The sequence below is a fragment of the Hippopotamus amphibius genome, chromosome 1 (assembly GCF_030028045.1).
Source record: "Hippopotamus amphibius kiboko isolate mHipAmp2 chromosome 1, mHipAmp2.hap2, whole genome shotgun sequence".
Lineage (NCBI taxonomy): Eukaryota > Metazoa > Chordata > Mammalia > Artiodactyla > Hippopotamidae > Hippopotamus > Hippopotamus amphibius.
In genome coordinates, this window is record NC_080186.1 from 179345406 (window position 1) to 179475006 (window position 129601).

At 37.2% G+C, this 129601-nt stretch overlaps 1 protein-coding gene across 2 annotated transcripts; it reads right to left on the reverse strand.

Annotated features, from left to right (window-relative positions):
* Positions 1-5766: 5766 nt before the first annotated feature.
* Positions 5767-85456, reverse strand: HSD17B4 (hydroxysteroid 17-beta dehydrogenase 4). 2 transcript variants are annotated; one of them, XM_057736859.1, is made up of 24 exons: positions 85300-85456; positions 81177-81230; positions 71293-71400; positions 68859-68918; positions 66890-66911; positions 66734-66780; positions 65088-65172; positions 63412-63599; positions 57754-57845; positions 55140-55164; positions 53395-53523; positions 50046-50149; positions 48402-48638; positions 45827-45878; positions 44242-44313; positions 41411-41514; positions 37729-37794; positions 28962-29031; positions 28242-28348; positions 27050-27136; positions 24076-24162; positions 22949-23087; positions 16456-16583; positions 5767-6108 (listed from the first exon to the last, which is right to left on the reverse strand). In XM_057736859.1, the coding sequence occupies exons 1-24, from the start codon at positions 85355-85357 to the stop codon at positions 6019-6021; spliced, it is 2211 nt and encodes a 736-aa protein (XP_057592842.1). In that variant the 5' UTR covers positions 85358-85456; the 3' UTR covers positions 5767-6018. The 2 variants fall into 2 exon arrangements, 1 of the variants encoding a protein (XP_057592842.1); XR_009053980.1 differs by lacking the exon at positions 22949-23087.
* Between the last annotated feature and the right edge of the window lie 44145 nt (positions 85457-129601).

Genomic DNA, 129601 nt, shown 5'->3' on the forward strand with positions numbered 1-129601 from the left:
GTTTTTGAGAATATTGCCAACATTCCCTCACTGAGAAGAGTGGCTCCCTGTGCATAAACTGCACAAACAATGTGGTTGATGCTACATACCTGCTTTCCTTTCCAAAGTCTGGAATTTTGATGTGCAAGCTGGCAGAAGACACCGATGTGACCAGCCCCCCGATGAAAACCTCGGACACTGCGTCTTGGTAGACATTTCACATGTTGTCATGATTTGATGCTGGGAAAATTAAGCATGTCCTGGATGACTCCACAGGGAAAGAACTCTTAGCAGCTTTTACTTGATTTCCTCTGGACTTACTCATGCAGCCTTTGCCCTTTTCTGATTTTGCTTTGTATACTTCGATGTAATAAATCAGTCACAGGTATGACTACATGCTGAGTTCTGTGGTCCTCCTGACAAATCACCAAATCTGGGGGAATTCTTGGGGCTCCCCAACACACTATCCTTTGCTACATGTACAGACCCTGAGAGATGCAGGCCAATCAGCCTACCCTCCATATCTAGCTACAGTGCTAAGTTCAGGGATTGGCTTATAACCAATCACAGCTACCAAGACCAGATAAGACCTTCACTGGGGCTTTTGGGAGAACCCAGTGGTCTCTTCTGCTGGTTGATTTGAGATGGGACTATGAGGCTGCACCTCTTGGCTGCCATCTTGTGACCACAATGAGAATAACTTGTCATGGTAGATAACCACATGGAGCTTGTGGATAAAGCAGGCAGAGACAGCAAGGATTTGGGCCTGGATAACACTGACTCATTCAGTGATTCCCCTTCAAAGCCAGTCCTACCCATCTAGATTTTTTTCAGTTATATGAAAAAGTTTTATGCCAATTTGAATTAGTTTTATTACTTGCCACTGAAAGAATCCCAATTGATGCAAACTTGAACCATGATAAAGTGTCTGACAGTAAGATGACCAAGTAGGAATCGTCACAGGTTTCTAAGTTGGCAAATCACATGTTCAGATGTGTTAACCTCTGGAGGCTGCAGGGAAATGGGTGGTAAGGTGGTGGTAATGAAAGAATGGAAACCAGTCAGAAAGCCATTATAATGAGCTATTAAGTATGAGGTACTAGGGTACCAGTACTTGGGTAGCGGTGGCATAAAGTAAAATCCTTAAATATTCAGGAAATAAAAGTGATAAGAGTTGGTGAAGGAATGGATATGTAGTGTGAGGAAGAGAAAAATCAAGGATAACTCTAGTTTCTTAGTTTAACTCAGCAAAAGGTGATGTTCTTGACTAAGACAAAATAAGAAAAGACCTAGATTTAGGAGTAGAAAGGAAGATTACATGTTTATTTTGACCATGTGTCTGCAGTAACTACACTTGACCCTTGAACAATGGCGATAAGGCGGTTAAGAGCACCAACCCTCCATGCAATTGAAAATTTGTATATAACTTTTATAGTCAGCTCTTGTCCCTCCGTACCTGTGATTTCACATATGTGGACTCAACCAACCTCAGATGGTACAGTACTGTAGTATGCATTTATTGAAAAAAAAAAAAGAAAACCCAAGTATAGGTAGAGCCACGCAGTTCAAACCCACATTGTTCAAGAACAGGGTCAACTATATATGACAACAGTCTAGTAAGCATTTGGCACTGTGGGTGGAACTATAGAATTGTGGCAAGATCAGAGTTAAAGATAACAGACTCAGAGTTATAAATACTTAGGTGATGGTTGAAGATACAACAGTAAATGAAACCATCCAGGAACAAAATGACTACCAAAAAGTGGAGAGGGCTGAAACCTCAATTAAAAATTCTGAAAAGACAGACAGACAGAGGAAATTACCGCAGAGACAAGTAAAACTCAGGGAGATTAACCCATTGGTTCATTTAATAAGATAATATATTTCTCACTGGAGAATAAAAGGGAAATAAAGAATTAAGAAGGATGGTGCACTCAACAATATTAAATACTACAGAAAGGTTAAGGAGCATGAGGACTAATAAGAAGCTACTAAATCTGGATACCAGGAGCTCTCTGACATTAAGATTGACAGAGATGGGTTAATAAGATAATTAAAAGATCACTTTCTTAATATGTTTTAAGCATCTAGGGTGTATATTCAACACTTTCATTCATTAATGTGTAGTGGCACCTGATTAACCTTATTATGCTATTTCTATTTGGAAGGACACTAAGCTGTTCCAAGCTCAATTATAAAAGACAAACATTAAAAAACTGCCATTTGGTTTTTTTAAATTCAACTGGCAAAACAATGAATCACTCTAAATTAATGTGATATAGCAAAAGCAGTTCTTAGAGGGACATTCATAGCAATAAATGCCTATCTTAAGAAACAAGAAAAGTCTCAAACAACCTAATTTCACACCTCAAGGAACTAGAAAAGGAAGAACAAATGAAGCCCAAAGTTAGTAGAAAAAAGAAAACAGTAAATGTTAGAGCAGAGATAAAGAAAACGGAGACTAAAAAAACTACAGAGAAGATCAATGAAACTAAAAGCTGGTTCTTTGAAAAGATAAACTAAATTGACAAACCTTTACCTAGATTCACCGAGAAAAAAAGAGAGAAAACACAAACAACATCTGAAATGAAAGAGGAAATGTTACAATTGACATCACAGAAATTAAAAGGATCACAAGAGACTACTATGAACAACACCAATAAATTGGATAACCTAGAAGAAATAAGTTCCTAGAAATGCACAATGTCCCAAGACTGAATAATGAAGAAACAGAAAACCGGAACAGACCAATTACTAGTAAGGAGATTGAATTAGTAATCAAAAACCTCTCAACAAACAAAAGTCCAGGACCAGACAGCTTCACAGGTGAATTCTATCAAATATTCAAAGAAGAATTAATACCAATCCTTCTCAAACTCTTCCAAAATTAGGAGAGGACAAAACTTTTTCAAACCCATTTTATAAGGCCAACATTACCCTGATACCAAAACCAGACAAGAATGGCACAGGAAAATTACAGGCCAATATCACTGATGAACATAGATGTAAAAAGCTTCAACAAAATATTAGCAAACCAAATTCAACAATACATAAAAGGATTATAACCATGATGGAGTGGGATTTATTCCAGGGATTCAAGGATGGTTCAACATCTGCAAATCAGTCAGTGTGACACACCAAACATTAACAAAATGTATGGATAAAAGTCATATGATCATCTCAAAAGATGCAGAGAAGTATGTGACAAAATTCAACATCCATTTATGATAAAAACTCTCAAAAAAGTGGGTACAGAGGGATTACACCTCAACACAGTAAAGGCCATATATGACAAACCCAGAGCTAACATCATACTGAACAGTGAAATGCTAAAAGCTTTTCCTTTAAGATTAGGAACAAGACAAGGATGCCCACTCCTGACACTTCTAATCAACACAATGTTGGAATTTCTAGCCACAGCAATTAGTCAAGAAAAGAAGTAAAAGGCATCCAAACTAGAAAGGAAGAAGTAAAACTGCCACTATTTGCAGAGGACATGATACTATATTTAGAAAACTCTAGACTCCATATAAAACTATTAGAACTAATAAATGAAATCAGCAAGGTAACAGAATATAAGATTAATATATAGAAATCTGTGTATTTCTTTACACTAACAATGAAATATCAGAAAGAAAAAGTAAAAAAAAAAAAACTCATTTAAAATCACATTAAAAAAAAAAAAAAAAAACCTAGGAATAAACCTAACCAAGGAGGTGAAAGACCTATATGCTGAAAACTATAAAACACTGATAAAGGAAACTGAAGATGATACAAAGAAATGGAAAGATAGCCCATGCTCTCAGATTGGAAGAACTAATATTGTTAAAACAGCCATACTACCCAAAGCAATTGACAGATTCAATGTGATCCTTTGCAAACTACCCATGACATTTTTCACAGAGTGAGAACATATAAATCCTAAAATATATATGGAACCACAAAAGACCCAGAATTGCCAAAGCAATACTGAGGAAAAAGAACAAAGCTGGAGGCATAACCCTCCCAGACTTCAGACAATAACACAAACCTACAATAATCAAAACAGCATGGTACTGATACAACAACAGACACACAGTTCAATGGAACAGAATAAAGAGCTAAGAAATAAATACACACACCTATGATCAATTAGTCTTTGACAAAGGAGGCAAGAATATACTATGGAGAAAAGACAGTCTCTTCAGCAAGTGGTGTTGGGAAAGCTGGACAGCTGCATGTAAATCAAAGAAGTTGGAACACTCCCTCACACCATACACAAAAATAAACTCAAAATAGCTTAAAGACTTAAACATAAGACATGACACCATAGAATTCCTAGAAGAGAAAAGAGGTAAAACATTCTCAGACATAAATCATAGTAATGTTTTCTTGGCTCAGTCTCCCAAGGCAAAAGAAATAAAAGCCAAAAATAAACAAATGGGACCTAATCAAACTTACAAGTTTCTGCACAGCAAAGGAAACCATAAACAAAATGAAAAGAGAACCTACAGACTGTGAGAAAACACTTGCAAATGATGCGACCAACAAGGGCTTAATTTCCAAAATATGCAAACAGCTCATACAACTCAACAGCAAAAAACCAAACAACTGAATCGAAAAATGGGCAGAAGACCTACACAGACATTTCTCCAAAAGAGATACAGATGGCTAATAAGCACATGAAAAGATGCTCAAAATCACTAATTATTAGAGAAATGCAAATCAAAACTACAATGAAGTATCACTTCACACCAGTTAGAATGGCCATCATCAAAAAGTCTACAAATAATAAATGCTGGAGAGGGTGTGGAGAAAAGGGAATCTTAGGAAACTGTTGGTTGGAATGTAAATTGGTGCAGCCACTATGGAAAACAGTATGGAGGTTCCTTAAAAAACTAAAAATAGAGTTACCATATGATCCAGCAATCCCATTCCTGGGCATATATCCAGAAAAGATGAAAACTCTAACTGGAAAAGATACATGCACCCCAATGTTCACAGCAGCACCATTTACAACAGTCAGGACATGGAAACAACCTAGTATGTCCATTGACAGACGAATGGACAAAGAAGATGTGGAATATACATACACTGGAATACTACTCAGCCACTGCCATCTGCAGCAACATGGATGGACCTAGAGACTATTATACTAAGTGAAGTAAGTCAGGAAGGGAAAGACAATATTATATAATATCACTTATATGTAGCATCTAAAAAACATAATACAAATCAACTTATTTATAAAACAGAAACAGATTCACAGACATAGAAAACAATTTTATGGTTACCAAAGGGGAAAGAGGAGGGAGAGGAATAAATTAGGAGCATAGGATTAACATATACATATCACTATATATAAAATAAACAACAAGGTTTTATTGTATAGCACAAGGAACTATATTCAGAATCTTGCAATAACCTATAAGGGGAAAGAATCTGAAGCTGTACACCTGAAACTAACATAATATTGTAAATGAACTACAGTTAAATTAAAAAAAAAATAAAGAAAGTTACATATTTTGTAGATTTCCAAGCATTATATGAAAGTAAAGAATTTCCAGCAAAAGGGAGGGGAGAAGAAGGAACACTATTTGGAAACACCTTTATCTTGCCTTAAAGCAGAACACTATTATAAGCAAATATGAATACATATATGAAAATTCATGTTAAAATTGGGGTATCAATACAGAGAAGTGAAAATAACAAAACAAACTGTAAAAGGCATCAATGTGGCCTCTACTCACTTAATTTTCCTTACAACTTATAAACACTATCACAATTCTAAAGAGACTGGACTTGAGCGAAAATTTTTTATTATGAAGACATAGGTCTAAGAACAGAAGGATAATCATGTGCTAGCTTACAGTTCCTTGTAAAAGTAATTACATGAAAAATCAGTAGAAAATGAAAATCTGAAAAGTTATCTGAAATCTGAAAATGTTAAGCAATTTCCCCTGTATCTTAATTTTGACCATTTTTGCTAAATCACTTTTGCATATTCAGGTGAAGAGAGTATTTAATTTTTCTACTGTAATTAATAACGTAGTATGTCCTTCAGAGCTTGGCATAGTCTTTAAGGATCATCTGAAGCTTCTGGCTCAGCATGATGTTCCCTCTGGCCTTCAGTCTGCCACTAAAGAATGCCTGGAAAGGAGAGAGGGAACGAGTACCAACATTTATCATGTCACATTTTATTTCTTTTTGAAAAAGATCATTGTTTAGGCTGAATACAACTGAGTTAATAACTCCAGACAACAACGGCAACTTTTATCTAGCAATGATAGTTTAATGATTATAGATAACACCCATATTTTTAGATATCTAAGAAAAAATAAAGACTCCTTGTGTATTTTAGAAAACCATGGAATAATTTATCTGAATTGACAGATCTGGGAGTTCTGCTTCAATCTATGCTTCTGGCTTTAGTCTATGTTCTTAAACATGAATTTGAGACTATATGAATAAAAGGCTTTACTGTATTACTAACAATAAAAACATTCAATTCAGAATTTTTAAAAGTAGATTGAAAATATTATATCTTCATGAAACAGAAGGCCATATAATGGCAAAATAAAATAGTGTAACAAAGTAGTGAATATATCCTGGGCTGTAGCATCAGAATGCCTGGGTTAAAATCTAGGCTCTGCCACTAAATGCAAGGTGAGCTTGGACAAATTACTTAACCTCTCTGAGCTCTGGCCTCCTTATCTATAAAAGGCATGACAACAGCACCTCAATAGCAGCTTTGTTGTATAAGTTAAATGAAATAGTGTGAAAAGTGCTTAGCTTAGCGTTTGACATGTGGAAGGAGCTATTAACCTCATTATTACCAAGCAAAAGCCTATCATGTTAAAACATGAAGAGCTCCTACACCACTTCATTTCTGACATGACAACAGAAACTTGTGCAAGTTCTCCCTCAGTGTCAGGTTCTCTATCAGTAAAATAAAAATAATAAAACACAATATAGCTTACTGAGAGAATAACATACAGAATATGAAGTGAAAGAGAAGTCTCTAGATTTTTAGCTAGATTGAAAAAATAGTAATATACATGTATAGTTAACATTACAAAGCAGCCCCACAAATAAACGATCACTTGAGAAGCACAGTCATCAACCTAAAATGGGCATATCAGCAAAAAAGAAGTTCAGAAAGCTTAACAACCTGCTCAAGGCCACAGAGCCAGCAAAAAGTGGGCCAGGACTGAACTCGGGGGTTCTCTGCTTAACAATGTCTCCTGCTTAAGAACTAACTAGCAGCAACTTAATCTCAGAAGCAAATCCTTACCAACTGGAAGAAAAGCAAAAATTACTTAAGCTTTTTATCCCAAAAATAATACAAGAGAATTTCATTCAATCAGGTTCAAGTGCTAAGCACTCAAACTGGAGACTGGAATTTTAAAACTAAGGCTGCTTTCACTGTGCAGATACAGAAATGATGGCCTGCGACTCTTGTAGAGTCAGTACTTAGACCAGTCTGCCAGGTGCTACAGTCTGAGAGGGACTTACAACCTAAAATAAGAACACCTATTTCCTTGAAGGAAATATACCAATATTTGACGGCTGTTATTGAGTGGAAGAATTTTGTAAATAAACCTTTGTTCCTATCTTAACTGTTTGCTCAGGATGGATTCCTAGAAGAAGAATGATTAATCATGGCATTTCTTAAATAGGTTTCTTAACCATGTTTCCACATCACCACAGTTTTCAAACTGTGCACCTCAGCGCACTGGGGCACCACAGCAGACGCAAACAGACACTGCAGAATATTTTAAATTTTTGAAGGAAATACAGTGACACTGGTCAAACACAGCACGAAAACTACCCTTGTTTAGATCTAAATACTAATAAACTGAACCATTTAAGTTTATTTGAACCATTAAGTTCAATTTACTTAATAAACTGAGCCATTAGGTATTTCTTTTGGTCTTGGAGTACCACGCAAAAAGTACTGAGACCGTAAGTTGCTATCAGAGAACAAAGTCAGTGAAACTCGGCCATACTGCTTTCCAAAAGAGTACATCAAATTAACAGTCCTTCTAGCTACGTGTGAACTCTCTTAGCCCAACCTTAATAATACTATTTTCTTAATCTTTGAAAATCTGAGGCAAAAACGACATGCTTTAATTTGCATGTTTTAGATACTGGGAAAAATTAATCGTTTTTCTCATGTATGTTAGTCATATCTATCTCTTTAATTACTGGTTCATGTTTTTTGCCCATTTTTTATATTGAGGTCTTAGTGTTATCCAGAATTTTTCTAGGTTATTAACACCAATATACTATGCATCATTTTATTTTCCCCCCAGGTTTATGGAATATCTTATGGAATCTGACATGCAGAAGTTTTTAATTTCTATCAATACATAGCCTTAACTACTGCTATTGAGCTTATGTTCCTTATTTCTATCCTTGTTTTAATCTACTCAAGTATTAATTGAAAAAAAAGTATTAATTGAGCATCTATAGTACACCAGGCAATATTCTACGCTAGGAAAGAGATATCTCTCCCTGTTCTCATGGAGCTAACATTACAGTAGGGGAGTCAAAAAATAAAATGTAAACAAGAAGTTAAAGCCTGTTATAAATGCTATGAAGGAGGTTATCAGATAAAATAATAGGAGGGAACTACTTTGGATGAAACAAAGCCAGCCATGCAAAAAGATAGGGATAGAAATTCCAGAAAAGGCAAATAAACAGACATTGAAGGGGTAAAAACTGATGGGAAGGAACTAAGAGGAAAGGCAATGTAAACCAAGTTAGCATACAGTGACAAGGCAAGCAGTGTAGGATGAAGCTGGGAAGATGAGCAAGGGAAACTTCACATACAGTATAGTAATAGGTAGTTTGGATTTTATCCAAGTGCAAAAGAAAATCTTGGAGGTTTTTTATCAGGTGGACTGACCTAAAATCTGATTTACATTTTTAAAAGATTACTCTGGCTCCCGCGTAGAGAATAGATTGGTGGAAAAGCAAGACTAAAAGCAGTAAGACCAGTCAGGAAGCCAGGCGAGAGATGATGGAGGCTTGGATCATGATGATATCCCTAGTGATGAAGAGAAGAAAAAGAACTCAAGATACATTTTGGAGAAAGGATAAGCAGGATTAAGGATAGAAAGGATACAGAGGTAAAGAAGAAAGCCATGACAATTCTTACATTACTGAGCATACGAATTTGGGTAGATAGATCATGCTGCCATTTCCTGAAAACAAAAAGAATGGGGGAGAAAACTAAAAAAAGAAGTTCTAAATTGGACACAGTAAGATGGCTCATCAAAGATGTAAGTGGAGAAGTGGTTTTATCACTATGGAACTCAGAGAAGATGACTGAGTGAGACATTTAAATCTGCAAGTTGTCAACACGTAGATGGCTCTAAATACCAAAGGATAGATGGACTCATTTAAGAAGAGTGTTAATTAGAGAAGAGCCCAGAGATGAGCCCTGAGAAACACCAAAACAATGGTTGGGGGTAAACCAGGAAGACACCAAAGAAGATTAAGAATAACCAAAGTGGAGAAAGCAAAACAGGAGAATACGGTATCATGAAAGCCAAGGGATGATATTATTTTAAGAAGTTGGTGGTTAACTGAGTTGAATGCTATGGAAAGGCTGAGAAAGACGTAGATAGAGAAATATTCATTGGGTTTGGCAAAATAGGTCATCACAAGAACTTCACAAGAACATTATCAGTGGACTACCCGATGTGGAAGTAAGATAAGAGAAGGCAGAAGAGCAGTCAAGACAATGTTTAAACCTTTGCTGCCCACTAAAAGCAGCCACTAGCCCACGAGGCTATTGAGTACTTGAAATATGGTTACCCTGGCTGAGATGTATTATAAGTATAAAATTAACACTGGATTTTAAAGATTTTTTTAAAAGGATATAAAATATCCCATTAATATCTAATATTGATTACATGTTAAAATATTTGAATGTAGTCGGTTAAATAAAATATATTAATATTAATTTTACCGTTTTTTTTTTAAGAATTTTTATTGAGATATAGTTAACAGACAGTAAACAGCATATATTTAGAGTGTACAATTTGGTATCCCAATCTCCCAATTCATCCCCCCACAACCCTCCCCGCTTTCCCCATTTGGTGTCCATATGTTTGTTCTCTACATCTGTGTCTCTACTTCTGCCTTGCATTTCCTCTTTCATAGTTGTTAGCATTTGCCTTATGTATTGAGATGCTCCTATGTTAGGGGCATAGATATTTGTAATTGTTATCTCCTCTTCTTGGATGGATCCCTTGATCTTTATGTAATGTCCTTTCTTGTCTCCTGTAACATTTTTTATTTTAAAGTCTATTTTATCTGATATGAGTATCGCTACTCCAGCTTTCTTTTGATTTTCATTTGCATGGAATATCTTTTTCCATCCCCTCACTTTCAGTCTGTATGTGTCCCTAGGTCTGAAGTGGGTCTCTTGGAGACAGCATATATATGGGTCTTGTTTTTGTATCCATTCAGCCAGTCTGTGTCTTTTGGTTGGGCCATTTAGTCCATTTACATTCAAGGTCATTATTGATATGTATGTTCCTATTACCATTTTCTTAATTGTTTTGTTTTGTCCTTTTCTTCTCTTATGTTTCCCACTTAGAGAAGTTCCTTTAGCATTTGTTGTAGGGCTGGTTTGGTGGTGCTGAATTCTCTTAACTGCTGCTTGTCTGTAAAGCTTTTGATTTCTCCATCGAATCTGAATGAGAGCCTTGCTGGGTAGAGTATTCTTGGTTGTAGGTTCTTCCCTGTCATCACTTGAAATATATCATGCCACTCCCTTCTGGCTTGCAGAGTTTCTGCTGAGAAATCAGCTGTTACCCTGATGGGAGTTCCCTTGTATGTTATTTGTTGTTTTTCCCTTGTTGCTTTTAATAACTTTTCTCTGTCTTTAATTTTTGTCAATTTGACTACTATATGTCTTGGTGTGTTTCTCCTTGGGTTTATCGTGCCTGGGACTCTCTGGACTTCCTGGACTTGGGTAGCTATTTCCTTTTCCATGTTAGGGAAGTTTTCAACTATAATCTCTTCCAATATTTTCTTGGGTCCTTTCTCTCTCTCTTCTCCTTCTGGGACCCCTATAATGTGAATGTTGGTGCATTTAACACTGTCCCAGAGGTCTCTTAGGCTGTCTTCAGTTCTTTTCATTCTTTTTTCCTTATTCTTTTCTGCATCAGTGATTTTCACCATTCTATCTTCCAGGTCACTTATTCGCCCTTCTGCCTCAGTTAATCTGCTATTGGTTCCTTCTAGCGTATTTTCATTTCAGCTATTGTGTTGCATATCTCTGTTTGCTCTTTAATTCTTCTATGTCTTTGGTAAACTTTTTGATCTTTGTATCCAGTCTTTTTTCAAAGTCCTGGATCATCTTCACCATCATTATTCTGAATTCTTTTTCTGTAAGGGTGCCTATGTCCTTTTCATTTAGTTGTTTTTCTGGGGTTTTATCCTGTCCCTTCATCTGGTACAAAGTCCTCTGCTTTTTCATTTTCTCTCTCTTTCTGTGGCTGTGGTTTTCAGTTTCTCAAGACGAAATCTATCTGTTTCTTTTTAACCTTTTTAAATTTATTTTTATTTTTTATTAAAATACAGTTGATTTACAATGTTGTGTTAATTTTGCTGTATAGCAAAGTGATTTGGTTATACATATATAGACATTCTTTTCTTTACATGTTCTTTTCCATTATGGTTTATCATAGTTCTCTGTGCTATACAGTAGGACCTTGTTGTTTACCCATTCTACAAATAAAAGCTTACATTTGCTAACCCCAACATCCTACTCCATCCTTCCCCCAACCCCCTCCCCCTTGGCAACCACCAGTCTGTTCTCTATGTCCATGATTCTGTTTCTGTTTCACAGGTTCATTTGTGTCACATTTTAGATTCCACATATAAGTGACATCATATGGTATTTGTATCTCTCTTTCTGACTTACTTCACTTAGTATGATAATTTCTAGTTGCATCCATGTTGCTGCAAATGGCATTATTTCTTTTTTATGGCTGAGTAGTATTCCATTGTATATATGTAACACATCTTCTTTATCCATTCATGTGTCAATGGACATTCAGGTTGTTTCCACATCTTGTCTATTGTAAATAGTGCTGCTATGAACATAAGGGTGCATGTATCTTTCTGAATTATAGTTTTGTCTGGATATATGCCCAGGAGTGGGATTGCTAGATCATAGGGCAATTCTGTTTTTAGTTTTCTGAGGAACCTCCATACTGCTTTCCACAGTGGCTGCACCAACTTTCATTCCCACAAATGGTGTAGGAGGGTTCCCTTTTCTCCACACCCTCTCCAGCATTTGTTATTTATAGACTTTTTAATAATGGCCATTCTGACCAGTGTGAGGTGATATACCTCACTATAGTTTTGATTTGCATTTTTCTAATAATTAGCGATGTGGAACATCTTTTCATGTGCCTGCTGGACATTTGTATTTCTTCTTTGGAGAAATGTCTATTTAGGTCTTCTGCTCATTTTTCCACTGTGTTTTTTGTTTTTTTGTTGTTCAGTTGTATGAGCTGTTTGGATATTTTGGAAGTCAAGCCCTTGTTGCTCACATCATTTGCAAATGTTTTCTCCCATTCTGTAGGTTCTCTTTTCATTTTGTTTATGGTTTTTTTGCTGTGCAAAAGCTTGTAAGTTTGATTAGGTCCCATTTGTTTATTTTTATGTTTATTTCTATTGCCTTGGAAGACTGACCTAAGAAAACACTGGAACGATTTATGTTCAAGAATGTTCTGCCCATGATCTCTTCTATGAGTTTTATGGTGTCATGTCTTATGTTTAAGTCTTTAAGCCATTTTTAGTTTATTTTTAACCTTTTTTTAATGTGGCTACTAGAAAAATTTTAATTACTTATGTGGCTCACATTACATCTATTTGACTGCATTAGTTTAGACAATTCCTTTGTGAAAAGCAACAGAGAAATGATATGGCATGTTGGATAGGGATGTGCTTTAAAATCAAGATGTTAGCTTATCTCCATGCTGTGGGACAATTATGTAGTGGAATGGGAGAGAATGATGCAGAAAAGAGAGGAAAGGAGAAGCAGCAATGACTTTGAGTAGGTATCTGGATAAGAAGTGAAGAAGTCTTTGACAGGAAGTGGGAGACTTCCTTCAACATAATGTATAGGAAGAAAAGAAGATGGGTGCAAATGCTAATGGAAAAGATCTGGTGATGGGAAGCTGAATATTTTCATCTGCAAGTCTTTTTTTTCTTTTTTCTAAAGAAGCATGAAGAAGGGTCATCAGCTGAAAACAAAAGAGAGGTAGGTGTGGGGGAGTTTGGAAAAGACAAGTATGAAACACTCATCTCAGACAACAGGAACGGAGGCTTAGTGGAAAATCAGAGTAAGATTGCTAGACAGTGCTTAGAGACTATTTGAGACTTGTAATCAAAATTTTAAAGGGAAGCCAATTTGTCTAGTTGTATGGTTTCCCTCCTGGTGTCTTCATCTATTCAGGTACAGATGCATAGATGGCAAAGAGTAGAGTTAAAACAGGGTGTTTTCCAGGCAAGTAAGATGACAGAGATACAAGGGAGATGAGGGTATTTTCAAGAGAGATACTGTGATGGACCATGGAATCTAAGCTGAACAAGAAGAGAAGAAAAGACAGAAGGGAGCTGATGGATAGAAAGTGGTGGTGTCAGGACTTCCCTGGTGGTCCAGCAGTTAAGAATCCATCTTGCAATGCAGTGCAGGGGACGCCGCTCTGATCTCTGGTGGGGGAACTAAGATCCCACATGCCAAGGGGCAACTAACCCCACGGGCCACAACTAGAGTTCACATGCTGCAACTACAGAGCCCATGCACTCTGGAGCCCATGCACCACAACTAGAGCAAAGCCAGCGCACCACAACGAAGAGCCTGCACGCCGCAACAAAAGATCCCACGTGCCACAACTAAGACCCAACATAGACAAAAAATAAACAAATAAAATAATAAATATTTTTTAAAAAAAAGAAGAAAGAAAGTGGTGGTGTCAACAAGCTTGAGGCCTCTGTGAAGCTCAACAGCAGTAGTAGGAATAACAAAACAAGTTAATGAAACTGTAGGTAATGATGTTGGAAGATGGTGATGTTTTGTAACAGGTATTAGAAAAGTTGTACATTTTATGCTGCCAAAGACAAAAGCTGATGTAGAATGGAGTAAGAGATTATTAGAAATAATATCAATAAACTAAGAGTCATCTGTTAGAGAAGCTGTTTTACGAATCCTGAAGGAAGCCACCAAGGTTGACAAGAGTTGGTGTAGAGAGAGACTGTACACTAGGATATAAGGCCTTTGATAACTGAATAGTGATAACAGATAGCACTGAGGTGGGGCAGAAAGTAATTGAGCCAAATGAGTTTAGAAAACCCCTAGTATTAATTAGAACTTCTCTAAGGACTATTACTAAGAATAATAAACAGCTAGGTTTTCATCAAGTTTTGCTTCTGCTTTATTTTTTTTACATTTAATTCCATCCTGTATGGTACTGACTAAAGGTATATGGAATGGCATAAAGCACAACCACTTCCTATGCAACTGCCCAGTACCTTTCACTGAATAATCATTCACCCCCAAAGGTCTGATATTCCTAGCAATTATATAACTATTTCCGTAAATCCTGCATTTAATCGTTATATACACACACCTCAAGTATATCTTAAAAAAGAATTCTTAACTACCCACTCAGCAGCCACAATGACCTTTAAAAAAACAGATGTCATTTCACAGATCAACAGCTTCCTATCACAGACAAGATCTAAACTTGCCAACATCTACAAGGTCCTGTGTGATCCAACCCACGCCTACCTCTCCTCTTCACCTCCTGCCTCTCTGCCCACTGTTCATTTACTGGCCTCCTCACAGTTATACTATCCAATAAGCTGAGCTACTGGTGCCTCCAGCCTTTTCTTTAGCCTTATGGCTCATTACCTCATTTTGTTCAGGTCTCTATCAAGCCTTTTTTGGACAATCTTATTTAAAATAGTTCTTCTATCCTGTCGCTCTCTAATCCAGGGGTTGGCAAACTACAGCCTATGGGCCAAAACCAGTCTCCTGCCTGTTTTTGTAAACAAAATTTTACTGGAACTCAGCCACATCTATTTGTTTACATATTATCCACGGCTACTTTAACTCTACAATGGCAGAATTGAGTAAGTGCAACAGAGACCATCTGGCCTGCAAAGCTTAGAGTATTTACTATGGGACTCTTTACAGAAAAAGCTTCCCAACCACCCATTAACTCTGACTCATTTTTCTTCATACATGAAATTATATTTCTTTTCCATTTCCCTCTACAACTAAGCTCTCCCCAGAAGGGGCACTGTCTTATTCAGCCACACCAAGCACCTGAATGAAAGGAATTACTAAATAAATTCCTGGGAAGGTATTAACTGAGAGCTCATTCAGTACCAGGCATTATACTAAGCTCTCCATGAATATTATTGGATTTAATTATCATAACAATCCTTTGGGATTATCACAAATCACTTTACAATGAGAAAATTAAGGTTTAGAGAATAGGTGGCAGAGCTAAGATTCAAACTAAGATTTATCTGATGCCAAAGAACATATTTTTAACCACTATACTACTTTACAAATCTTTTTAAATTAGTCTTTCTGTCCAGGAAAACTGAACATTTTCTTCTTTATTCAAATTGCTCCGTTCCTTGTAAAGTTGTACAGTTTTCTGCAAGTAAGCACTGCGCTTTTCTTGTTAGGGTAGTCATTGGTACTCTGTAGTCTGGGTAGTGATTATAAGCAAATTTTTTAAATTATATCTTCTAGTTGGTTTTGCTGCTATATGAAAGCTATTTTTAAAGAATTATTGTGCATTCAACCACTTGTATGAACTCCTCTGGTCTAAGAATCTATCAGTTGATTCTCTTTCTAGCTACATAATCACGATTCAAAAATAAAATTTTCTCCTCCATTCTAATTGCTATATCAGTTAGTTTAATGTTGTGCGTTTGTGGATTAGCCAAAGGTTTCAGAACAATATTAACTCATAATGGTCAGTGAAGGCACTCTTGTCTTAATCATCATTTTCCACTGAAATGTCTCTAAATATTTTATCTTCAGTAAGACACTGGCTATTATGTTCCATCATTCTATTTCCAGCTTTCAATGGCAATTAAGACAAATTCTTAATCTTTTATATCAGGAAAGAATGTCTAATTTTATGAGATATCATATGGTTTTTTACCTCTGAACTAATGACAATATATTAAAAGGTCTAGATGTGGGTTTTATACTGTTTATCTGCTGAAGAAGAATTTTACCTAAAAATTTAGTTTTAAAAAGTATCAGTTGAAAGACTCCATTAGAAAAATATATGCTCTGTCAACTTGAATACTGCTATCAACTCTATCTTCAGAGTTGCAAGAAATCTGTCTTGTAAGTCAGAATTTTGGAGTCAGGCAAAAACTGCAATTGTCAAATAGGAAGCAATAATGACAAATAAATGAACATTTTAAGAACTTTACCTTCTGAGGATTAAGTTTGCCCAAGACTACTTCCATAAAATCTTCATCTGAAAGCGTGATGGTTACATCAGCAGAACCTTTTGCAGGGCCTTGATACACTTTGCCAGAACCATTTTTCAGGTCAATAGCTGGGAAAAATAGGAAGAAACCAATGTCTGTCATTTTTTTCTTCACAATATGAGAATAAAATAAACCAAATACATGCAGACATTGTTACAGTTTCCAAGTTACCATGGTACTTACTCTATATTATATATTACCTATCACTTAGAAAAAATGTTTAAATCCTTTATTTTTTGACATGTCCTTTTTATAAAGAATATGATCTTCTTGTAAAGCAATTATTTTCCAATAAAGAGCTTAAGAAAAAAAAAAAAAGAATATGATCTTCAAGACAGTCGAATCAGTAATAGTTTTTCTTAATTGAAGTTTACACAATAGGGATATTTGAAATGTGAATCAACGTAGAATAATATAAGGAAGGTAAGTGGTTGGAAGTTATATGGTTCACGCCTTTAGGTTCAAATAAAGACTCTACAGTCAACAAAGGAAGAAAATTGAATTTTGAAACAACTGTATATTGGTTGGGGTGGGAGAAAAGGGAATGCACACTCTAATCACCTTTCAAAAATCTGAATTCATCAAAGGTTCTGTAACACAAGTCAAATGACAGTCAAATTAAATTTTAAAAAGTATTCTAATTACTTTTCTATAATTTATTTATAAAATGTTTATTGCCCTAATTGGTGTGAATACACATTAAAGTTAAAGTCTTTTCCCTTAAATGTTTTTGACAGAGGGATTAAAGTGTCCCCAAAAAGGCTGGATAACTGGAAAAACTATTAAAAATTTACCTTCATTGCTCTCTACATAACACCTATAGAGCTTTATGTTAAAGTTACATTTTAGAAAGTTTTAATGGTCTCATATATGACTGAGACCAGTCATCCAGGAAGGCCAATTCGACTCATCCAGCTTCAACCTCTTGAATGTGTTTTCTCTGCTACTGGGAAGGAGCTATGAGTGCATCATGCTTCCTAAGAGTGTATAGGGAACTCTCAATTTAGGATCAAGGAAAAGCTACACATGTAAAAAAAAGCCATACACTCTGCTTAGTCAAGCCCTACTCCAAAGAGAAAATTAAATCACTCCCACTGTCTACAGAAGAGAATTTTGCCAACTAAACTAAAAAAAATAATGACGACTATGACGGTTACCTTGGGGAAGAGAAAAGGAGAAGGGGAACTTTTTGCTTTGTATGTTTCATTTACTCCCTTCACTGTTAAGTTTCTTTTATGGGTGTCAGACAATATGCAAGGTACTAGAAGTGAGGCATGAAGAACAAAGGCTCTGTTCTCATTGGCACACACATATTACAAATGTGTTTTTATGCATTATTTGTATAGTTAAAAAGAAAGGTAGAAAAAGAGTGAGGAAGGCAGACAGTGAGGGAGCAGGGAAGGAATAAGGGGCAGGGGTCAGAGGCTAGAGAGGAAAGACTAGAGAAAAGCACACCTCTGGCATTCAACACACGTGGTTTTAATTCCTCACAAGTAAGCCTAAGGTCCACTATACGTACTAGTTTTGCTCAGGAATAATACTGGACTCACACATCTTAATTTCTCACTGAGGCCCTCCCTCTGTCTTCTTGTGCATGTCAAAAGCCTACATCTCTCCACTACACACTCTTGGCCCCCAGAGAAGAGGAAGGGCTCTCTAGCCTCTCTCAGATCATCTCAGCTCAGCAAGGCAGAGACCACACTGGTCCTCGCCCAGGAAGCACTCCTGCTCCAAGAAATCCAAGCACGGCAGGTCTCAGAGGGGCCCAACCTCAAAAGACACAGCCAAAACCAACCCTGACATCAGAACTCTCCTCCATTCTCTCTAGACTCACACTAATTTGGTTTTTAAAAATCCCAACACAGACACACATTCTGCCCAGAGATTCACTGTTGGTGTTGTCTGGATGGCAAGATAGCGGAAGGAGCAGGGAAGATGGGTACGGTCCAAGATCTTTGGGTTGGAATGCATCTTCCAGGCCACAGAGCCCAAACCCCTTGGTTCTCAGACCTGCTCAAGGGCAGTCACTTGTGTGGCTCCAGTTCTACAGGTGAACTAAGGAGCTGAGCCTGTTCTCTGTAAACAGGTTTGGATCTACCACAACGTGAACATGACTGGGACAACTAACACCAATTTAAAATACCAAGAACTTGATGATTAACTGCTTAGCAAAACATTTTTTAAACTGCATGTAAAAAAAAAAATTAGATATTCCCTAAGTCAAAGCATTCAATCATCTATTTTATGTCCTTAAGCACAAAGATGCAAAAGAGAGATGCCAACATAAAATCATCTTCTAAAATATCATAAGCCAAAAGGCCTAGCTACTTTCTACTGCTGCCAGCTACTCTGATTTAGCTCAGTGACACAAAGACTGTAAGAGAATAACCAAAATTGAAAAAAGTTACACAGCTGAGAATCAGATCAAATCAAAGACAGGCAAGTAACCAAAAAGAATGATGGGCCCTTTCAGAGAAAGCTTCAAGATCCAATTTGATTGTTAGCTTTGATAAATTAGGACCTAAAGAAGAGATGATAGATAAAACAAACAAAAGCCAAAAGGCAACAATTATATGTAGTTATTAACAGGATTCCAACATTCCAATTTTTCCAATGGAAATATAAGAAAAAACCCTTTGCCTAGGGTACAGGTAATTAGAGGTAATTATTAAATGTAAGCACATTTTTCTAATACTGTCTATAAGGAAAATAACACTAAGACAAGGGGAAACTCTTAGTTGGGTACTGACACTATATTAAAGGAAATTATCCTATTTACCAGAGTGAATCATTTGTATACTTTATAAATCTCTACAAAGTTCTATTCTGCCAACTGTGAGACACAATTCTAGCACCTTTTCTCACTCTTCTTTTAAATTTTTTTAAAAAGTATTTATTTTTATTTATTTACTTATTTATTTTTGGCTGCATCAGGTCTTAGCTGTGGCGTATGGGATCTTCGTTGCAGCACATGGGCTTCTCTCTAGTTGTGGAATATGGGTTTTCTCTTTTCTAGTTGTGGCATGTGGGCCGCAGAGTGCATGGGCTCTGTAGTTGGCGGCACGCAGACTCTCTAGCTGAGCACATGGGCTCAGTAGTTGTGGCGTGCAGGCTTAGTTGCCCCATGGATGTGGGATCTTAGTTCCCTGGCTAGGGATCGAACCCGCATCCCCTGCATTGCATCAAGGATTCTTTACCACTGGACCACCCGGGAAGTCCCACCTTTTCTCACTCTTACAGATTTCATTCCTTTCCTTCACCAGTATCTTCAAAAATCCTATGTTTTTTATTTCTAACTCAACTTCTAGTATAGTTTCACCTATAGGGAAAAGGTTAAATTCCATCATGAATAGACAGAAAGAAGGAAGGACAGAAAGAAGAAAGTGATGATACCTACATACCACTGTTAATCTCTGAAGTTTTTTAGAAAAAAAATACACACTTTGAAATTGGGGAACTAAACACATATTATATGTTTGGCTTCATTTACCCCTTTCTGAATTAACTTCCTATAAGCCTTCTAGGAGAACAAACATCAAAATGTTAACTGTGGGTAGTGGAATTATACATCATTATTTTCTGCTCTATACTTCTACATATCAAATTTATATATAATGAAAGCACACTCCCAAAAAGGAAGAGCAACTGTTATGCTAAAAAGAGAGTTATATTAAACCAAAATCAATTGAACAAAACTTCAAAATGTTTTCTAGGAATATGTACTAGAAGATGGTCTCAAAAAGTTTCAGTTGATTTAGAGATACATTTTAATTTTTTGGTCTCAGTGAGCATTTACAGTGATCTTTAGTTGTAAAGATGACTAAAACAGTCTTATTTACAAGGTATTTAAATAGGCACTCCAAAACAGTAATCTTAGAATAAAAATAACGAAAATCTACAAAATAACAGTTTCTACTGTGCAAGTAAAATTCCAAACCAAAAGATTTCTTTCCTTAAAAGAAATTTTGTCTGTACACATTAACTGCACGAAATGTGGTATACAAATAATGAGTGAAGGTGGTTTATACCATCACTTGCTTTCAGGTACTACCATAGTATATTACTACATCTCATTCACTAGCCCACAGTCCCCAGAGAAGGATTACAACTAGGCTTGAGATGAGCCTGAAAGTTTACAGGGTCCTAGAGTAAAAGTCAATCACAGGCCACTTCCAGGAGAACCTCAGCATTCCAGGGGCTCTTAGCCAACCTTAACTACATGAGATCCAATTGTATTTCACTATTATGAAGGAAGGGAAAAACCCTTGAGCTAAAAACTATTCTGGATGCTCCCTGTAGTCAAGGGACCACAGCTGCTTGACTACAAACGAAAGGATCCTGTACCTTGGGACTTCAAGACAAAAAACATTAAAAATCAAAAGGTTTCAGTGAACATTCACTAGTACACCGTATTTCTCCAACAACTTGAGACTGGAATACTCTATAACATAAACGTAAGGTTAGAATACTCTATAAAGAAAGAATACTCTACAAATCAAAGTAAGGCTAGAATACGCTAATAATATAAAAGTGAAGAAATGATGGTCAAAGTTTATTAATAGCAGGTTTCATGACTTAAAATATGAATAGCTGTCAGCTATGGAATGAATGTTTGTGTCCCTCCAAAATCCATATGTTGAAGTCCTAATCTCCAAATAATGATGGTATTGGGAAATGGAGCCTTTGGGAGGGAATTAGGTTTAGGTGAGGTCATGCGAGTGGAGGCTCCATAGCAGGATTACTGTTCTTATAAAAAGAGACATGAGAGAGATGATCTTTCCCTCTGCCTTGTGGGGAAATGGTAAGAAGGCAGCCATCTGCAACCCAGGAGGAGGGTTCTCACCAGACCCAACCATGCTGGCACCTCATACTGAACTTTCTAGCCTCCACACTATGAGAAAATAAATCTCTGTTATTTAACTTACCCAGTCTATAGTATATTTGTTGCAGCAGCCTGAACTGAGATACTCTCATTGTCAGAAGCAGTGGCTTCTCAAGCTATAACTGACTGATGATGAAGAAAGAGAATGGATGTGCACTCACTTCACTGTGCTTTAACCTGTGTAGAAACAGCACAGTGAAATCTCATAAAGCCACATATTTTTCTGTCACAATATATGGACACTGGATACTTAAAAACTTGCTAACAGATCTGGCTGATTAAAAGTGCTAATGCTTTTACTATTTGGACAGGAGAAAAAGTAAAAATTCTCTGATCTAGAAAAAATTTTTGACTCATCTTTAGTAATTTCATCTTGCCCTCCCCAATTTTACTTTAAGAATTAAATTAGGGACTTCCCTGGTGGCACAGTGGTTAAGAATCTGCCTGCCAATGCAGGGGACACAGGTTTGATCCCTGGTCCAGAAAGATCCCACATGCCGTGGAGCAACTAAGCCCGTGCGCCACAACTACTTAGCATGCGCTCTACAGCCTGGGAGCCATAACTACTGAAACCACGCACTGCAACTACTGAAGCCTGAGCACCTAGGGCCAGTGTTCCACAACAAGAGAAGCCACTGAAATGAGGAGCCCACTTACCACAACAAAGAGTAGCCCCCGCTTGCCACAGCTAGAGAAAGCCCACGTGCAGCACAAAGACCCAATGCAGCCAAAAATAAACAAATAAATAAATCTTTAAAAAAAAAAAGAATTAAAATTGGACACTGCAGTCTTTTAATAGACCACAGCACAGAAAACTTTGTGCCATGATTAAGAATGTAGTTTTACAACAGATATAAAAGATATGGTAGAATATTTTCCCTTTTCTCTTTTTATGACCTAATTTCTCTTTCTTCATAAAATGGTACCAGGGTCCTTTTGGAGCCCCACATAAGTGAATGGAAACGTGACTACTTTCTCACTGCAGAAACTTGGCTTATATTGGATGCCTTGCCAGGTTGCTAACATGGCACTTTAATAGATAACTTCCCTAGAATAGGTAAAATTAGAACTTTTGATTGCCATTTGTATAGACCAAGAAAAAATTATGGTTTAGTACTAATAATTAAGGTGATACTCCAAAATGTTCATTTGGGAGGAATGAAGAAAATAATTTTAAAGCTGTTAAAATATAATGAGAATTACTCAAAACTTTAAAATATTTCATTTAACCTGATGTACTTTCTTTACATTTGAAAATAATTTGAAGATTAGTTAAAGAAGCATACAGCTAAGAAGACTGTTTAAAGTACTAATTTCAGGTGTTACAATAAAATCTTTAAAACAGATATTTTCATTTTAGTTGATTCCCTTCATCTCTAAAAACAATACACATCTTTGCATGGCATAAAACCTGTAATTTCCCATAAAGAAAAAAACTTACTGAAGAAGGTGATTTTCCTACATTCAAAGAGACAGGCTTTAGTTATAACAAGAATACGTTATTGACTAAGAGTTATCTTAGAATATTATAGAGCCAGGGACATGACTTACTCCACTTGGCTGCAGTATTTTCACCTTTAGTGATATGCCACTCAAACACAGCATTTACTTTCTTCACCACCTCTTGCCCAATATCCTGAAGGCGGAGACCTATTTCCTTAAACACAAGGGTACTCTGAAGCTCCCCACCCTAGCATAAAGAGAAAAGTTAATAATTTAATATTAAAAGTTCTTTAAAAATGACTCAAGGGGAATAAACTATTACAAAATAAATGTGCAATAAAGTGATTTTTTTTAAAAACCTGCACATAGATAAGGCAAACTAGTTTTTCACACTAGGCTTCTTTCACACCTTTCCTTATATTTGTTTATGTCATCCAGACCCACAGTCCTCTTAATAAAAGAATTTTACTTTTATCAGAATTCAAAAATAATATTTTACAAGTAGACTAAGAACTAACTGGACAACTTATATCCTAACTAACTTCAGCAGGGAGATAACAGACAAATCAATCAATTTCTGTGGTCTCTTTTCTTTATTTGTAAAATGGGACTAAATTACATGAAGCCTGAATTTCTTTCTAGCTCTAAAATTTCTTAAGTTTTTGATCCTAGATTCTTTCTAAAGAGATTTTAATTTTCATTCAGTTATGTGATAATATGGCTAATAAAAGACAAAGATAATGGGTTTGAAAACCTCAACATTACAAAGTTAATATTTTGGAGACAGAATATTTTATTAAAAGTCTTAGCATGTTAACAGAGAATAACACAAATGTTTTAATAAATAATATATGCTACTGTTTTTATATCTGCATTCAAAGATTTATACAAATCTTTAAATCAAGAGAAAGGTACAGAATATTTAATTTTTTAATCTATTTTTCTCCAAAATACTGTTTGAGTGCTCATTAAACAACTGATTAGGTACTCTAAAACTAGAAAATTAATTACATTCTCTTGAAAGATACCCTAGTATCGCCACAAAAAAAGTTTTTAAAAAATTCATAAGTTGTCAAAATATTTTTTTCTCCAAGCAGCTTTGAGTTAATGTTCTCCAGTTCAAGAATTAAGACTCTTTCATAGCTCTTAATTTTCTGAAGTAGACATTCTTAAAGTGATCTTAACTGAAATTCATAAATTAGGGTGTGACTTGGATATCAGTGGTTATAACCTACCTCAGATGGTGTCTTGGCTAAAATATCAAATGTTGGCACAAGATCCACATATGCATTTGAAATGACGATGTCTCCAGTTCCTTGGATCTTATAAAGGGCAAAAGAGGGGAAAAAAAAACAACCAGTTCACTCTGATGATTCCAATGAACATACAATTTCATTGTGAAACAGTATAAAGTCTTTTAAATTTACATTTTTCTTCATATGAAAAGGAAAAGAATCCAAATTAAATAAATTGTTCATAAATTAAATGTCAACAGGAATAAACATGAAGGCTTACTGACTTAATATAATTGCTATTAACCCTAAATTGGAGGCTTTTAAAAAAGTGCTTATGACCTGGTCCCATCTCCAAAGATTCCAACTTAAACGGTCTGAGGTGGAGCCTGAGCACTGGTATTTGGGGGAGTTTTTTTTCCAATATAAGTATGTCTAACAGGGAGCCAGGGTGAGAATTGCTTAATTCTTGTAAATAGTAAAAGGCATGGCACAACATCCATATGAGGTAGTGGTATTCAAAGTGTATCTGTTCTGTTAATATAGAATAAAATTGGGCAGGAACAGCCCACAGTCTTTTTAAAGAAATAATTCTAGTTCCTATATCAAACAGGAACTGTACACAGTATAAAATAAATACTTAAATACCCTTTTTTTCAGAATAATCATTAAAGGAACTAAAATTCTAATTCCTAACACTTCATCTAAAATTATTCCAATGGTATTCTTTCATAAAATTATGGTATTGCGGGACTTCCTAGATGGTGCAGTGGTTAAGAATCCGCCTGCCAATGCAGGGGACACAGTTTCTATCCCTGCTCCAGGAAGATCCCATATACGTCAGAGCAACCAAGCCCGTGTGCCACAACTATTGAGCCTGCGCTCTAGAGCCCGTGAGCCACAACTACTGAGCCCATGTGCCGCAACTATGGAAGCCCACACACCTAGAGCTCGTGCTCCACAACAAGAGAAGCCACCGCAATGAGAAGCCTGTGTGCTGCAATGAAGACTAGCTCCTGCTCTCTGCAACTAGAGAAAGCCCACACACAGCTACGACAACCCAACACAGCCAATAAATAAACAAACAAATAAATAAATCTATTTTTAAAAATTTATGGTATTGCTACAACTGTATAGGATTATGTCTAAAACTAAAGGTAGCATTTATTAAAACTAACTTTAAACAATAAGGGAGATCATTCTCCCTTGACTACTTCCCATTATACTTTAGAAAAAAAGATCTTTCAAACAAATTTGTTCATTTTATTTCAAATTATATACAGCTGAAAGCATGGAAAGAAACAATTCATGAACAAAATACACTTCAGTAAATTACTTTCTTGTAACCAAGGGAAGAAAAGAACGATTCCCACAAATAGCTAATTGAAAAAGAATACCTCTAACCACTGGGGGAAAAAATAGCATATACACTGAAAAGATATGAAGACTTGCTTAGAATTTATCAAAATGGAAAGAATATATTGTATTTAGATATTAAACTATTTCTCAACCCTTTAAGTTTTTATCTATACAAATTATTTTTGTACTGTTCATTATTAGAAAACAGAACCTGTAATGTTGTCATGGTCCTTAACACTTTTAGAGTTCATAATTTTATTCAAAAAATAAACTTAGGTGAAATAATTAGAAAACAAGAGGGTTCTGGAATATGTGACACAAACATTAATTGGAAGAGAATTTCAGAGAAAGCCAGAATGTGCGTTTGTATGGCTGGGGGAAAGGGGAGTAGTAAGGGACTGCCCCTGAGGACAAGGCAGATCTTCAACTGAAGCCGAAAAGACAAAAGAAATTTGAAAAGTGAAATAAACAGTGTACATAAATGAAGCAGGAAAATGATACTGCAAGCAGCAGGAAGTAATAAGGAGTAAGGCAGTCATACAAAGAAGAATTCTGCAAAGTTATTTATTTATGAAAGAAATTATGAAACAGTTAGGGCCTAGGAACTAAGCTTTGATCTGGGTGTCTATCCCAGCTCCACAATGAGCAACTTATTTAGGAGACCTGAACCTAGATTTTCCTAAATTAAATGTAGAGTTGCTATGCATAGTAGAGATAATGGGATAGCCTATTTATAGGTACTCAATAACTGTAAGCTGTTATTATTGTTGTTGTATTTAAACTGCTCAACGCATTTGTACTACACATCTCTGTAGTACAAATGATCAGGCCAAAAGCATCAGCCTGGTCAATTGTGTTAACAAAAATTATCTGTATAAAACTCATAAAAGGATGACTGCATGTCCTTTTAGTATTTTACTGGAGCACTGCTAACAGCCTTACCCCCAAATTTCTTAACTCTATAGGGAGATTTACTTTAATTTGTTGTGTTACTTACTATTAATTAAGCCCAGACTCTGTGACATAAGATGTTAATTTGTCGGATTTTGTGTGACCAAGATGCACCTGATTTCTGTCCAATAGAAAATATAACCATAACAGATATGGTTTTATTGTTCTACAGGACAATTAACTAGTTTTGTCTCTAACTCAGCAAAACTATTTAAGAATGCCTTCCCTGTTGGACTACATAAACCCAGTTGTTCTAGTTCTCCTTTGAACCAGTTTTATCATCTTGCAAGCTCCCTCACTGAGGAATTAAATAAATTTTTGTCACATTTTCATTTTATATCTGTCTGAGAGTCATGTCTTTAATTTTCTGAAGATTATATTCTGACAGCAACTTGAATGACAGGTTGAGCCAAAAAGATACGGTTGGTTGGGTTTTCAGAAATGCTATGTAGACAGGCACCAATTTAGATGAGAATAAAACAGAAAATAAAAAACAGGTTACAGAGACATCTTATTTTCAATTAAAAGTTACCACTGATTTTTAAAAAAAACTTTCTAAGCTTTATCTTATATCCATAGTATTAACCAAAAGAATGCTAGGATGGAACATAACTATAGGCTACAATGAAGAGGATAATGAAACAATGTTTCATTACATTATTCATACCTTGGTTTGGAAATGGATTCTATTTCCTTCCTTCCACATCTCAGTTTGTAGAGTCTGTCCTGGATACACTGGTTTTGCAAAACGAACCTTTAAAAACAATGTGTTTTAGGGTTAAAAATGGTTTGATATGAAACTTTTCCACTTGGGGGGAGTGAATTTGGGAGGGAGGTTGGAGCATAAAAGGAAGAAAACAGAGATTTGACAAACTTAAATTCATAAGAATAGTAATATAAAATTAGTAGAGAAAGGATATATCTAGTATAAGTTAATTCTGTCTTTCAAAGTACAGAATCAATAGTTTAATCCTGACAAATCAAGACACAGAAGAATAATCACATTAAGTAGAATTATATAGATAACCACCAGAACAACTTAAAAGAAACAGTTAAAAGTGGTACTAATTAAGCCTGGGGAATAAGATCTGGGGTTGGTGTATAGCACAGAATAATTCCACTTTTTATCTCATAATTTTCTATACTATTTTATTTGCTCTGTGTACATATTATTGGGTAATTTTAAAAAATAATTATAATAATAACTACAAAATAGTTATAATAATGAGAATAATCACTGTTATCAAAGGCAAGATATCAGAAAATAAATTTCCGTTGCACCATGGAACACAAACTGACAAAAGCTTTTGAAGCTATTTGATACTGCCTTAAAATTTTTTTTAAGTTTATGTCTTTTAATTTATGCAAAGATATTGCATACAGAGAGAGTCTGCTTTGTAATTTATAATGGATGAAAACTTGAAGCCAACTTTATAAACTAAAATCAATATGCAGCCATATTGATATGGGTGTATCTTTATTAGAGTTCAAATGCAGCCACTTAACATTTTTAATTAAATTAAGGCAAATTATAAAACTGCAAAAAAATAAATAATTTTTTAACGGTAAATCTTGAGTTTTTGTTAAGGCATACATGCTGATATACATATGCTCCTAATTAATTTATAAAACAATCAAATTAATCTGTTAAAAGTATAACTGTATATAGTATCTTTCATAATGCATGTGTAACAGAGTATTTATAGCTACAAAAAACAAAACCTGCTGATTGCCAAGTCAATGAAGTAATAAAAATAACTTCAGTATAGTACCTATTTTAAATGAAGTCACTAAAGCTCCTTCTCCTCTCTAAAACTAAAAAGGAACAAATATTTAAATTATTAGTAATTTACATATACCTTAATTGCCTTGAATCTTGACACGTCGTTATCTGCAAACTGCTGTAAAACATGCCTGGCAGAATATCCAAATGTGCATAATCCATGTAATATGGGCTTGTCGAAACCTAAAAATAAGAGAGAGAATTTAGCTAGATAAAAGCACATTTCATGTTTAAAAACCAAGAACAGTTAATTCAGGACTTCGAAAATACATTTTAAACTGCATTAGCCTGACTATTCTAAGAAACATGGAAAATATTTTATAAATATTACTTTCTGGGAAAAAAAATTATGAAATGAAAGAAAGTAAAAACAAGAAAGGAATGTCAGAGATCTGGGGACACAAAGAATTATTTTGTTTAGCTTTGGTTGTAACCATGAAATCACCCATGGTGACTTCAATATCCATGTATGTAGATGATCCTTCTTCAACCACCTTTCAGTTCTTTGCTCTCCCCTCCAATGACCTTGCCCTTCATGATAACTGAGATACCCATCCCCATGGTCTTATCATAGACCTTGCACTAGCAGGAGCTACCTTCCACCATAATCTGAATTTCAAGTACACCATTTTCTGAACACTACTTCCTACCTTTCCATATTCTTTGCATAAACACATTAGAAGAGGGCTATTTTTTAAATGTTACTCAAACTACCAGTCATAAGTAGCAATGTCTTTAAGTATTATTTAGATAACTGAGCTATTATTTTCATTGGCACATGTTATTAGCAACTCACCTGCTAAGTTAGCAAAATTAGGATCAATGTGTAAGGGGTTCCAGTCTCCACTGAGGCGGTACAAAGCAGCCTGTGGAGAAAATTATAAAGGTAACTAGCACTCAATGCTTTCTCAGAAATACATTAAAATAAAAACAGGAAACATGGCTGGTTATTGCATAAGAAATGCATCATAACGTACCTAATCTTAGCTTTGACTAAAAAATAACTATCTCTAACAAAAAAAGATCAAGTGTAAATCAAATGCTTTTTGTAACACCTGCCACTGAAATCAACTGGAAAGGGGTGAAAACTGTCAAATAATAGGAAGGGGAACCAAGAACTAATCTGGGAATAAGGCTGGTTACCACTGCCTAAGGAGAAATTCACAAGAAGGAATCCATCAATCTATTCTCATGAAAACACAAAGAAGATAAGGTGTGAATGCTTATAGCCTCTTCTGACCAAGCAAAATTTATGCCAACTTTCTTAGTGGGGTAGTTTAAATTGAAGCCTGTAACCCAATACTAGACATATAAACATCACACACTTCTCACAAACTTTCATTCTACCGGGTACACTAAATCCTGAGATCAGCTCCTCCTGCAAAAAAAAAAAAAAAAAAAAAAAAACTAATAGCTTGCCATTAAGATTATATTTCTGCTTAGTCCAGATCCTCACATCACTTCTGTACTTAGATATGGCAAGATTAGTGGGAAGATATAGATAACAATAGGGAAAAAGTCACCATACTTCCCATCATTTAAATTGTGCATTGGTCAAACGAGAGAGTACTTTTTAGTAATGAAGGGAAGAAATTCACAAAAGACCTAACAGCAAGTATTTAATGTATCTGTGTATTAACTTTGGGTTGGCTCAGGACCTCTCTTATCAATTGCTATGTTAAGCTTTCCAAGACTATTAAAATGTTGTGTAAAGACTAGCCATGTCAGCATACCTGACTTAGTGTATTTTTTTATTTTTAATTATTGATTATTCTTTTATTTTTTTATTATTTTTTGGGGGGATACACCAAGTTCAATCATCTGTTTTTATACACATATCCCCGTATTCCCTCCCTTCCTTGACTCCCCCCACCTCGAGTCCCCCCCACCCTCCCCGCCCCAGTCCTCTAAGGCATCTTCCATCCTCGAGTTGGACTCCCTTTGTCATACAACGACTTCCCACTGGCTATCTATTTTACAGTTGGTAGTATATACATGTCTGTGCTACTCTCTCGCTTCGTCTCAGTTTCCCCTTCACCCCCCACCCCCTCCCATACCTCGAGTTCTCCAGTCCATTCTCTGTATCTGCGTCCTTGTTCTTGTCACTGAGTTCATCAGTACCATTTTTAGATTCCGTATATGTGAGTTAGCATACAATATTTGTCTTCTCTTTCTGACTTACTTCACTCTGTATGACAGGTTGTAGTTCTATCCACCTCATCACATATAGCTCCACCATCTCATCCCTTTTTATAGCTGAGTAATATTCCATTGTGTATATATGCCACATCTTCTTTATCCATTCATTTGTTGATGGGCATTTAGGTTGCTTCCATGTCCTGGCTATTGTAAATAGTGCTGCAATAAACATGATGGTACAAGTTTCTTTTGGGATTATGGTTTTCTTTGGGTATATGCCCAGGAGTGGGATTACTGGGTCATATGGAACTTCTATTTGTAGTTTTTTAAGGAACCTCCAAATTGTTTTCCATAGTGGCTGTACCAACTTACAGTCCCACCAACAGTGCAGGAGAGTTCCCTTTTCTCCACACCCTCTCCAACATTTGTGGTTTCCAGATTTTGTGATGATGGCCATTCTGAACGGTGTGAGGTGATACCTCATTGTGGCTTTGACTTGCATTTCTCTGATGATGAGTGATGTTGAGCATCTTTTCATGTGTGTGTTGGCCATCTGGATGTCTTCTTTGGAGAAATGTCTATTTAGGTCTTCTGCCCATTTGTGGATTGGGTTATTTGCTTTTTTGGTATTAAGCTTCATGAGCTGCTTGTATATTGATTATTCTTTTTTAACAAATTTTATTTACAGAAAATAACATTTCCTATAATTCATAGGAAAATGTCATTTACTTTTTAATATGTTTTGTACAATTTTAATAAGCTTTCTCTTTCCCATCACTCCATATGATAGTTTTCTAAATTATTCACTGTTTCAGTGACTCAGTACTTTTTCTCTTTATATAGCTTCTAAAAATAATTAAATCAAATCAACAACTATCAAATAGATGTGACTTAAAAGATTCTGTATAAGATGGTAGACAATTAAATGATAAATTTTAGAAAGAAGTTTAAAAAAATAAAACACTAGGCAAATATAAATCATCATGTAGCATATAAATGGAAAAAAATGACAAATGGAAAAAAATGACAAATTTCAAGGCCCAAAGGGGAAAGTGTCAAACATAACAGAACATGGGCTTTGGCACCAGACAGACCTAGGTTCAAATCCAGCTCTGCCATTAGTGGCAATTTTTTTTTATCACCCTGAGCCTCAATCTTCTCATTTAAAAAAACTGAGAGGCTAATAAAACTCTTACAGAGCATTATCCTTGATAAATATTAATACCTCAATAAATGTGAACTATTATGATTATTTTAAAAGATTTCAGGAACAGTATAAGATAATCAAGTTGTTAAGATTAGTACCAGTATTCTTACCCCACAGATATCATTCCTATAAATGAAAAGAAACAACTCTTCTAAAGAAATCATATTAAAGGAATATGAAAATTTTCATATTATTTCAATGACAGCACTGCTTCCAACATACGGCAGAGTTAGCAAAGACAAAAAAGATCTATCGTGAGAAATGACTAAAGTCAACTGATTGGATGTTTGACTAAATTCAATCATAATGCAAAATAACCATTCTCCAAACAATAAAGAACACTATCAAGGTTTATTTTCTGAATATCTTGAAGGACTTTCATATTTCAGAAGAAAAGCAAAAAGCTTCTTGTTTTGTTTTGTTTCATTTCTGCCTAGATGTAAAAATCACTAAAATTCACACATACAAACTAAGAAAAATAGCTATATATTGTCTTATTTGAGTATTAAATGTAAGTGGGAGGATCTTCCATATATGAGTAAATTAGTTCTTAATTTTATTTATTTAAAGTGTACCATTAGGGGGCTTCCTAGGTGGCGCAGTGGTTGAGAATCCACCTGCCAATGCAGGGGACATGGGTTCTATCCCTGCTCCAGGAAGATCCCACATGCCGCGGAGCAACTAAGCCCATGCACCACAACTATTGAGCCTGCACTTTAGAGCCCGTGAGCCACAACTATTGAGCCCATGTGCTGCAACTGCTGAAGCCCACATGCCTAGAGCCCATGCTCCACAACAAGAGAAGCCACGGCAACTAGCAGCCCACGCACCACAACAAAGAGTAGCCCCCACTCACTGCAACTAAAAAGAAAGCCTACACACAGCAAAAAAGACCCAACACAGCCAATAAAATTAATTAAAATAAATAAATAAATTAATTAATTAATTAATTAATTAAATTAAATGTACCATTAGGGACTTCCCTGGTGGTTCCCAGCAGTTAAGAATCTGCCTTCCACTGCAGGGGATGCAGGTTCAATCCCTGGTCGGGGAACTAAGATCCCACATGCTAAGGGGCAACTAAGCTCTCGCTCCACAACTACTGAGCCTGTGTGCTCTAGAACCCATACACCACAACTAGAGAGTCCCCATGCTGCAACTACTGAGCCCACGGCTCTGGAACCAGTGTGCCACAACTACAGAGTCCCCACACTCTCGCAATGAAAGATCCCACATGCCACAATGAAGATCCTTCATGCTTCAACTAACACCCAGCAAGCCAAATGAATAAATAAATAATTTTTAAGTGTACTATTAAGTTAAACTAAATGCTAAATTAAAAGGCTCAGGAATTAGTTCTTCCCAAATCCTCACATCCTCTAAAAAAGCAAAGAGATCGATAAGAAGAACAAGTAAAACTACACAGATCCCAGGCCGACATGTAACTAGAAGAGAAAAGCCACAAACTTCAAATTCCTATAAGTAGAAAACGAAACATCCATATCCAGCAGGGCTGTCTTCTGAACACCTTCTCAAAGCTACTACAGAGAGTGGTGAGGGTGGGGAAGGGGAATACAGAAGAAGTGCATGGAAGAGAGAAAAGGGAAAAAAGAAAAATCACTTCTAGACAGAGACAGTCTATCTTGAGGACAAAAATACTGAGAAGAATCCTGGAAGATTAAAATACTGACTACTGAGAAAAGAATGAAAAGTGCACGGGCCTCCAAATGGCAGTGCCAGGAAGGCAACACTTCTGAGGGAAAAGAGGATAAAACAAAGATGTCCCCTTCGAAGAATGAATGGTGAAGAAAAGGAAGCAAGAGGGGAAATTCATGATCCTGCAGGATAAAAAGAACTAAAAACAAAATTTAATAGAGCAGTTCTCCACAATGCCCCACTCCAAAAAGTCATCCATTAAAGAAAATGCACTTTGCTGACAGAAGACGACAACCTTGAATTTCTTTAAGAAAGAAACTTGTAAACTGTCCCAAACTACTAACTTTACCTACAAAATACATATAGGTAAGTAATATTCATCTGTACAAGGCTACAATAAGACTAAAAAAGGAAATAAGAACCCAAACATTATAATAAATAAAATTTCCCCAAACAAAACAACTACCAAACAGAACAAAACTATAATACAGCACTCAAGCATTTGGGGATAGGAAATAAACACCTTGAATCTGAAATTCAAAAACCAAGAATATAAATGGACAATAAACATGAAGAAATGAAGTAAGAGATGATTAAACTCAGGAAAGAAATAAAAGAAACAATCAAAATCATACCAGAAATTGAAGACTAAATTATAATGTTCCTAAAGGAGAACGTATTCAAATAAAATTTTAATAAGGGGGAGAGAAGAAAAAGAAGAAAAGAACCAAGAGAACAGAAGTGAAATTAATAAAGAACTAAAAAAGGACAGAGAGAAAATGGTCGAAAGACAGAAAAAGATCCAATGTACATATAATGAGAGTACCTGAAGAAACAAAAATAAAACAATGAATGAGAACTAATATTTAAAATTATAATCCTAGGAAAATTTTTGGAAATAAAAGAAGATCTGAACACACATATTAAAAAAGCCCACCAGCTACATGGGAAAACTGACCTGGAATAAGCAACACTGAGATTTATCCTAGTAAAATTATTAGATTTTTAAAGATAAAGAAAAAAACTTCTAAAGCCCTTGAGGATAAAGATCAAGTAACTTAGAGGAAGATAATAAGGCTGGCATCAGACTTCTAAACAGCAACATAGAAAGCCAGACAACAATGGGACACCATTTTAAGAAACTCAAGATTTCACATCCAGCCAAACTATCTTTCAAGTGTCCAGGGTACAGAAAAATAGTTTTAAATTCATAGGAACCAAAGGAATACTATACATGAGTCCTTCTTGGGGAACCTACCACAGGAGGAGCTTTATCCACCCAGGAGATATGGGAGAACCTTTGGCAAAAGGATTGATATATATTCATTTGCAAATCTAAGACTAAAACAAAGATGGGGAAGACTGGAAGAATAATATATAAATGTTAAATGTTCTGAAAAAGTAAAATTAATGCATTCCCCAAAATGGGAACTATAAGGGAAAGAGAAACAAGAAAATAAAATAGGCTCTTTAATTGTTACACTGCAAACAAGTAGGAAACAAAGCACAGCAATAAAAACTGAAAAGCCAAATAGTAATAAATGAGAAAGTTGGGCACTACGGTCATATAAAAAGCTACAGGACTTCCACTTCTGGTCTAATTGGAGTAAATGGAATGAACTTACTCTTCCACTGTAAACAACTAGGAAAAAAAAATTTCTTTTAAGTGGGAGAGGGAGATACTGTTCTTAGACATTGGACAGCAGGCAGAGCAGGATTATGATTCTTGATAGAAAAAGAAACAAACGAGATGGATTCTACAAGGGCCACAGTGCTCTGCCCAACAGCACCTTCCAGACTGCAGTGTAAAAAGGGAAACCCAAACATAGCAAAACAGTCTCAAAGAGTTAAAGAGGTAAAGATCAGAGTTCTGGGAGAACGAGCAGCTCGAATGTAGATGTACTGAAAAGGAGGAAGCTACACTGAAAACAGCTCCAGAAATTAAAATAGAAGTCCCCTTGAGGGCCACAGAAAAACGCCTTGGGAGATGAGACGCCACAGGAAGAAGAACCCATGTGGAGATTAGAGCCATGCCAGCCAACAGCCGGCACTAAGACCCTGGACTTGTGAGAGAGCCATCTTGGACTTTCCTGCCTGGCCCAGCCACCACCTGAGAACGGTTACATGAGTGACAGCCAACACCATCTGCAGCACAGGGACCACCCAGGCAACCCAGAGTCATGCAAAATAATAAATCATTGTTTCAAAACAAAATTTAAAAAGTAGTACTTATAATACACATGGTAATATAATAAAGAATTATATTTTAGTGGATAGTATAACCAATATTCCAAAGATTAACTTTGATTAACAATAATGATAGCTAAAATCCTAACTGTTAGAAAGTGTTATTCTAACAATTATCCAGGGAAACAAAAAATATTTGTTTTCATTCTCCTCAAACACAAAGTCTGACATCTGTTATTTATTCTTTGGTCTTTCTAGATTATTGGGGATAAATTTTCTCTTTATTAACTATGAAAAACCATGAAGTATACTTGTAATATCATACCAGTTTGAAGATGAAGAAATTCTCCTAAAGACATGAAAAACAAAATATTCCAGAAGTGATGTTGGTAGAGCTATGGTTGCCAGTTTCCTTACTGATTGAAAAGTCACTTATGTAATTTAAATACCTGGCACAAAGTTTATGCTATAACCGCATAATCTGTTCCATTCCACTTCTCCTTAAAGGTCTGTTTATCCACAATTATCTCCCACCACTCTCTAACGTGAATGCTCTAATTCTTATTCCTGTACACACACCACGCTCTTTCTGCTATCATTACTAAGTTCTTATCCCCTTCCATGCCATACTGCAAGCCTCACATCTCTGGTAAGAGAGAATATCTATACATCATTTTAGTTCAGAAGTCCCATCTTTCCTACCAAACTCTTTTGTACATCATTTTCTAATGAGCAGCCCTTCTCTGAACATCCACAGCACTTACTCTACAATTCAAAGCCTTGTATTTAACCATTTGTTGCTTAGAATAGGTGCGCTAGTTATTAAGACATCGACACCTTATATCTAAGTGTCCTTTCAGTTCCTTGTCAATAGATCACACTTCTTCTACTTGATTTGTATCTCCTATAGTACAGATCCAATTTAAAACAGCCCACAAATCCCCTGAAATTTATGCAAAGTTTTATGCAAAATGTTTTTAAAGAAACAATATGCAGTTTTTATCACATTCTCAAATGACCATATGATACAAATGGTCAGGAACCTCTGCCAAATGATGGGTGCCCATTATTTATACAAAAAATGTTTTTTAACTTATAAACTGTCCTTTGTCACACAGCAAAATACTCAAGTCTGCTAAAAGCTAACAAAAAGTTGTATTCATGTGAAAAAAGAAAAAAAGAAAATCTTTCTGCGTACTGTATAAAGAAATTCAAGCCACAGAAACTATTCAGCTTTTCTTATCTACAACAGATACATTTTGTTATTTCAGTAACCCAAGAATAATAATGGAGCATTGCTGGGTTTTCTGAACCATGAAACCATGAAGTCTTTTCTGTTCTTCAGTGTGCTAATAAAATTAATTTCACTATCAAGCTTTAATTAAACATAATTATCAGTGTTTTCTTAAGAAATTGATAAGAAATAGGGATGGGAAGAACATTTAAAAGCAAAAACTAATCTGAGGTAAAAAGTATTGTCCTATAGCCCAATCATATAGTGTAGAAAAAAATACAATTAATATGTTCCAAACTTAATTCTTTCTGGCTCATGAAATTATATTTCTATTTGTCAGCAAACACAAATCCTGCAGAAGTTCTCATATCAAAGTATATCAAAATTAGTTTCAAAAAATAAGTGAATTTTACAAATAATTTGCTGTCATTACCTGCTTATTCACAGCATAACTTCAGAGCTTTACGTGTTCTGTTTTATATCTGCATGGTTAGTATTCTGGCCATCTTAGAGAAGAATCTTCAGGTCTCTCAAAAACAAAGTTGCTTCTCTTGTCTTTATGGTCACCTTTTGTTTCTTAAATAAATCTTTGCATGCTTACATAATTTGTTAACTGACAGGAAATTATATCTCCTCCATCAGAAAACACATTATTTATGCCAAACTAAAGAGATTAAAGCACCTACTCCTTCTAAAGATGCTTTATTGTACCTGTCTACTAAAGTTAGCATAAAATAATCTGTCTGCAGGCAATGTAGCTCAGTTTTCTTTTTCAATAGAAGAAAGGATAACTGAAATTTGCCTTTTATTTTATAATGCTCTCTGAGGCCTTAATGAAATTCTTCACTACTAAGTTAGGCAGTCTTAAGGCAAGCAATCCATTGCCAACAAAGCGTGATGCTTTTTCAATTGACTAATGAAAAGCTATTTTACATTTTCTTGCGATACCTAGTGGAGAAAAAAACTGCTAAGTAAAAATTCAGAAAGAACAAATTTCAACTATAGAAATATGCTGTTATTTTTATTATATAGAAGAACACAGCCACTACTTTTGGAGTCACAAAACTACAAGGTATCAGAATTTACATTAAAGTGTCAGGAATCAAGTGGCTCTATCACTTTTCAAAACTACATTCTCACCTGATTAAGTGAGGTGGTATCTGTAAGTACAGCATCAGGAGGTCTATTAGGTATGGCTACAGCTGCCTGAAATCAAAAAACATTAGAAGTTAAAAAATAAAAAAATAATTGTTATTTTCTTTACCCAAACTGGTATTTGATAAACAACCATGTTTCAATATACAGCTGCCCTTCAGTTTCCAAGGGTGATGGGTTCCAGGACACTTCCATGGATACGAAAATCTGCACATGCTCAAATCCTTTATATAAAACAGGGTAGTATTTGCATATAATCTATGCACATCCTCCCATATACTTTAAATCATTTCAAGATTACTTATAATACCTAATACAATGTAAATGCTATGTAAATAATTTTGGAAATCAATGGAATTTTTTTCTGAATATTTTTGACCCACAGTTGGTTCAACCCGCAGATGCCAAACCTGCGGATGCAGAACCCATGGATATGCAGGGCTGAATGTAATAAAATCTGCAAGCTAGGCAAAAGTTTTTTTTAATATTTTATTTTCAGCACATAATGACATTTAAAATTTCATAACTGCTAGCTTCACCTACATTATGATTTCCCTGAAATGACCTTGTTTAATGAAAGGAATTATATAACCAGATCCATTCTCCAGTCCACAAAGGAGAAAAAGGTAAAGATTCTTTTCCCAGTGCAAAAGATGACAATAACTGTAAGAATTAGACAAACAATTCACAACTAAACTGATTTAATCTTTAAATGTACTTTACTAAGGATGTGGATCTCTTTGCATTTATTTTTTTTTAATTTTTATTGGAGTACAGTTGATTTACAATGTTGTGTTAGTTTCAGGTGTACAGCAAAGTAAGTCAGTTATATATACACATATATCCACTCTTTTTTAGATTCCTATCCCATATAGGTCATTACAGAGTTATTGAGTAGAGTTCCCTGTGTTATACAGTAGGTCCTTATTAATTACCTATTTTATATATATAGTAGGGTATATATGTCAATCCCAATCTCCTGATTTATCCCTCCCCCCTCACTTTCCCCCTAGTAACCATGAGTTTGTTTTCTACAACTATGACTCTATTTTTGTTTTGTAAAGAAGTTCATTTGTATCATTTTTTTTTTTTAGATTCTGCATGTAAGTGATATCATATGATTTTTGTCTTTCTCTGTCTGACTTACTTCACTCATTATGGCAGTTTCTAGGTCCATCCATGTTGCTGCAAATGGCATTACTTCATCCTTCTTTATGGCTGAGTAATACTCCATTGTATAAATGTAGCACATCTTCTTTATCCATTCCTCTCTTGATGGACATTTAGGTTGCCTCCATGTCCTGGCTATTGTAAACAGTGCTGCTATGAACACTGGGGTGTATGTTATCTTTTAGAATTATGGTTTTCTCCAGATATATGCCCAGGAGTGGGATGGCTGGATCATATGGTAACTCTATTTTCAGTTTTTTAAGGAATCTCCATACTGTTCTCCATAGTGGCTGTACCAATTTACATTCCCACCAACAGTGTAGGAGGATTCCTTATCTCCATACCTCTCTAACATTTATTGTTTGTAGATACTTGATGATGGCCATTCTGACCGGTGTGAAGTGATACCTCATTGCAGTTTTGATTTGCATTTCTCTAATAATTAGTGATGTTGAGCAGCTTTTCATATGCTTTTTGGCCATCTGCATGTCTTCTTTGGAGAAATGTCTATTTAGATCTTCCTCTTTGCATTTATATCCTATTTGGAGCTTCTTGGATGTGTAGGTCAACGTTTTTCATCAATGCCATTGTTCCTTCAGTTATTTTTTCTGCTTCTTTCTCTCTCCTCTCTTTCTGGTACTCCCATTACATAAAAGCTGGTGTACTTAATGGTATTCCACATTTCTCTGAGCTTCTTCATTCTTTTTCTTCATCTTTTCCCTTCCTGTTCTTCACATAAAGATAGGCAGATCGATCAATCTTCAAGCTTTTTGATTTTAATTCTGCCACTTCAAATCTGCTCTTGAGGCCCTCTAGCAAATTTTTCAATTCAGTTATTACACCTTCAGTTCCAGAACTTATATTTGGTTCTTTTTATATATATATAATTTCTATTTATTGATTTCTCTCTCTCTCTCTCTTTTCTTTGAGCCACACCATGCAGCTTGCAAGATCTTAGTTTCCCAACCAGGGATCGAACCTGTGTGCCCTGCAGTTGAAGTGTGGAGTCCTAACCACTGGACCACCAGGGAATTCCCTGATTTTTCTCTATTTGATGAGTCATTGTCATCATTCTTTACTTCTTTACATACTTTACTTCTTTAAGCATGGTTTCCTTTAGTTCTCTGACTATATTTACAATAAATGCTATGAAGTCTTTGTCTATTAAGTCCTCTCAAAGGCAATTCTCTATTATCTGTTTTGTTTTGTTTTTTTCCCATCTATGGGTCATACTCTTTTATTCCTTTCAGGTCTTGTAATTTTTTATTGATAACTGGATACTTTAGATAATATACTGTAGCAGCTCTGGATACTGAGACGTTTTCCCTTTCCAGGGCTTCCTGCTACTGTTAACTTGTTTATTTGTTTAGTGACTTAGCTAGACTGTTGTACTTAAGTATATTTCCCTCCCAGTGTGCAGACTCTGATGTCGCTCTTTAGAGGGTACAGCCTTGGGCAAGCACAATCAGCTGGGGTGACAGTGCTTTTAGCAGGGCTCTCTGTGGCTCTCTCTCCCTGATTTCTCTGTTAAACTGTCTCCCCAGCTGTTCGGCTTCACTAATTGCCAGATGATTGCGCTATTATTTTCAACAATGTCCTGGGGCATAAATTGTTCCACAGTCAAATCCAATTAAAGTCAGGCCTCTTTGCAGGGGTAGTCTTTGAGGCCAGTCTTTGAGGTCTGTTACGATCCCATGACCACTCTTAGCTGTCTCCTTCCATGCTTCTCTCTGACAAACTTCTAGTTGGACTCTTCTAGCTTACTGCTTTCACGGAGCTACCAGCCTCCTTTTGATTATCACTAAAGTAACCTTGTTTTTGAAACCATCCTTACTTTGAGCTTCCAAATACTTGGTACCAAAATGATTCAGTTGCCGTGGGACGAGCTTCAGAGCTCTCTATTATTATAGCCTGCCTTACCCCCCAGGCAAAACCTCTGCACCAATGCAACAGAGATGAGGGCCACTTCTCTCCAAGGGACATCCTCACTTTATAAGAAGGGTGCTGGCAGAGGTAGGAGCTTCTTCTGGTCTTCTCAGCTTGCATCTAGCAGCAGGGAACCCCCACTGGGGCAAGAGTTATCAGGGCCCTAGTATTCTCAGCCTACCATGGTGGAACAAAGTCTCCACTCTACAAGTGGGGGCTGGGTGGAGGAAGAGAGGCCCATAACTCCTAGCCACTTTTCCCTGGAATTGAGCTTCTGCAACACACATTTATACAAGGATCACCTGTATGTGTTACGTTTTTCTAAAGAGTTTTGGGTTCCCATAATTATCTCAGCTACATTATACTTACCTCAGCCAGAGTTTTCTATACATATATTATATATTAAGATATGCAAATATAAACAGCACTTCAAATCCAAGGAACACGCTCTGATTCAAAGAAATGTGGATTACTGAGCCCCTACTCTACGAAATCACACATATGGTAAGTTCAAAATACAGATAAGGATCCTTAAAGACACATGTATTTCGCCTAAGGAGCCACAGCCTACCTTAGCTTTGTCTGATGTCCGTTTTCCACCAAAGCCTCCAGAGCCAACAACGAAGACGGAGAACTGATTATAACATATAAGTTCCTCCCCAGAATAAGAATAGACTGAAAGGTAAATGAAAGAAAAAAAAGAAAAGAAGTTATTATCAAAAGACATAACTAGTTAACCAACATATGATCAACAATCCCTTGAAAAGTTTCAGAAACAAAATCCAATTACTAAAAGGTTGTGCAATTTAAAGACACCCAAGTTTGGGTTACAGAGCACTCATTTTAATCATTCACTACCAGTCTCTGGAAGGCAAAGAGAAGAGGATCTTGACAAATCCTTTCTTCACTATGAAACAGCACTTCCTCTCACCTCTTTTTAAACTTCCCCAACTGCCTTTTACATTTCAATTCTCTCCTTCTCAAACATTTCAAACAATTCCACTATAAAATGCAGACTAACACACATGAAAAGATGTTCATCATCACAAATTATTAGAGAAATGCAAATCAAAACTACAAGGTAGCACCTCACACTGGTCAGAATGGCCATCATTAAAAAGTCTATAAATAACAAATGCCGGAGAGCGTGTGGAGAAAATGGAACCCTCCTACACTGTTGGTGGGAATGTAAATTGATGCAGCCACTATGGAAAACAGTATCAAGGTTTCTCAAAAAACTAAAAATAGAACTACCATATGATCCAGCAATCCAATCCTGGGCATAAATCCAGACAAAATTATAATTCAAAAAGATGCATGCACCCCTATGTTCATAGTAGCACTATTTACAATAGCTAAGACATGGATACAACCTAAATGTCCATCAACAGAAGAATGGATAAAGAAGATGTGGTATATGTGTGTATATACACACACACACACAATGGAATACTACTCAGCCTAAAAAAAGACTGAAATAATGACATTTGCAGCAACACATATGCACCTAGAGATAATCATACCAAGCAAAGTAAGTCAAAAAGAGACAGACAAATACCGTATGATATCACTTATACATGGAATCTAAAATATGACACGAACATATCTAAGAAACAGAAACAGACTCAGAGATATAGAGAACAGACATGTGGTTGCCTAGGGAGAGGGGAGGTGATGGAGCGATGGATTGGGAGTTTGGGATTAGCAGATGCAAACTGTTATATATAGGATGGATAAACAACAAGGTCCCACTGTATAGCACAGGGAACTATATTCAGTATCCTGGGATAAGCCATAAGGGAAAAGAATATGAAAAAGAATTTATATGTGTATAACTAAATCACTTTGCTGCAGAGCAGAAATTAACACAATGTTGTAAATCCACTAAAATTCAATAATTCAATAAAATTAAAAAATAAAAGTACAATGCAGATGACCACACTCCCAACTTTTCAAACATTCTCCTGAAACCCTCAACAGAGCCTGGAATGTAAGAGAGGAAATAAGTGAGAATGAAGGTATAAGCTTCAGGAGGGCAGGATCATGGCTTTTTCGCTCACCATCATATTCCCAGCAATTAGAATAGTAACTGGGACAGAAAAGGCACCTAATAAATATGTATTAAATTAATTAATGAATCAATGAACAAACGACAAGAGTGAGCAAGTTAGTGAATAAGTAAGCAAGTTTTGCAGTAACCTTAGCTTTAACATTTACTATTCTTTCTGGATCTACTCCATTTATCTAGCTATAACTTGGTAACGGGTGATAATGTATTAGAAGTTACAGATAAAATATAGTAGAAATTAGATATCCAATTTTCTGTGTAATAAAGATAAGTCTTATTTTAAATACAAATCAGCATGACTTTCTCATTTTTTGTTACAATTATATTTTTCCTCGTTATACAATTCAAAATCATATTCCTAGCTTTATAGAGCTAGAGATTTAGGTGATAAACTGTCACTAGGGAAGTAGTCAGTAGGGAGAGAGACAGCTGTCTTTCCTTCATTAATTGCTTACTTATTCACTAACTTGCTCACTCATGTCGTGAGTTAACTGTGAGTTAACAAAAACAAGGTAACAGAAAAATATTTAAGAGCATTAAAAATGTTCTCGATATTATTAAGTAAAAACAAGGCAAGTTCCAAAACAACATATTCAATATAACCTCCTATGTATTTAGAACAAAAATGATAAAGCCTATATTTCAAATACCAGACAAAATTAAACTTTCTACTGCTATTTCCAAAATTTTTAATAATATTTATCTATTTCTTTTGTTCTTAAACTTTAAAACAAATAAATTCTAAGAAATGTGTCTTTCTCTTATGTTTAATTACTAGTATATCAGCATTTATTAAACTACTATAATCTTTTTTTCCAATGCAGATAAAATGTGGCTATGGTGTCTAAACCAAATTATAAGTTCAATAGGTTTGAATGTGCAAGGTTAAGAACCTAACTACCACTTATAAGAATAATTCAGGGGTCAAATATGTTCCAAGTTCCAAAGAGCTAACACAGAAAAGAATATCTTCAACATAGCCTAACTGTCAATTGAGAGCTGTCTATGTATTCACTCCTGCCAAAACATAACCTAGGAAGCAAAATTCTCCTCTGTGTTTGCTATATCAGCCACATTTCTCACCTCTATGCTTTGGTTATATTGTTACTAATCCCCTGAAATGCCCCACTCTCCAGACTCCTACCCCAATCTAACCCACCCCCTCCCCCCTTATTTTCTGAAAGAAACTGTAAATTTTTAGAACACTAACCTTGCTTTCTCACAAACTGGAAGATAAACAGAAACTTATTAATCAGCTTCTATGGTAAAGTATCATGTTAAATACAAAGCCTATAAATCTAACAATATTATTATAAGAACTGAAAATGAGTTACCATCCATAAGAATTACTAAACCAGATCCTTTATCCAGGACATCAGCAACAATTGCCTCACATTTTAATTTTCCTAAAATGGAAAGTAAAACAATAAATAAATACATAGACTGTTTTAAAGACCGTAAGTTATATAAAGACATGAGAGAATTTAATATAACTTACACTGTAAGTTCAGCAAAACTAAAAAATCATGGTTTAGAATAATTTTCAATATAATGTTGAATCATAAACATTAAAAGCAATCAGAATACCTGAGTCACCAATTTGAAACATCAATAATTCTGATAAATTAGGTTGTAAAAAAGTAATAATTTTCAATCATTCAGTGAACCTTGAACTCCTTGGATACTAAACCAACCTTAAAAGAAATGTTAAAGGGTCTTCTCTAAGTGGAAAAGAAAAAGCTATAATGAGAATTCAGTATCTACACAAAAGGGAAAATTCCATTAGTAAAGGCAAACATCCAGGGAAGGCTGAGGCTCAACCACTTAGATAAGCTAGTACCAAGATTAAAAAACAAAAGATTGTAAAATCAAGTGTAATGACAATAATCAGTAAAGGGATAAACATGAAGATGTAAACTACAACATCAAAAAGACAAAGTGTGGGAGAAGCGAGTAAAAAATGTAGCTCTTTTAGAATATGTTTGAACTTAAAGGACTACCTGGTTTAAAACAAATATAGTTATAGATTAACATCTATGAACCCCACGGTAACCACAAATCAAAAATCTACAACAGATGCCCAAAAACAAAAGAGAAAGAAACACAAGCAGAAGAAAAGCATGAAACCACAAAGCAAGACACTAAAAGAAGAAGGTAAAAACAGAGAACTACAAAAACAACTAAAAACAAGTAACACTAACACTGAAATAGAACTATCCAGCCTTAAGCAATAAGAATTGTTTTTAAAAAAATTAAAATCTAAAAAAAAAATTAAAGTACAATTCTAGCTACTTGCTGACCTCTACATATTATGTGAAAAGAAAAAGACTTTTTTTTGTATTTTACCGCCTTATGTGGTCAGTATATAATTAATATTCAGACATCAGAGTAGCAACATAAAACAAATATATCAAATTAAAGTGAAAAAATAATGAGAAGCTTTACTGAGCAAATAAGATATTACTGAGAAAAATAAACTGATTATTCAAACAGCCTTGGTTTTACTTACTCTAAAAGAAAATAGAAAAAAGTTAATTTACAAGACATTCTGTATCTTTTAACATCATTTGCTTTATGAAAATCAGCACCAACACAAATACCTGGGAAAAGAATGAAGAATCACATTGATGGGAATCATAACTGATTATACACAATTACTAAGTTTAGGACACACAGAAAATGCTCCATTCAATTGCTGACCAGATGTTTAGTATTTTGAAGCAATTTATCAAATAAGACTATTCAAAAAGGACAAAGTTTAAGGTAACCAAAATAGGTACCAGTTAACATCAATCTACTCTAATGGCTGACATGCACATAAATAACTTATAACATGGTTTATTTAGGTCGCTCTATGCCAGTTTAACACATTGACACATTTGGAAGGTTAGTCAGAAAATAAAACGATCAAGAACTCACCTGCTCTGGGAAGTGGTTTATATAACTCCAAGTACTGCTCCCCATGAAGAACCTACATTAGGGTAAGCAAAATTTTATTAGTAGACTTTCTTTTTCCACAGGTTCTTCTATGGATACTACTAATCACAAGTGGCATCCCACTGTCCACACGCTCACATGACTCCTTCCCCCACATTATCTGTCTCAGTTTGGCTGCTACTTCTAATTGTGATTCTACCTTTGATTCAGAACCAATCAGTCCCCCAATCTAAAGACCGGCAGCTCTCTAGAACAGAAAAGATGCATTTGTGTTTGTGTTCTTTCTTGACATTCATAAATTCTTGTTGACCGATAACTGTAGATTATTTGCCAATGGAGACACAAAACTAGGTGTATTTCCAGTACTCATCACTGTGCCTGGAACATACTAAGTATCCAATAAATATCCGTTGAATAAAAACGGACAAATAGGTCAATACTAGTAAAGTAATTTCAGATCATACCTGCCAAATACAAACCACTCAACCAAAACACAAATATAAATCTTACAACCATGTTCAAAGTAAAAGCCCTATAAACGTCAGCATTTCCTTAGTGTAATATCTTACAGATTACCTACAAAGAGTAAATACTAAGAACCTGTGTAACTTCATAGCCACTAAACCTCAATGTTATCAAAGCAAGAATATAAAAATATGTGTTGGAAAACAATAGGACAGTAAAAACAAAACCTGACCCACATATCCAAATGACCACACTCCACTGCTATGGGACAGTTTAATTCCCAGTCTTCCTCAGAACCCAGAAGCGAAAAAGAAAAGGGGTGGGGGTAGTGATGGGAGGACAGATGGAGGACTGCCTCACTATCATACTGCCTGCAAACTCAAGGTCGGGAAGACTGGGATTCAAATCCCAAGACCGCTATCATTCCCAGCCACAGATTTTGAACACCATTCATGATTTCCAACTCCTTCCACCTCTGAGGAAGAATTCTGAAACATCTGCTTTAATTGTTTCTACTGACATTATCCCAACAGAAGAACCGTATGCAACAAATACCATGGGAGAGTGACTAAAACAAACTGCCTGGCATTGATTTCTTGCCTCCTTCCAAACTTCATCGAATACTTTAATAAAAATAAGCATAGATTCTCATAGATTCAGAGCAGCAATGAGCTAATCAATCCTCCAGTAAGTGGGTTCTCCAATCAGTCAAAATCACAGAAATCAGTTCATAGATCTATGATTCAACAATTACCCACTGGGCTCATGACCCGAACCTTACTTCAAGAAATAAAATATACCCCACCGCAAAAGCCTTCTCAGAATCGTTTGCTCCTTCCTTCTTGGAACAATTTATTCACTTTGCTTCCCAAATACCACATTCTCCTGATTTTCCTCATACCTCACCAGCCATTCCTTCCCAGTCTCTCTTGCTAACTCCTCATCTCTTCAACCTCGAACCACTACAGGATCCCCAAACTCAGGCTTTTCTCTACTTATGTTTGCACACTGGTGATTTCATCTAGTCTCATGTCTTTAAATCTCATTTAATGCTAAGAATCCCAGTAGGACCACCCCTCCAAACTCTAAACTCATATATTCAACCGCCCAGTTTACATCTCCACTGGAATGTATAACAGGCATCTCAAATCTGTCCAAAACCAACTCCTGATCATCCCCACCTTAAAGTAACTGTATATATCTATTTTATTACACATAGTAATATGTCATATGTAACTACTATACATATCAAATACAATGTATGTAATTAATTATATATAATATATGGATATATATGCATATATATCATCCAGTTAACCAGGCCAAAAATCCTCATCCTTGACTCCTCTGTCTTTCCATGCATATCCAGACTTGTGCTTGAATTGCTATGATAGACTCCAAACTGGTTTCCCACTTCCATGCTTGGCTCCCATATAACCTATTCTCCACAGAGGAGCAAAAACGAACCTGTGAGTGAACACAGCCAGATCAGATCACTCCTCAGCTCAAAGCACTACAAATAGCCTCCCATGTTAATCAGAGCACGAGCTGAAATTCTCATGATGACAAGAAGGCCCTCTTCTCCTACCACTGCTCCCTTGCTCGTTCTATGGCTGTATGCACCCCCTTGCTGTTCCAAAAACAAGCTAAGTATGCACCTGCCCTGGGCCTTTTACAGCAGTACTCTCTGCTTCAAATACTCTTCCCTCTTGCTCCTTCAACATTACCATCAGGTAAGGATTCTCATACCCATTTTATAGATAAGGAAATTGAAGCTTAGAGAAGTTATTTACCCGTGGTCAAATAGCATGTAATGGCGGAGAGAGAATGAACATTATGCCAGGGATGTGGGACTGTACACAATTATTCTTGTCTTCTTTTTGTTTGCCTTTTCAACTAACTCTCTACCCTTTTCCTCTTAAAAAGAAAAATCAAAAGACATGCTAAATCTTTATTCTTGAATCAACCACTATAAACTATTGCATTAATATACGCCCCACCCCCCGCACAAACACACACAGGATGTGACACTTACCAACCATATTTAAAGAAAGAGAAGAGGAGCAAAGTAAAGGTTGCTTATTATGCATACCTTTGCTAAGTTGATTGAAAGCCCAGGAATCTCTGCTAATCCTCCACCCATTATAGATTTTTGAGCTATAATGACTCCAAAGGTAGGCAAACAGGAGAAGTCAGAACTCCCTTCATAAATAAATTTCAAATCTTTTGGTTCCTTGATCGACGCTCCCACTCCAAGGGCATACATAATAGTGTCCAGTTCCGTATAAGATGAAGAAAATGGAGGAAGTTTATGGCCAATAGCTCCAGCCTATGGAACAATTGTGGAAAATTATTTTTTCACTGATATTCTTGTCAAAGCTTTAAGTTTTTTACTTTTCAAAACTATTAACTGCTACATACTTAGTTTTGTGAACAGAGTATCATTTTAGTGAATTTGATGAAGCATCATAATTGTTTCATTATATTTAATTTTTTAAATAAATACAATTCTAAAATACGGAAAAAGGCTTTATTTACAAATAAGTACTTTTTTATTGCCTGCTTCTTGCTAACAAATAGTATGTCTCATTTTCAACTTTCCTGTCTCTGGTGATGGAAAACTCTGTTAGTTCAGTGACTGTTAGCTACTCAAAATTATAAAAAATAACAAATTTATTATAAACAGGGATAATGAATGGCTCTATAAGATCTATTATATAAAAGTCAGTGTAAACAGATGAGGAAAACACTGCTTAATGCTTGCAAATTAGACTCCCTCATAATGGTTTTGGTTGAAATTAGATTTTACCTTAAGTTCCTACTCAGGACTGTCCTTTATCTAATTGGCTATTGTATTTTTCTATTTAGTAATGACATGCCAAGCTAATTTGTGAAGCATATATTAGGTTACCAAAAAATGATGTCCAATTTTTGATCACTTTCATTCTAAAGCAGGAGTCAGCAAACAATAGCTGAGAGTTAAGAATAGTTTTTACATTTTTTAAGAGTAGTCTAAAAAAAGAAAAAGAAGATTATGTGTCAGAAACAGTATGGGGTCCATAAAGCCTAAAACACTTACTCTCTGGCCCTTTACCAAAAGAGTTTGCCAACCCCTACTCTAAAGTAAAATCACATTTATAATCTGATCATCCTCTCAGGGTTACAATTAGATTATTTCATCACTATGTCTGTCCTAAGTCACAAAACCCCACAACTGAATGTGTCAAGAGACTTATTTCTCACTATTTATGTATTACAATTTAAAAAAAGAAGTACTGGAAATAGTTGATCAGCAAACTTCACAAGAGCCATAACCACAGTTCTATTAGAATTTCTGACACAAGGGGAGACCTTTTACTTGCAGCCAGGTTGAAATATTTACACTTTTCCTTAAAAGAAATGACTCAAAAGAGGCATTAAACTAAATATCCTTTTCTAAAAAGTTAGAAAGTAACTAAAGGTCAATTATCAAAGATGTTCCAACAAACAAAAAAGACACTTGTTTATTACACTGAAGAACAGAAAGTAAAAGTTACATTTAATTTTTTAGCCTTATGTTCATTCACATTTTATAAATATTTAGTACATGTTTTATAAAGTTTTAAGGTCACTCATCTTTAAGGTCACTCATAGCTTGGAAAATCATTTTTTACATGAAAGAAAAGAGAAAAGAAAAAAAGGAAAGAAAAAAAAATCTCCAGAGAAGGCAGAGCTTTAGGCTTTCTCCTCTACTTACAAATCCTGATGTGGCTGTTGATGTCACATGACTGGCAGGATTTGCTGAAATTCCTGCATCTGATTCTATTTTACTTAGAGCTTCAATTATACTGCCAAGTGAGTCTAAAAAAAAAAGATAATAAACAATAATAATAATAATACTTTTTTCCATCAACAGATGAATGGATAAAGAAGATACGGTACATATATACGATGGAATATTACTCAGCCATAAAAAAGAACCAAATTGTGCCATTTACAGTGACATGGATGGACCTAGAGATTGTCATATTGAGTGAAGTAAAGTCAGAACTAGATAAATACCTATGATATCACTTATATGTGGAATCTAAAAAAAAGGTACAAATGAACTTATTTACAAAAGAGAAATAGAAAGTCTGTAGAAAGTGACTAAAGGGCAATTATAGAAAATTTGTAGAAAACAAACTTATGGTTACCAAGGGGGAAAGGGGGAGGGGGAGGGATAAATTGGGAGATTGGGACTGACATATACACACTACTATATATAAAATAGATAACTAATAAGAAGCTACTGTATAGCACAGGGAACTCTACTCAATACTCTGTAATGACCTATATGGGAAAAGAATCTAAAAAAGAGTGGATATATGTATAACTGATTCACTTTGATGTACAGCAGAAACTAACACAACATTGTAAATCAACTATACCCCAATAAAAATTAATTTTTTAAAAAATCACTCCCCCTATGGCGTGGGAAGAGCATTTGCCTATGTGAAATACCTAGCCAGTTATTGTACATTGCCATGCAGTGACCTACAGGACAAACGTTCAGATTTTTCTTATATAGTTGAACTATATTTCATTTCACTGAAAAAAATTTTAAGTCATGAATGACTCAAGTCCATCAAATACAGGATAAATAAGGATGCACGAATTGAATTTTCTCTTTAGGATCACTGGAATTTAAATAAGACAGAGTGCTTTGGTAAACCTATTACATAAAGATCATAAAAGCATCATCTTTCAAATGTCCTAAAGAGCTAATGTTCCCCTGGTGAAATTCAAATAACCGTAAGCTATTTCAAAAAAAAAAAAAAAAAAAAAAAAAAAAAGCTTTTGTTACAGATGTGACTAAGAAAAGCTACAATATTTTAGATAATCATTCCTATAACATCCAGCAAGCCTGCTGCAGAACCTTCACTGCCATTCACGAACTGACTGTATGATGTCAGGCTATTGCAGGAAAAAATCGTGAATATACCAAAGATAACTGGGTGTTTCCAACATACTCTCCCCAGGTTATGATCCCAAGGAGGCTCTGAGCTTTGCAAAGTCTTTGAGTGATTTTACAACTCTGTAAAGTGGGATCCTAGTCCACAGACGTGAAATTTTTATCTGGTGGAAGGACAACTAATTTCCCTTCTCCCCTCCACCATCACCGCTCCTCCAGGATGCAACAATGTCAAGATTACCCCTGAGCTCTCTATACACGTAATAGCTCAGAAAATATTACTGAAAATTCTTCCAGAGAAAACCACCATTATGACCAGTGACTCTGGACAGAGTTCAGAAGCTGCTATTCTGGGATCTAACAGGTTAATAAAGGAAACTCATGGGGTATCCACATGTGCTGTAAGATTCCAAAAGCTCTGGGACCTTTCTGACAAACCTAGATATACAGGCCTCCTTCTAAACTCAGACAAAAACTATGACTAAACTGCAGAATGTGAGATGACCAGGGATATCTGACATTCCTGGTGACACTAGCAGAGAGGTTTCTTGCCTACTAATCCTCCTAACACCCCATTTAGGTTGCTGCCTAGATGGGAGGCTATTTAACTGAAAGTAACCTTGGTACAGGCTGACAGTATTGCACTCAAAGACAGACCACCTGAGTTAACTCTTGCCTCAAACACTGAGAAAGCTTGGACCAATTATTTAGCTTTTCTGGGATTTAGTTCCATCATCCGTAAAATGAGAACTCTGAAATGGGTGTTTGAAAAGTCTTAATTCTACAGAAAGTGTAAGATTTTTTTTTTTCTAACTGTACTTCAAATACTAGGAGTATCTTTTCATTTATAACTATATAGTTCATTGTTAGCTTTTTCTTTATATTAGTCTAATACTTTTAAGGCAATAAAGTAGAATTCTGACATCCAAGAAAAGTTTTTAAGGTATTTCTTCCTTTTTCCTTTTCCTCATTTTCACTGATAGGTGACTGCTATTCATAGACTAAATTTACCTCAAATATCAAAAGAAAGAAAGAAAGAAAATGCTACCACTAATGACATAACAATCATGTTATCCTCTGATTGAGAAAAGCACAATGAAAATTTCCGTGAGTATACCAGCAAACAGGAAAGCGACATCAGGATTAAAAAAAAAAATAGTCATTTTTCAGATATTCTTCTATCAAACATTAAATATAATACTAGGAGGGGGGAAAAAAGATTTTTCTATAAAACAATCCTGATTCATGATCTTTCCCAAAAAGGTCCTTTAAATTTCATACATTATATACATATGTGAGTTATACTAGAAAAAATAATGTGACTTTTATTAGTCATCTCTCCCTGTGGCATATCATAGTTGATTCAATAATTCAAAGTAACAAGCATTTACTAAATCCGTTCTATGACTTCAGCACTATGCTAGCACCAAATACAAAAGAAGGACAAAAAAGACACAATCTCTGCCTCCAAAGGAACTTACTATGCAGTTAAGAAACCACACACTTAGGAAACAGAAGCAGTGGAAAGCAGTCATGATTAGATGCTCAAGGGGTAAGAGTTCAGCTAAGAGAGAGATCAGTGATACTCGGGATATCTGGGGAGGTTTTGTTGTACATGTGGGGCTTGAGTTTTTCTAAAGAAGCACTGAGATTAATAGAGGTGATAGAAGGAATAAGGGACATCTTAGAAAGGCACAGAAACAGTAGCAAAGACAAAGTGCTAAAAGAAAGCAAAATCTATTCACTAGACAGAAGAGACCTAAGCTGAAATACAACAGCCTTAAATAAACTTCTGGGGAAGTAAAGAAAAATCAGGTCAGCTATGGAGCATGTGATTAGACAAGGCAAGACTCTGAAACCAACCATCAGACAGGGAATAAATGCACTGAGCACAAATGGGTAAGCACCATCCAACCATCCCCCAATCACACATATACCAAAAAACTAGGAGCATAAGAAAATTGAAAAATTGACAGTGGGAATAACATACATATCTTAAATTGGAGAGTTCTAATATCTACAGGAGCAGAAAATGTGCTCTAGGTGATTCAAGCGTGTAAGTTAGCACAGTTAAGAAGACAGTTCCACAAGAGAAGAGTGCTCTGTTCCTCTGATTCCCCAACCTGGACTGAATTGACTTGGCACTTTTTACCTTGAATTCTCTGTGGCTTGGTGGCATTATCAAAGTCACAGATCTTTGTCCAGTTAGCCTTCACTGCCTCAGGAGTCATTGGCTGAGTCCTCTGTCTTACAGTGGCTCCAAGGGTCCGCTCCCATCGTACTGGTTATAGAAACAAAACTAAGATACTGAACACAAAGTTTAAGAGGGAGACAGAAAGTACAATTCATGAGTCCCTGAATTTTTTTTTAACTTCAAGAAAAATGGAATTTGGAGAAAAGATTCTAACTTCTAAAGACTTTTACTACAAGCCTTTAAAATCCATTTTCTCTTAAAATAGCAAACGCATTAGGATAATGTCAAATTCCTTTTTCTATTATTTGAAGCTGAAGGGAAAACTTTTCTCTCCTCTGACTACACCAGATACTACTAAAGGTAGGATGAAATGCTGAACCAGAAGTTAAATTATATACAATCACACCAAATGACTGACTTCATCACCACAGATCACTTAGATAATACACTTCAAGGTAACAGAACAGAATAGAGCTTTGTTGAATTGCAAAGTGAAAACTAGTGGTGATAACAGGTCAAAGACTCCAGATGATCAAATTAATATATCAGACAGCCCAAAATAATTCTCCCTTTCCTCCCTTTGCTCTTCCTCCTTTTCCATGGGGAGTCAACTAGATTGCCCAGATTCACAAAAAATCATTGCTGCAGAAGTTCCATGGAGATAATTTTTAACACTGTTGCTTTTTCAAAAAGCCTGAGGAATAAATAACCACTAGTAACCTTATTTAAACATAATGGTTAGACTTTGATGATTACTAAATTGAGATTTGTCTTGAGGAATGACAGAAGCTTCTAGAGATTTCCTGTTGATAAAGTCCCATTCACAGCTTTTATTGCAACAACTGATCTTCCTTTCTTAAACAGATGTCATAAGACACTTAAAAATGTTTGAATAAGTCACTTCATAACTAGAGAGAACAGTCATTAATAATACTCTACAATACGCTGTAACAACGTCATCCAGTAATTGCAGCCTTTTAAATAATTCCATTAATTTTGATACCAGCATCCAACTGAAAACTTGAATTGGTATACTGGGACGTTCACAATTTTTAAATGCCGTAAAGCAATGATCCAATTTGGAGCCCACAAGGTTTAAGAACTGGGGGAAGAGAGGATCGAAGCCAGATGAATTTACTATTGGGCTGAAGGAAAATAATTTCTGTAGATTCAGCTGCAATTTCTCTTCTAGAAAGCTGTCCAGTGTGATTCCCCACTGTCTCCTCCTGATGTCTCATGCTCCAAGGAAGAAAAGAATCAATGAGAGAACTGGAGAACTTGCCAGTTGTGCCATCTAGGACAGGGCTCTTCCATCTTTTCAACAAAAACACCCTCCCTCCCACTCACTTCTCTGCTGAACAAGCATGTGGGGTGTCAGAGACATGGGAAGACAAAAAACATCAGTATAAAGAGAGACTGTGCTGTCTGAAGAAACAGCCAGTTCTGAATAAGACAGGACACATATTGAATAAGAACTGCTGACAGGAAAAAAATTGAAAAGAGTCTTGAAAATGCCACAGGCCTGCAGGACAACTCCCATGTTTTAGAAGACCTGTAGCTATAACAATGTCTGAGTTTGATTATACATGCACTAGATTCAATGGTTAGGCATTTGACAAGGTCTTTACCCAGCTCTAACTGGATATGCAGGTTTAAAGTTATGGAAGTAATGTATGGCAAAGCAAAAACCAAAAGAGACTTACATTTTCCAATCCATCCTGCTCCAACCTACCAAAAAGAGGGGGAAAAAGTTATACCATCTAATGTGAAATTACTAATACAATTTTCAAAATTTAAAAAACAGGTAGCTATCTCTTTAAGAGCATCAGAATGCTAGATGACAACGCATGAAAATAACACAGCTCTACAAAAGTCCATTGGCCCTCACGACTTTGCACTATTCACGTTATCAGAGCAGAAAAATAAAGCAGCACAATATGGTAGAAATGCATGTAGTAGAAAAGCATGACTCTACACAGAAACCAAGTTGTGATACCAGTTCTTCTACTGACTAGCTGTGTGACCCTGGTCAAATTATTTGACTTCCCTAAACTCAAGATTCCCCTGATGAAAAATTAGGATAATAATACACTCTTCATGAGGTCACCATGAAGGTTAAACCATATAAACACCAAATTTGTCCAGCACATCATTTGAAATACATGTCCCTCTAGAAAGACTTAACGAATAAAAAAAATTAAAAGCAAAGAAAAAGAAAACCAGGATTTGACTTAATCAACTACATACAGTCATTTGAATGAAACACCTTTATACAGAGATAAGGCAAATGACCAAATATATTAATCACCATAAAAAGATATTTTTTCCAGAAGTCATTCAAGGAAATCCTCAGAAGAAAATGTCTGATGTAAAAAAATCTGTTCGTCATATCTTCAAACACCACAACTACAGCGTTCCACATGTATATAACAGAAGAAAACGTATCAGCAGACAGCACACTTCTCAGTGGCACTAGGCTCAAGGGTATGGCTTTTTAATCACTCTTTCCTTTATGGATATTAATAGGCCAATCGGCCTTGATGCTGTCAGAGTAAAGTGGCAGTGGTACTGATAACAGGCAAGAAAAATATCATCTTATACCATATTTGGGGACTGCAGCAACAAGCTGCAAACTCCTCTCAGGTGCTAGAAACAACAGCTCCAATTGATCCCAAATATCTCTATCTGCCACCCTAGACATCTACCAAAACTTTGCAAACAAAGTGGCAATTTACGTTCAAGGTTTAAGTCAGGATATTACCCACCTCTTACTGTATTCTGTACTCAATCTCGCATACCGAATTTTAGTTCCTTACTAAAAATGTTCACAATATAGTAAAATAAAACAACACCATACAAAACTTCATCTATAGCATTATCCTAGTTATCTGTGTATGCTTGGGTGTGTGTGTAAAATGCATATCTAAAAAAAAGACTAGTCATGTAAAATGCACACCTAATAAAAGACTGGAAGAGAATATAATGATACAGAAACATATTAATAGGAATTATCTCTGGATAGTGGTAATGTGGGTGATTTTTATTTTCTTCTATATACTTCCCTGTATATTTGAAGTTTTCTACAAAAAGCATACATTATTTTTGTTCACAGAATTAATAACAAATATAAATGTAAAAGACAGAAAGTTTTTTTAAAATTCCTTAATGAGAGAAAAGACAGGCAGGCCCAGTTTTGAGCTCCACATGGCTTAATGCTGTTTCCTCTTCTGATAGTCCAGAGTTGTAATGTTCCTTCCACCTCTAATTTGCCACAATTCACAATCAATGACTGTGATTAAGAAAGTGGAGGTACCTATCTCCGCTTAGACATGTGTAGACTTTTCTTCATTTACTGAACAGCTTTTTATTCAAATAAATCAGGCTAATATATCATTCACTTCAAACGGAGCCAGGTTATTTTACTACCCAGACATATTTTTGGATGTCACATATTCCACATACAACAGGTTTATTATATTACCACAGAGACTCAAATAAAGGGGGGTGGCCTAAAATATAACAGGTCATGCTAGAAAAGAAAAAAGAGACCAAACTCAAATGAGGACTCAAAAACGTATAAATCAGCATAAAGAAATCTAAAGAGACTTTGACTATAGAGGGAAAACTGGATCTCACTGGATGGTGGGATTATGTGTGGTTTTTATTTTTACAACAAACATTTAAAGCTTTGCAACAGGGAAAAATAGAAAAGTTTATTTCTAAAGTTAAAATAAATAATAAGTTGTGTCTACTGACCTATCAAACCCAGAATTGAATTCTTGCTATAATGATATAACAGTTAAAACTGAGGGGTGACTGCTGTGTATGCTAAGAGTTTAAAAATATGATTTCCAGTTCTCACAACAAAACCCCAAGAAAACTAAAATTTAGGGAGGTTAATTTGTACAATATTCCAGTGAGCCAGCAACTACCAGAGCAAGAAATCAAACCTGGCCTGGCTGTCTTTAAACCAACAGCTCTAACCCTTCACTTTACTACTCAGCCTCTCTAACCAGATGAGACTTTCTGTATTTGACTAAACACATCAAACCAGTCACATTTTCATTTGACAAGAATATTAGAAATGAAGAACTAAAGAAAAATAAAATTTACAAAGCTGTTACTGTCTCAAAAAAGGATATTAGTCATGCTTGTTCCTAAACTATAACATAGACATAATATCAAAAAATATATGTGATATCAACTGATATAGATTTTTACAAATGTGAACAATTGGAAAATACTAACTTTTGAATCATTTTTTATACTGAATTACACAAATATTGCTTTGGGAGAAAGTAGAAAGGTGCAGAATACCTCAAACAAGCCACCATTTTCCTCACAACTCTCATGGCAAAGCCAAAGGACCAGGGGTGCCACATAATCCGGCTTCAGAGCGTCCACGAACTCTGAAATAAATAGCAAGAAAAAAAAAACTATAAACCAGAATATGTACATATTCAATCAATCATTTTACTTTCTGAAAATTCCTTACTTATAAAATTATAGGTTCAGAGACTTTTTAAGTAGATAAGAAAAAATTAGATATATGTAATTAATTAGTATTAACATCCAAGGCTTTTAGAAGAATCTTTTCATCCTAATGGAGACATTCAGGCTTCTAACATAGAAGGCATCAGACATACCTTTCCAAGATGGGTAAAGTACTGTTTAGAAGACAAGTTAAAGCTGGCTCGGCAAAGACTGGCAAGCATAGGCATACATAGCCTAAGGAACTTAGGTACCATTTATCCCCAAAATTATTTTGCTCTCCCACAAGCTAGAAAATTACAAAACAGCATTGACAACTGTAGTAACAGTAAGATAGTGATGTAAAATGGACCTTGCAACCATTACTGATGAGTCACAAAGTGTAAGAAACATTTTCCTACTGCATACTTTCTGTGAGCAACTTAACAGAGCAGAAAGGTACTCCACAAGGAGCATGAACACCTAGATTCTACTGCTGGCCAGTGCCATGTAGGGCACTGAGCACATCACTCAACTCTCCTGGACATGTGTCTGCATCTATAAGATGGTAATTAAAATGCTTTCCTGCCTATTCTACCAAGTTGCTCTAAGGCTCAAATGAATATAATTTGTTAATACATCTTATAATCTTTAAAGAATCAAATAAATGTAAATTTTAATTGTGAACTGACAAAATATGGTTTTATATTTTGAAGTGACAAAGATGACATTTACAGTCCCTGTAAATTAAAGAACAGCTCTAAAAACCTTTCAGTTTATGGTATTCCTGACCCCAGAAAATGGGAGATAACATATATTTGTTTTAATACACAAAATCTGAAGTAATTTATTAAACATCAGTAAATAACTAATACAACTTGGGAAGTTAGTTCATGGGTATTCACCCTAAGATTATGTTTCATTTCATGTAAGAAACATGTAAGTTACATACATGAATTTCCATTTATCAAATATATTTCAAAGAAGGAAATGGAATTGCAAATGTCTCCACACATTACTCATAACACCTGATTCTTTAACAAATAATTCCTTTGATAGCCTGTAAGTGAATATTGCAGAGGAAGAGAAGAAAAACAGAGGCAAAATAAATTTTCAGCTTTTTCTAAACTTTAAAAGAGTCATAAATACCAAAATTTAAAATAATGGAAATTTAGAATCTGAAGGTTCTTTTAAAACTGAAGAGTCCTTTAAAAATGATCTACAACAACTCTCTCCTTTTACAGAAGAGGAAACAGGTCCAGAAAAATTAAGTTATTTGTCTAAAGTAGATCTTATTCTCCAAATATCTTTCACTAGAGTTTTGGTGGGCATAAAAGATATTACATTAAACATTGACCTAACATCTCTAGAGGTAGAGACCTGTCCAAACTAACAGAAGCTACATCCTCAAAGGAAAGCAAATTTAAAAGCTAAAGTTTTCAATATTTTCTTGAAAACTTGCTGCTTCCCCAAGAAAGTCTACAGCTGATGGCAAAAAGTGACTAAGGTAGAAGTCTAGCAAAGAAATGATAAGCATAAAATTCTAAATAGTGGTTATCTCTTGGCATGAAGCAGAGGAACAGCATAGAAGGTATAAAGTTAGATGCAAGTAATGTTCCAGTTCATGGGTTGAGCATTGAGTTCATGACTATGCATTACATTTTGATGTTTTACTTCTTACCAGCAACCTACACTGTTGTGCATACATATGTAGTGTTATACTTAAAAGCGAAAAGAAAGTGAATGGTATCTGTCCTTCATGTAATCCAGTTCTTTAACAAGAATTCCTTCAATAAGATATGAGAGTATAAAGAGTTTTTTAAATAAGGGACTTTTTTAAATGGCCATGGTGGCAAGGAAAAGGAGAGAAAAACAGATCTCAGGTACAAATAACTACTCTACACTAAAGTAAACTGGTTAGGCACAGCTCTTAGGAAAAGCTAGCAAGTATATACTTACTTGGTGTTTCAAATCCCAACTTCTAAAATGAATGTTAGCTCAAATGTGGAATGTAAAATGCTACTGTGAATAAGCATTTGTGTCCCATGAAGCAGCTAATTTTAAAATAATTTCACTCATCAATTGTTTTGTACTGTTTCACAGAAGCTACTTTTAAAGTATTATAGATATTATCTTTTTATAAATATGTTAAAACCAGGAGTATCAGAAATCATACACAGTTTTCCATCAACCAAGTATTCTATTTATTATATAACTAAACAAATAAGCTTTGGCTCTCAATCATACATTTAAATTTTTAAGTTAAAATTTTATGTTTCATGTTTGCAAAGAACAAAGTTGGAAGACTCACATTACCTGATTTCAAGACTTACTATAAAACTGCAGTAATTAAAACATCACGGTATTGGTAAAAGGACAGACCCACGGATCAATACAACAGAATAGAGAATCCAGAAACAGACCCACACATTTGTGGTTAACTGATTTTCCACTAAAGTGCAAAGGTAATCCAAATCAAGAATGAGGAATAGTCTATAGGACAAGTGAACTGGTAGTTTCTTCAAGAAATAACTGGTACTTTTTTAAAAAGGAGAAGGAACTACTACATGTTAAATGAAACAAGAGATGTAGTAACAAAATGTCTGTGAACTTTGTTTAGATCCTTGTGGAATAAACTAACTCTAAAAAGATATTTTTTAGATAAGTAGGAAGTTGTAATATAAATTTTGTATTAAACAATGTTAATGAATTATTTTGTTTGGTGTGATATTGGCATTGTTATAATGTCTATATCTGTTAGAGATGCCATTTCCAAGGATTTATTAGGTGAGATATAATATCTAAGATTTGCTTTGAAATATTACAGAGAAAAAGGGAGAGGGTAACAAAATAAATAAATCAAAATAAATAAATACATAAATAAAACAATATCATTTTGAAATATGCCCAGGACATTCTATTCTCCTTAACAAAGGCCTATCCTCAAGGGAAACTACCAGAGACTTATCTAACCAAAGGGAACAACAATTAGACTAGCAGAGCACCTCCAGCCTTCCTGTCTCAAATAAGGGGAGAAACAAAAAGGCTAAAAAACTCATCTGAAGGTCAGAGTCCAGGGACTTTGACCTGCTAAAAAAAATGGAGATTTAATCATAACATTATACAACACTTCCACTCCCCATAACTTACAGCCACTTCAACAAGGCTCCAGTATAACAATACTGCATTGCAACTGAGAGAGTTGCAAATACATACTCTCTTTAATAGAGTATCTAGGGAAACCCAAAGACAACAGGGGGCACACAAAAAAGGATGAAGAGGAAAATGTAGCCTCTGACACCAACAGCTACAGCAACCAATAAACACAACCTAACTCCTAGCCAGATAAACATAAAACCTCACAATAAAGTTCTATATCGCACACTTTCTACTACCCCAATACATCATGTGCAGTTTTTCAACAAAAATTTCAAAGCATGCAAAAAGGTAAGAAAAGTACAGGCTGAAGAGACAAAGTAAGCATCAGAACCAGCCTCAAATATAGCAGAGATTTTGGAATTATCAAACTAGGAATTTAAAATAACTGTGGTTAACATGCTAAGGGCTCTAATGTAAGGGCTCTACTGTAAGCAGACAGAAGGAAATGCTATGGAAAAAAAATCAAAAGGAAATGCTAAAAAGCAAAAACAAGGTAACATTGTGAAATGGGGGGAAAAATCAGTAAGCTTGAATATATGTCAATGGAAACTTCCCAAACTTAAATGAAATGCAAAGAGAAAAAAGGACCAAAAAAAAAAAGGAACAGAATATCCAAGAACTGTGGTATAATCACAAAAGATATAACAGGCACATAATGGGAATGCAGAAATACAAGAAAAAAAAGAAAAAGGAAAGAAAAAAAAAACAGAAGAAATATTTGAAGTAGTAATGACTGAGAATTTTCTAAAATTAGTGACAGATACCAATCACAGATCCAGGAAGCTCAGAGGGTATCAAGCAGTATATTGCCAAAAATCTACACCTATTATTATGCATACTATATTCAAACTACAGAAAAAACAAGGAGAAAATCTTGGAGGAACACAGAGGGAAAAAAATACCTTACATATAAAGAAACAAGGAAAGAATTATGTCAGGCTCTCCTTCAGAAACCATGCAAGCAAGAGAAAAGTAGAGTGAAATATTTCAAATGCTGAAAGAAAAAGATTACCAACCCAGAATTCTGCACCCGGTGAAATTATCCTTCAAAAGTGCAAGAGATTAAGAGAATAAAAAAACAAGCTACAGACTGGGAAAAAATATTCGTAAAACACATATCTGATAAAGCACTTATTTCCAAAATATGCAAGTAACTCTTAAAACTCAACAGTAAGAAAACAAAGAACTCAATTTAAAAAATGAACAAAAGATAAGAACAGACACATCACCAAAGAAGTCAAATGGCAAATAAACACTGAAAACAATGAACAACACCCTGTCATTAGGGAACTGCAAATTAAAACAATGAAATACCACACATACCCATTAAAAGAACTAAAATGCAAAAGACTAACAATAATCAATGCTGGCAAAGATGTGGAGCAACAAGAACTCTCACTCACTGCTGGTGGGAAAGCCCTTCTGGAAGACAGTTTGGAAACTTCTTACAAAGCTACGGACAGTCTTACCATACAATCCAGCAATCATCCTGCTTAGTATTTACCCAAATGAGTTGAAAACTCCTGTCCACACAAACACCTGCACACGAATGTTTATAGCAGCTTTACTCATAACTGTCAACAACTGGAAACAATCAAAATGTTGGTCAACAGGTAAAGGAATAAACAAATTGTGGCACTTCCACACCATGTAATATTATGCAGTGATAAAAAGCAATGACCGTCAATCCTTGCAGATATTTGGGGAAAAGAGGAGAGGCATGAAGAGATGGAACACAGGAGATTCTTAGAGAAGTGAAACCACTCTGCATGCTCTATAATGGTGGGTACATAACATTATGCATTTGTGAAAACCCATATGATTGTGCAACCTAAAGAGTGAGCCCTAAAGTAAACTATGAACTATAGTTAATAGTAATGGAACAAGACTGGTTCATCAATTGTAACAAATGTAGCACACTGATGTAAGGTGTTAAAAACATGGATAACTGTGTGGGAGGAGGAGTATATGGGCACTCTCTTTACTATCTGCTCAATTCTTCTATAAACTGTTCTAAGAAACATAATCTATTAATTTTTTAAATAATTATTATAAAACAGTAAAAATGCTATTCCTCATTCTGTTAAAAAAAATTTATGTATGTATGTACATATGTCTACCTACACAAAAAGAAAGTTTATCTCAGTGTGGTAGACTTATGGCTCATTTTTTATTTTTTTGTTTGTGCTTTCCTAAATTTTCTATAATGAACATAAATTATACATAATGTTTTTTTTAAATCGTAGGGAATTTTTTTAGCTACTCAAAAAATTATATACTTTTGCAAAGCTTACTCCACACAGAGATGTGGGGAACAGGACTGAAAAATCTAAACAAACTGCTTACCTGTAGGCAAAATATTCTGGGTCATCCGTGATCCAGCAGTAGGGGCAATAGCGTTACAATGAATGTTGCTCTTCGCGCCTTCAATTGCAAGACAATTTGAAAGGCCCAGGAGACCCAGCTTTGCAGCAGAATAATTTGCCTGGCCAAAGTTGCCATATATTCCTGAAGCTGATGAAGTCATAATGATCCTAAAAGGAAAATCAATCTCTCAATATCATCTTTTCTATGTCTTGACATTGTTGCAACTCTAAGCATTTATTTTCTTTTTCATTACTATTATACCTGTCAAAAGCAACCGTGTATACTGCCATTAGATTCTTTTTTTTAATAGTTTCTTTCTTTCTTTCCTTTTTTATTTTATTTTATTTTATTTATTTATGTATTTACTGGCTATGTTGAGTCTTTGTTACTGCGCGGGCTTTCTCTAGTTGCGGCAAGCAGGGGCTACCCTTCGTTGTGGTGCACAGGCTCCTCATTGCTGTGGCTTCTCTTGTTGCAGAGCACAGGCTCTAGGCGCGTGGGCTTCAGTAGTTGTGGCACATGGGCTCAATAGTTGTGGCTCACGGGCTCTAAAGCGCAGCTTCAATAGTTGTGGTGCATGGGCTTAGGGGCTCCACAACATGTGGGATCTTCCTGGAGCAGGGATCGAACCCGTGTCCCCTGCATTGGCAGGCCGGATTCTTAACCACTGCACTACTTAGGAAGCCCTGCCATTAGGTTCTTAAAGTCTTGATTCATATATCTAAATTAGTATTAATAATAAAAGTAATCTCTCAAAGTTCAACTACAAGATTTTATTGTTTTAAAAAGAATCTCTGGTCAGGACCAAATGAATTCAAATGTAAGAATATATATTCATTATCTACTGAAAACAGCAGTAAGTATTGATAAACATAAACTGCCAACATACAAGTTAAAATTTTAGTAAGAAATATTAGATCATGAAGTTCTAATTCTTTAGTCTGCATCACTTTGCTCCTTTCCCCTTCTGGATAATGTTAAATGCTTCATATTAAAACAGTATCATCTCATAATCTAACCTAATCTCACTTACTCTGCTTAGTAGAACTAGTAAAGTAAATCATATCATTTACTTTCAGAAACTGTTAGTATCAGGATACACTAGAAATCTCCAATAAGAAGAGGTATCACAAGCAATTTACTTCTAGTAGATGTGTGTGAACCCTAAGTTAACAGGAGTAGCTTTAACACTAGAGCACGTAGGGCCACTTACTAGGTCTGCCACGTCTGAGTCATGTAGACACAACTATAAGAGTCCTACCATTCCCAGTTTATAAAGACTAACTCATGTCTGACCAGTGTCAGCCAGTAGAAAACAGCCACTCATCTCTCCCCAGTTGGTCACTGGACATACGAAATGATATTTTGGTTAGAGAATAAAGTACAGCTGAATCCTCAATGTTTGTACTGCTAAAATATCAGAGAATAGCAGGAAAATCATTAATGATGAAAAGTAGGAGGTGAGAAAGTTGTTCAGCTCAGTTAATCTGTGACTGACACCAATTTAATGGGGAGGCATGTGCCAAAACTACATTTAAAAAGCCTGTGCATATATGAAGATGTATTTCTCAATGTCAAAGCAATTCTTTTCCTCTGTACACAAGAATACACACACAACATCTCCAATCCCTCCTGACAGCCACATACAACTCTACCTTCCAAACTTCTGTTTCTTCATGTGATCCCATGCTGCCCGGGTAACCAGGAATGAGCCCCGCAAATGAACTCTCTGGATTATATCTAAAATAAGACATTTTTATCATGAATATTGTCAAAAATTAGACAGACTTATCTCAGAATCAACATAAGCAATGATTTACTTATACAAAGGTATTCGTTTTATACCTAGCATTCAAAATGAACTATTGTCACATTGAACTCTGAGTAATCATTTTTGCTTTAGCTCTAATTACATAACCAATCAAAAATTCATACTCATTTTGCCTATAACTTACAAGTAGATTACAACTTTATCATAAATACAATGCCATCTAAATATGACGCCTGTACACATCTAAATACAATGCCATCTTTAATTTATGCCTATTTTATTGATATAAAAATTCATTAATACAAATACCGAAGAATTTTACATACATAATCGGGACTCAACACAAACATTAGTTAAAGCATAATCAAAAACCACCCAGTTCATCATCAAGAAGTGTTTATAAAATGCTCAGAATATCCCTAAATCCCTCTGTTTACCAGGGTTTGCAAATGAGTTAGTGAGAATTGGAAGGGGCGGGATGGGGCTATAGGAAACAGGGGACGGGGAAGAGGGAAAAAGAGAGGCAGAGAAGCCTGTTTTTAGCAATGTTAACCTAATGAACAGATAACCTGGAGGATGATTCAGACAGACAAGCAACTCTAGATTGATTGACTGATTGATCTTTTACAACTCTAGATTTAATCTTACTCTGATGAAACCGGAAGAGGAAACACTCCAGCCCCATCAGGGCTCAAAGGACTTACTTACCAATGTACGTCCGCTTTGCCAACAAATCCTATCTTTCTCAGCTCCTTTTTTATTCCAGTTATTAAAAGGGAAGAGGAAACCAAAAGCCTGTCTTTGCTTAATTCTAAGTCAAAAAGATATCTTGCTTCTTCCAAAAGAACTTCTGGCAACATTTCCCAGAAACATGCCCTATAAACAATGATATAATTCATCTCAGTTACCATGCCTGCCACTGTTTCAGCCGCCAACGCTTGTTTTAGTTCTGATAGCCAATGAAAGTAAGGGCAAAAAAGAGCAAACAGGAAAAAAAAATTTCATAACTGTGATTGTTCATTATCTAAACTCAATCTTTCCAACATGACATTCCTAACGGAAAATTTTCCTACTTACTAGAAGTTTCAAAATTATATCTAGATTTTTCTCACCCAGTTCTCAGACCTTCATCATTTTTAGTGCCTGAGACTCTCTTCCATAGCCTGCTCTTGCTCTTGAAATAAGAATCATCAACCAGACAAGCATGCAGAAGGCTGTCAGAAACAACTAATACCACAAGAAAATGCTGATAATCTCTCAAAGGGAAAAAGGGAAACATGAAAGACACGAAAGCCTTTTGGATAACTTCTGCCAACAGATTTTAATTTTTCTTTAACTTATCAAATGTTAAAAAAAAGGTTACTTCCAACTGTTCATCATTTTCAATTGGAAAGCTTATTCATCACTTACATTAGCAGAAGCAAAAATAGGTAGAAGCAAGTTTTTCCTTAAGTGTATAAATGTATCAAATATTAGGAGGCTAAATGGATAAGTATGTTTCACAGAGAATATATATTTAAAACAACTTACCCCAGTCTTCATCACTTATTCTACCAAAGGAACGGTCCCTCAGAATTCTAAAAAATTGGTATTATATATGTTGAAAAGAGAAAGTAAACACTTAAAAAAAAAAAAAAAACTTCACATGGACATGATTTTATTGGAAATGAAAAAAGAAATACTTACCCAGCATTATTGATCACAACATCTACAATATAAAAACACCCAAGTCACAAATATAAAAGCAAGCATATTAATTGGCATTTGCTTACAACTCACATTTCTTTCAGAAGTGTTTCTCCACCTCCACCCCCCACCCCCACACTGGAAACATAGATATAATAGGTAACAAGTGCTAGCAGAACAAAATTTTATACTGTAGCAAAAAAAATCCGATTCACGAAAGCACAAGTATCATATTATATTAGTGCTTTCCTCTCAAATCTACATATCTAAATTTTCTACCTCTACCCTCTGCCGAAATCCTAAGAGTTTATTTACAGAATTAACAGTCACACAACTCTTAGGTTCTTAGAACTCAGCGGTAGTCGTTAGCCACCCCTCACTTAACTTCAAAATTCACTGGGAAAGTTAAAAGTTTAAAAGATTTTTCCTTGCCACTCAAAAGTCAAAAGCCCAGAAAGAAAACTGCTACAGTTAGAAACTGATGGCCTATCTTGATGCATAATTGCATCCTCACTATAAAAAGAAAGGGATTGTTTTTTAAGGTTCAGCCACCATCTTGTGGCTATTTTCACCTTATGAGTTCAAAGCTTTGTGGTCTCTATTCCTGTGTCAGACGATATATGGACATGTCTCATAAGCTCAACAAAATATAGCTAGAAAAATATATATGCTAGGCCAAAAAAAGGGGAGGAACACATTCAAACTAAAAAAGTCAACATTTTTCACACTGTAAACATGTTGGGCTTATCTGCAGTAGTTTCCCACTAGTAATTCAATAACCTTCTACTAACGATATATCAGACTAAGTAAAATTAAACAATATATTTGAAATGCCTTGAAACACTTCTTCAAAATAAAGATTTTTATTTTATGTAATTCATTTTAGTTAATTAGCAGGATAACGAATCATTTAAATCAGAATCATAATTATCCAAAATATTCCACTGAGTCCTCCATTGCTGAAATGCTGATTTACTTTTTATTTTCTAAATATATTTGGGGTATGATTAAATTATTATAAAAAGGAAACTCAGAGAATGCTTACAAGTTGTTTTGTTTTGTTTTTTAATTTATTTATTTATTTTATTTTATTTTATTTTTGGCTGTGTTGGGTCTTTGTTGCTGCTTGCAGGCCTTCTCAAGTTGTGGCAAGTGGGGGCTACTCTTTGTTGTGGTGTGCAGGCTTCTCAGTGCGGTGGCTTCTCTTCTAGAGTACAGGCTCTAGGTGCACAGGCTTCAGGAGTTCTGGCACATGGGCTCAGCAGATGTGGCGCACGGGCTTAGTTGCTCCACAGGGCATGTGGGATCTTCCCGGACCAGGGCTCAAAACCATGCCCCCTGCATTGGCAGGCAGATTCTTAACCACTGTGCCACCAGGGAAGCCCCTACAAGTTTTTTTAAAGGCCCTTAAAGGGGACTTCCCAGGTGGCACAGTGGTTAAGAATCCACCTGGCAGTGCAGGGGACATGGGTTAAATCCCTGGTCTGGGAAGATTCCACATGCCGTGGAGCAACTAAGCCCGTGCACCACATCTACTGAGCCTGTATGCCACAACTACTGAAGCGCCTACAGGCCATGCTCTGCAACAAGAAAAGCCACTACACTGGGAAGCCCACACACCACAACAAAGAGTAGTCTCTGCTTACCACAACTAGAGAAAGCCCACGCACAGAAATAAAGAACCAACGCAGCCAAAAATAAAAATAAATAAATTTAAATAAATAAATAAATAAAATAAAGGCCCTTAAAGTACAAAAAAATATAAAACAAACTCAATACACACATGCATAAAAACTGTCACCTCAAGCCCTTTGTGGAATAAGATAGGGTACATAAAAAAATTAAATTTTTAAACAAATCTAAAATTTGATTACCAAGGAGTTTTTAATAAACAAAAGTAAAATAAAAAATATTTCATTAGAAAGGTAGAAGCTGCTCTGTTAGTAGCATAAATGCAAAGAAACATCACCTATTCTTCCGAAAGCATCCAGTGCTGTCTTCACAACCTTCTCTCCTGCTTCCACTGAATCTGAGGGAAAAGGAAATTAGGACAAAACTTCAGTAATATCCCTCACAAGTGAGTTACAAATTCTGTGGATCCGAGCACATGACAGATACTAGTCACTCAACAGAACTCATTTCCAAGAAAAATACATTTATATTCCAGGCACGTAACAAACTAACACGTAGATGATCTATGTTATAAAAGAAATTTAGTCTCTAAGACAATTCTTTAACCTACCAAAAAAAAAGAAAAAGAAAAAAAAAAAAGGAGAGGGGGGTTAAATAAGAAGTATCTGTCAAATAACATCTAAGACAGCACTGTCCAAGAGAACTTTCTGTGAAGATGGAAATGTCCTATTTCTGCACTAATACAGTAGCCACTAACCATATGTGGCTACTGAGTGCTTGAAATGTGGCTACTATGACACACTGAATATTCAATTTTATTTCATTTCTACCGAATTTTTTTAAAAATTTTATTTATTTATTTATTTATTTATTTATTTATTTATTTATTTATTTATTTTATTGGCTCTGTTGGGTCTTCGCTGCTGCACAAGTGCTTTCTCTAGTTGCGGCGAGTGGGGGCTACTCTTCCCTGTGGAGCACGGGATTCTCATTGCGGTGGCCTCTCTTGTTGCAGAGTACGGGCTCTAGGCACATGGGCTTCAGTAGTTGCGGCACATGGGCTCAATAGCTGTGGCTCACGGGCTCTAGAGCGCAGGCTCAACAGCTGTGGCGCATGGGCTTAGTTGCTCCACGGCATGTGGTATCTTCCTGGGGCAGGGATCGAACCCGTGTCCCCTGCATTGGCAGGCGGATTCTTACCCACTGTGCCACCTAGGAAGTCCCTCTACTGAATTTTAAATAGCCACATAGGCACTTCCCCATAAGGATACAAATGGGAATTTGAGGGGGAGGGAAAGAGGGGCATGTTTAATTTGAAAATTTGAAAAAGCATGTTCAATTTAGAAAACAAATCTCCTGTTTCTGTAATACTAACTACAAAAGTTAAAGCTCAACAAAATATCATGGCTTTGTTATTAATATTTTCTGCTAATCAGCCCAGGAAAAGAGCTCACATCCCAGAGCTGGGTGTCAAATGGTCAGCTGTCAACTCAACTTCACCACTGCCTCTTTCTACTTCCCCTGCAATCACAGGAGGAGCCAGGTCCCTTCCCTGGGGCCCATACAGTCCTGAGTTAAGATCTGCCAAAAAGAGGTACTCACTTAAAAGGTAGAAAAGTAGGAGGAGACTGTAGATGCAGGCAATCTTGTCAGCAGGCTACAGATGTGAGACTGGCAGCACACCTAGGTGAGGTCTTGAAGACCACCTGCCGCAGGCCGACATGCTCATCGACAGTTTCCCTGACATGCACCTGCCCAGACCTTTCAAAGCTAAGTCCCTTAATTGTCTGTATAAAACCCTGTACACTTGGAAAACTGAGAGGGGTTTCTGTTTTTCTGACTGAATACTGACTGCTACAGGCTGAATATCAAAATTGAGGGGCAGGGAGGAGAGTCTGAAATTTGAATCTTTACAAAACAGGTTTTAAAACCCCAGATTTCTTTTTTACACTTGAAAACATTTTTCTATACTCTCAATGTGGAAATAAGATACTACAATGTCTGTCTCATTATTCCCCTGAACACTGAAAACAAATAGTATCCTATTTCCTCTTCTCTAAAATTTCAAAATAAAGTCACTGGCAATCTAATTTTCTCTCCAGCCCATAAAAACAATCTGATTTGAAGAAAAGCCACTAAGTGCCAGCTTTTTAAAGTAAATCTATTCAAGAAGATTCCTTACAAATACTGTTAAAATCAATACATCAAACATAAAGGTTGTATTTGCTCTTTTTCTTTACTTTTTCTTTATTTTTAATGCCTAACTTGACTCAACTTTTTTATAAAGAAAGTTATATATAGCAATGATTACCTGGGCAGAATGGAATATGAAGGCTGGGTACAGAAAGGGGGCATTTCACTTCCTACAACTATATTACTTTAAGAATTTTTTAAAAAGAATTTTAAAAAGAATTTAATGTTATTCTGTAGAAATACATAAGATCTTTTAGCTAAGACAGGTCATTTAAGAACAAGAGCATATTCATATCTACATCTATCGTAATGTACTGATTATATCATGTGGTCATTACTAAAAATATTAAATAAACAACTGAATAAAAGTTAGACTCATGAAATAATCTACATCAAAAGTTTAAAAAATATCACATACTATATAAAATATGTCACTAAACATCTTTGGCAGACAGATAAAATCTAATTTCATAATTAAACTGGAATGCTGAGATATTTGCTCAATCATTATTAACATGAGACATAGCATTAGCTGAGGAAAAATAAAAGAAACAGTATAGTTCTCTCAAATACTGTACCATAGTTGGCCACTGCTTTTCCACCTTTCCTTCTTATTTCTTCAACAACCTTATCAGCAGCTAAGGAGCCTTGACCAACTCCTGTCATGTCCCCTCCTAGATCATTCACTGCAATGCAAAAATAAACAAATAAGAATTCAGTTCTAGACCTTGAAAATATTGGAAACAAAATTATATTATCAGTGGATTTCTTCAGTCATCTTCCTAATTCCTTCCTACCATACTCCCATCTTACTGACGCATCATGAGACATGTACTTTCAAAACATGCATCTTTGTTTTTAAATATAGATATGAAGCAGCAAAAATATTTAAACATAGGTTCATATCATGAAATTTTTAACTGTGCAACGCTTCTCCTTTTTTGGAAAGAAAAAGACCATGAATCAACCCACTTTTAGCAAAAAGAAAGAAAAGGAAAAAACCTAAAGATCACTTTTAAAATTAAATACACAGGAAAACAATATGGCCATTCTTTAAAAAAATTAAAAATAGAACTGCCATATGATCAAGCAAACCCACTTCTGGGTATTTATTCAAAAGAATTGAAATCAGGAGCCAAAGAGATAACAGCACGCTAATGTTCAATGCAGCACTATTCACAACAGCCAACATGTGGAAATAATCTAAGTATCAACTGACAGATAAAACAGGCAAAGAAAACATGGTACATACATACAATGGATTGTTATTCAGCCTTTAAAAAAAAAAAGGCAATTCTGCAATATGTCACAACATGGATGAACCTTGAATATGGTAACCCAGTCACAGAAGGCCAAATATGGCATGACTCCACTTACATGAAAGTATCTAAAATAGTCAAACTCATATAATCAGAGAGTAGAATGGTTGTTGCAGAGATTAAGGGGAGGAGAAAATGGGGAGCTGCTAATCAGAGGGCATAAAGTTTCAATAATGCAAGATGAGTAAGTTCTAGACATCTTATCTGCTGTACAACATAGTGCCTGCAGTTAATAACACTGTATTGTACTCTTAAAAATTTGTTAAGGGGGTAGATCTCATATTAAGTGTTCTGACCACAATTAAAAAAAAATAAAAAAGAAAGGTTAAATACACAATGTGAAATATCTTCTCCATGTCATGAAAGACTCTGTTTACAGGAATGGTGATAAAGAACAAGTATAATATTGCACTCTTAGAGAAGCACACCTGTGAATTTTCATAAAACATAGTGCGTCATGGTCTACCAAAAAATAAACAAAAACTATTTATTAAAATAGGTCAAAAATTACATACACAACTAATATGTGTTCGGTCACTAATTTATACCATATATGTAATTTATATGCATAACTGACCACGCTTACCACATAACATCTCCCTGTATCCAATTACACAGATACCAACATTAATTGAACATTTACTACTTGGAAGGAAATCTACAGAAATCTACAGATGTGTAAGAATGGTGCCTGTCCTCAGTTTATAATCCACTGAAAGTTAACTATGTGGTAACTACACTAATGCCCTAATTGTATCATATAGTGTATAAAGGTCAACATAACTAAATAATATAATAACAAAGGTAATTTACACAATAATTTAAGATAGAATTTACAATATAATATGTAAAAACAAATGAAAAGATATATAGATCAATGCCAAATAACCTGGAAAAAACAGAGCTTAAGACAAATACTTGGGACAAAGAATTAGTTTGCATTATTGCAAAGTGATCATTTTTGTAGGGTTACTGCATATACTGTGAGGTATATAACAATTTAAAAATTACTAATTAATAAATGGTATAGAAGTATATACTAAAATTTAAAGTCTCTTAATATTACCAAATTGGGACTTCCCTGGTGGCACAGTGGTTAAGAATCCGTCTGCCAATGCAGGGGACAGAAGTTTGAGCTCTGGTCTGGGAAGATCCCACATGCCACGGAGCAACTAAGTCTGTGTGCCACAACTACTGAGCCCACGCACTGCAAATACTGAAGCCTAAGCACCTAGAGCCGGTGTTCTGCAACAGGAGAAGTCACCGCAATAAGAAGCCCGCGTTCAGCAACGAAGAGTAGCCCCCTACTCACCTCAACTAGAGAAAGCCTGTGCAGCAACAAACACCCAACACAGCCGATATAGATAGATGATAGATGATAGATAGATAGATAGATAGATAGATAGATAGATAGATAGAGAGATGGTAGATAAATAAACCCACAAATTTTTTTTTTTCTTTTCAAGAATGGTTCTTTTTCGGGGGGATTGGGATGAGGGTTACGAGTGGGGTTGGATAGTAAAATAAGATAAAGGGATGATAGAGAGCAAAGCTAGTCTAATGTGTTTTTACATTTAAAGGAAATGAGTTTTGCAAAATGTGGACTGGGATATACTTCTAACAATATAGTCTCATCAGTCTTACTGCAAATAAAAAATGCTGCAAAGACACAAAATAATGGGGAAAAGGCTTACATTATCCCTCAGAGATTTTTTTAAAAAAAGTGTTAAGATTCTCAAAACTAAATTCCTATAATTATTCATTTCTGTACAATTACTCAAACGACAGGAAACAGTTTTAAAAAATCAATATTTTAAAACATGCAGCTAACAGTCTTTTAAGACCCTTTTTAACTAAGCAAGGGAAAGTTCAAAAGCAAACTGGCAAAGGCAATATTTAAATAAAGAAGGAACTGTTCAGTTGTGAAATGAAACACTACCCCCAAGAGGAAACTGTTCAAAGTGCAACCAAGTGCAATCAAAGGTAAGCACTGAAGATTGGATAAATAATTATTGAGATCAATGATGTGCAGTGAAACAGTATCAGAATAGACTTATTCAAGACAAGTCTCTACCTTAGAGAGTACAAATTTAACACCAACTCCACTCAGTTATCCCGCTATCACCAGAGCTAAATCACAGGGATTACAGCCTTAACTAGAAAAGCACTGGTTACATACTGAAGGGTTTGGTAGCAACAATGTTAAAAAATTGCTTGTAATTGTATACAAAGAGAAATGTATCCATACTATGTGACCCTGTTACCGCTTAAACACCTGACTAAAATTCTAATTACAGTAATATTTTAAAATACCATTACCGCCTTATACTGGTATATGTATACTTTGCATTTTCAAAGACCTATTTATGTGCATTAATGCATTTGATCTCCATACAGCTTCTTAGGAGTTTGGCAGGAACAGTTGTTCCTATTTTCACAGAAAAGGGAACAGCTTTAGGAAAGATTAGGTAACCTGCTCCAGGCTCCAAGGCTTGTCCAGGCTCCAAGGCTGTATGAAATGGCAAAATTCAGACTAGAACCTGGACCTACCACAATACCACTCTGCTCCTCTAATGCTGTAAACGGGTTTCTTTTATCCTAATTATTTCCAAGAAAAAAAGAAAAAAAAAATCACATTTGCTTGGAGAGAATATAGAAAGAACAATAAATTAGCCACCTCAGTCAAACAAAGAGCTTTAAAATAGGTACCAAAAATGGTAAGATTATGATAAAGGACAAAGTCTTTTCAGCTGAAACCATCAAAATATCCCCCAAAGTGATATATTTGTAAATCCTCCATAAAAAATCCAGTTTATAGCTCTGAAGAGTTGTTTTTTTTAAGATGTAAAATCTTTTGCCTATTTCTGTCATTTTAAATAAATCAGTGACTTGGATAGTCTATTAAAGTCTATTAAAGGTTTTTTACTAAAAATCCACCCCAAGATTGTACTAAATATCTGCAATATGCTAAACTCATTCACTTGCTCAAAATCTGCAGTGGAATCCTATTATTCACTGCCTAACTTTCAAGATCCCTTAAAGTCTGGTGTCACTTTACTGCTTCACTTTACTATAAGTAGTTCCTTCTTTTTGCTGTAGCTCAGTGTGGGAAATTGCTTATATAGCAGTTTCTAACTTGCCACTTAATTATCAAGAGTAATAATGTTATAATGTTAGTATTTGAAGAGTACTTTATAACTGTGCTTACACATATTTGTATTCATATAGGTGTTCAATCCAAGGATTTGACACCAGCTGAGTCATATCTACTACTGATGACATGGCTATAAACTACTTTTATTTCCAAAATAAAATGGTGCTTCCAAATCTACAAAACTGAAATAACTTTTATATGCATTGATTCTGTTGGTGACATCCTTTACAATGAGTAATCCAAGAAGTGTATATAAAGATGATACAGGCAATATTATACTACAAGTGTATTTATTTTTTGGAGACGTTATTTTTCCTTTTTTTTTTTTTTTTTTTTAATGCTTTCAAGAAATTCAAACCTTGCAGATTCAAAAAGTCCTTTTAGACCCTTGTCTTATCGCAGAGGTAACTGCTGTTAACCAGTTCTTGGATGTCCTTCTGGACATTTCTGCTTTCTATGCTGGATGACTTTCCACCCATTTTGATGAAGCATCCAACAGCAAACAAGAGCATTAAAAATCATTTCTTTGATTTTAGAGCTGTGGGCCCAATGGGGGATTTCTTCCTGTAGCCTGTTCATGTCTTGACTACTACCAAAAAGTATTTAAAGTGCCTTAAATATAAAATGCATGTGCAAGGACTATTAAAAAATGGAAAAATTAAGACAATATTACATCAGAGAAAGAGAAGCCTACTCAAAGCATATGCTAATTGTAGTTACTCTATTTGGGGACAGTGTCAGGTTTACCCTTAAGCTATCTGACAGTCAAAGAAAAGGGGAAAACACAGAGTTGCCATACTATTTTCACTGTTTGGTAGAAAGATATAATCACCCTAGTTCATCAAGAGTCTTTTCCAGAATGGCCATAAATGTATCTAAATATTTGAAGGCCTCCAAAATGTGGTGATAGTTTAGAAAGCAGTATCTTAACTAAGGTCCCTTTAATTCAAGGGACTTAATCTGTCTCAACAACAAGAAGGTATGAAAGGCCTCCTTAAAGGGAGAAGACACTGAAAATGAGGGACTGAGTCCTCCAGAGTTCAGTCCTGGGACCCCATCTCCTGTTTATCTGCACTTACCACCTGGGTAATCTGATCCAGTCTCCTGGCTTTAAATACCACCTAGAAACTGAAAATAGACTTATATAACTTCGACCTGTCCCCACAACTGCAGAGTCCTATGTCCCACTGCCTACTTACTATTCCTATCTGAAAGTCTACTGGGACTGTCCCCTCTGCAAATCCGGCCCTTCTCCAGTCTAGGAAATCTCAGTAAACCGCCACTCTATCCTTCTCTCTCCCTTTCAACCCACATCAGCAAATAAGCAAATCCTGCCACACCTACCTTCAAAATATATCCAGAATTTAACCTCTTTGCACCACCTCCATCCCTACCACCTGTCTGAATCACCCCCATTTTTATGTAGATTATTGTGATGACTTGACATATCTCTCTGCTTCCACTTTTTTTTTTTAATGTAAAATTACAAGTGTGGACAAGAAGAGTTAATAGGATAATAAACCCCAATATGCCCAACATCCTTCTCCACTTCCACTCTTGCTCCCCTAGAACCTATTCCTCACACAGCAACCAGAATGATCCATTTAAACCTTGAATCAGGTCATGTTGCTCCTCCATTCACACTCTCCCATGGCTTCCCATCTTAATCAGGGTAAAAGCCAGTTCTTCCTCTGAACTAACTGGCCCTCTGTAATCTGACCTCCTGTGACCTCTCATCTCTCATTTTTGTTCCCCTAGATGACTTTACTCCAGCCTGGGATGCCCACTAAGCTCTCTTTGACATAATCTTGAGCACAATGCCCAGCAAACAGTAGGCAGTCACTAATATTGGCTTCTCTTCCCCTTTACAAAAAGGTTTTAATTCTTGATGTCATTTAATCCCCACCATAATCGCGGAAGTTATTAGCTAAGGTGGCTACTAATATTCAGAGAGGTCATGTAATTAGACAACAGAGCCAGGATTTGAAACCTGACTTAACTTCAAAGACAATTCACTTTCCCCACTGCAGTTCCTCTTCTGCCTGTCAGGATCACACAGCGGTTAAAAACACAGACTCTGACCACGGGAACTTAAAACTCATCTTTACCAGTTATTATGTAACTGCAGCACAGAAAAGAAATCATGTCGATCTTACTTTAAAAGACTGCAATTTCAATCACCCAAAAGTGCTACTCCTCTAGTTCAAGAACAGAAAGCGTTCTGCCTCTCTTACTGCCAAAGAAGAGGTTCTCCTTGCTGGAACACTTCGATCTTCTTTGTGTTCATGCCCTCAAGACAAAACTTAATATTCAGAGAACTCGATATGGCTCACCTACCGAGGAAACCTCAAACCTATTCCATTCTCAGCATTTCCTTCAGAGATGTGCGAACATTTCTTGAAAGATGTAGTCTGTACAAAACCCGTTGTCCCTTGTTGTAACTATCAGCCAAAGGTTTAGCAGTTCTTATACCCAGATTTAAATCTCCCATAATGCTTTACATTATGGAATATAAACCATGGCAATCAGGGCTTCCTAGGTGGCGCAGTGGTTGAGAATCCGCCTGCCAATGCAGGGAACATGGGTTCGATCCCTGCTCCAGGAAGATCCCACATGCCACGGAGCAACTGAGCCCCTGCGCCACAACTACTGAGCCTGCGCTTTAGAGCCCGTGAGCCACAACTATTGAGCCCATGTGCTGCAACTACTGTAGCCCATGCGCCTAGAGCCCATGCTCCACAACAAGAGAAGCCACAGCAATGAGGAGCCCGTGCACCACAACGAAGAGTAGCCCCCACTCACCGCAACTAAAAAAGAAACCCTGCGCACAGCAAAAAAAGACCCAACACAGCCAATAAAATAAATTAATTATTTAATAAAACTTTAAAAACATGGCAATCATATTAACATAAAGCTAGAGAATATCTTAAGTGATACCCTTCACTTTGGACTTGGCCAGGTGATTTCCTTTGGCCAATGAAAGGTGAGAAGTGACATGCCACTTCTAAACAGAAGCTTTAAGAGCTACCAAGGGGATCCATTTTTATTTTCCCTGTGTTCTAAGAATTAGTACGACACATAGAATAGGGACACAGCTGACCAGAAGCTGAAAGGTCAGGTAAGTATGAAATTATTCTTTATTATTATAAACGACTGAGATTTGTTTGTTAACCCAGCATAACTTAGCAAAAGTTGACTTATATGAGAAACAAGCTACTCTATTTCTTAAGGTCTTACTTCTTACTGACCTCTGAGCTAATCAAAGGATTAACTGATTAGTAATTTTTCCACAAACAAGTTACTCTGATGTCATAAATCCTTGGTTTGCTTACTTCTTTTTTTTGCTTACTCAGGTAAAAATATGCTGAGCAGAACAAAATTAACACAGGAGAAATGTTAGTGCACATGATACATCCTGGACGCAGGGCATCTACGTTTTAAAAAGTTAAAGCAGAGGGAAGTGTTGGTCAGGGAAGAATGAAATCCATTGGTAGCCTAGAAAGTTCACAGCTAGGTAGGTCATAGGCTAAAAAGTGGTAGAAAATGTCAGCAAAAGGTTCTGCATTTTCACATAAATTATAAACTAAATCTGGCTCTCCAGCCAAGTTTGGCAAACATTTTTCCAGAAACATGAATTTTCTGCCTTTTTGGACTTTCACAAGCACTTGCTGAAATATCATCCCTGAGGCAATGACAAAATAAACAGACACGCCTTCCCTGTTAACTTTTTCTTAGAATTGAAAAACTCCCATCTAAGTTCAACAAATTCAAAGGTAATAAATAAATATAGGAAAAATGACCCACACAAACACATACTGCTGCAACAGGTTTTTAAAAAAAGTTTATAAACTAAGATTATAGCTTAGTCACAACAAAAAAAGTAGAAATCTATTCAACCAATCTAAAAGACACACCAACAACTCCCACCCCCTCCACCACTCCTCCATAAATGGGCTACATCAAACAATAAAAGAACCAAAGAACAAAGTCCCTTCTTTACAACAGACAATATTCTAGGTCCTTTGGGAGATACAAAAGATAAAATGAGATTCCTGAACTTATGGAATTGACTGGAAAAAATGTAAATAAATAAAAACTTATAAGTAGGGACTTCCCTGGTGGTCCAGTGGTAAAGAATCCGTCCTGTAATGCAGGGGACAGGGGTTTGATTCCTGGTCAGGGAACTAAGATCCCACATGCCACGGGGCAACTAAGCCCATGCACCACAACTACTGAGCCCGCGTGCCACAGCTACAGAGCCCACACACCCTGGAGCCTGCAGGCCAAAATTAGAGAAGAGAAAACCAGCATCCACAACTAGAAGCCTGCATGCCGCAGCAAAGAGCCCACATGCCACAATGAAAGATCCCGCATGCCGCAATGAAAACCCTGTGTGCCGCAACTAAGACCCAACACAGCCAAAAAAAAAAAAAAGTAAATAAATAATAATAAAGTTGTAAGTAAAAATATTAATGGTAGCAATATTTTTTTAAAAAGAAAAGAAAAAACAATAATGACATGTGCCTTTAGGCCCTGACATGAAATATTCTGGGGAAAATCTGGCAAAAAAAAGGCCTGAACTATACATCCCTTGACCAAATACGACAACGTCAAAATTTGTCCTTGCCACAAGAAGTAGACTGGATTAACAGACAGTGGCTATAACCTTAAACAAGGAACATCCAAAGTCCCTGTGTCCCTTCCATAAAGATAAGCTATACATCCACACTGAGGGAGAAAAGTATATTCAATATCCTGCTTAGGTCTTTGTTTTGAAAACCTGGCTACTTGTTTAGTCTTTTATTACACACGTCTCCATAAACAAATTGCAAAAATTTCTCTCTCGGTATTCCCTAGCAAGATGTACAAAAATTGGGATTGGGAGGTCACTGTGGGCCAACAATTTTAGCCTAGGAAAGATATTAATAATTATTGGGCCATCCATCTATCCTATGTACCTACCTGACACTGAGCACTCATTTAGATATTCCCCACAAAGATTTGGCTGTAACAAATCCACTTCTACATCCACATCAACTGCCAAGTACATCAGGTAAATCACTGAGATTACTAAAACCTCCCACCTTTGGTGTATTTTTCAGTACACCATCTTCCAATTGACCTGCCATAAAAAAACTCATACAAAATGCCCCTTAAATTAAAATTTTTTAAACTATTATAAAAGCTTCCATTTGAAAAATTTTGATGAAAGACATTAAAAATAAAACAAACAACCATACTTTGGATTTCCCAATTCCAAACTTTCAGTTATGAAAATGCACTTATTTCTCCTACCTTATCATTATATTTACACTTACAGGGATTCATCTTGCACAGTGTTCTACATCGAAAAATTACAGCCAAATTATAAAGCAAATTCAAGAATTTCCTTTTATGTATTGAATGCCTGCCTATCTTTCTCAGTTCTACTAAGTTGAAAATTCTATGAAACTAGCTTACTTTAAAAAGTAAGTTACGGACTTCCCTAGTGGCCCAGTGGTTAGGAATCCACCTGCCAATGCAGCAGACACGGTTCGATCCCTGGTCCAGGAAGATCCCATATGCCACGGAGCAACTAAGCCCTTATGCCACAACTACTGAACCTGCACTCTAGAGCCCACAAGCCACAACTCCTGAAGCCCACACACCTAGAGCCCATGCTCTGCAACAAGAGAAGCCACCACAATAAGAAACCCGTACACTACAACGAAGCCCCTGCTTGCTGCAACTACAGAAACCCTGTGTGCAGCAATGAAGACCCAACACAGCCAGTAAATAAATAAGTTTTTAAAAATAAATAAATAAATAAATAAAAATTAAAAGTTATAAAGTCAGCCTCAACGGGGAAAAATTTTTGCTGGCAGAAGAAAAAATTAGTGATGAAATTTGACCTTGACAAATTATTTGATGTAAATCAAAGGTATCTGGGTTGTGAAGACTGTATGTTAGTTCCTAGCTACTGAATGAAAAGAAAACTACATCAACTTACCAACAACTGATGCACCTCTTTCTCCAAAAGCCAGGGCATAGGCTCGGCCCAATCCTATTGAAAAAAAAAAAAATCAGAAAGTTGAGCAAATATTAGCATAATTTTTTTGGTCCACTCAACTCAGTCTCTACTGTAAAGTAACTGGTGAGCAGTTAATGTAACTACAAGGATAGAGTCTTCATTGGTACTCTCAGCCTCTACTTCACTTATTTCTACTTTCAGAGTTGGAAAGCTTAAAACTAAATTTTCCACCTATTCTACCTAACATTTCCAACCATTCTACCTAGCTTCTAGGATGCTACATGTGAATTGGGTTCCACCATTAAACATATTTGCATGAAATGTGGGAAGGAGGGAATGAGACAGAAGCCACCTTCCTGTGATTTTGGCTGTTGATGTTGGCTAAGAAGCTGATTTCTTGAAGGTTCCTAGGTATTAAGTGGATATAGTGGCAGCTTCTAGATCTAGCTCCCTAATCTCTGGATGGCAGCTTCCACTATCTAGACCCCTAGGGCCAGTGGCTATTTGGGCTGTGGCAGTTCCAATGGCAGCCTCAGAGGTAGCGGCTCCACTAATGGACCAGTTTTATGCTGTTCCATGAGAAATTCCAAAAGGAACTGCCTAAAACCCAGCTGCGTATATTAAGTCCTTTCCTGTTTCAAATATCTAGTGGTTTCTATATCCTGCTCTGAACCTTGACTACATAATCACCACACACAGGATATATTTAATTCAGAGTCAAAAGTATGAAGTGTAAATTTATACATCCAAAAATGGATACATGCCTATATAAATTTTATAGGCAGAGAATATCTCAGGAAGACTACATAAGAAAATGACAATTAGTGGTTACCTCTGGGGAACAGAATTGTATGACTAGCAACAAGGAGTGGAAAGCTTACTTCTGTATTGTTTAAATCATTTTAACATGTACACTTTTAAACATTTAATTGATAAATAAATTTAATTGGTAGTTTAAATTTAAATTAACTGATAATTAAGTAAACAAATAATAAATTAAGATGGCTAAATTATCAGGTTCTTCTAAAAAGAACCCAAATTATAAAGTTTTCCAAAACTAAAAGGTCACCAAATAATTTATTTTAAAATTTAATCCACTCTGAATGGATGAGAAAGAACCCAGTGAATACAATAACTCAGGTCTCCTCATATTTTATCAGATCAAGGCTGAAGCACTTGTTCTAAACATGAGGTTTTCAGAGAAATCAAATACTCATGACCAGAATGCAAAAAAACAAAAACAAAAAAAGGTAACAAAGTAGAAAATCACCAGATGAAAGGAATGGGGTGCAGCTCAAGTAGAGACTGATCTAAGCCAATCAGAGAATGATCTCAAAACCAAGCTATACAATTCTCTGAAAAGATATGTAAGTAATCTACTTTTACCATAAAGGCCCATACAAACTGTACACGAATCTCTATATAAAGTTAAAGGAGACATTCTCCTCCCCGCTTCCTTCTAATACTGCTAGTCTGTTAACAGGTTCGTTAAGTGTCCTCCCATATTTTTATACCTGTGCTTATATAAACATTATTTAAATACTTTATGTGTGTGAGTCTTTTCTCCCCAACTAAACAAGAAGTAGGTTGAGATTATCATTCTTTTGCATTTCCCACAATGCCCAGTACATCTTTACAGTCAAAATGCACAACTTAAAGCCAAAGCCTCTATTTTCTTTTAACCCTCCTTTAAATCCTGTCTTAACTTTCTCCCACACCTAAGTTCATTGTCAACCATCACCTCTCCCTCATTTCTCATTTGACCTGAACTTCTTTAGCACTGTCAAATATCAGTTGATTCTTTTCTCATGGTGCTTGTTCAGTGCTCTCTTCAGTGGGCTAGACTTCTCTACTTCAAGTTAACAGAGCCTCTGAGACTACTAGCTTCCTGGACTATTTCACTTCTTTGCTTTACCAATCAAAGGAAGTCAAATGACTTCAAAATCTCTCCTGACTTCAGAATCTCCAACTATTTACACACTTCTCACTATCTCCACGTCTACAACTTGCTATTTTATTACCATCTCAAATTCACAATGGCCAGAATCCCTCTTCCACTGCCCAACTCCACCACTCTCACAGTTACACCCCCAGCAACCACTACAATCAGCTAATAAATACAAATTCCTGTTATGCCACAAATCATGGCAAAATTGTTTACCTTAGGCCTTGATAATTATAATTCTAAACCTCTCATACCAGGTCTCCCAATACACAATTCAATATTCCAAGCTAAACAACAGCACCTGAATAATGCAAAGATATTTCTATTCATCTCTAGAATATGAGTGGGTTGGAGTCAGACTAATTCCCAGACACAGGCCTGGCAGGCATTCATGGACACCCTCCTGGGATGTTTAGCAGTGCCTCAGTTCTACAGATATGTATCCTTAAATGAGAACCCCAAGACCTCAAGGACAACGGTCTTCATGACAGGACTGGAATTAGATCTCAATCTCTCTCTCATAATGATGGCCTACTGTGGACCTAATGACAGTCTCAACTTTACCACAAAATTATATCTGCCCCAGATAAGTATTCAAATCTAATGGCTAGTAATTGTATCATAATCCAGGCTCTTTAAAATATGAATCAGTTTATGAATAGAAAGTGCTAAATTCGGAATTGTTTAGTCACACCTCATCAATACTTCACAAAATCAATTTAGTGGGTTGTAATCTGTATTTACTTAATGCCATAGAATAGAAAAGTTCAAAGTACACTGTATTTACTATGTACTGTGTCATGAGCTTGTTTCAAATATAGTGTGTGTGTGTGTGTGTGTGTGCACACGCGCACGCACGTGCATGTGTGTGTATACCGGGTCCTGGCATAAAATGTATTTCATACTGTGAATCACTCACTGTCAAAAGAGATTTAAAACATGAGTGCATTACTTATTTCCATCAAAAGCAAAGTGTAAACAAAATGTTTTCCCAAAAACATACAATCATTTTAGAATGAATATAGCTATGGATATAAAACATCTGGCCACCAATTAATACTAAAGACATTTTCTGAAAGGAAGCATGAGAATCCAATTTATAAATGGAGACATAAAAATATGTATGAATTAACTGTCAGAATTCCATTGTTTGTAACTTTTAATATATAATTCAAATTTTAGGTCTATTCTAGGTATAAGGTACTTACTACCAGTGGGTAATCAAAGGCCCCTAAGGTCAAGATCCCTGCACTTGGAGGTTAGAGGTTATGGACTGGTGGGAAACAGTGCAAAACCTCACTGCAATGCATCCATGTGGGTGTGAGTGGCTTGTCTTAATTTTCGTCCTTTAAAAATAAGGTTATTTCACACAACAAATCTCCACTTGGCTTCTGAAATACAAAAAAATCTGCCCACTTCAGAAAGGCCTCTGCTCTCCAGTTCCTACTGCCCCCACCGCACTCTCATTTTGTTCCTCTATCGCCTGCCTGAGTCCTGCAGGCATTTGAGTTTATAACCCATGCCAAGACTCCAGTGGACTTGACAGTACTGTGCCTGGCTTGATAAGCAATAAAGTCCCAAAGGAGGACTCTTATCAGATGCTTTTTTTAAAAAGAAGCCCCTCTCAAGAACTTAAAATCATCCGACAGAGGGAAAGATGATGGACTTTTCAAAGGCAAGGGGCTGACATCTCGACTCCTGCGGGAGTGATTCCAGCCCCCTGACGGCTTTTCCGCCACGCTTAAAAGATCTGACAGAGGCCTAGAGTCTATTAACAGGAAAAGTCGCAATTGAAACGCACAGACGAGCGTCGGGAGGAACTTTTACCTAGTTTTGCAGCCCAGCCCGGCCTCTCTCAAGACCTGAGCCTTGAGAAGCTCCCACAGGAGAGGGGGTGGCGAAGCGGGCTGCGCCAGGAGTTTCTGGCTCCCCACTCCATCCTCAGCAGATTCGGCGCCCGGAGAACAGTCGTCCGTCCTCCCACCCCCAAGCGCACCGAGTCCAGTCGCTCGCTCCCAAGCCGCCCCGCCACCGCTACCCGCAGCAGAGACGCTGAGATCACAGCTACAGCTGCATGCGTATCCCCGACCGAAAAGAGGAACTCCCAGCGCGAGAGCAAGCTGAAGGACGCCCGCCCTCCAGCCTTCGCATACTCACCTCCCCCCGCGCCGGTGACCAGTACCACCCGCCCATCGAACCTCAACGGCAAGGCCATGAGTCCGGCCTGCAGCGACACACATACACTAGCAGAACGACTGGAGTTCAGAGTGTGGTACAAGGAGGACAGGGGGAGTGGCGAGGGCAGGGTGGCAGTGACCTGCCACTTTCTGGGGAAAAGGGACGCCGTAGTTTTCCAAGTGCGCCTGCGCGGCGATCCCTTGGAACTCTGGGAAATGTAGTCCAGCATGCCTCCAGTCTTGGCAAGAGGCTGCTCAAGAGGCTTGGCTTGAAAGGGCCAGTTCTGCGGCAGTAATGGGAGCTGCTGGAGCCTGTGTAGTAAGATGGCTGACTCCTCTGGCTGACTTTATTCATCCTCTCATCCATCGTTTTGTCATTCACTCAACAAGCAATTTCTGGATTTAGGTGTGGATGCAGCCCATATCCTTAAGTAGCTTTCAGAAATATCCCCTTAGAAGTAAAGGCACTCTTACTAATGGGTAAAAGATTTCTCAGAATGTAATCCCTGTGAAACTGTGCACCTCAAATTGGGATTTGAACCCACGATCTTTTTAGAATCACTCACTTGGTGTCTGGACTTATTGAGGCTCAGGTTCTTGATGTCTAGTCACAGAAAGAATTAAGTGATAGACAAAGTGATAGGTAAAAAGTGGATTTATTTAGAGAGAAACACACTCCATGGACAGAGTGGGGGCCATTTCAGAAGGTGAGAAAGGCACGAGGGTATGGGGTTGTCAGTTTTTATAGGGGTGAGTGGGAGGCTAATGAGTGGCAGTATTCTAGCTGTTTTAGGAAGGGGCGGAGATTTCCAGGAACTTGGCCACACTCACTTTTTAGTCCCTATGGTCAGCCTTGGAACTGTCATGGCACCTGTGGGTGTATCATTTAGCTTGCTGATGTGCTACAGTGAGCGTATACTGAGGCTCAAGGTCTAGTGGAAGTTGACTTGTCTTCCAACTTGGACACATTTGGTTATAATCAGTTTATGTAATGTCCTCAGGCTATGTCATTTTTTCAAAGGTTGTGCCCTGTCCCCTTCCCTCCTGTCTCACCTAGACCTCTGGGACAGAAATCATGTGGAAAAATGAAGAGTCCTGGGCCCCCAGGCTGACCTCCCAAATGGAACTGTTACCAAATTGGTGGACTGGACCCTCACTGAAGTTCTAGCCCAGAGCTGAGACCCAGGGAAGCTCTTTTTCCACTCAGATTAGCACAGCCAACAATGAAACTGATGTTGAGACTGAAACAGCACAAGCTTTATTTAAGGGCCAAGGAATGGAGAAGCACAAATTTAGTTTGCAAATCAACTTCTCAACCCAACTGGGATAGACATCATATATGTAGGAGGGCCAAGGTAAAAGGGAGAGACGTGGAAGAGTGGGAGGAATATTCATTTCTTATCTGAGAACAGGGGTGTAGTTTGGACCCAGAACTGATGAAACTCTCCTTTTCAGTCATTGTAGGGGCTTTTCCGGTTGTTGTCATGGTGATTGTGAACTGTCCTGATGCTGGTGGATGTGTCATTTAGCATGCTAATGTATTACAATCAGCATATAATGAGGATCAAGGTCTACTGTAAGTCAAATCTCCCGCCATCTTGGGTCTAGTTGGTTCTATCCAGTTCTTGTTTTTCTCTTTGTATCTTCCTCCTGAACTTAGATAAGAGCAATTGGTTCCCGGTAGAGGAAGGGGCAGGGGTATGATTCTGGGGCAACAGCCTTGGTAACAGCATCTCAGAGGACAAAAAAAAAAGTCAACAGGTGGTCATAAATGATTTTTGCTTTTGAATGATGTAGGTTTTCTCAATTTTGACACTATTGAAATTTAGAGTCATAATTTTTTTGTTGTTCATTTTTTGAATGTGGGGTTGTTCAATGCATTGTAAGATGTGTAGCAACATCCCGGACTTCTATCCACTAGATACCAGTAGCACCCCCCAAGTTACAAAAATCAAAATTGCCTCCAGACATTGCCAAATATCTTCAGTTGGGATGGGGTGGGGTAACCCCTGAATGAGAACTATTAGTTTATACTAAGATAAACTAAGCCTTAGGAATAACATTTTTGGAAACATAATTATACTAGAAAAAATAAACTTTAATGTTTATTTTCCAGGGTGAAAATAATGCTTTCTAAATAGTTACTAAATAGCTTCAGTGGTGTCCAATTTTCAAACGTGAAATTTCATTATGGGTAATTTCATGCACTTTAATGCAACTGAATTGAACATATGAATCCTGTGATGTCTTGTAAGCCAATATCTTGGGCAAAGAGGAATTTGAAACTTTTAGAATAATGGCTATGTTTGGTTTCTGATTAAGACGTCTCCATTTGTTCATGTTCTCAATATATCATCTCTGCCCAAAAGACATAGTGATGATAAATAAAATATAAATAGAGAATTATAAAGCTAGGATCAAACATAAGATAACAGTCTTGTTTATATTTCCAGATAGAAATCCAAAGCAGAGAATGGGCTATACTCACAGATCTACCCTTACAATTTATTAGAATCCAAGTGCAGAAGCAGGAAAGTATAGCTGGAAGGTAAAGGTGATAAGGGAGATTGGGGCTTGGCTCAATAACACGTCATCAGTGTCCTTCTGTTTAACAATTTTTTTTTTAAATAGCCATCCTAAAACTGCCTGGGGCTCAGTTTATATATAGAAACTTCCTCCGTGAATGTCAGACATTTCTTATGAGACCATTTTACTTCTTCCTGAAGTTTATCCTTTAGAAAAGAGCTTCCCAGATGAGGTGTCATGAATGGGTTACAGATGTATGTGAGATATTGATATCCTCAACCCTTAATGTGGCTGTGGAGAACAGAATGGCTAGAACCCCTTGGCTGATCTCTGGCCTGTGACCATTCTTATCAAGAGTTGACCCTTGAACAACATGGGTTTGAACTACAAAGGTCAACTTATGGGTGAATTTTTTTTCAATAGTAAATACTACAGTACTACAAGATCTAAGGCTGGTTGAATCCACGGTGTGGCACCGTGGATATGGAGGACCGACTATAAATTATATGCGGACTTTCAACTGCACAGAGGGTCAGCGCCCCAACCCCTGTGTTATTCAAGGGTCAACTGTACTTCTGTCAGAATACTGCAGAAATATTTTATATATGTGCTGTGATTTGAAAATACTTAGGGGTTAAAGTATCAGTAATTCTTATAAGAGTCTTCATTAGCTTGCTAGTGCTGCCATAACAAATACCACAGACTAGTGGGTTAAAAAACAGAAATTTATTTTCTCACAATGGTAGAGGTTGGAAGTTTAAAATCAAGGCATCGATTGGTTTAGTTTCTTCTGAGGCCTTTCCTAATGGCTGCCAATGACTACCTTTCACTGTGTCTTCACATGGTCTTTTCTTGCAGCAGATACTCTGGTATCCCTTTGTATGTCCAAATTTCCTCTTCTTACACGGACACCAGTTAGATTGGATTAGGGCCTACTCAGCCTCATTTTAACTTAATCTTCATTTTAAAGGCCCTATCTCTAAATACACTGACATTTTCTGGTACTAGGGGTTAGGGTTTCAACATACGAATTTTGAGGGAACACAATTCAGCACCAACAGGGCTTACTGTTGATAAACTCTTACTATTTTACTTGAAAATATCTTCATTTCACCCTCAGTATTAAAAGTTAATTCAATTGGTTATAAAACTGTCAATCATAAACTACGATCAAGTGGGATTTATTCCAGGGATGCAGGGATTTTTCAATATCCTCAAATCAATCAATGTGAAACAACACATTAACAAATTGGAGAATAAATACCATATGATCATCTCCATAGATGCAGAAAAAGCTTTTGAAAAAATTCAATATCCATTTATAATAAAAACACTTCAGAAAGGAAGAAAAAAGGAAACATACTTCAACATAATAAAGACCATATTATGACAAACCCACAGCTAACCTCATACTCAACAGTAAATAGCTGAAGATATTTCCTCTAAGATCAGGAACAAGACAAGGATGAGCATTCTCACCACTTTTATTCAGCATAGTTTTGGAAGTCCTAGCCAGAGCAATGAGAGAAGAGAAAGAAGTAAAAGGAATCCACATTGGAAAAGAAGTAAAACTGTCACTGTTTGCAGATGGCATGATGCTATACATAGAACATCCTAAAGACATTGCCAGAAAACTACTAGAGCTCATCAGTGAATTCAGTAAAGTTGCTGGATACAAAATTGATACATTGAAATCTGTTGCATTTCTATATACTAACAACAAAATATCAGAAAGAGAAATTAAGTAAACAATCCCATTTACCATCACATCAAAAAGAAATACAGAGGAATAAACTTAAGGATGCAAAAGACGTATACTCCAAAAACTATAAGATGCTGATGAAAGAAATTGAAGACCACACAAACAGATGGAAAGATATACCATATGTTCTTCGATTGGAAGAATCATTATTGTTAAAATGACCATACTACCCAAGGTGACCTACAGATTCAATGCAATCCCTATCAAATTACCAATGGCATTTTTTTCACAGAACTAGAACAAAAAAAATTTAAATTTGTATGGAGATACAAATGACCCTGAGAAACAATCCCAAGAAAGAATGGAGCTAGAGGAATCATGTTCCCTGATCTCAGACCACACTACAAAGCTACAGTAATCAAAACAATATGGAACTGGCACAAAAACAGACATATAGATCAATGGAACAAGATAAAAAGCCCAGAAATAAACTCATGCACTTATGGTCAATTAATCTGTGACAAAGGAGGCAAGAATACACAATGGAGAAAAGACAGTCTCTTCATTAACTGGTACTGGGAAAACTGCACAGCTACATGTAAAAGAATGAAATTAGAACATTCTTTAACATCATATACAAAAATAAACTCGAAAAGGATCAAAGACCTAAATGAAAGACTGGATACTATAAAAATCCTAGGGGAAAACATAGGCAAAACAGTCTTTGACATAAATCGCAGCAATACTTTTTTGGATCTGTCCAATACTTTTTTGGATCTGTCTAGAGTAATGGAAACAAAAACAAAAATAAACAAATGGGACCTAATTAAACTTAAAAGTTTTTGCACAAGAAAGGAAACCATAAGCAAAATTAAAAGACAACCTACTGGGAGAAAACATTTGCAAAGGATGCTTTGGACAAGGGATTTATTTCCAAAATATACAAGCAGGTCATACAACTCAATATTAAAAAACAAACAACCCAAACAAAAAATAGGAAGAAGACCCAAATAGATATTTCTACAAAGATGGCATACAGATGGCCAACAGGTACATGAAAAGATGCTCAGTATTGCTAATTATTAGGGAAATGCAAATCAAAACTACAATGAGGTATCACCTTATACCAGTCAGAATGGCCATCACTAAAAAGTCTACAAATAACAAATACTGGAGTGGGTGTGGAGAAAAAGGAACCCTCCTATACTGTTGGTGGGAATGTAAATTGGTGCACCCACTATGGAAAACAGAATAGAGATTCCTTAAAAAAACAAAAGTAGAGTTACCATATGATCCTGCAATCCTACTTCTGGGCGTATATCTGGAGAAAACTCTAATTAGAAAATATACATGCACCCCAATGTTCACATCAGGACAATTTACAATAGCTAAGACATGGGAACAACCTAAATGTCCAACAGCAGGTGAATGGATAAAGAAGAAGTTGTATTTATTTATTTATTTTATTTTTTTTACTTATTGGCTGTGTTGGGTCTTCGCTGCTGCGTGTGGGCTTTCTATAGTTGTGGAGAGCTGGGGCTACTCTTCATTGCAATGCACAGGCTTCTTATTCTTCTGTTGTGGAGCACCGGTTCTAGGTGCATGGGCTTCAGTAGTTGTGGTGCACAGGCTTAGTTGCTCTGTGGCATGTGGGATCTTCCCAGACCAGGGCTCGAACCCATGTCCTTTGCATTGGCAGGCAGATTCTTAACCACTGCACCACCAAGGAAGCCCAGATGTGGTATATATATATTCGATGGAATATTACTCAGCCAAAAAAGGAATGAAATAATGCCATTTGCAGCAATATGGATAGACTTAGAGAATTTCATATTAAGTGAAGTAAGTCAGACAGAGAAAGACAATTGTATGATATAACTTACATGTGGAATCTAAAAAAATGACACGAACTTATTTACAAAACAGAAATGGACTCACAGACATAGAAAACAAACTTATGATTGCTAAAGGGGGGTGGAAGGTGAGATAAATTAGGAGGTTGGGATTAATAAATACACAATGCTATATATAAAATAGATACACAATGAGGACCTACTGTATAGCACAGGGAACTATATTCAATATCTTGTAATAACCTATAATGGAGAAGAATCTGAAAAAGAATAGATATATATACAGATGGATAACTGAATCACTTTGCTGTGCATCTGAAACTAACACAACATTGTTAGTTGTTTAAAAACTTCCACTTTAAAATCATTAAAAAACTGTCAGCTGGCATTATATAAAGTCTAGCATATTGTATATTATGCTAGATAATATGCATATTATGCATATTATACTATATTAAAAACTTCAAATTATCTTTCACATATACATATATTTAACATATGCTAGAATATAATATTTAAATGTACCCTAGAATATATTATATATAAAATATATATACATATACGTGTATATACACATTCATGTCTGTGTGTCTATGTATTGCGTATATATGTATATATATATATATATATTCCAGCATATATTTTTAAGTGGCCAGGCATTTGAAGAAACATGACAATGTGAACAAAACCCATGAGGAATCAAAGGTTATAGAACAGACACCAAAGGCTCCCAGATTAATAGAGTTATTGACCATAGATTTCAAAATAATTATTCTTATTTTGTTCAAGGTAATAAAAATTATTGAAAATTTAAGCCATGAATGGAAAATTTTAAATGATCTAATGGATTTTTAAAATAATAATAAAAATATAATGACTAAATTAAGAATTTCAAAAATGTATTTACTATCAAATTACATATGATAGAATTAGTCAACTGAAATAGGTCAGATAAAATATGTGAAATAAGCACACAGGAAAAAATAAAAACATGGAATACTGGAAAAAATTTAAAGGCCAAACAGATGTGTAAGAAGATTGTGTAAGATTCCAAAGTAAATAAGAGAGAACATGAAGAAATAGCAATAGTTGAGTAAATAATGACTAACAATTAACCAAAACTGACAACAAATATAAAGCATCTAATTTTAGAATATTCAGGCAAGATAAATACAAACAAAACTAAACCTGAATACATAATGGTAAAATTACAGAATATTGAAGAAAAGATGAAATCTTGTAGGTAGCCAGAAACAAAATGTTCAAATAAACAAAAGTTTAATTTATGTTTGGTTGTTTACTTTTTTCCCCAATTATTTAGAAATACTTGACATACATCATTGTATAACTTTGTTATCCACAGCAAAACAGTTTGATTTTTGATTTGCATATGCTGTGAAGCAATTACCAGGATAGGTTCAGCTCACATATAGACATAATAAAAAGAAAAAGATAAGAAAAAAAAATTTCTCCTTGTTATGAGAACTGTTAGGGTTTACTCTCCCAACAACTTTCCTATATAACACACAGCAGTGTTAGCTATAGTCAGCATGTTGTACACTACATCCCTAATATTTATTTATCTAATAACTAGAAGTTTGTACGTTTTAACCAGCTTCCTCCAATTGCCCTTCCACCCACCCTCAGCCTCTGGTAACCACAAATCTGATCTCTTTTTCTATGATTTTGATTTTTTTTTCTTAGATTCCACATATAAGTGAGATTACAAGGTATTTGTCATTCTCTGATTTATTTCATGGTATGTCCCTCCATCTGTTTGTATTGTCTTTGACCACAACTTCTTTATCAATGTCCACTTAGGTTGTTTCCATCTCTTGGCTATTGTAAATAATGCTGCTATGAATATGAGAGGAAAGATATCTTTTGAGTTAAAGAGTTTTCATTTTCTTTGTATATATTCCCAAAAGTATTAGAATTGCTGGATAATATGGTAATTCTATTTTGAATTTTTTGAGGACCCACCATATTGTTTTGCAGTGGCTGTACCAATTTACAATCCCACCAAAACTTTTCTCCTCACCCATACCAGCATTTATCTCTTGTCTTTTTATAATGGCTATTCTAATAAGCGTGATGTGATGTCTTGTGTTTTTAATATGCACTTCCTTACTTACTACCAATGTTGAGCATTTTTTCCATATGCCTTTTGGTCTTTCTTATATCTTCTTTGAAGAAATGTTTATTGAGCTTCTTTGCCCATTTTTTCTTTCTTTTTTTGCTCCTGATTTGTATGAGATCTTTACATATTTTGGATATTAATTACTAATCAGTTACATGGTTTCATGTTTTTCCCATCCCATAGGCTGTCTTTTCACTTTGTTGATGGTTTCTTTTGCTGCAGAAGCATTTTAGTTTGATGTAGTCCCTGTTGTTTATTTTTGATTTTGTTGCTTGTGCTTTAAGTATCATATTCAGAAAACTACTACCAAGACCCATGTCAAGGAGCTTTATTCCTGTGCAGGAGGGGGTGGCAGAATCAAGGTGGCGGAGTAGGAGGTGGAGTTTGCACTCACAATTGGGGCACCTACCAGGAACTGGCGGGAGACCTCAGACACCTAAGGGGGTGGGAGGAACCCCAAAGCAACTGGGTAGGACGTGGGGGAGAGGGAGGGGGGAGGAGAAGTGGAGGCAGGATGGAACCAGTGCTCCTGAGGAGCAGCTGGGGGAGGGGAGGGGTTCCCAAGCCTGGAAGGGCCCACTCACAGCAAGGGGATCAGCAGGGACAGGGAGAGACCTTCCAGGGATCAGGGGATCAGAGGAGAATGCAGCCAGCATTTCACCCGCCTGCTGGGCTCCAGTGAGCCTGCTGGGGTCCCAGACATGAACCTCCACCCTCCAGGGCCTCCTCCAGCTGTGTGGAGCTTAGGCCCTGCCCCCTGCCTAAGCCCTGCCCCCTGCCTAACACCTCCCTCTCTCCTCCCCCACCCCTGCCAAGGTCTTTTCCAGCCTTTTTGTTTGTTTGTTTTTTGCTGTTGTGGTTCTGTTTTGCCAGCTTGTTATTGTTTCATTTATATTTTTATTTTTCTAATACATTTTTTATATTTCTAATTTTATTTTTTATTCCTTGTTATTGTTCTGCTCCCTTTTGTTTGTTGCCTTTTTTTTTTTTTTTTTTTTTGCTGTGCTGCACAGCTTGTGGGATCTTGATTCCCAGGCTGGGAGTCAGGCCCGAGCTCCTGAGGTGGGAACACCAAGTCCAAACCACTGGACTAACAGAGAACCTCAGACCCCAGGGAATATTAATCACTTGAGGTCTCCTGGAGGTCCTCATTTTGGCACCAAGACCTGGCTCTATGCAACTGCCTGCAGACTTCAGTTCTGGACTCCTCAGGCCAAACAACCAGTAAGACAGAAACACAGCCCAACCCATCCAAAAAAAGCAAGATAACAAAAAATATGTCACAGGCGAAGGAGCAAGGTAAAAACCAAAGAGGTAAAAACCAAGACCAAATAAATGAAGAGGAAATAGGCAACTTACCTGAAAAAGAATTCAGAATAATGATAGTAAAGATGATTCAAAATCTTGGAAATAGAATAGGGACATGTTAAGAAAATACAAGAGATGTTTAACAAGGACCTAGAAGAACTAAAGAAGAAACAAACAGTGAAGAACAACACATTAATTGAAATGAAAAATACACTAGAAGGAACCAAAAGCAGAATAACTGAAGCATAAGAGTGAATCGGTACACTGGAAGATACAATGGTGGAAATAAGTGCCAAAGAGCAAAATAAAGAATAAAGAATGAAAAGAAATGAGGACAGTCTCAGAGACTTCTGGGACAACATTAAATACACCAACATTCAAATTATAGGGGTCCCAGAAGAATAGAAAGAGAAAGGGTCTGATAAAGTATTTGAAGAGATTATAGTCAAAAAGTTCCCTAACATGGGAAAGGAAATAGCCACCCAAGTCCAGGAAGTGCAGAGAGTCCCATACAGGATAAACCCAAGGAGAAACACACCAAGACACACATTAATCAAACTAACAAAGATTAAATTCAAAGAAAAAATATTAAAAGCAGCAACAGAAAAACAATAAATAACATACAAGGGAATCCCCATAAGGTTATCAGCTGATTTTTCAGCAGAAACTCTGCAGGCCTGAAGGGAGTGGCAGGATACATTTAAAGTGATGAAAGGGAAAAAACTACAACCAAGATGATGCTACCAAGCAAGCCTCTCATTCAGATTTGACAGAGAAATCAAAAGCTTTACAGACAAGCAAAAACTAAGAGAATTCAGCACCACCAAACCAGTTTTACAGCTGAAACTTCTCTAGGTGGGAAACACAAGAGAAGAAAAAGACCCACAAAAACAAACCCAAAACCATTAAGAAAAGGGTAATAGGAATATACATATCGATAATTACCTTGAATATAAATGGATTAAATGCTCCAACCAAAAGACACAGACTGGTTGTATAGATACAAAAACAACACCTGTATATATGCTGTCTACAAGAGACCCACTTCAGACCCAGAGATACATACACTCTGAAAGTGAGGGGATGGAAAAAGATATTCCATGCAAATGGAAATCAAAAGAAACCTGGAGTAGCAGTACTCATATCAGATACAATAGACTTTAAAATGAAGACTGGTACAAGAGATAAGGAAGGACACTACATAATGATCAAGGGATCAATCCAAGAAGATATAACAGTTATAAATATATATGCACCCGACATAGGAGAACCTCAATACATAAAGGAAAATGCTAGCAGCTGTAAAAGAGTTAATTGACAGTAACACAATAATAGTGGGAAACTTTAACACCTCACTTACACCAATGGACAGATCACCCAGACAGAAAATAAATAAGGAAATACAAGCTTTAAATGACACAAGAGACCAGATGGATTTAATTGATATTTATAGGACTTTCCACCCAAAAGCAGCAGAATACACTTTCTTCTCAAGTGCACATGGAACATTCTCCAGGATAGATCACATCTAGGGTCACAAATCAAGCCTTGGTAAATTTAAGAAAATTGAAATCATATCAAGCATCTTTTCTGACCACAATGCATTGAGATTAGAAATCAATTACAGGAAAAAAACTGTAAAAAACACAAACTCATGGAGGCTAAACAAATATGCTACTAAATAACCAAGAGATCACTAAAGAAATCAAAGAAGAAATCAAAAAATACACAGGAAAAAATGACAATGAAAACACCACAACCCAAAACCTATGGGATGCAGTAAAAGCAGTTCTAAGAAGGAAGTTTATAGCAATTCAATATTGCCTCAAGAAACAAGAAAAATCTCAAACATTCTAACCTTACACCTAAAGCAACTAGAGAAAGAAGAACAACAACAACAAAAAGAAAGCCCCAAAGTTAGTAGGAGAAAAGAAATCATAAAGATCAGAGCAGAGCTAAATGAACAGAAACAAATAAAACAATAGCAAAGATCAATAAAACTAAAACCTGGTTCTTTGAGAAGATAAACAAAATTGATAAACCTTTAGCCAGACTCATCATGAAAAAGAGGAAGGGGACTCAAATCAATAAAATTAGAAATAAAAAAGGAGACGTACAATGGACACCACAGAAATACAAACGACCATAAGAGGCAACTACAAGCAAAATATATGCCAATAAAATAGACAACCTGGAAGAAATGAACCAGGAAGAATTAGAAAATATAAACAGACCAATCACAAGTAATGAAACTGTAATTAAAAATCTCCCAACAAAAAATAGTCCAGGATGAGATGGCTTCACTGGCAAATTCTATCTGACATTTAGAGAAGAGCTAACACCTACCCTTCTCAAATTCTTCTAAAAAATTGCAGAGGGAGGAACACTCCCAAACTCATTCTATGAGGCCACCATCACCCTAATACAAAAACCAGACAAAGATACAAAAAAAGAAAATTACAGGCCAATATTACTAACATAGATACAAAAACATTAAGACTTGCATTTCTCTAGTAATTAGCGTTCTAATGTTTTTCAAGCTGCCTAGGGCAAACAGGATTTCACCAAAGAGCAGAAAACTCAGGTCAGTTTGCCACTCTCTGTTTTTTATATGTTGATCTTGCTGTTCCCTGAACATATTGTTCCAGAAGGTGATATTAAAGGACAATCTCATAGGAGGTTGGAGCACTACATTCTCTTCATCGTGAATATGCTTTCAGGGTTTACACAGATGCATGTTTTTTTTGTTTAAACAGAAAAGAGGGAAATAATTAGTCCTTCATAGATGCAGAATATAGCGATTTTGATCTGAAGAGTGTGAAGAGGTTATGGGGTATCACCTCACACTGGTTAGAATGGCCATCATCAGGAAAATCTACAAACAATAAATGCTGGAGAGGATGTGGAGAAAAGGGAACCCTCCCACACTGTTGGTGAGGAATGTAAATTGGTACAGCCACTATGGTGATTCCTCAAGAAACTGAAAACAGAACTACCATACAACCCAGCAATCCCACTACTGGGCATATACCCTGAGAAAATCATAATTCCAAGAGATACATGCACCCCAATGTTCATTGCAGCACTATTTACAATTGCCAGGACATGGAAGCAACCTAGATGTCCATCAACAGAGGGATGGATAAAGAAGATGTGGTACATATATACAATGGAATATTACTCAGCCATAAAAAGGAATGAAATTGGGTCATTTGCAGAGACGTGGATGGACCTAGAGCCTGTCATACAGAGTGAAGTAAGTCAGAAAGAGAAAAACAAATATCATATATTAACACATATATGTGGAATTTAGAAAAACGGTACAGGTGAACCATTTGCAAAGCAGAAATAAAGACACAGACATAGAGAAAAAAAGTATGGACACCAAGAGGGAGAGGGGTGTGGGATGGATTGGGAGATTATTATTGACGTATGTACACTACTAGGTGTGATGTAGATGGATGGTGAGGGCCTACTGTATAGCACAGGGGGAAAAAAAGAAGGTACAATCTGTTTGCAGGACATATATTAAGTTAACCTTAAAAATGCATTCCAATATATATTAGGTACAGACAAATACTGTTTGATTCCATTTACACAAGGTACCTGGAATAGTCAAATTCATAGAGTCAGAAAGCACACTGACAGATGCCAGGGCTGGGGGTGAGGAGGGTTGGGGAGGGGGAATGGGGAGTTAGTGTTTAATGGAGGCAGAGTTTCAGTCTAGAAAGGTTTACACAGCAATGGTAACGTATTTAGTGCCACTGAACTGTACAGTTAGATATGGTTAAAATAGTATGTTTTATATATTATGTGACTTTTACCACAATAAAAAAAAATTTAAGAAAATTTTTAAGCAAATGTTAGAGTTGTTACCTGTTAGTACTGCTGCAAAACCTGCCTAACAAATACTATCGTCTATTTGTTGAATGCAATTAATATTTGACTAGGCAAGCTGATGTGTCAGAAACAACAATATTACAGCCAGAGTATTCAGTGTTTATCTTTCCCACATATCTTAAGTAAGAAACTTAAATTCAGGGAAGTGAAACAATTTGTGGGAATAATGGAATTAGTGAAAAGTAAAACAGATCTGTCTCATTTGAAGTGTTAATATTTACTCTATACCATCTCTCCAAAAGAAAAGAAAGTGCATAAAGAAGCCATGTGGGTTTTTCTGTTTATATCCCACCACCCAACCAAATAAGTTATTAATATATTCTATTGCAATAAAAAAGAAACATGTTCCTGCAATTACCTTAATATGGGCATCAGAGCCACTATCTGAGCTAAAATCTATCGGACTTAAGAGGCCAGCATCACTCCCATAACGTGCTAAGCAGCTTCCTGGGAAGTAGAGGTTGAAGCAGTAATGATCCTCTGAGAGGAGGTATTGAGAATATATTTGTGTCTGAACTTACCCACATTTATATGTGACATTTCAGAGTCACACCATCATAGCTCTCCTCCTTAAATCAGAAAAGTTGTCAAACTACATAGAGTCCTTGTTGAAGCTACTTTTTAGTGCATATAAAATCACTTAGTGTTTGTGCAACAAAGGAAAAATGAAACAAAGCAAATAAAAAAAGAAACAACTGAAATAAAAGTTTTTTTTTAAATGTTTCATTGATAAAAATCAAGTTCCTGGAAACAAATTTTGGTGGAAACCTATGCCTTCTTGCATGATATGTTTCACAACAAAATAAAGCTAGAAACATTGAAAAAGATAATCAGGAAACAGCAAAATAATACATTATATGACACAGGAAAATCACAAATATTTCAACATTGTCTATAGGTAAGCAGTTCCTTTTCTCATCTCAATAAAAATTAAGAAACATTAATACTGAATCATATCAAGTCTAAAATTCTAATTCCTGAGGTTAATAGAAATGCAAACAGTAGTTTGCAAATGTTAAGTTATGAACTAACATAAGTGCACCAGTATCCTAATAGTTTTCTTTTATTAAACCAGGATGATCAAAATCAGAATAAGCAAACACAATCAGCTATGCGCTGTAGACATTTCAAATATTAAGTGCATTGTTAAAGTTCTCTTTGATAATCTTTCCTAAAATCAATGTCAAAATGTTTCCTCAAGCCAAAGTGAGTCTGTGCACTAACAAATAAACCCATGTATAATTTTCTTATTGTTTTGAATTTCTATTCCAGCATTTCTCTATCCTGTGGAGCCGAAAAGAAAAAGCATAAGTATAGAGAGGTTCAGCAGAGCAAACTAAGCACGTGCACATAAAAGACACTCAGTAGCGTGTGCTGTCACACAAGGTGTCCACAGGCGGTATATTTAATGGTTCTTAATTTTGTTGCTTGCTACATTTTCTTTTCTTTATACCCAATGGACAACAAATAAAAATGAAAAGTATAGAAAATAAAATTAGGGTTTAGATCATTTAAGTGTCTTGACTGAGTCCTTGCAGTAAATTGCCTATGACACAAAATTTGAAAAAGTTGTTATTACAAACAAGAAAGGTATTTTCAGTTAGCAAGAATCTGTACACACTAAATCCTGCTTACGTTTCTCTGGAAAGTGGACATGATACAGTAAAGCCTTTATTACCTGTAACCCTAGGAGGAATAATTACATTTTGTTCTAGAAGGTAGTTTCAAAATTAGGCAGTAATTGGTCCTGGCTCTGGGAAAGGAACACATGAGGGTATATATTTTTCATCTAAAGAAAAAGCATAAAACATTTTGCTTAAATTTTTCGCTTGTTATATTACTAAACTACTAGTCATGGAAATGATGCCTCTAAACTTTTCCTTACTAAGGGACCCCATTCATCAGAGGATGATGTGCAGTCTACCATACTGGTGAAGTGTTCAACACTCTATGCATACCCTGTTTACACAGCCATGGCATGAGGAAAAGGCAATAATTAAATTGAACACATGGAAGAAATTTGAACACTTGCAAATTTCAACTTATCACCATCTCTCTAAATTAAATTGGGTAATAGATAAATCCTTAGAAACCAGGGTATTATTGTTTTTGTTCATTTTTTTTTTTTTTTTGATTGTTTGGTTTTGGTCTCTCTCTCTCCAAATTGTAACAACCAAGTTACAACTCATTTCATACATGACTAGTTTCCTTATAAAAAGGGGAAATTTGGAGACAGACAGGTGCACAAGGAAAACATATCATGTGAAGATGGAGGCAGAGATTGGGTTGATGCTTCTTTAAGCCAAGAAACACTGAAGATTGCCAGCAAACCACCAGAAGCTAGGAGAGTCATGAAACAGATTCTCTCTCACAGCCTACAAGAGGAACCAAGCCTGCCAGCACTGTGATCTCGGACTTCTAGGCTCCAGCACTGTGGGAAAATAAGTTTTTGTTATTTAAGCCGCCCAGTTGCTGGTACTTTGTTACAGTAGCCCTAGCATATTGCTACACCATACTTTCTTCAGGTTTCCATAGCTTTACATAAAGTCCCTTTTCTATTCCAGGATCCCACATAATTATATCTAGTCATGATGTCTCCTTAGGCTGCTTTTGGCTATGACAATTTTGGACTTTCCTTATGTTTTGATGACCTTGATAGTTTTGAGAAATAATAGACATTTTTATAGGATGCTCCACTATTTGCATTTGTCTGATATTTTTCACGTGACTAAACTCTGATTATGGACTCTGGGGAGAAGACCACAGAAGTAAAATGCCATTTTCATCACATCATAGCAACATGAGTTTTACATACTATCCACATGATTTACCAGTGTTGATGTTGACCTTGGTCACTTGGCTGAAGTTGTTTTGTCAGAGGTCTCCACTCTAACGTCACTCTTTTTTATCCCCTTTGCATTAGCATGAAATCTTCCTCAACAAAAAGCAGACAACCTAATTGAAAAATGGGCAGAAGACCTAAATAGACATCTCTCCAAAGAAGACATACAGATGGCCAACAGACACTGGGCCTAGCCCACCAGACTGGCCTCACACGGGCCACCTACCCACTGCACAAGTGGGCAGGGGGGAGCTCTGCACCGGGGACACCAGGTCCCAGGCCACCTCATCGGTCATGAACTGACTGGGGAAGCCAGCAGTGGGCTGAGCCCACGGCACCCACCGTCCAGACAGCAACCTCAGTAACCGGAACGTCAGCTGCCCCCATGTGGCCACCCTCGTCTCTGCCACTTGCACACCTCGCTCCACCAAGAGCTGAAGGACAAGGTTGCTGGAGCGGCCCGGTACTTCTTCAGGCCTGGCCACTTTCTGGTGTCCTAGCTTTCTGCTCAGGGTATAATAACAGCGAGGCAGGCCTACACTATAGCAGCCCTGCTCAGCCATTGGTTGGTGCCACAGTGGGCCCCTCCCCCAAGCAAGCAACCATTGGTGAGCAATTGTCAACCAGCCTCCGTTAGTGGTCCTGCTCAGCCATTGGTCAGTGCCAGAGTGGGCACCTCCCCCTTCCCCTCTTGTATATAAAAGGAGCCTAAATTTGGACTGAGGTAAAATGGTTTTTTGAGCCACTAGTCTGCCATCTTCTCCATCTGCTAACTTTCCGATTAAAATTGTTATTCCTTGTTCCAACCACTTGTCTCCTGATTTATTGGCCTGTTATGCAGCGAGCAGAATGAGCTTGGGCTCGGTAACAGTACCACCTCAAACTGGTCAGAATGGCCAGCATCAAAAGGTCTACAAATAACAAATGCTGGAGAGGGTGTGGAGAAAAAGGAACCCTCCTACACGGTTGCTGGGAATATAAATTGTTACAACCACTATGGAGAACTGTATGGCGGTTCCTCAAAAAACTAAAAATACAGTTGCCATATGACCCAGCAATCCCACTTCTGGGCATATATCTGGACAAAACTACCATTCAAAAAGATGCGTGCACCCCTACGTTCATAGCTGCACTATTCACAATAGCCAAGACATGGAAACAACTTAATTGTCCATAGATTAAAGGTAAAGAAAATGTGGTACATATATACAATGGAATACTACTCAGCCATAAAAAAAGAATGAAATAATGCCATTTGTAGCAACATCGGTGGACTTAGAGATTATCATACTAAGTGAAGTAAGTCAGAGAAAGAGAGATACCACATGACATCACATATATGGAGTCTAAAATATGACACAAATGAACCTATCTACGAAATAGAAACAGACTCACAGACATAGAAAACAGACTTGTGGTCGCAAAGATGGAGGGGGGGAGGGGAGGGATGGACTGGGAATTTGGATGGAAAGTATTACATATGAAATGGATAAACAACAAGGTTCTACTGTGTAGCACAGGGAACTCAGGGAACTACATTGAATACTGTACAGGCAACGGAAGTACTAGCTAGATTGGGGGGAGCGGGTAAGGGCATGAAAGCAAGCAGTCAGAGCACATTTAGGTGTTTGAATGTTGAGTATAAAATATTTTAAGCAGGATTGCTTCAGAGAAATGTTTACATCGTGGAAAGGTCACTCTGCCCCATTACTGAGAATTGATTTTAGGTGGGCAGGGGAGCAGATTGAAACCTATTGGGAAAAATTATTGAGACCAGAAGTAATACAGAGGAAATGCTGAAGAGGGGGTTATTCTGAGATAGTTTTGGTTTGGTTTTGTTTGTTTTTAACGAACTTTTATTGGAGTATAGTTGATTTACAATGTTGTGTTAGTTTATGCTGTAAAGCAAAATGAATCAGTTATATATATACATATATCCACTCTTTTCCACTCATATAGGTCATTACAGAGGATTGAGTAGAGTTCCCTGTGCTATACAGCAGATTCTTATTAGTTACCTATTTTTGGAAATGTTGTCAATAGGTCTTTTTGATTAATTGGCCATGTTGTGTGAGAAGAACGACAGAAATGACCCCCATCTTTCCGGTTTGAAAATCTAGGTTACGGTAGGCCATTCATCAAAATAAGAAATAGCGGAGAAGATCAGCTTTTGGAGGGGACATGACTTTGATTTTGGGCAAACTGCCTATAGCAAGCAAAGTGAAGCCATGGCTGCAGATGCCCAGCAGACAGCTATGGTTCTACAACTCTGAGGGTTCGGCTGCAACTCTCAGACAGACCAAGAAAAGTCTCTCTGTAATTCAAACCTAAACCTCCAACGGGCAGTCCTGCCGCTGAATTCTCGCCCCTACACCAGCCCCTGGCTCTCTTAGCCGTTTGTCCATATCTGCCTTTTGACGTTTGACCCCTTAATTCTGGGGTTCACCGAAACCCAGGAAGGCTAGGCTTCAGGGCGCTCAAAGATAAGAAAGCCCTTGCAATAAGAAAGCTCCCTCCTAGGCTTTGTGCCAGGACCTCGCCTAGCCCCGCGCCGCCTCCAACCAGCGGGGCGCCTTGCGGGGAGGCAGAGCCCTCTTCTCCTGGGGGGGCGGCATCCCTGCCACCCCGCCCCCTGCTCCCCACAAAGGCGCGCTCTACGCGTGACGCAATCCTAGCATCAGGCCCACGGCGAGCTTCTTTGCTTATTGGGCTCAGGGAAGTCCGCGGACATTTGGAATGTAGACTCGGATCAAGAAGTACAAGTGAGCATTGGGCAGGGCCATCAAAGTTAAGCCAGTGCAACAACTCAGTAAACTGTGGCCGCCACGCTCCTGCTCACAGCGAGGAGGATGGAGCTAGGGCGACGGGGCAGCACCAAACATCCTCAAACGAAATCTCACAAAGAAGCGCTGCGAGCTGAGTACCGTGCTCCTTCGCCAAGCTCGCCCTGACCCAAGTACCCAGATCGTCATGCGGGTATTTGCTTCAATCTTGTGTTGTAGTCTTTCTTGTTTAATACAATAACCCCATTCTTCTGTTTATTAAACAAACAAACAAAACCCCACATGAAGAATAACAGGGAGAAAAGACTGTGCATTATTCTTACTTTCAGAAATGTCCGTGCAAAATCAACCCACCGTGATCTTCCAAGAGGTGTGCTCAAGCCACAGGCCCCGAACAAGAGTGAGATTGAAGGCTTTCTCAGCCATTGCTGGGAAGCCAATACTCCACTTCCCAGCCTCACAACGGGGCTCAGGCTAGTGGCAGAGTGAGGTGTGTAATACGCTCTAGAAGAGGGTTGCTTTGTTAGTGCACACTGTTCTCTAATGGTCTTAGCGTGTTCACCAGTCCTTGTTCTTGTGTGTGGCGAGGCAGAAGAGACTTAAATGTACCAGTTAAAGGTAGCTCGGTCTATTTGGCGGTAAATGCACTCTTTCAAGATTTCTCCCTCCTCCCTTTCCTAGCCTAAATGTCACACTAAGATAGGGGAAAGCTTTGGCAGGGGTAGGAGTGGTCCTTAAAGCCATGCTGGCCTCTGCTTCACCCCCAAGCTACTGATAAAGTGTGTGGCAGATAAAACTTGAGGTTTATTCTCTCAGCATAACTGAGGGGTCTCAGTGATCCTCAACCTACCTACACTCGGTCCCAACTCAAGTCTATCCAGCCTCTGAACCGTGTTTACGGTGTGGGCTCAGGTACCCCTAGAATCTACTGTGCATCATCTCTTACTCTCGGGATTCTTTTAGAAACTTCTATGTGAGTCTAAAATTATTTCAAATTTTAAAAAATATTCAAACAAAATTTTAAAACAAACAAAAATAAATTTCTTCCATGCCAGCAGGAGACAGGAATAGGACTTCGGCCTGTTATAGCATAAACCAATAAAGCCATTAACATTTTGCCGCAGTCCCTTTATGATGACTCAAAGTCACTTGCATAGCAGTGTCTTCTCAGAGTCAACATCGATCCGGTGTTTCTATCCTCTTCATTCTCCCATCTCTTCAGGCCCCGGGCCCTGAAGAGTGTTGGGTCCCTGAAGACCCCAGGCCAAACATACCCCCTATTATCTACCCTTCTAATCTTTCTCCCTTTCCCAGTGAGAATTCTACTTAATCTTTTCTGCTGGTTAGAACTCTTCCTAAGTTTGTCTTTGCTCAGACCTTAGGGATGTCTCTTTTCTAAGTAGTTACTCTTTTAAGGGAGACACTAAGCTTTGTGACTTAGTCCTAACAATGTGTGGCGATCTGGGAGAGCATGAAGGGATATTACAGGGAAACAGTATTTTTCTCTTTGTTGCTGCTGAGTCTCTGAACCCACTTCCTATTGTTGGAGAATACCTCCACCTATTACCTACCTCAGAGGCTGAAAATAAGAGATACCTTCCTAGGCTCTCTTGCAACAAGACATAGCACATGTCCGAAGTTCTGCCAACCAGATGCTTCCTCCCGAGGCTTTGAATTGGGATGGAGAGAATGACAAACTATACAGAATGCATTCTGGTGATAGGTGGTAGAAGCAGCAACGGCATTAGTTCTAGTGGGGGTGGGCAAAGTTCAATGGTAGTGGTGTCAGAGGGGTGAGCGCTGGTGTCTAGTATCCAGCTGTAAGCAAAACGGTGTCTTCACTAGACTACCTGCGACATGATTGGGGCATGGTTCCTGGCTGCAGAGCCCCTGACATCCTTCGCTGGCCCTCATGGAGATTCTGTCAGCTGTCACTGAGCTGCAGCTGGTTTGAGATTGCAGCTGTGCAGGGTGATTTAGCACTTATAGACCACAGTAGCCAAGTTTAATACAAAAATAGATTCATTTGGGAACCAACACAGGCTTTCCAGGAACTCATACTGTTAAGTCAGGATCAAGCCTTGGGTGGAGATAGAATTTTTTTTTCCCCTGGAGTCACAGGAAGTTTCCTAGGGGACCCTGTACTATAAAGGCAGCTATAATTTGCATGAACTTAAGACCCACTGATGTATCCCATACACACTACTATATATAAAATAGATAACCAACAAGGACCTACTGTATAGCACAGAAAATGATACTCAATATTTTGTAATAACCTATAAGGGAAAATAATTTTAAAAAATAGATATACATGTCTGTATAACTGAATCACTTTGTGGTACACCTGAAACTAACACAACATTGTAACTCAACTATACTTCAATTAAAAAAAATAATAGACCCATTGATAGTACCAGGAATGAAGCACCTCAGACCTGGCTTTTTCTCAAGCTCAGCTTAGTAGGTAGCAGTTTAAATGGATTTTTTGCTAACTTTTTTCTCTTTTCTCTTTTCTTAGCCTTGGATAGATGACCCAATTTGGACCTAGTGCAGCAAGAAAATAGCTGCAGGAAAAAAAAGTCTTTTTTTTAATGCATCTTTCAGAGTAAGAAAGTTTGTGTTCATGTGGCCTTACCGAACCTCTGAAGCACCATCTTGGTGGTGACAGTAGCTACCACACAGCTGGAGAAAGCCTGGGTTTCTGCAAGAGGAGCACATGAAAGCACAACTAACCTCTCTGCAAAAGATTTTTCCCAATAGAGGGTAGGTTCACAGACCTGGCCAAGCAGCACAGTATGATGAGCTCCAACAAGAAGCTTTTCTCTTTCCTGCATCCAAGCAGATAATCCTAAATAAATTGGCTGGCAACTGCAATAAAGGTCTGGGTTGTGCTGGAATCTGGGAATGTCATTTTTGCTTGTGATAACTGCTGCTAGTGTTTTTCTAAATATCGCTGGGAGGATGCTGCTGCTACCCTGACCCTCCATATGCTGTGCTCTTTGTTTTTTGATGTTTTTTGTTTGTTTTTTCGGCAACAGAGACATCCGTGCTTTAGTGGATGGGGGAATCTTACACATCTGAAGCAGGTCCTGGAGCTATACCCCACCATGTGCAGCATACAGCGGGCAGGACAAGGTAGCAGTCTTTGCTCTGCTGAGCTCTTTGGAAATGTAAGATACATGAGAGAATTGCACTTGGGTTAGGCCTACTTTGGAGGCTAGAGGAGTTACATCCATTTCTAGTATAACAAGGTAAGATACAGTGACGGCACTTAGCGCTGGCCAGTGTATAAAAGTTAAAAGTTTTTAATAAAAGCAGGACCATGTTTTCCATTTTAAACTTATCTCTTGTGCACTCAGAACCTTACGCAGGTGGTAAGATTTAAACATTCATGCATTCAGCCTTTACTTATTAAAGGGTGCTGTGAGTCAGGCACTGTTCTTGGCCTAAGGTCAAAGTCTCGCTTAATAGATCTTACGTTCTAGAGAAGAGAGAGAGGATAAACAACAAATAAATGATTTCATATCATTGCAAGTGCTAAGGAAAAACTGTATCAATTTATCAAACAGAGCTCATTATGTTCTAGGCACTTTGTTAGTGTTTTACAAATATTAACTCATGACCTAAAAAAGTAGATGTATAATTATCCTTGTTTTTTAGATGAGAAACCTAAAGCTCAAAAAGGTGAAGTAATTTAGCTAACATAGTGAAGAGAGGATTCATACACCAGTGGTAGAACTCTGCTGCCTGGAACAAGGTAATAGGATTCAAAAGAGATGGAAAGTGGAGACAGAGGAGGGAGGTACTAACTTAGAGACGGCATCCAGGAAAGGCTTGTGAGCAGGTGAATTTTGAGCTGCGACTTGAAAATTGAGAAGAAACGGTCAAGCAAGGATTGGGATGGAGCTCTCCAAGCAGCAAGAACAGCACATGCAAAGGCCCTGTGGGGAGAACACCTTCCCACCTCCTGGCACAAAAGGAGGTCACAGAGGGAGATGGGGACTGGATTTTGTGGAACTTCAGAGGCCAGAGCGGGAAGTATAGATTTTCTTCTCGTTATAATGGAGAGCGCTTCAGATGTGGGGGAGTAACATGACCCATTGTGCAAAACTACATATTCCCCTCTGTACACTTATAAGAATGTAAATGTGTAGAGAAAAGCCCAGGAGAACATACCACCTGGTTAAGTGGTTAGCTCTGGGCATAATTTGGGACCATGTAAATTATCAAGGGGACTTTGGCTTTATCTGTTTTTTACCTGAAAACTACTTGCCTAATTATACAAATGAGTAACTTTTTAAAACAATTTAAGCTCCAGAAAATCCCATGTGTTGTGTAGATTAAAACGCACTCAGTTACAAGCAGTTGCATCACTCTGAATTAAATACAACACTTGTGGACCTTGTGAACTCTGAGGCAGACACAAGCCTGAATTTCAGGACATGTCTCTCCCTTAGAGAAACCACAAGCAGTCACGTGTATTGCGCAGTCAGCAAAACACCTTAGGGAGAAGTTGGTAAGACTGAGAAGAGGCAAGATAAGTATAGTTGATTGTGAGGCTGAGAAAACCCAAATAGGGACTAAGAACTTAATAAACGAACTTATTTACAAAACAGAAATAGACTCACAGACATAGAAAACAAACTTACGGTTACCAAAGGGAATGAGGGAGGGATAAATTAGGAGCTGAGATGAACAAATACACACTACTATATATAAAATAGATAAATAATAAGGCCCTACTGTACAGCACAGGGAACTATAGTCAATATCCTGTAATAACTTACAGTGGAAAAGAATCTGAAAAAGAACAGATGGATAGATAGATATGTATAACTGAATCATTTTGCTATCCACCTGAAACTAACACAACATTGTAAATTAACTATATTTGAATATCAAAAAAGACTTAAAAAAAAAAGAAGTAAGAACTTGGCTGGTTTCTCCCAGTGGGAAGCATTTGATAATTCCATGCACTGTCTAAACTATGAAAACCAGTTTTAGTATACAGTGAGCTACTGCCAGTTTTGTCTTTCTTTGTAGAATGTACCTGATAAAATGTGCTTTAGGAGTAACCTGTCTTATCTTGGTCACCTACTCCTGTGACAGTTGAGCCACTTGGGATTTACAAGCCACTTTCATATCTCATGGCTTTCAATCTTCCCCCTTCCTGTTCACAACCTCTCATTCATCACATGATTTATTTTCTGCTGTGTGACTCTTCACCTCAACTCCTTTCATTCTGCTTGGAGACTCCAGAACTCCCATGTATAATACATCCAATGCCCTGCTTCCCTAGTTGCTTACTGTCCTCACTTCCAGTGACCTTTTTATCTAGTGAATTTTGGCAGCTTTCTCCCATAGTCACACCCTGGACATGTTCGTTAGCAGTTACCACTTCTGCAATCTCATCTCCAAATGTTCTAGTTTTCCAGTTCAAGTACTCCCGTTGCAGAATCCTTTCCTACCATGGCAACCTCCAGGGTGCCACTCCGTGTCTCTCTGGACACCCAGAGCCTCTTTGTCTTCCTCTCTGTCTTGCTTAGATTCCATGACTCATCATTATAATCCACAACCTGCTTCCCTTTTCCTCCTAGAAAACTTTTCTTTTTACTCCTAGAAAACTTTGAGATTTTCCAGCTTAAAATGTTTTCTAATGTCTATGGTCATGTCTTACTTGAGGCATGAGTTATTTACAGGTATATTTCTTCATATCAAGTATATGGGGATTTCCTTTTTGTTGTTGATTTTGAGCTGAATGCCTTATCAGAGAACATACACTGATTTCAATCCTTTTAAATATATTGAGGTTGGCTTTATGAACACAATTTAATAAACACTTGATTTAATTTTAGTAAAGATTCCATGTATATTTGAAAAGAATGTGTAATTTGCAGTTTGGGGCTCAGGGTTCTATACATGGCTATTATGTTAAGTTGCAGATCACATCATTCAAGCCTTTCCTATTATTGTTATTTTGCCTGCTTGTTCTATCAGCTACTGAGAAAAATATGTATAAAATATCCCACTATGACTGTAGATTGTGAGGAAAGCCTAATTACTTAACACAGATTAGTGGAGAATATAGAATGAGAAAATGCAAGGAAAAGTTCTGGAAAGAGTGATACAAATTTTTACTTGCAAGTGACACCTTGATTTTAATCCCATCTTCTTCTCTTTCTATCTTCATAGACTTGGTGGATACATTTTTTTACCTGCTCATAATCTCCTCCTAAAAGATATCATTTAATTGCCTAGTAAGTAGTAAGTGCTCAGCAAAATTTAATTCTCTTCATTTTATGCAGCAGAATTGAAAGTTTACTCTAGAGCAACACTGTGACTATAACTTTATACTCACAGGTGATTGGATATATTTATGCTTACCTGTGTGTAGAGTTCCTGGCGTGAACCTTGGGTTCAGTACTTTCCAGCTAATTCTCAGCAGTAAAGAATCTCTCCAAATTTTGTATATGAGAGGTGGCTTAACAAGTTTATTAGGTATCTGTCACTATATAACAAATTACTACAAAACCTAGACAGTTTAAAATCACAAACATTTATTTATCATTTCAGTTTCTCTGAGTCAGAAATCTGGGCCTGACTTTACTCCGGTACCTCCAACTCAGTCTCTCGAAATGTCCCACAAGGCTGTAGTCCAAGTATCGACTGGCTGCAGTCAACTCAAGGCCCACGGGGGGAGGGTCCACTCCGAGCCCACCCCTGTGGCCACTGGCAGACCTCGGGTCTTCGCTGGGTATTGGCTGGAGATGTGAGCTCATGCCACCTGGGCCTCTCTGTAAAGCTACTCACAACTTGGCTGCTGTCCTTCCTCGGAGTGAGCAAATGAGAGAGCAAGAGAAGGCACCTAGACAGAAGGCATGCCTTTTATTTTTTAGTAGACTTCATTTTTTAGAGCAGTTTTAGGATCACAGCAAAACTGAGCAAAAAGTACAGAGGGTTCTTATATACCTGCTTCCTTCCAGCACGGACAACCACCCACCCTATTGACATCCCCCACCAGAGCGGTAAATTCGCTACAGCTGATGAGCCTGTATTGACACACCATTATCACCCAAAGTCCATATTTCACATTGATTCACTCTTGGTGTGGTACATTTTATTGGTTTTGACAAATGTATGGTGACATGTGTCCTCCATTATTGTACCATACAGAATAGTGTCACTGCCTCAAAACTCCTCTGTGCTCTGCCTGTTCATTCCTCCTCTCCCTAACCCCTGGCAACCACTGATCTTTTTACTGTCTTCATTGTTTTTGTCTTTTCCAGAATGTCATAGAGTAGGAATTACACAATGGGTAAACTTTTCAGATTGGTTTCTATCACTTAGACCATGCACTTAAGTTTCCTCCATGTCTTTTCATGACTTGATAGCTCACTTCTTTTTAGCACTAAATAATATTCCGTTGTCTGGATGTACCACAGTTTATTTATCTTTTCATCTACTGAGGGACATCTTGGTTGATTCCAAGTTTTGGCAAGCCATAGTCTTCTAGTAACCCAATCTTAGAAATAATATCCCATTACTTCTGTGGCATTCGGTTCATTGGAAGCAAAACAATAAGTCCAGCCCACACTCAAAAAGGAATATCAGGATGGAGAAGGGGGGGGACTCACAGAAGCTACCTCAGAGGTTGCCTACCTCACCAGGCGAGACGAATGTTTACAGCTACCTTGATCATGCCCAAACAGCCACGCCAGTGAAAAGATGCTCCTTGTAGAGTCTGTGCCCAAAAAGAGTCTAGTCTTGTTTTGTTGTCGCATAATTTACCAAAGTACTAAAAGCTACTGAGCAACACAGTGGATGTTCTTGGCCCTATGGAGAATGATCGTAAAACAACACAGAACACTATAATATTTGCTGCCAGCTCCTTTTACTAGAAAAATAGAATCTACTTCTGGCATATTTTCTTATACAGCTGCCCATCCCATTCATGTTTTTCAAAAATGGAGCTGCCAATTAAACTGTGCCATTTGTTCCACTATTCTCTGTGCTACAGAGTGGAGTATGTAATAGAGGACAAAATATCCAATAAATGAAAGAATTCCAGCTTTATCACATATATTGTATCACATATATTGTAACACATATATTGTATCACATATATTGTATCACATATATTGTATCACATATATGCACTTATACTTCCATACAGAAATGACAATGAGCTGAATATGTGGTTTTACAAAGTAGACATCCACTTGTGAAATGTTTGAATGTAATGTTAAAGTGCAACATGCAAAATTTAGAATAAATTCTATTTATTAATACTCAGTAAAATATGTATATATGTGATATTTTTTGTATAGATTGATAAGCTATCACTGAAATGTATATATGAATTCAGAGTCTACATTTTTTATAGGAAACTTTATACTGTTTACCCTCAGCTGGAATGGAAGGGTGAAATCTGGTGCATTTCTTCTTCCTCAGATTCTAAAATCCCCATACTAGTCCAACATTAGGTAGAAAAAGTGTTTGTGAAACAATCTCTTGGTGGGAACAGTGGATCTACATGTTTATTTACAACTTTTAACAGGTGAATGCCTTAACTCTCTGAGAGATGTGTCCAAACTCAGCATAGAACCTCTGCTCTTCGCCTTATTGGATAGTTACATCCAACCTAAATGTGTTAAACAATTCAGTGATTTCTGCCTCAGGTGGAAACATGAAGGTCCACGATAGTTGGAAAACAGTGGCACCATGTCACCACAAGAGGGAGTAAAGAGCCACAAAAACATCTCATTCAGTATTTTTAGGGCTAGGCTCTGGCATTCTGGAGAAAAGAGCTTTTGCTGTTTCTATTTCCCCCATCCTCCTTCCTCTTCTAATAATCCAGAGACTTTTTTCTGGCCAAAGACAGGGCCAATACCTGCAGATATCTCTGTAGAGATGAAGACAATAGAACTGGGTGCAGCTTACTTTTCCTGCGTTGTCCCAGGCTGACTTTCCAGAGGAATCTGTCCCAATACCAATTCACACAGAAGTGGGTTCCAGTCTTAACGCTGAAGGCACCCTACAGTGCCTGCCTCTGTTCTCTGATTTGCCAAGCCCAAATATCTGGTTTATGAGATTACATGCAAGGTTCAGTGATTCAAGTAGTTCCTGAATTAACTTATCACAGCATTAAAGTAACTAATTAATACAGTGGCCAATGAGTAACTTTCGAAGGCCAACAGTAAGCACTCAATAAGCAGAGAAAGGTCAGACTTGGAGCCTAGGAAAACACACCTTTCTTGGAATGACAAATAGAAATCCTCAATTATAAGCCACAATTGATCCTGAGTCCTCTGTGCCTGGGGAAGTTCTAAAACTCCCAGCACCATAAATGGTAGCACATTATACCCAATTAACCATACAGAGTGTTTGGGGATTTTTTCATTGTTAGCACAGCCTGGGGAAAAAAAATGATGAATAGAGCTGAGTAAGATAGTTTTCCCTCGGCCGAGTTAGTCAGACGCTGCAGGCAGAATGTCAGACAAAAAATACAGGGAGGAGTAAATACAATGAAAGATAACTTATGACTGTGACAACAGAAATATGATTCCTTGAGTCCTGACTGATGCTTACACATGGATTCAGCACAACAGGTTTCCAAACAACGATTTAACATTTTTTTTGAAAATAAATTATCAAATCACTGCCACAAGAGTTCACTATTTTGCTAGATTTCTGTAACTCTTCTCCAAAGAGTTCAAAGTGTTGTATTGAAGAGAAATGTGATTTTTTAAAAACACTGTCAGAGGCAAAGCTTAATCTAGCCATGGTGCTGGGAGAAAATGTGCGAGATGGGAAAAACCATCACCAGGAAGACAAAGACTGAAGATGGCTCCAGGTGACTGAAGAAAGAGCAATGGAGAAATCTTTTAGCCTGAAAACCTTCCACTAGCTAGAGGAGTGAGAACAGACTTATGGCCCTGTACGATAGCAATCTTGAAAGCTTGGGGGACCTAACTGCAACTTGGGAGACACATCACATCTTGAATCTTGGCATCTTCCAACAGATTTCAGATCCAGAACGTCTCGCGATGCAATTCCCAAAACTCCTCTCCCTAACACGTTTCTGCTGTGAACACTGGCCCCTCTTCTACAATGCTCATTTATTATGAAGAAATATATGCCTCCCATTCATCACACACTTGTATTCCTGCCATTGTATCAGTGTTCCTTCCCAGCTTTAGATCTGCTCAAGTCAACATTATTTTACAATTGAGCCCCAAAAGCTCAGAAACTTCTGAGAAGCGGGCTAGGCTTGTACTTCAGGCTAAGTCTCTACATCGAGCTCTATCTCCGAAGCCTCAGCAAAGGAACGTGACATCCCAGTGGCTTGTCATGATCCATCTCTGCAGTCAGGGGAATAGGAAGCTTTGACTGGTCAGACCTGGGTCACAGACCATGTATCGAGCTGGGGATGAAATGAGCTCTACCACCATTGAGAGTAGGAGAAGAGTAGATTCCCAGTGAGTGTGAGAAGCTATTAGAAACAGAGGAAATGAATTCTGGGCAGCCAAGAAGCAACACATGTCGCCTCCTCCACTTTTCAGCCCTCCCCTCTCTATCACATCCTAGCAGAGGCCCATTTGGCTTCCAGGGAACCTTGGATGTGTGACTCCAGTGTGAATGGAGCCCCTTTTGTGCAGTGTGGTGGCCCTGACTGTGCACAGCCACACACCTGGGCATCGCTGTGTGATGAGGATCACCAGTATCCATTTGCTCAGTACTGTTTCAGCCTCTGCTCACATCTTTTGTTAATTTCTATTGTCACCAAGTCACCCCTCCCCCCACCACACACACACACACATCACAGGGAGACAAGCCAAGCCAATGATAACATCTGACACGACAATAAAGACCTCAGATAATAGGCATCATGGTGATGGGGAAATGCCCAGGATGGTCAGGGTGATGCAAGGTGTTCATTACCGCTGTTTTAAATTCATCTTAGAACAAGGCTTGGCATATATGAAACTCACGTAAAATAAATCATTTGTCTCAAATAAACATCTCTATTTCCCCCCTTTCAGCATTGTATTTTTGAAGAATAAATAAAAAGAGTCGCTACTTTTTACCCACATCGGGTTCCTGTATTAACCACATGTAATCAAATCAATTATTGAGTGGTTCACTGGGAAAGAGTGATTGTCCTTCCACAATGACACATCTTCTCCAAATTTTCAGAGCAGCGAGCAGATATAAGGAGAATATAAAAATTCTTCCCAGGAAAGACATCCTTTTTCCTCAGAATGATCCAGTTCTGCCCCCACAGTGTGTAGTTTCCCACTGGAAAATCCCACTCTCAGCCTTTCGGATGATCCTGGGGGTACTGACTCCTAGGAACTGGGTCTCCTGATGCTCTCAGACCTACAGTGAACACATGTGGGCTCGGCAACTGCAGGGTGAGGACTCCCCCCCGGCTAGGCTGGAGAGTGCATGGGCAAGGGGCAGTGCGTGTGGCTAAAAGGCCAGCTGCCATCCCAGCTCCACCACATGCCAGCTGTGTGCCCTTCAATAGTCCTTTCTTTCTGAGCCTGAGTTATCTCACCTGCAAAATGGTGATGAGTTCCTACCCTCTAGAGGTGTGATGGAGATAAGATGGTCCACAGAGAGGGTTTGGCATAGCGCCAGCCACATAGTACTACGTAAAGATTTGTTTGGATTAGGGTTTTGATTTGTGTTCTGTTTTTCTTTTCTTCTCATTTTCTTTTTAAGTGCCCAGGAGGTAAAGCTTGGCCTGAACTCTTACTCCCATCAGGAGAAGGACCGTCATTGACAACTTAGAGCAACCTTAAACAAGTGGAACTCCTTTAGATAACTTGGTCCTTCACTAAATATAAAAAAAACAACCAGTATTTAGATTTCCCTTTGCTTACCAACTTGGAAGAGCTAGCAAACAAATTTTAGTCAGCCTAAGGAATGTTTGAAAACCCTAATACCCTCTTTCTGGAGAGTTTGTCCTTCTAGTTCACATTATTTTGACGCTTGGTTCTGGCTCAAAGATATAAAAAGATGCATCACACAATCCAAAAAGGAAAAGTTCAGAGCGTTATTAATAGTGATAGCTTCCACTTATTGAGGATTTACTAGACAGTCTATTGTGTGTGTTTTATGTGCCTTAGTGATTATCTAAGATAGGCACTGGATATGCCCATTATACAGATGAGGAAAATGAGAAATGAAGGAAATGAAATTTCAAAGAAATGAAATCACGTTCCCAAGCTTCAACTACAAAGCTTGTTTTCTTTAACTTGGACTACGTTGCAGCCTTCCAAAATACTTAAAGTGATCCCAAATGCTTAAAAATAATAAACCTTAATTTGAATCAATTATTCTCACGATACTTTAGGACAGAATTTAATTCTGAGTTCTCGTTGGTCTGTCTCCACTGACCAGGTCAGGTGCCCACTAGTCTGTTTCTAGGCAAAGTTTCCTGGCACTAAGTTTTCTTAGGTCCCCTCTCCCTTCTCTAAAAGAGCAAGAACTCGCCACAGGGATTATAAAACTAACCTGGCAATCATCTTGTATTAATCAGAACTCTTTCGGATCTAGTAAAGAAACTTGACTCAAACTGGCTTAAGCAAAAAAATTAAATATATTGGCTCTTGAAACTGAAGAAGTCCTGGGGAAGGGACTGCAGGCGAGGCCGGAAATACTGCTTCAGACGACAGCATCAGGACTCACCTTCTCTCCATCGCGCCATCTCTATGCCTTCCAGGTTCCTTTCTTTCTCAGCCTAGCTCTCTCCTCAAGGAAGCACACTGGCTGCCAGAAGCTCAGGACGCGTAGCCTCATAGTTTCAAGTCCAGTGGGAAGAGAGAATGGTTCGTTCCCTGTATCGCTAGCAAAAGTCCTAGGATGATTTACATTGAGCTGATTGCACAGCTGCGTTACATGTTCATTCTTGAATCAATCACTGACAAATGGGAGGACATGCTCTGATTGGTCAGACCCAGGTCATGTGTCCATCTGTCATCAGAGGTCCCATCAGCAACCAGATAGAGAGTTGAGGACAGGTGGTACTCCTGTCCTACAGAAAAACCAGGATGTTGAAAGAGAACGGATGCTGAGCAACAAAATGTAAATGACCACAACCTAAACGGTGATAGGTCCTAATACCCCATGAGCCTAGGGACTTGACTACACATAACCTTAACTAAACTCTGGGCCCATGAATGACAACAAGACATAACATTAGAAATCAAAACAGTTTGTAAAATCCTGGCCTGATAACGATTGCCAACATATGGGCAGAGGTCCTATGTTTGGGCAAAGTATAGATTTTAACAGCTAATATAAGCAGTTCTCACTCAACAATTAAGTTCTGTCAGAGTCAATATCTGTGAATCCAGAGCAGTGTAACAGGTATCAATCATCCCTCTTTCCCCACACTCACTTTGTCATGACCTTGGAAATTCCAGGACTTAAAACAAAGGAACCATAACAGAGACTAAAGCAGGCTCAGAAGCTTTCAGCTTATTTTATCCTGAAGAGCTAACAGAAGAGAAAGGTTCTTCTCAGATGGTGGCCATATGGTTTACACATAGTGTACAAGGAATTTATGTCAAATCTATAGCCAGGGACAAGGGTGGTGGAGAAGGAACCAACCAATCACCTTTCTTAGAGCTGAAATCCACGGAGAACATGACTTCAGCGGGGCACTGGGGAATGAGAGGGGTCATTGTTGAAGGGAGCAGGCGGGCTGGTAAGACGGAATGTGGTTCTGCTTGGATGAAGCTGTTAGCACAGCCCTGGTACCCTTGGTTGAATGTGTTATTCTATTTCGAAAGTAAGGAGAAAGGTGCAACATGATAGCTAGTGAATATTTTCAAGACGAAGATTAACGTTTTTCTCCAAATACGAATCTTCCTCAAATACAAACTGCTAATTTAGAATGCCCCAAGGATGAAGTCTCCTAAATAAATTCTCTGTGCATCAGATTCCTTCTACATAAAACAGCCTGGATGATGGCTAAAACGTGTTTCAAATCTAAAATTCAACAACTAGCATTTTCTTAGAAAAGGTAGCTACTAACTACAGAGGTATCTTAGCCCAGCAACCTGGCCTCAGGTCACACTCAGAACCACTCCCATCACCTCCACATCCCTGTCCACATTCTCCAGGTGGTGGTGGTGATGATGATGGCGGCAGCTAACAGGAATAGAGCCCTTGTTATATGCTAAGCACCCTTTTTTACCCAAGTGCTTTACATGGATTACTTAAGTATTTCAATTATCTTCACTTAGATAAAATTAACAAGAGATGGAGAAAACAGTAACCTGCACAAGGTCACAGCCAGTAAGTGACTCCCTCACCCACATGTTTAAGCCAGTCATCTGATTTGTGAACATGACAGTATGGATCTCACTTTTCTTGCTTTCAGTATCAAGCTAGTTTTTACTTCCATAATTGTTAGCATTCGAATATGGACATGCATAAACAAGCCTCACATAGGGAAGGACAGGATTAAGATGATTTAGGTACTTTTTTGACAGCCACTTTCTTTGACCCATCACAGAACAATCTGCCATTGAACATCTGAAACTAGAGAAGGAGAATCCTCAGGATTCAGCTCAGCCACCTACCTGTTTTCTGGGTGCTGTAGGCTGCTGTACAGAGAGTAGGGCTCTCAGTGTCAGTCCTGGGTTCAAGAACTGGCTCTGCAACTTCGCAGCCGAGTCACTGGGAAATTTTCTTATCTTTTCAGTATTAGTTTCTCTTCTATAAAGTAGGGAATAAACGTCACATACCTCACAGTGAAGAAGTACAATATAAAACACCTGTGTTATTTTAGCCCCAGTAAATGCTTCACGATAGCATCATATTCAGGGTGGGAAAGTCTGAGTCCCGAGATGATCAATATAAGATAGCTGCAGAAGGGACAGAAAATTCAGAAGAAGACAGGAAAGGATTAAGTTCAGAGATAGCCATTCTGTCTCTGCAAGAACTAATCTTGACTAAAATAACCCTTAGTGTGCCACTTCCCCTTTCCTGTAGCAAAGAACAATTTTATCATCTGTGAGAACTTCCATCAAAGTTTCCCTGATCCACTCTCACTCATAGGTAGGGTTTTCAAATTATAACTACAGCAGCAGCGCTGTTAAGGGTGAGGAAGAGTGGGGGAGAGGGTTAGGAGGCACGGGTCAGGCAATTGGCCTTTACCTTTAGGAGCGCCCCTTCTTGAGATACCAAGAAGCTGATGGTGATGGTTCAGCACCTCTCAGGGAATTATGATGCCTGCTCCATCTCATTAATCTCGCTTCTTGATAATATCTGCTTCTCCACTACCGAAGCTATCCCTCCTAAAAGCAGCTCTTACTCCCTTGAGAAGGTTGACAAAGAAGATGATGAGGGTAGGAGGTTGGCTCAGCAGATTATATTTCAGAATTCATCCCATCATCATCATCCCACAACATAATTTGGTCATTGGTGTTTATCAGGCATCAGAAATACTGTTGGTTGGCTGCTAACATTAGACTGTATTTAATTCCACAACATACCTTGGAGAGTATCCACATGATATTTGCTGCCTAAAGTTGGCAGTCATTCTTAGAGATGGTTCAAGAGAATACTTAATGAATTTGATAAGTAAGAGAAGCCAGGCACAAAGGAGTAGATAATGAATGATTCCATTTATATGAAGTTCAAAAACAGGTGAAACTAATCTAGTGCTAGCAGTCAAAATACTGGATGCTTTGAGTGGGGACTTCTGGGTGACAAAAATATTCTTTTTCTCAACCAGACTGCTGGTTACCAGGTGTGTTCCCTTTGTGAGAAATTTCTAGCACTGTACCCTCATGGTTTTCTATATGTATGTTATCCTTCAATAAGTTTATTGAAAAGAGGAAGAGGAGGAGGAAGTAAAGGAGGAGGAAAGAATGGAACAAAATAAAGAACAAAAGGAAATGAATGAAAATTTAAAACAAAAAGCAAACACAATATTTAGAACCTGAAAAGATGTTCAACATCATCAGTTAAAATCACAATAAGCTAGTACTACATACCTATTAGAACAGTTAAAATTAAAAATAGTGATAATGTCAAATGCTGACAAGGATGTGGAGAAACTTGACCTCTCATACATTGCTGGTGTGAATGTAAAACAGCATAACCACTCTGGAAAATAGTTTTTGCAGTATTTATCATATGATTCAACAATCACACTCTTAGGCATTTATCCCAGAGAAATAAAAACTCATTGCACACAAAAACACATGTGCAAATATTCATAGAAACTCTATTTTTAGTAGGAAAATATTGGAAACAACCCAAATGTCATTCAATGGGTGAATGGTTGAATAAACTCTAATACATCCATCTAATGGAGTAGTACTCAGCAATAAAAAGAAATGCATTACTGATATATGCAGCATGCCCACGGATCTCAAGGGCATTATGCTGAGTGAAAAAGGAGTCAATCTCAAATAGTTACATACTCTGTGATTCTGTTTACATAATATTCTCTAAGAGATAAAACTATAGAGGTGAAGAACAGATGACTGGCTACTAGGGATGGGAGGGGAATGGAGTGGTAATGGGTGTGAGGACAGAGAGGCACGTAGCATGAGAGTTCTTTTGTGGTGATGGGACAGCTCTTTATCTTGATCACGGTGCTAGTTACAAGAATGTATACATGGGATAAAATTATATAGAACTCTACACACACACACACACACACACACACACACACACACACACACACACCAATGCAGGTCAGAAAAAATGACCATCATCAAGTACCAATGTCAATAACCTGGTTTTGGAATTGTACTACACCTATACAGCAGGTCACCATTGGACCAAGCTGGATGAAGGGTACAAGGGACTCTGTGCACTATTTTTACAATGCATTATGACTCGATAATTATTTTAAAATGAAAAGTTTAAAAGACCAAAAAAAAGATGAATCCTTGATCCTATCCAGTTTAGATTAGTCCCATACATGTTTGCAAACGCGGCTCCCCTCAGGCAGGGTTGTGACCCCAGAATTCCTACCTTAGTGTCAAGCACTGTCAGATGAAGAACATACAACCCTCACATGGAAAATACATCTACAGACAGTACTCTCAAATGGCGAGGGAACGGGGCAACCAAACTATGCTTCTTAGACACACTAGTTTATCTCTCTTGTATGATTTGCATAACAGTTTTCACATTAACTTGGAATTTCAGGTTCTTTTCATAAAACTATAATCTTCATATATGTATGGAAAGATTTTCTTAAATATTATGAGAACCAAACAGAAGAATTAAATGTAAGCTCTTAGGGTTAACATTTGTATTGAAATCACCATTGGAAAATGATTGAAAACCTTAGGTTGTCTCAAATTCCAAACTCATTTTCTACTGCAGTGACCCGGAAGTCAAAGCCTTTCACCAAGATGGCAGCTTTCCTCTACCGGAAGCAAAAAGGAACAGGATCCAATGTGCTATCAGTGGGATTGCTGTTTTTAAAGTCCAGGAGTAGAAAGTGTGACAAACACAACTTTAATGCAGACTAGAGAGGCCATCTTCCTTCTTGGCCTGCTAATTAATAAAAGCCAAAATTTAGAACATAGTTCAAAACAAAGGATAGGTTTTTAAGCCATCGGTCATGCTTACATATTATTTATTCTTGGTTGAAATTGCGTGGTTAGTCAAGAGATAGAGTAAACAAACTAAAACTTCAAAAGACCATTTTTTTGTAATCATGAGAAATTTAAAAATCCTGTCACATTAGCAAGTATCAGGAAGTGTGGTTTGTCCAAATAGGGCTTTGGACACCAACTCTCTGAGTGTAATCCAATGAAAAGGAAAAGACCCCTATCTTGTCTAGAGCCACAGGGAAAGCCACTGGGGATGAAACACAGTCAGGCTCTACACCCCATGCTGGGCTTCATCCTCACACTGTATTCCTGGGCCTGCTCCATTCCTTTGGTGGTAAGAGCACATGCTGTTTGTTAATGTTTCTTCTCCAAGACTCAGGGATCTCAGGGTAATGATTAGTGACAAGTGAGTAGACAGAACCAAAGGGTGGGCAGGACCCACTGAGATCTAGCTCAGTGGCGTGGCTGGAAAGAAATGTGGAAGCGCCATCCACCCTAGATCAGGTCAATCATGTATTTCTGTGTCCTGGCCTGAGACCTCAGGGGACACAGATATACCTCACTGAGGACAAGGATATGAAAACAGAGTTAATCTAGCTTTGCAAGCTTGGCTGCAACCTATTTCTGGAAAAAAAAATTTTTTAATTCTTTCCTCCCTTATGTTCATAGCAGCACTACTTACAATAGCCAAGACATGCAAACAACGTAAATGCCCACAGACAGATGAATGGATAAAGAAGATGTGGTACACATATACAATGGAATACTACTCAGCCATAAAAAAGAATGATATTTTGCCATTTGCAGCAACATGGGTGGACCTAGAGATTATCATACTAAGCGAAGTCAGAAAGGGAAAGACAAATACCACATGATATCACTTATACATGGAATCTAAAATATGACACAAATGAACATATCTATGAAACAGAAACAGACTCACAGACATAGAGAACAGACGTGGTTGCCAAAAGGGGGTGGCAGGGAGTGTGGAGGAGGGAAGGATTGGGAGTTTAAGATTAGGAAATGCAAACTATTATACACAGGATGGATAAACAACAAGGTCCTACTGTATAGCACAGGGAACTATATTCAATATCCTGGGATAAAACAATGGAAAAGCATATGAAAAAGAATATTCATATGTATAACTGAATGACTTTGTAGTACAGCAGAAATTAACACAGCATTGTATACCAACTATACTTCAATAAAGTTTAAAAAAAAACTTTCCTGTTGTTATTTCTCAGATACTCTCAAGAATTAAAATATTAATTATATGTTAATTAAAATATTACTTCTTAGTTTTCACTTAGATTCTTCCATTCAGTATGGTTTGTAATCAGTATTTTGCCAGTGACTCATTTACAATCATTTTTATTTTGAATGAAAAAAATATGTCCTATAAACATTTTTTTACATGTACACACACACACACACACACACACACACACACACACACACACATTGATTTTGAAAAAGAAATCTACCATTACTTTGAGGTTATTGCTTTTAAACTTTATTTATTTATTTATTTATTTATTTATTTATTTATTTGTACATGTGGGATCTTAGTTCCCTGACCAGGGATCCAATCCATGCTCCCTGCATTGGAAGTGTGGAGTCTTAACCACTGGACCACCAGGGAAGTCCCTGAGCTTATTGCTTTTAAAGCATGCACTTAACACTGGAGAAACTCTTTGAAAATTTTAAAGCCAGAGAGCCTATGTGAAGCTAACAAAGCCTTGGACCCCTCCTCATCCTGGGAATCCTAATTTAGTAACTTACCTGTGCATTGTTAGTGTCCCAACCAGTCAGTAACTCCTCAGATACAGGAACCAAGTGTTATTGTGTAGTTCCAAGGCCCAGCCTGGTGTTGGGCACATAGTAGGTGTTCAATCATCATTTCATAAATTGAAAGGATTAATTTATCAAGCATAGATGGGACTCACATCTTCATATGGACAAGAATGTTGTTATTAACAGGTTAGCCCATTTCATAATAGTACTTCTTTATATATATATAAATTATATGATGTATATAAATAAAAATGTATATAAATGTGTATATATGTTCAGTGTGCAGTTGAAACAAACTATTCCATGAAGAACTCCAGACTCCGTATACTATGTTGTCTCTTTTGAAGCATGAGGGGAAAATAATGATATGGTATTTAATCTCCAAAGATGGCCCCCCAAAACCATTCATCCTAGAATTTGTGCCCTTGTGTAGTCCTTCCTAGACTAAATTGGAATTAGCCCTGCATGCAATAAAGGGATAACTCAGCAGGCTCAGGATGGTCAAACCCTGCACTTTCCAAAGAAAGGGCTGACCTTTAACTAGCTCCTGGGAGATAATCTCTAAAACCTTGGTATATTCTGCCTGATAAGATTGCCTTTGTATATCTAGGGCCTTAAGCCACAGCAAGATAATTTATGTTAACTACATGATTTTTTTAAAAAGAAATCATCTCTTTATATTTATTTTATTCATTATTTATTTATTTGGTTGAGCCAGGTTTTAGTTGCAGCAGGTGGGCTCCTTAGTTGTGGCTCACTGGCTCCTTAGTTATGGCTTGCTGGCTTCTTAGTTGTGGTATGCAAACTCTTAGTTGTGGCATGCATGTGGGATCTAGTTCCCTGACCAGGGATCGAACCCGGGCCCCCTGCATTGAGATCGAGGAGTCTTAACCACTGTACCACCAGGGAAGTCTCTTAACATGATTTACGGTAAACACCTGTTTTTATTCACCTGGGACTCTGGACCAACCTGTATCTTCACATGGACAAGAATGTTGTTTGACCTCTGGAGGAAAGGGAGCCTGAGTAACTAAGGTCAGTCACATGGGCATTCCATGTTTATGTGACGGACCCTTAATAAAAACCCTGGACAACAAGGCTCAGGTGAGCTTCCCTGGTTGCACTTTGTACGTGTTATCACACATCACTGCTGAGACAATTAAGTGTTATCTGTGAAACTCTACTGGCATAGGACAGCTGGAAGCTTGCACCTGGTTTCTCTTGGACTCTGCTCTATGCTCCTGTTTCCTTTGCTGATTTTAATCTGTACCCTTTCACTGTAGCAAGTCTTAACTGTGAGTATAAGAGCTTTTCTGAGTTCTCTCCTCCTAGAGAAGCTTCAGACCTGAAGGCAGTCTTGAAGGTTCTACACACAGCCTGTAGCTTGCTTAAACCAGTAGAATGAGGCAGAAGTGACACTGTGCCTATTCTGGGTATATGCCTTAAGAGGGCCTGGAAACTTCTTGCTCCTGCTCTTAGGGATGCCCTGAGTAACAGTAAGTAGAGACCCCAGGAAAAGGAGAGGCCCAGACACTCCAGGGACACAGTCAAATCTCTGGAAGACAGCAGTCCCAGCCACCATCTGACTGTGACCACATAAGACCCCAACAAAGACAACTGCCCAGTCAAGTCTGGTCAACCCACAGAGTCATGAGCCATAACAAAATAGTTGTTGTTTTAAAAATCTAGGTACCACTAGATAACTAAAACCATAGGGATGATAAAATAATTGAAGAGACTGAGAATTTAATTGGCTAAGATCATACATGAGTAACTGTCAGAAACTATTACTCAACCCAAGACAATTTTCCTAAATTGAAAGCAAGAAACAATTTTTAAAGGAGACTGGGATTTAGTAAAATTCTCTCAGGCTGCAGAAACCTATTATTTATTTTATTTTAGGCTCCAGGCTTATTTTCATAGCTTAGGTAAGCAATCCCTCACATAGGAATAGTCTTCAGGAGGTTTCAAAGCCCTTCATGTTTTGTGTAATTTTATCCTTAAAATGAGACTATAGGTAGTTGATTTTATCCAAACTTTAGAGATAAGGTAAGAGAGCTCCCTGGCAGACAGGAGCTGGAAACTGGTTTCAACTGCACCAGCACATGCCCTCTGTACACTGCTGGGTTCTCCCTGGCCACTCTCCAGTGAGTCCCCAGGAGGAAAAGATGCCAAGCTACTGACATATAGTGTTCGAAAAACTATGGGAAGTTTCCACTTATGGATTTCACTGCATGTTCTCCAGTGACTATTTCAGCAAGCTAAAAACATGTCTCCTCGGTTATGAGAACACAAGGTCCATATAATCAGCAAAGAGTAGTAATGCTGGCACTTTTATCTAATCATCAGCAAGTCCTCTCCTAGGACACTAAATGTCTTAAAAATATTTGTAATTTGCTTGGCAAGTATTTATCCTTTAGTGAAAACAGGTGGTCTTAGAAGAGGGCTGACAAGTCCTGACTCCTGCTGGACTGATAAAAGCCCACTTCCAGGAAAATGGAACCTGGGCTTCTTATAAAACGTCAATCATCCCAGGTAATGGTTACCATCTAGGTAGGTAAACTCAGAGTTTTCACTTCCATGTCTTGTGTTTATACCTCACATCAGGCAGTTTTATATGACTTCATCCATCTATAAGCTTTTAAGTGGAAAAACCAAAGTACAAAGAAGCATACTGCTTTGGATCATTCTGCGAATCAAAACACATACTTTTAAAAATCAAATACTCTCCTTGTGTTAAGAACAAACCTCTAGTGCCAGACCAGCCACCTTATTTCCAAGAGGCAGAAATATAGTTCTGCAGCTGTTCGTAGGGAAGGCAAAGAATTTTCTTCGCCACCTATGAAGGAAGATGAGGGGGCTTACCCATTGGCTGGCTACTCTTACAAAGACTGCATGGAAGTTTGGTGGACACAGAGCACAATGCTCTATACTTGAGAACATTTTCCAAGGCACAGATGTTTTTCTCCTAACTGCGAACGCTGGCTGACTTGTCTGTATCCTTTTTCAGGGCTCAGCACACAGGATGTCTTTGGAGTGGCTTGTCCCCTATAACTTGGGGCTGATGTTCCTTGCTAGATGGAAAACACATCTTTGGCTAGACAGACATGAATCAATATTACACAAAAATGTTTCCATTTGGGGAAATTCCCTGAGATAAAAGTGTCTTTCTGGCTCTGGGCACACACAAGTAACCATCAGCAAAAGAGAAAATGAATTTTCAATAGTTTATCATGAGAATGATATGTGATTATAAGCTCCTAAATATTTTCCTACTGTCCTATTTTAGAAGCAAAAAGTTAACTCATTTTTCTGGTTAGTGCCTCAGTGATTTCATTAGGGGGTTTCTATAAAGACTTTAATTGAATCACAGCAAGGAAGATTATTTCAGAGCTAGGATAAAATTTTATCTGTCATAAACAGCACTGAGTACTAAAACCTGCTTTGAGTTCAACAAATTACATAGAAGCTTTACACCACAAATGCAACAGATCAAGTAAAACAGTGATTTTTCAAACATTGCAAAGTTCAACTAATTTAGATAATGCCAGTTTGGAAATGCAAGATTGGTTAAAAATGTAAAAATATTATAAACACTATTAACATGCTAATTTTGTTTTATTAGGATATTTTCATTTCCTAGCAATTAAATAGCATTTAACTTTTTATTACAAATATTTCCTCGTATGGATAGGCACATTCATCTTTCATTTATTATCTGTTAAGGTCAGTATGCTAAATTATAGCTTAGGTACTCTCATCAAGTATCTCAAGGACAAATTGAAATTCTCAGTAAAATTCCAATTGATATGTATAGAGCACAAAAAGTGCTATTTTAATCCTTTACTGGGAAGGAATCCACCAGAAAGTTTAAGCTTTCTGTTTTTTTAAGTATTAACATGATCGGAGAAAAAGAACTTTCTAGGTAATTGTTAATAAGTGATACTGATATACAAGACAAAAAAAAAAAAGCATTATTTCTGTACCATTAAAGTTCCTAACACTTGTTCTTCTTCTAAACAAATTTTGAGTTGTAAGTGAAAGTTCTAATAAGCAGAAAAACACAAGACTATTTTTAAACTTACTTGCTTGCATATTTCCAGCCTCTAAACCTGAAACATAATGTTTAAGTTTGAAACCGATGCCATACCTTTTCCAGGGAGCTGGAGAAGTGGTGAACTTCTGCTTGTCTTGGTTGTGTGCACACAGAGTGCCTTGTGTATCCACAGAAAGACCACCTGGGGGGAGGGGCACACTGTACCACAGGGGTCAATGTTCAAAGTCATCCTTAACTGGGAACACCTTGAAGTTCCAGAAGGGACAGAAATGTGAGCATGAGATGCCTCCAAATTAGGAGCCCTGTTGAAAACTTCATAGGATGTCTTTGCATGAAACCATACCCAGATCTTTAGAGAGTAGGTTAGACCTGTATGATTTAAATACCTTCTAAAATGCCACTATGTGAAAATCCACTTCAGAAGCACACTGCCCACTCTTCTCTGAACTAATGATGTTTCTAGAATTGCTTTTATCTATACCATCATTAAATGAAAATAAGGTTTTATTAATATCCTAGTTTTGACACGAGAGCTATATGACCTCAGGCAAATTCCCTAATCTCCCTTGCCTCAGTTTCCTCATCTGTAAAATGGTGAAGGTTGTGGCAGGGAGGAAATGAGTTACTGTGCCTGGCACATAATATCCACTCTGTGATGTCAGTTGTTAACACTAGTATTATCACTCACCTATTACATTAACTCATCATGTCTGCAGAGAAGCCATCAACACAAAATTTTTAAAAACCAATTATAATACAGTTCATTTTTTTCCCCAAAATGCAAAAAGACTGTTTTTCAAAAGACCCTAAAATGACTATGAACTTGGCTCAAAATGATCTACCCTAATATATATGTGTTCACATTTAAAAAATTTTCTTGTAACTCAAATTGTCTTCTGGATTAAAGTATCATTGCAAGTATTACTAGAATACAATTAATCTAAAAATAAATATTACAACTTTGATAAATATTAAACATAAAAAAAAAAAAACCAAACAAAAATGATCTACCCTAAGCATATTTGCATTCTTTCCAGCTTTCCACCCCCAATAAATTCATGCACAAGGGGAGTCCTGTTGCATCAGAAATGAACTTGCTAATTAAGACTGTCACTGATCCTTCTGAGGCATGCCTTCCAGGTACAGGACTGGTGAAGAGATGGGTTCCCTCCAGAAGATGATGCTGAGAGAGGGGAGCAAATAGGCTTTGCGTCTTCAGGATACTCTTCACTGCCTTCCTTCTGTGTGAAATTATGGGCAGCTCTTCCCTTCCCCCATGCATATCCTACTACTAGTCTGAAGGCACCACTCTATGATCCAAAAGTGCCCAGAGTGATCTAACTCTATCCCTAGGTCCTCTCTCTGTGGTTGGTCCTATCTATAGCTAGAGATGAGCAAGAAGCATCCACCAACTTCCCCCGGCACTCCGTTTTCCACACTCCCTCTACTAGGGAATCTACTAAAGAACAGAATGCACCAGATCAGTAGCTTCCACAGAACACACTCTCGGTTTTCCCAAGTGAGGAAAGCAGAGCTAGTCAAGAAAGGCTGCTGAGCTAAATTTATAAGCTATTTAGCAGGCTCTGAAGCTAGAGGAAATCAATTCTGCAATCACTATGTTACTGCTATAACTTACAGTGGTCACCTACTGGTCCTGGGAAGTGAGGATGGTAATTTTGGTTCAAGTCTTGGTGTCAGGATTTAATGTCAAACGGGGAGATACTCTTTGTCTCTGCTGCTTGACTCAGATAAGCACATGAGGGTCCCAGAG

Excerpts from the sequence above, each read along its gene's own strand:
- HSD17B4 (XM_057736859.1), bottom strand. The coding sequence starts at position 85,357 with ATGGCCTTGCCGTTGAGGTTCGATGGGCGGGTGGTACTGGTCACCGGC. Across the intron at positions 41,515-44,241 it reads TTTAGTAATTCTTATGGATG|TCTATTCTTATTCTGGGGAG; the intron begins GTAACTCATTTT and ends TTTACCTTTCAG. Across the intron at positions 6,109-16,455 it reads GCAAACTTAATCCTCAGAAG|GCATTCTTTAGTGGCAGACT; the intron begins GTAAAGTTCTTA and ends TCTCCTTTCCAG.